Source organism: Capricornis sumatraensis, chromosome 2, assembly GCF_032405125.1.
Source record: "Capricornis sumatraensis isolate serow.1 chromosome 2, serow.2, whole genome shotgun sequence".
Taxonomy (NCBI): Eukaryota; Metazoa; Chordata; class Mammalia; order Artiodactyla; family Bovidae; genus Capricornis; species Capricornis sumatraensis.
The window spans coordinates 57,686,592-57,808,487 of record NC_091070.1 but is presented as its reverse complement, the minus strand read 5'-3'; the positions used below and the strand labels follow the sequence as shown (position 1 = coordinate 57,808,487).

Below are 121,896 nucleotides of genomic sequence, written 5' to 3'. Positions count from 1 at the left end.
AGCATTCATTAGAATATCAAACTTGTCTTTCTAGACAATAGAGACTTCTGTAGAAGTGTTATTAATTTGTTCTGTTTATTGTTTTTGGAAGAATAATTTGAACAAAGAGGTCTAGTAAATCTGCTAAGACTTTTTTAAAAATGTTGCAAATCATGAAAATAACCTTCAAAGAGTAACCTGTATCTCTGATTTGTTGTTTTACTTGATAGTGAGTTGGCCTGGTAATAATATTGAAATTGCCACCTCTGCATTTCTGAAACCATGCAAACTCTCACAGATACTCCAGGCTTCATGAGCCATGTGGTCCCTGTCACAACTCTACCCTTTAGCACCAGAGCAGTCAGTGAGCACATGGTTGTGACTATATTCCAATACCACTCTATTTAGGGACACAAAATTTGAATTTCATATAATTGCCATGTGTCATGAAATAATCTTCTCTTGATTTTTCAACTATTTAAAAATATATAAACCTTCCTTATCCCTCACGTGTACTGAGTACTCTGTCTAGAACAGTCTTAACCCTATGTATTCATGTGGCTAACTCCCTTGCCTTCTTAGGTCTCTACATTTTACCTTCTTTTTTTTTTTTTTTTTTCTCATATTTATTTATTTGGCTACACCAGGTCTTAGTTGTGGTACTTAGGATCTTTAGTTGTGGCATGTGAATTCTTGACTGGGGTGTGTGTGATCTAGTTCCCTGATCACGGATCAAACCCAGGGCCCCTACATTGGAAGCACAGAGTCCTAGCCACTGGATCACCAAGTCCCTACATTTTACCTTCTCTGTGAGGCCTAACCTGACCATCCTCTTGAAAAATGCTGCCTGCATCATTTCCCACCGCCTCTGCCATCCCCGTCTCCCCTCCTTATTCCCCTTTTCTGATTATGACTACCCCATAGAATTTATCACCTCCTAAAACATGAAATAATTTACTTACTTATAATTATATAGTTCATCTTCCCTTGCCAGATGGCAGGCTCTCAGAGGGCAGAGGTTTTTGTGTGAAAGTGCCTAAAAGACTTCCGGGCATGCAGGCAAGATTGAGTAAGTTTGTTGAATAATTAAATAGATGGATTAATGACCTACCAACCCCTTGGCCAACTATTAGATTGGGGTTCAGGTCATTTGATTTAAAAAAATAGTCAATTTCTCCTTCTTGATGTACATAAAGGACAATCTTCAGAAATGGAATTGTCCAAGATTTACTTCCTGTTGGACACTATAGGCCAAGAGACTCCTTCAAATGCAGGGGGAAGAAAAGACAAATTTTTGTAAATAAAAAAGTTGAATGCTTATAATCTTCTATACTTCTTTTCCATAATTAGTTTTAGCCCCTGCTCGAGTCTGGTGGTTCCTGCAGCATTTTGTGTGTCTGAATCCTCTTCCAACCTTCTCACACCTAGGGGTGATGACCAGGGAGTTTCAGGTGGCTAATAACTTTGGGTCTGAAATAGAGAGACATTGTCAGGAGCAAAAAACTTAGTTTTTTGCACTAAGGAGTCAATTCCAAAAAGCAAAATTTAAAAGCTGCTTATCCCCACTCTTTAAAGAAATGCACTATCTGTAGTTGCATTAAGCATTCCTTTATTATTTTCCCTTTGTTTATGGGTTCTGGTCATTTTCCTTAATTTTTGGCTGGTACCTCATTGATTATACAATTAGTATAAACCACAGTGTGTGACTAGGGCCACAGCTCTGATCAAATTTTGTTTGACGCAAAACACTTGGAGCTGATTTTCCTGATTTATTCAGTAAACATCTTATTTGGAAAATATAGATTTTTTCACAGTTCCTCCTTAAAGCTGTATTCTGACCTGATAGCACACTTTGCACTTCTCAAAATTTATCACTTTATAACTCTAGATCATAAGCACTTATTTACATGCATATTTTTGCTTTTATACTTGAACTTCCATGTGTAGAGTCTTCTCTTGTGTTGTTGGAAGAGGGTGTTTGCTATGACCAGTGCATTTTCTTGGCAAAACTCTATTAGTCTTTGCCCTGCTTCATTCCGTATTCCAAGGCCAAATTTGCCTGTTACTCCAGGTGTTTCTTGACTTCCTACTTTTGCATTCCAGTCCCCTATAATGAAAAGGACATCTTTTTTGGGTGTTAGTTCTAAAAGGTCTTGTAGGTCTTCATAAAACCGTTCAACTTCAGTTTCTTCAGTGTTACTGGTTGGGGCATAGACTTGGATTACTGTGATATTGAATGGTTTGCCTTGGAGACGAACAGAGACCATTCTGTCGTTTCTGAGATTGCATCCAAGTACTGCATTTCAGACTCTTTTGTTGACCATGATGGCTACTCCATTTCTTCGGAGGGATTCCTGCCCGCAGTAGTAGATATAATGGTCATCTGAGTTAAATTCACCCATTCCAGTCCATTTTAGTTTGCTGATTCCTAGAATGTCGATGTTCACCCTTGCCATCTCTTCCAATTTGCCTTGATTCATGGACCTGACATTCCAGGTTCCTATGCAATATTGCTCTTTACAGCATCGGATCTTGCTTCTATCACCAGTCACATCCACAACTGGCTATTGTTTTTGCTTTGGCTCCATCCCTTCATTCTTTCTGGAGTTATTTCTCCACTGATCTCCAGTAGCATATTGGGCACCTAATGACCTGGGGAGTTCCTCTTTTGGTATCCTATCATTTGCCTTTTCATACTGTTCATAGGGTTCTGAAGGCAAGAATACTGAAGTGGCTTGTCATTCCCTTCTCCAGTGGACCACATTCTGTCAACACCGAAATCAGATTGATTATATTCTTTGCAGCCAAAGATGGAGAAGCTGTATACAGTCAACAAAAACAAGACCAGGAGCTGACTATGGCTCAGATCATGAACTCCTTATTACCAAATTCAGACTTAAATTGAAGAAAGTAGGGAAAACTGCTAAACCATTCAGGTATGACCTAAATCAAATCCCTTATGATTATACAGTGGAAATGAGGAATAGATTTAACGGCCTAGATCTGATAGATAGAGTGCCTGATGAACTATGGAATGAGGTTCGTGACATTGTACAGGAGACAGGGATCAAGACCATCCCCATGGAAAAGAAATGCAAAAAAGCAAAATGGCTGTGTGGGGAGCCCTTACAAATAGCTGTGAAAAGAAGAGAGGCGATATAAGCATCTGAATGCAGAGTTCCAAAGAATAGCAAGAAGAGATAAGAAAGCCTTCTTCAGCGATCAATGCAAAGACATAGAGGAAAACAACAGAATGGGAAAGACTAGAGATCTCTTCAAGGAAATTAGAGATATCAAGGGAACATTTCATGCATAGATGGGCTCGATAAACGACAGAAATGGTATGGACCTTACAAAAGCAGAAGATATTAAGAAGAGGTGACAAGAATACACGGAAGAACTATACAAAAAAGATCTTCACGACCCAGATAATCATGATGATGTGATCACTAATCTAGAGCCAGACATCTTGGAATGTGAAGTCAAGTGGGCCTTAGAAAGCATCACTATGAACAAAGGTAGTGGAGGTGATGGAATTCCAGTTGAGCTGTTTCAAATCCTGAAAGATGATCCTGTGAAAGTGCTGCACTCAATATGCCAGCAAATTTGGAAAACTCAGCAGTGGCCAGAGGACTGGAAAAGGTCAGTTTTCATTCCAATTCCAAAGAAAGGCAATGCCAAAGAATGCTCAAACTACCGTACAATTGCACTCATCTCACATGCTAGTAAAGTAATGCTCAAAATTCTCCAAGCCAGGCTTCAGCAATACGTGAACCATGAACTTCCAGATGTTCAAGATGGTTTTGGAGAAGCCAGAGGAACCAGAGATCAAATTGCCAACATCCTCTGGATCATGGAAAAAGCAAGAGAGTTCCAGAAAAACATCTATTTCTGCTTTATTGACTATGCCAAAGCCTTTAACTGTGTGGATCACAATAAACCTTGGAAAATTTTGAAAGAGATGGGAATACCAGACCACATGACTTGCCTCTTGAAAAACCTGTATGCAGATCAGGAAGCAACCGTTAGAACTGGACATGGAACAACAGACTGGTTCCAAATAGGAAAAGGAGTACGTTTAGGCTGTATATTGTCACCCTGCTTATTTAACTTATATGCAGAGTACATCATGAGAAACGGTGGACTGGAAGAAACACAAGCTGGAATCAAGATTGCCGGGAGAAATATCAATAACCTCAGATATGCAGATGACACCACCCTTATGGCAGTAAGTGAAGAGGAATTAAAGAGCCTCTTGATGAAAGTGAAAGAGGAGAGTGAAAAAGTTGGCTTAAAGCTCAACATTCAGAAAATGAAGATCATGGCATCTGGTCCCGTCACTTCATGGGAAATAGATGGGGAAACAGTAGAAACAGTGTCAGACTTTATTTTGGGGGGCTCCAAAATCACTGCAGATGGTGACTGCAGCTATGAAATTGAAAGACGCTTACTCCTTGGAAGAAAAGTTATGACCAACCTAGATACCATATTCAAAAGCAGAGACATTACTTTGCCGACTAAGGTCTGTCTAGTCAAGGCTATGGTTTTTCCCGTGGTCATGTATGGATGTGAGAGTTGGACTCTGAAGAAGACTGAGCGCCAAAGAATTGATGCTTTTGAACTATGGTGTTGGAGAAGACTCTTGAGAGTCCCTTGGACTCAAGGAGATTCAACCAGTCCATTCTGAAGGAAATCAACCCTGGGATTTCTTTGGAAGGGATGATGATAAAGCTGAAGCTCCAACACTTTGGCTACCTCATGCGAAGAGTTGACTCATTGGAAAAGACTCTGATGCTGGGAGGGATTGAGGGCAGGAGGAGAAGGGGACGACCGAGGATGAGGTGGCTGGATGGCATCACGGACTTGATGGACGTGAGTCTGAGTGAACTCTGGGAGATGATGATGGACAGGGAGGCCTGGCGTGCTGCAATTCACGGGGTTGCAAAGAGTCGGACATGACTGAGCGATTGAACTGAACTGAACTGAACTTGAACTTCCTGAAAATATCTAACTCATTTGTAGGCCCCACAAATGCTAACACAGTGTTTAATTATAATCTGTTGAAATGAAATTTATATAATTGGCTTACCTCCCAAGAACTTCAATAGTTCCTAGTAGCATGGCATGAAAGAGCCTTCTTGATCAGGTCCTTTCCTCTGTCCAAGTCTCATCATCTGTCATTCTGTCCTACCCTCCAGCTCCCATAAGTTCTAGCCCCCCTGGGCCATGCCTTGCCTTTGTATATCCTCTTCCCTCAAGACAAGTTACCCTTTTGACTGCATGGTGAACTTACCACCTTCTAGTCATAATTTAAGCTTGTTTGTCTGTTTATTGCTTTCTTCCCTCTAGGGCTTATAAACTTCATAAAAGTAGAGGCTTGGTCTCTCTGGCTCACTGTTGTCTGTCCAGTATCTGAAAGCAGATGGGGACTGAATCAGGAAGGATCTTAAATATGATAAGGAGTTTTGATGATTGCTAGAAGGCAATGAGGATATCATTGTTGTGTGGGGGAGTGGGCTGGAGAAGGCAAAACTGGCTCTAAGAAATCAGATAATTAGAGCAAGCAAAAATTATGAAGCTCTGATTTGAGGTAGCAACAGTGAGGTTGGGAAGAGGTGAGGAATTTGAGAGGCAGAACAGCAGGAATCAAGGAACTACTGGATGTTGTCACTGCAGTCAGAGGGAGTAAAGGGTAAGTCCAGGTTTCTGGCTTCAAAATTTCGTGGTGGCTAGACATGTCAGGAACTATCACGTAGTATTACAGTTGTATGTTTACCTTTGGACCACTCCTAACAAGTCACGTGTATGCATACTCAGTCGCTTCAGTCGTGTCCGACTCTTTGCGACCCTACAGACTGTAGCCCGCCAGTGCATGGAATTTTCCAGGCAAGAATACTAGAGTGGGTTGCCATTTTCTTCTTCAGGGGATCTTCCCAACCCAGGGATCAAACCCACGTCTCTTGCATTGGCAGGCGGGTTCTTTTACCACTAGCGCCACCTGGGAAGCCGAAGGAGTCATAAAGTGGTGGTTTGAGTGAGTGAAGTCACTCAGTCGTATCCGACTCTTTGTGACCCAGTGGTCTGTAGCCTACCAGGCTCCTCCGTCCATGGGATTCTCCAGGCAAGAATACTGGAGTGGGTTGCCATTTCCTTCTCCAGGGGATCTTCCCGACCCAGGAATCGAAGCCAGGTCTCCCACATTGCAGGCAGATTCTTTCCCCACTGAGCCCGGAGGGAAGGCCAAGTCATAAACGGACCTTGCTAAAAGTCTTTGTATTAGCCTTGTTAGAAGAGCACCTATTATGTAGGAGGCATATAATTAAATGAATGAATGAATGAATACACTGAAAATACTAAACAGTTTGTATGGTCCAATAAGAGGTATGGCCCATAGCAGAAATTCTAAGGATACTGTTCTTTGCGTGCTGTTATCAAGACCGCGAAGAAAGCAAGCGGTAACTATGTTTCTCAGTTGCTCTCTGCCTATTGTACAACTAGAAAGCTGACAATAAAGTTTATTTAAGCGTCGACGTGCCCCGACGTGGCCCCGCCTCCCCGGCCAGAGCCGCGATTGGTGGGCATTGTCCGGCGGCTGCCGTTCCTAAGCCACGATTGGCTAAGGCCGCCGTCATTTCGGAGCTCCCGGTGCCCGCCCGCCTTCTCGCCGCGTCACCTGTGTCTGCGCCTTCTGCTCCTCCTTGCCTTGCCTCGCCTCGCCTCTCCCGGCCGCATCCCGGGGGACCGGAGCGAGCAGCGGGGACCATGTTCCGACGCAAGTTGACGGCCCTTGACTACCACAACCCTGCCGGCTTCAACTGCAAAGGTGAGGCGGCGGCCCCGGGCCCGCAGCGCGTCCGTGACCAGCCGGCCGCCGCTTTCTCAGCGCCGGCTTCTGGGCTCTCCACCCGGACCGTCCGCGGCCTTGTCTCCCCGGCGCCCCTCTCCTCCCGGCCCCGAATACCTCTGCTTTCTCCCATCCTTCCTTCTCCGCTACCCACTCTTGCCTCGGCATCGCCACTTTCTGCACTTGCTGAACTCCAGACACCACCCCCACAGCCCTCGCCCGCGCCCTCAGCACTCTAGAAGGAAAGTCTTCGCTTTTTAGCCCTTCAGCCCCGTGTTTCACGGGTGATTGGGCGATACCCTGAGCACCTGCTGGGGGTCGGCACAGTGCTGGAATTCGAAGAAAAAAACTGAGTAATTTGAAGACTCGTTCAGGGAACTAAGAAGGGGAGGGATTAGGAATAAGGGCAGTTAGAACCCATCCAGTAGTTTGAGCCCAAGACAAAAATGAAGTCCAAGACAGTGTTGGGGTGAGCGCGTGTATTAACGAGCTAATTACAGTGTGGGGGTTGTGGGGGGGGGAGTTAATAGACGAGCGGGGCGGTTGAATTGTAAATACAAAGGTATTTGGGATTTCACAGCTTGAAACTGTAGAAAGTATTAAGATTGCTACCCACTGCTACTCACCTGCCGCCCACCACTACTTATTTTCTTCCAGAATTCTTGGCCTGTGGTAGATTAAGTTTGAAAGGGATCAAGTAACACCTGGGATGTTAAGACCATTGTGTATTCTCAAGACTTGGGGAAGCCGGAATTTGAACTCAAGCTTGAACTTGAAAATTAAAGATGATTTCCAAGCAGGATGACAGTGTTTTGTCATCTTCTGTAGAAGCATGTCGTCTTACAGAATCTTGTTTTTCTGCTTTGCCTTTTATTTAACAAAAAAGGTTCAGTAGGAATAGAGCTTAGATCTGGTTTTGAAACTTTGAGCCTCAACTTTTTCACTGGTAAAATGGGGATATTACTTACCTCAAAAGCATATGGAAGGATTAAATGAAACCACATACACACTCTTTCATGAATGTGTTTAATGTCCTTAATAGCAAATGACAGTGATAGTTGGTATCCTTGTTGTGATCGCCATTTAATTTCTTGTACTTTATTGTTACTATTAATTTAACCTTGCACAGTCCATTCTCCCCCTTTTCCTCACAGGAACTGAAATAATAACTGACACTTAAGTAGCAAAATTGTGTGCCAGGCACTGTTTTATTGTTATTTTATTAAATCTTTCATAACAAGCCTATGAGGTAAGTCCCCATTTTGTAACTCAAGAATCTGAGGCACAGAAAATTTAGTTAATTAGTCCAGGTTCACACAACCACTAAATTTCTGGAGCCAGAATTTGAATTTGGGCCAGAATATGAACAGAAGTTAATCCAAAGTCTGTACATTCAACTCCTACTTCAAGCAGCTCAAGTAATTTATGATTTTGCAGTTAAAAAAAAAAATTCCATGAGACTATTTTGTGGAGAAGGAAGTGTTTTACCTAGTGCTTCTCATGGGCTTCCCTTGTGGTGGCTCAGCTGGTAAAGAATCTGCTTACAATGCAGGGAACCTTGGGTCGATCCTTGGGTTGGGAAGATCTCCTGGAGAAGGGAAAGGCTACCCCTTCCAGTATTCTGGCCTGGAGAATTCCATGGACTGTATAGTTCATGGGGTGGCAAAGAGTCAGACACGACTGAGCAGCTTTCACTTTCTTGTGATTTATATGGTGTTTTTATTACAGATGAAACAGAATTTAGAAACTTCATTGTTTGGCTTGAAGACCAGAAAATCAGACACTATAAAATTGAAGACAGAGGTAACTTAAGAAACATCCACAGCAGTGACTGGCCCAAGTTCTTTGAACAGGTAATGAATTAGAAAGTAAAATATACCAAGAGCTTGTCTATGAAGACAGCTTTTAAAATAATATAATTTTTCTTTTAAAATAATATAGCTGAATAAAACAGATGTTTTATTTGCAGGGCAGGAAGAGAGATGCAGACTTAAAAAACACTGAATACAGCAGGGGAAAGAGAGGGTGGGACAGATTGGAAGATTAGGATTGACGTATATACACTGCCATGTGTAAAGTAGATACTGGGAAGTCAGTGTATATAGTGCAGGGAGCTCAACTCGGTGCTCTATGATGACCTAGATGGGTGATGAGTGGAATGGGGGGTCGAGTAGGAGGGAGGTCTAAGAGGGAGGAGATATACACACACATACACAGGCATAAGTAAGTCATTGACAGCAGAAACTAACACAACATTGTAAAGCAATTATACTCCAAACAATAATATAATCAGTGTTAGAAAAGCTTGGTTTCAGGGATGTAATTTTTTTTTTAAACCATATTTTTAAAGCATATTCTCTCTTCCTACCAAGCATTCAGTATTAGATAGAAATAGTATGGTGAACCATCAGGCATGAGGGTGGGGGCAGGGGTATAGGGGATAAAGAGTTTGATCTTGATCGAACTAGGGAGCTCTCACAGTTTTAGGTGATATGACTGGACTAGTGTTGCCACTCCTCAGCTTTCCCAACCAATCCCTGGCTTCTCGAAACTGTCAGCATTAAGCTAATGTATCTGGAGAGGAGGCCCTTATCCCCAGTACTTAGATGAGTGCCTGACATTCAACAGAAGGATCTGTTCCTTTCATGAAAATATATATTTATAAGTGTGTATTTGTATACATATATGTTATGAATATAAATGAGTGATTGATAAGTCAGTATTCATTTCTGCATTTTCCCTATAGCAAAATTTATTCAAATCCTCTAGGGCCCTATACCTGACTAGCAGGCTGCCCATTGAAAACAAGCTTTATAGACTATTAACTAATAAAAGTAATGGCACAGTTAGACACTCAAAGAAAAGACATAGTGTAGTCCAAAAAACAAAGAGACTTCTTAATTAAACAGTGACACATATTATATAAATAGTAAAAATGGCCAAAATAAGATTTTTTACATTACATTAACAATGTAGCAGAAATAGTGTTATATTAAAATAAGACATTATTAACATGATTGTAAACTAAGGTTCTCTTGTGTTTGCTTGTATTTAACATATACAGTTCTCCTTTGTTGTGTACAATGGAAATAATACTTTTTAAAAAACAGTATTATCTTATTTTTGTGGGTGGAATAACTTTTTCATTGACCTAATTTAATTTTAGTAACATTTTTGCAGAAAACAGAGTTTTTTTCAAATTAGAATTAAAATTACATTTTACAGTGTCATTATATTAAACATTTTATCAGCTCTGTTACTTTGATGAGATCTTTTCCTTTAAGAATTTAAAAATGATGATGTATGGCAAAACCAATACATACTGTAAAGTAATAATCTCCAATTAAAATAAATAAATTTATATTTTAAAAAAAGAATTTGAAAATGATTTAATTTTTCATTGACTGGAGCAGTGTTTGGGTAGCTAACTTTCTCCTTTTGTGGACTAGGGAATTATGTAAGTTACATACTATCTCTGTGACAATGAGTAAGTTTATTCACCTTTCTGTGGCTCGAGATTTTTATCAATAAATGGGGATAACAGTGGTATATTATCTCAGGAGTGGCATATTGTTAATGAAATAATACCTTCAGCCTGTCACAGAGGTGCCTGGCCCATCGCAGGTGCTATATGTTTGTTGATATTCCTGCTTCTGCTGCTGGTACCACTAGATCATTTTCCTTTACCCTTCAAAACTGTATTTTGAAATTTTTGACAGACTTGTTAAGACTTTGAAATACATGATTAGAATTTTATATTTGCTTTTATCACATTTTGCTTACTGGTCTGCTTGTGTACAAGACGAAACAGAGTTCCGCATGAGGGAGGGTGTTGAAGAATAATAAACTTTCCAATGAAAAAGACCCAGAAATGACAGTAAAGTAGTATAACCTAAAGATAAATATATTGGAACTCTCTTTGGAATGATGATGGCATTGCTTAAAGCATATTTAGAACTTCTTTTGGAATTAGTTTTAGATCAAGAGACATATTTTGAATATTGGCAGTTTTTTTATACTTTCAAGGTGGGTTTGCTTTTTGTATCATGACTAAATCTTGTGAATGAGGTGCTTTTTTTTTTTTTATAAAAGCAGGTGAATAACATTTTTGGTTAGAAAATAAGTTATGGTTAAAAAGTGCTGATTCATTAGGTATCCGCCAAAGGATTTCCAGAAGGTTTGAGTTATAGCATTGTTGTGGGATTAGATTTTAAGCTCCTGAGAGATTTACTTTAAGGACATGCTCATTTGAATATATCGCTTCTGATGTTTATTCAAAACACCGGTGTGTCACATAGCTTACTCTTTTGGAAGCGTTCCAAAATATGAAAGCTAAGGTTTAGATAATAATTGGGTTTTGTTTTTTGATACATATTTTTATTTAACTACTCTGTGTATTGAGACCTAGAATCATATGGTTTAGATTCAGGTAGGTCCCTGATTTCAGTTGTGTAACTGTCAGGAAGTGTTGACCTATAAGCTTTGGTTTTCTCATCTACAAAATGAAGTTACCGTAGATCAGTGACACCCTGTCTGCAATCTGCAAAAGTAAAACTTTCATAAACCATGATGGAAGTACTTAATTTTTTTCCTAAGTAGTGTATGCTTAAATGGGTTATATAATTGCATCAAAGGTTTAGTAATATAAATGTTACAAGAAATTCTTAAGAGATACAAACTCAGGTCTCTTAATTCTACCATGTTTTATTTTGTGACTTTATAGTAACAATGAAGCAATTTTCTTTTTCCTTCACAGTATCTTAGAGATGTTAACTGTCCTTTCAAGATTCAAGATCGACAGGAAGCAATTGACTGGCTTCTTGGCTTAGCTGTTAGACTTGAGTATGGAGATAATGGTATGTTTTGTGGGGAATATATTGTTTTAGAGAGAAAGGGTGGGAAAGGGGGGTAAAAATGTAGGGAACTTGCCCGTTTGTCTTAGATTGTTTTACCTTTGATTCATTTTAAGTTTTGTACATCCTCATCTCACTTTGAAGTATCTGATTAAAATTTTACTTTTTGTTTGTAGTCATTCTGGATTTTCTTTTTTAGAATTTGAAGGTGATGTCCTCTCACAAAGTCACATCACTTCAGTGAATTTGCCGGCTTGGCACAGTCTGGACCTTAGCCTTCAAGTTCACTTTTTGCTACTGGCCCAGAATTGATAGGATTTCAAGTCTTGGTTGCAGCAGCCAGTTTCACTAGAGACTGAAATATACATCTAATGCAGATATGCACTATAAGCCAAAATATATTTATTATTCATGTTTAACATTATTTTACTACAGATATTGATATCATTGGAAGATTTTGAATATTAGTACTTACTGTGAAAATAGTTTTCCAATAAACCATTTTTTCTCATTAGGCCATTTCATTTTGAAAGGCCTGTTAACATCTAAATGTAAGATCCGATTATCTTATTTTATCTCCATCTTCTGCATTTATGTTGTTCTCTTTCTTGCGACTATCAGTTCCAGTCTTAATCATTTGCTTTTGAAGCCTTTTTAATGCTTTTTGTTGTTTAGTCTTTAAGTCATGTCTGACTCTTTGGGAATCCATGGACTGTAGCCCACCAGGCTCCTCTGTCCATGGAATTTCCTAGGCAAGAACACTGGAGTAGGTTGCGAGAAATGCTCCAGGTTTAGTTTCAGTGTCTTTGGCCCCTCTTTTCTTCCCATCCGTCTTTTCCTTTGTCTGCTGTACTTTCATTCTGCATCTCCACTGCTGTCACCCTAACCCTAGCTCTTGTCCCTTCCTCCTGAGATTATCATAACACCTCTCATAGTAGTCTCCCGTCTGGGTCACCCTCTGTTTTCATCCACATGGCCCCCACCAAGCTAATTTTTTAAACATAAATATTTGTTTTAGGATGCTACACTTTGTCTCCAAAGAATAGTTCCTTTTATATGTTCACAAACACCATTGCTTTCCCCTTTTCTACAAAAGGAATTCCAGGCTCCTTAGCATGATATTCAAAGCCTTTAAACTAGTATTCACATACTTGCCACCCCAGCCAAACTACAGTAATGCTGTTGCCTCTTTCCATCTCCTTTTTTCCCCCTTCTTTCTTTGCTTTCACTTTTCCCTTGGCTAATATGCCATTTCAGTCTATCTCTACACATATAAATCCTGTCTGTCCTTGTAAGATCCAGCTCAAATGCCAGCTAGCAGCAATGATACTTCCTTCTTAACTTTCGTAACTTTTACCTCAATACCTTTTTAGATCATTTTCACTTTCCATTTTGCTCGTCTTACTTGCCTCACTAAATTGTAAGCTGATACTCAGCCTTGTTTTCTACATGGTACCTCTATTAATTTCCTGTTGCTGCTGTAACATATTGCCATAAACTCAGTGATTTAAAAGATAGTATCTTACAGTTTCGGAGGTCAGAAGTCCAACACCTGTATCAGGACTAAAGTCAGTTTGTCGACAGGGCTGGTTTGTTTTGGAGGCTCTAGGGGAGAATTCATTTCTTTGTCTTTTCTGTCTTCTGGAGGCTGCCTGCTTTCTGTTCCCTTTGTCTTCGAATCTAGCTGCACAGCAAGTTCTAATCTCTGTAATTCTGCTTTCATTGTCACCTCTTCTCTGACTCTGACCTTCCTGCCTCCCTCTTCTAAGGATGCTGTGATTTCATTGTGCCCACCTAGATAAACCAGGGTAACCCGCCACCCCCAATTTCAAGGTCCTTAATTCAGTCACACCCACACAGTCCTTTTTGCCACATAAGATACCATATTCATAACTTCTAGGGATTGCAGTGTGGCCATCTTTAGTGGGGAGGGAGCAGTCATGATTCTCTCTGCCACAGTGCCTGATGTAGTTTCTTGTGTACAATAGATGTGCTTATCAATTTTAATAAATCCTTGGTACGTGCAGTATATTAACGTAAGTACAGGTATTTCTCAGTGATGGCATGGTTTCTTTTAATGTGTAAAAAAGCTGAGTTTGAATCTGAAACACTGCCCCTTATCAGTAGGAGGCACTGTTGCTCTCTTATGGCTTTACATTGGTGAGTTCATTCTTCTTGACTTTTAAGTTATTTAAAATTTTTATTTTTGATAAATTATGAATTTTTATTATTTATGCCATAATATTTTGTAAAGCCTTTAGCTTACTTGTCAATTAAGGTGGTTAAAAGCTAACTTAAGTTCTTTTAACTTTTTTTGATAATTTCAAATTTACAGATATGTTGCAGGAATAATAAAAAGAATTATTACATACTCAAATTCTGCAGGTGTTATTAACATTTTACTTCATTTGCCTTATCCTTTTCTGTGTATTCGCATACTCCTAATTTTTTTTTAACCATCTGACATTAAATTGTAGATGATTTCTCTTTTACTCTTAAGCACTTAAATGCACATTTCCTAAAAGAAAAAGTCATTGTCTTACATAGCTGCAGTATGCTTATCATAATCAGGAGATTAACTTTGATTCTCTGCTGTTGTCTCTAGGTATTACTCACATTTCAGTGTTTGTCTCAGTAATGTTCTCTACGGCAAAAACAAGCGAATAAAAACCTCCAAAGCAATCCTGGATTGTGTGTTTTGTTCATTCTCGTTCATCTCTTGTGTTCATTCTCCTATACTCTGGAACGATTTACTCAGTCTTTGTGCTTTAGGACAGTGACATTTATTTTGTAGAATGTCCTTCAGTTTGGGTGTGTCTGATGGTTCCTCATGGTTGGGTTGAGAGTTTGTAGTTTTACTAAGAATAACACAAGTTAAGTTGCGTTCTTGTTAAGTACCTCATATTAGGATGCATGTGTTAGTGATACACCTAAATGTTAGTCATTTTGCTGATCACTTGGGTAAGCTTTCTTCAGTGTAAAGTTACTGTTTTCCCCTTTGCAATAAATATGTATCTTATTTTTTTCTTTTTGACTGCACCTCACAGGATGCAAGACCTTGGTTCATCAAACCCCATGCCCTCTGTGGTGGAAGACCAGAGTCCTAGTCACTGAAATTCCTTAGATACATATCTTGGAAAAGAGATACTTTGAGATGATTTCTCTGTGCTTTTCCTCCTTAAATCTTAGCTTTAGTATCCATTTGATGATTCTGGCCTGTGTCAATTATTATAATTGATTATGATGGCCAGAAAGTGTTTTTCTAATTCCATCATTCTTCTACATTTTTTTTGGCTTTCCACTGAAAGGCCTTTAAGAGCAGTTTCCTTCTTACCAATGTATGTTTTTATTCAAATCAGTGTAGATATGTGAATTCTTATTTTACTCAGTGGGTTTTAATTCTTATTTGTCATCGTGTATTTAAATGTTTGTTCCAGATTTGGCTAGTGGGGACTCCTTTCAGCTAACTTCTATCTGACTTGAATTTTAATGCTCTTATTCCCCCCCCCCCTTTTTTTAAAGCAAATCATAAAAGCACTATAGCCAAAGATGGCTTTGGGGCCATTAAATTTAGTGAATTACTATTAAATACTTTTATTTGTAAAAGCTTAAAATGTTATTTTTCAAGTAAAGCTAATAAAATCTATTTATGGAATTGTGCATTTTAAGACTCAAAAGTTTAGCTTTGTGTATCATGGTGTATTTGAAGTGCTTTTTTTTCTAGAAAGCAAAGTTTTTGATTCTGTATACAGCATTCAAAAGAAATTTTGGGAAGAAACTTCTTAGTGAGTTTGTATTTATCCTCATGTGACCTATATTTACCCACTTCCCATTCTTCTACCCCTCCGAAGTTTCAGAGGAAGCTGAAAAGCAGACTTTCTCTCTCAAAATTTAGATACTTTAAGAAACATTAATGAAAAGGTATTTGTGTTGGATAATCATTTTAGCTTAATTAAAAAAATAAACTCACATTGTCTTGTAGAGTTTTTTAATAGCAAAAAGTAATTTTGAATGGATGAGTTGTCTATGCTTACAACCAATTTGGCTTAGTTAAATTCAATAAATAAGCAGTGTTTATTTTACCTTAAGTTGAAGTCCTACAAATTGTATTTTTGCCTATCTTTACAGCTGAAAAATACAACAAGGACTTGGTACCTGATAATACAAAAAATGCTGACAATGCAGCTAAAAATGCAGAGCCATTGATCAATTTGGATGGTAAGTTTATAAATGCATAAAAATTATCAACATTTTTGGTCTATTAGTTTTTTACTTCTAGAATGAAGTTTGGGTTTACTTGGTTTTAGTAGATTTAAGAATGTTTCATGCAGACAGACATTTGTGTTCATATTTTTTATTCTTTATGCTGTTTTTTATTGTTGTGACAGTGTCCTTTCTCCCTTATATAGTTGAATACCTGAAATTTAAAATGCTTTTCTTTCATCTGTCTGTAGTAACTTGGGCATTTGATTTGTATTTAATCATAGTGGTGATTGCTTTCCTAGGTGCAGAAAATATTAAATCTAATGACTATGAAACAAGTGTTAAATTTTTTCATTTTTGTGAGTCCCAGATGTCTTTAGTTCTTTCTCCTTTTAAAAGCATGACGATTCTAATTACTTAGGTTATGTTAAATATTCTTTTACTGACTGATGTTAACTTGTTATTTATGAGTTACTCTTAGGAATTAATAAGCTACTTGGACACTCTAGGGCTGCTGCTCAGAGAAAAGGTTTTGGGAAAACTGTCCTTTGAAGGGAATCTGTGTGTTAAAATTAATAGCTTTGTGAGAAAAGTTAATTAAAAGTGCTACATAAATGGGCCTTGCAGAGAAAGTTACAGGACAAACCTCATGTAAGTTAGTCATTTATTGGGTTGTTCACTTTGGTTAATTAGTAGGAAAATCATTGATCACATCAATTTACCTAATGATGATGCCCCATACTACTTTTGTCAGCATTAATTTTAGAAATTGAGATTTTTTTTGTTATATATGCTTACATTTATGTCTGTAATTACATGCTTACAGAGCTATAAGTTTCCATTTTTAATCTTTTATAGTAAATAATCCTGATTTTAAGGCTGGTGTAATGGCTTTGGCTAACCTTCTTCAGATTCAGCGTCATGATGATTACCTGGTAATGCTTAAGGTCAGATTCATATTTTTGATTCATACATGTAACAATTTTAAAAACTCATTTTCTAAGTAATTATATATTTGTATATAATTTTTAAAATCGTCATTTTCTAAAAATAATTGATATTTAAATCTATGGTTGAATGAGTAAGATGTGGAGGAATGTAGGACATAAACCAGATTTAATTAATTCATTGGTTTTATATTATCTTAACAACCAATATCAAAGTATTTACTGTGTACCTGCCTCTGTGCTAAATCTTTTGCAAAGATGATCTCATGCAGTCTTCCCAACAGTCCTAGAGCTAGTTAAGTGGTATCTTTGTAAAAATATGTATATGAAGAAACAGACTGAATGATAATAGATAAATAATGTTCAAGCTGACACAAAATGATAGTCAGGATTTAAACTAGACACTTGACCTTAAACTAGATACTTGGTCCAGTCTTCCTCCTATCACCCCACCTCTTTTTAATTAGTCCTTCTAAAGATTCATGGTCTGAAATTCATTAAGATCATGGAAAATGCCAAACTAGTAAATGGTGCATTTGGTCAAAAATATATACCCCCAACTCTCTTTGAGGAATGAATGTTTCTGTCCTCCAAGCCCCCCATGCTAGATAGGCCATTCAGTTCAATCCTCCCATCAGGGAATCTGATGGTCTGAAAGATGTCTTATTTCTGAGAGGAAAAATATACTCTTGCTTCAGACAATTCATGTTGAGTAACTATGATAGTCTTGCGGGGGAGGGACAGGGGAGTGGTCTTTAGGATACCAGATTTGGAAGTTATTTTAGAAATTATTATTGATTTTTATGAGAAATTAAAGAGCTTTAAATTACTTTAGGCTACTTTGCAGGAAATTAATCTCACTCTCCCCACAAGAGATTAAGCCATAATTTATTCTCCTTTTTAGAATTATATTAAGTGACAGTTGTGTGAAGGGGAAAGACTATATTCTATTCCTAGATTATTATAATTCTGCTGAATCTGAATGTTAACTTTGATTGTCTCAACTCCAATTGGATGCCAAGAGACAAAAGTTGTTTTTAGTGAAATTTAGCTCTTTCAAAGGCTTGTTCCTTTCTTGGGCAATTACAGAAATTATTTTGGGATGGTTCTACAGTGGTTGTGTCAGCCTTAATCATAAACAGAGAGAGAGGAAAATACTGTATTTGGGATGCTAAAGTATAAGTCAGTTATAATCAAAAACTATAAAATTCTAATCCTAACTGCATGTTTATTCTTTTGAGTTAATTGAAGCAAACAATACATGACGATATGGACATCTTCATAGGTTTGCTAGGTGTGAGAATCAGTACATTAACTGTTTGGCAACTGGACTATGTAATATATTTGCAGTGACTGTTAGATTGGTTTAGTTATTTTTCAAATGTATTTTTCCAGGTTTTTGTTATTAAAAATAATTTTTCACACTTTCATACTTATTTTGGGGTTTTCACTATCATTCACTAAAATTCCTTAAAATCTTTTTGAGTGTGTGCAAGTACATGCATGCACTTGTGTCTGCAGTGATAAAATGTGTTGATAATGAAAAAATCAATGTGTCCTATGAATAATATGAAAAAATTTTACTATAATGAAGAACCCAAGGACAGTATTATACACTACTCTTTGTGTCAGAGATTATGTGTGTAACACACGCATGTGCATATATCCCTGGTGAGCTTGTAATTTGATAGAGACTTTGTGAGTATGTAGAAGGATCTGGTAGCAATAATTGTTTTCTGAAACGATGACTGAGGCTTGGATAGAAAGGAGACCTACTTTTTCACCATGTATCCTTCTTTATTAAAATTTTTTACCACACACAAATTACTTATTTAAAAAAGTAATTGTTATGAACATCATTCCACGTTATTAAATGTTAAAAGTGAAAACTTTCATTACAGTAGCTGTTTTATTTAACTTGCTGGCAGTTTGGTACTGAATTAGGTATTTCTAATTTCATCATATTGAGCATCCTTATTCTATATATTTAGAGAAGAAAAGATAACAGCCAATAAAAAGTAAAAATAATATTTTGGGGAATTTTTAGGCAATTCGCATTTTGGTCCAGGAGCGCCTGACACAAGATGCAGTTGCTAAAGCAAATCAAACGAAAGAGGTACGTTGTGTTTTTTTTAATCTAAGTAAATTCTAAATTATTACTGAGTGGTTTTTTTGGAGTTTGAACTTTGCTTGACAATGCTTGAGATATTCTGTGTTAGAACTACCCAGAGAAAGTACTTCAGCAGGGTTGAATTTGATTCTTAAGCAAATTGTACCCAGTCATTTGAGTGAAAAGTGAACTTCACATTTATCTCACTTCATTACTTTTAAGAAGCTACCAGTAGCACATTTACATCCTACCAGTAGAAAACCACTGTGTGTGCTCAGTTAATTTAAAAGAACTTACCCTTGTGAAATTTACTGGGTTATTTTGACTACTAGAAAACAGGACACATCTCCTCTTTGTTACTCATTAGTTTTCCTTTTCTGCATCACCCTTTTGTTTCTTCAGAGAAATCTCATTTCCTACCATAAACCATGATAAAGTAACTTGTTCATAATTTTAGGGTAGTTTCCGATGGATTGTACCAAAAATCCAAATGTCCCTAAAGTCTTGAGTATGGGTCAGTGTAGACAGTGTCCTCGGGTTAGCAGCTGCAGATATCTGATAATGCCCCTTCCTGCTGCATAGATGAATGTCTTGGTTACAGTCTGTATTCTGAACCCTGGTCCTTCGGTCATGCCTCCCTCACCCTCTAATTCCCCAGTGTCTGTTGTCTTCTGACCTCATCTTTATCAAAGCCCGATAGTTTTGAAAGGTTATTAATGCCAGGGCAGGGTAGTGCCCCTCTGAAAGACTCTCAGTTTCTTTTAAAGGTTTTTATTGGCTTATTAATTATGTATGAATCAGCCCACTGGAAACTAAAGATCAGCTTATTTCACCCCTACTGCAGAACAAACAGTAAGTTGTTTTGGCGTAATAAAATCATTCACCATCATTCAGCAAAACTCTGCCTTTGGTTTGGAAGGCAGTGCAGATAAGGCCATAACCAAATAATCTTTGCTCTTATTTGCCAAGTAAAATTAAGTTTATTTTCAGTGTTCCAAATAAATCCTAACTTCAGTGTCATCTCAGAAGATACTGTGCTACAATAGTAACAGTGGAAGAGTTCTATAGTTTCTTGTTTGCACTCATTCATTACACCGGATTTGGGGCATGAAGTGAGAAGTGACAGTTTAGCATTTGTAACATTGAAAGTATTGACGTTAACTGGTAATGATTTTATACAGTATATAATAAGCAGAAAGTCTAAACTGCCTTCCTTATTTTTGATAGTTGTTGTGAACTTTATATTGTTTGGCATCATACCAAAGATGGTGATTATGATACAGGTGCTGACTGGTTAACTAAATGGTTTAGATTCTGTTCATTTTCCTAGACCATTTCAAAGTAACTTTTAAATAATATATAATCTGATGTCATAACCAGAAAAAAGTTATGTATATTTTAGATTTGTACAGTTCATAAAGACAATATGCTCAAAGTTGAGGAAGCTCATGAATAGAAGTGATCCTGTTGGTTCTGTATACTGGCTGCTCACTGTCACTAAAGTGGGATAAGAGCAGCCCTGTTCAGCCTTTGCTGCATAGCTGTAATGATAGCACTGCTGCAGAAAGGAGCTATGCTTTTATATTGCCTGGTTTTTAAGGATTGGATTGTGTTACGAAACTAGCTTCTTACTACATGGAAAAAAGCCTTTTTTGGGTGGGTTTTTTTTTTTTTTGGTAGTAAGAGAAAATTCTCAGGCACCTTGCCACTGCAGCTAAAAGGGCTAAAATAACAGGCTAGCTAGCTGCTTTTCAGTTTGAGGTAAGGAAATAGAAATGTATAACTATATGTAGTCTGATTTTTGTCCTTTTTCCTTAAGGGCTTGCCTGTTGCCTTAGACAAGCATATTCTTGGTTTTGACACGGGGGGTAAGTGATTTTTAATTCAAACTTTTTAGAGACTTGGTGATTATTTGGGGGAAGTAAGTGAATAAATGCAAAAGTTACTGATTAATCCAGTGTTTCTTATGAAACAGATGCAGTTCTTAATGAAGCTGCTCAAATTCTGAGATTGCTGCACATAGAAGAGCTCAGAGAGCTACAGACAAAAATTAATGAAGCCATAGTAGCCGTTCAGGCGATTATTGCTGACCCAAAGACAGACCACAGACTGGGGAAAGTTGGAAGATGAACACTTTAGGATTTCAGCTTCTCACCTACTTAGTACAACAACTGGGAACCATGTACGCTTTGGCATGTGTTTGGAAATGTCATGTTTTCAAGGGAAGAATCCCAGAAAATTGACTCTGTTCTAGAGATTTACCATCATTGCTTTTTCTTTAATAAAGTTGGGAAGGCCATTTTTTTTTTTTTGACTGTGTGTTGTTTTATGTATCTGTAAAAGTAATCTGCTTTCTCCCTTGTGGTTTTAAGTTCCTGCCACCCCCCGCCCCCCCCCGCAACTTCATTATAGACAACACAAATCCTTAAGTCATAGGAAAACTTAAAAATATATTTTTATTGGAGTAATCTAGAAAATTTGAGAACTGTTACATCTTTGGTATTTATATATAAATGTAATTTCTGTGGGTAATCCTATAGAGGGATTTACAGGATCAGAAAATACAAATTGAAACATTCTAGCACCTTTTAATATAAATAGAAATGCATTGATGTAGAGGTAAAAAAAAAAACCCTAGAACTTTTGTTGGGAAACTATAAATAAGTTGGTTATTTCCCATCAGTTCTGCATTAGCCTTCTCTTAACTATGTCAGGGTTTATGATCTTTTAGGAGTGTATTTTTATACTGATCATGTGTGCTTTAATTTCTTGTCCAGAAAGCAAAAATCAGATTTAGGATCTCAGCATGCTCTAATTGGTTATTAGTTGAATGAATTTGACCTTTTAAATATGATATAAATGTTTATGGAAAGTTGCTTATATAAGCAACAATTAAAATTCTGTTGCCTTTCTTAATCTTGAAATAACTTGTTTTTTAAAAAATACAGTAGTAAAGATTGAGGTATAAACTTTTCACAAAATATACTTAGTCTTTTTGCACTGAAAATGTTCATCTTGTATGTCCAGGAACGTCTAATGACCAATTCCTTTTTCACTTTCACCTTTGTTCCTGATAAATGTTCTTTAGGGTCCAGATTCCAATTGTAAATTCCAAGTCCATATTTACTTTCTTCCTGTGGAGGGAGGAAACAATATGTGAGTATTTTATATCTAATTTGCAACAGCAAGTCTTTTTAAAGGGGAAATATTCTAGTAGGCTGACATTTTTTGTATACAGTTAAGCTTGGTAGACTTAAGGTAGCAGAATGGTCACCCCTGTGTGTTAGCCATTAGCTTTTCTAGCTCAGAGTGGCTCTCACTGGTGGTGGCAGCAGGCCAAGGGTGATCAGCTACTGGATCTATCCTCCTCTACCCAGCTGATCCAAAAGGAGCTGCCTGAGCAGCTGTTTACCTGGGCAGTAGGGGTAGACTGCAGTTATCCCATAGAGGTGAGATCGCTGCTCTGGGAGATACTCATCAGTAAACTGGCCGGTGTCTCTGTTGACTGCTATAACACCATCCCTGGTAACAGAAAGGAAGAGTGAATTCATAGGATTTAAGACTGGGGTAGAAAAAGTCAGTTTATCGATAAGCGAAATCTCTGCCAAACTTCTCAAATACATTTTTAAAATTAATTTAACTGTAACTTTTGACTTGGATTCTGAAGATCCGTCTATATCAGTGATTCTCAAAGTAGTCCTCAGATCGATATTATCTGGGAACTTGATAGCAGTACAGATTCTTTGGGCTCCTACTCAGATGTCATGCTAAAGTTTGAGAACCACTGTGCAAATCAGAATTGCTGGGGGTGGAATGGAAGAACATATACTTAATGTTTCCCAGTTCCTCTTGGCGAACTAGTGTAAGGTGTAGTATTTTTCATTCTCCTAGGGAGCAACTAATATGTCCATAATGTCATTTTTTTATTCTCTGAAGATCAGATTCAGACTAATGTCCTTGCTTTTTGGATAGTTTATTACCAAGTAGTATTGCTCACATGTAACTTAAAAATGGCAGAGCTATTAAATTTCTGGGTGATATAAAAGTATGCTTTTAAAAGTCTTCAGTAACACTTGAATATTATCTACTAATGAAGAAAGAATGAAAAAAAAAAAAAAGCTCAAGCATAGGGCTTAATTTCTAAAGTCACTTACTAACATGGTACAACAAGTGCTGTGTCCTCCAGAACAGTTTGCCTTTTCAGGCTTGTCCAGAGTGTTTCAGGCTTACCTTCTCCAGTCGGTGTGGTAGAAGTGATCTGCGTAGCTCACAATGTTGAAGGGGTAGTTGAGGTTGTTTTGAATGACACGCCGTCCAGTTCCATCAGGTAATACACACTCCAGTTTTTTAGTTCCTTTTAAAACAAAGAGATCCTTTTATATGATGAAAAAAATTTTTTTCTTTTACTAGAAACAGTGGCAAGTAAAATTCATTCTCAGAGAAAACAAAGGTGGAATATTTTATCCCCATTGCAATAATACAAATTAAAAACTATAAAATTTTCCTGTTCTATTACCAGTCTTCAGGTTGTTTAAGACCATCCTAGTTTTTATTGGCATTTAAACTCTTAATCCTCTTTTGGAAAACAGGATTGCATTTACAGAAACCTGGCTAAGTTTCTCCCAGAGGAGGAAATAGAGATAAAGTTACATCAGTGTTAAAGAAGTTTACATGTGAGCTCATAAACTGTTAAAACATTTGGATAAATACCTGCCCTTTGTAAGCAATGTATGATAATAGCCAAGGCTGCCTTTTAACTAAAATCCTTTTTTTTTAAGACTATATTATTTTCTAGGCAGGAATAAAAAGTAAAATGCTAGCCTGACTTGTATTTTTCAGTGTAAATATTTTAATAGCTAAACAAGACAGGAATTTCCAAGTGTGACCTCATGGACTGTGTATCCCACCAGGCTCCTCTGTCCATGGAATTCTCCAAGCAAGAATACTGGAGTGGGTAGCCATTCCCTTCTCCAGGGGATCTTCCCAACCCAAGGATTGAACCCAGGTCTCCTGCAGTGCAGGCAGATTCTTCACCAGCTGAGCCACTGGGGAAACCATTTTCTCATGGAACCCTTAAGTAAATTTCAAATACCTATTAAAAATATCACTTGTTTTGGGCAGCTGGGTTGTAATATTGACCCACCTGCATTTTTGTCCCGTTTATTAGAATCAAATCCTTAAGAACAGCTTTATTTTTTAGTATCAAATGAAACATAAAGTATCTTTTCAGTTGTACTAATAGTAACGAAATTATACAACAGAGAGAGAGAACCTGGGAACAGGCAGCCCAAATTTATTACTAAAGGAAGCCATCCTGCCATATTGCTTTTCAAAGAATGTCCCCAGCATAACAGCATACTGACTGTTAGAATAACAGATACTTAGAGATGTTGTAATACTGAGACAAGAAAATAATAACCTCTGTTCATTTATCTAAGCCTGTCAGTTCCAACAGTGTATAATACTTATTTTTAACCTAAAAGATGTGCCAAGTGCTTGTGTTGGGGGAAGGAAAGCAGTAAAAAATAAGTTGGACATCGTACTAGCTCTCAAACTTACCGCCTCATTTATACACATAAGACCTCAGGAAGTTCACTGTAAGAATTGTTACAAAGTGTCCTTTAAAACAGGGGTCCCAAATTTCTGGGCTCCAATGCCTGATGATCTGAAGTGGGGCTAATACAGTTAATAATAGAAATAAAGTGCACAGTAAATAGAACCTACTCAAATCATCCCAAAACGCCCTGTCCTCCCCCGTCCGTGGAAAAACTCTTCGACGAAACCAGTCTCTGGTGCCGAAAAGGTTAGGGACGCTGCTGTAAAAGGCGTAGAGCATTTGCTGTAGTGTTATAAATTTAAACCAGAAGTTCCAAATGGTGGGATCTAGTTTTACTGTAAAATCAGAGTGCTCACACTGCACGCTGTAGTGTTCTGTATTTGCATTCCATCAATAGTATTACCTGCGTCTGCCCAGCAGAGCAGTTTGGAGAAGGGGTCGAAGGTTAAACCATTGGGTAGTCCAATGTCTTTATTCACTAGAATTCTTCTGTTTTCTCCATCTAAGGATGACATTTCAATCTTAGGTGCTTCTCGATTCCAATCTGTCCAGTACAGATTGCTATGGGTAAATGAAATGGAGAAAGATAAACCTTCCTCAATGCATAGAATCCAAATTTCAGAGTCAAAAACACTGCTGAAAGTTAAAGCTGAAGGTTATCTTTATATGTCCCAGTTGATGACCTTAGCAGTTATTGTAGACAGGAAACACTGTTCTGTTAACCACTGCCACTGTGAAAATGGGGCCAGAGGAATAACACATCTGGTGTCTGAGTTTTGCTTACTTGCACCATTTTACACAGGTAACCCCACTATGGCTTTAACAACTGGGATTTCCTAATATGTTGCTGGAGGGAGACCCACCTCATTCCAGTTGAAGTCGCAGGGTTGGCCTGATCCAAAGTAGCCCCCAGTCTCTCTCACATACTCTTGAATTCTCTACATACCACATCACAGGCTTAGTAATTTCCTTGTTATTCTGTTATTCATTAGTTTACTGTCTTATTTCCTAGAACGTAGTAGAACATAGGCTCCATGAAAGGATAGACCCTGTCTTTGCCAAAACAGTGCCTGACACCTAGTAGATCCTCCGTGAATACTGTTAAATTAACGTGCACTTTTATGCTCATGTTCTGACCCTCCCTACATTGTACTTAGAACCCAAGGGCTTCAAGTGAGGGTCAACAGGTAACAGAGGAGAATTAGGGAAGCCCAGCTGACCCCTGGATTGGATCCACAGCAATGGCACGAGGGTTCACTAGGTCCGTGTGGAAGAGGGCCCGACGCTCAGAGCCATCCAGCCTGGCCCTCTCTATCTTATCCAGGCCGCTGTCCGTCCAGTACATTGTTCTACGGAAGTGGTCGATGGCAAGACCTTCAGGGCTTATTAGACCTGAAATAAAGCAAAGGCAAGACTGAAGCAACTGCAGCTATGAAAGGAGAATCTGAAGCAGAAAGGTCTACTAAGTTCCAACAGTTAAGGGGAAAATCTTGAGAGTCTCTAAAAAAACAGACTTAATAGAGAAGTAGGTCCTTTGTAGTTTTCCTGCCATGTCTAGTTCACTCTAGCCTCATAAGACGCCCCCCCCCCCCCCCCCGCCCCAAGCCTGGTGGCACCAAGCGTCCCCAGGGCTGGGGCCACTCCCTGAGTTCCTACACAAGCCCTTCCTGTTCAGAGTCCTATCTAGAAGGTAGATGGGAGACTTAGAGGCACAAAACAGGCAAATAACCTGGACTGAGTAGAATGAAATAAAATGGGAAGTGCCTTCTGGGTGGAGCTGCTGACCTGAGTTAATGACCATCTCGGGCTCTGCTCCTGGTTCCAAACTGGCACGGCTAATTGTCCGTCCAGCAACATCTGTCCAGTACACCATCCTCTCCCGGCAGTCATAGTCAATTCCCACGACTATGGAGCCCTGTGTGACCAAAACACAGAATTGGAAGAATTAAGATTCCTTGCACTTCCCCCGACTTCATGCTCAGCCACCTCACTCGTTTGTTCATGGCAGCATTGACCAGCCCTGCACTGTATGTTTTATGGGCAGCTGGGTGCAGTGGGTAGAAGTATAGGCGATGGAGGCTGGCTTCCCTGAGCCAATGCCAGGCTTGGCCACTTACTTCGGCACTACCTGCATTTTGCAAATGAGGTGACAAAGGCATACAGAAGTTAACAGCACCTACTTCACATGGCTGCTATCAACATAATACCAGAAAAGCTTATAAAGTACCCTAACCAGTGATGAGTACATTGTAAGCTTTCAATAAGCATTATTACTGTTGCTGGTAAAAACAAAAGTGATTTCATGAAAAGATCAGCCCATTCAGTGGTTAGAGGACAAATGTTAGTCTCAGCAAAGTAAGTCTTTAATACTTCACTGGACAAAAACTGACTCTGTCAAATGTAATCCAGCACTTTTTGAAAAAGCCTGTCTAAAATTTGCCAACATACAATGAAATCAACCCTCCCCTGCCCTGTCAGTCAGATCTTTCTGCTATTTGAGGTGCAGACACCCTTACCCTTGTCTCTGCGTCTTACTACAAAGCAATCTTGGGCTGTACTCTAGTGTAAAAGAAAGTCTGTTAGAACTCGAAGGAACTGGGGAATGGTGGCCACCTGACTTCTGGCTTGGGAGCTCTCCCCTCCTTCCTTATTGCTAAATAAATGACAAAATCCTTTTTTAAGTGCTGAGTCGGTGATATTCCTTTCCAAAATTCTGCCCAGAGTTGCTTCATTGAATTCCAGCCCAGACTCCTGCTCTGAGAAGCCCAGCAGATGTGCAAAGCCAACACCAGCGCTGTCCCTGAGGTCTTGCAAGCTCCCTGCTTGCCTAACAAAGCCTCCTGGGACTGGCCTGACTGGGAGAGGAGTCAGGACAAGAAAAGCAGCATTAGGCTACTGTGGGAAAGTGGGCAGTTTTATATAGGATTTTAATTTTCAATTTTACTTGAAAATTGAAAGTTACCTGTCTTGGGCAAGGGGGCACATCCATACAGGTTTCCGTTAACCCAGGGGATCATGGGATTTATAAGCCCATTAATGATTTCAAGATTTCTTGGAGAAAAAAGTCCCACTTAAATCTTGTAGAGAAACTAAAAATCAGCAGCTAGTGTCTGGTATAACACACAATTCAAATCTTAAAAGTGGGGAGGGGAACCCATTATAAGTGTCAATGCCTTTCTGGTGAACTCCCTTCTCTTTCCTCCCATCTTAGTGAAGAAATCCCTGCTCCAAAATGGAGTGTGCTGACTATAGGGAAGCTGTCAGCTCGGGAAGCAGCCAGCATCCCTTGGGGAAAGCCCTGCCTACTCCTTTCCAGCATCATGTGCTCCCCATATTTTCATCTATGACAGATTCAGCTGGTCAACAGGACCAAAGAGGAGGGAAAGGGTCCACAACAACAAGGCTCTCACTAGCTGACTTCCAGAATACACAGAGATGTCTATGGCTTAAAGAGAATGCTGCGGGCTGGGGTTAAAAATCACTTTCCCTTGGATCCCCATCGCTGCCTCAGTATCCTGACAACTCTGAAATTCGCCTTCCACATAGCTGAAACCCCACACACCAACTGGAGAAAGTGGCCTTGATCAGTCAGATGCGGCTCCCAGCAACAGCACCCCTCCCTTAGGTTCCCAAAGATAACTGCCAAACAGGAGCCCTCCAGGAGCACCCCTGCACCTCAGACCTTGCCCAGATCTGATAATGCAATACAGCCCCACCCCCAGGGGAGAAGTCCACTTTACATGCAGTGACAGCAGGGTCTTGGCCGTGTCCTTCTGAAGCCTGGTACCATTGAGGGGCAAGTGGCCAATCTGCTGGCCCTGGGCATAGAGTAGGAAGGTGCCCACTGGTGGAGGGGTCACGTCGGGCCGGGGCATGGGCCGGATCGTGGGCGGGGCCACGGTGGGTATACCTGTGGTGAGGAAGAGGGAGGTGGAAGGAGCACAGCGAAGGAAATGGTCAGTGGAGAGGAGAAGAAAAGTTTACTTCCCCATTTGCCAGAGCCTCCAGAAACATCAGAAGTTCTTTACTCTGGACAGATGTACCCAGATGTGCCTTAAAAGAAATTCTAATTTCCAGGGTTTTTTCTCCCAAAGATCAATTATACAAATCACTGCCAATTACTGGGGAGGAAGACAACAAAGTATTTCCCTTTGAACAAAGCAGAACATCCCCCTTTTTTAAAAAAAAAAGAAAAACATCCAGAGCCAGTGTTGTGTCAGCTTCTCTTTGGGGCCCCATGGTGACACCTGTCCCCTTACACCCCAGGCTCAGAGTAGTGGGAGCAGGCGGTGGCACTACATATTGAACTGAGCTCCAGATGTTCTAATTACAGCAGGTGCTGATGAGAAAACCAAACGTTAAATCCGCACTGGGATTTGGGGCGGACAAGATTATAAATCAGCACAGCCCATCAGTGACTTCTTCCACTGGACCTGTCCACCCCTCATTCCCCCACCTTCACCCACAGCTGGTAGCTTCCCTACAGGGACCTCAACATGGCAGAGGGGAGGGAGGGCTGCCCTGGGGTGCTTACATGCAGGGGTGATGCCTGGTTGCGAGCGGGTGCCCTGCACCTCTCTGCCGTCCTGGTCAACACACCAGCAGAAGTCACTCTTGCCGTGGCACTGCAGTGGGGTGAAGTGGCCCAGGTCGTCGCACTGAGGCACGTACTGGTCGTCCCTGGGGGTGCCCCCGTAGTGCTCCAGCAGGCTTTCCCTCCAGCGCTCACAGACGGTCCGGGGCCTCTGGGTGGGCTCTGAGCAGATGCAGACAAAGAGCCTTTTGAGTGTGAGCCAAGAACAGACTGTAGCATGTGGTTCAAGATCCCCAGGCCTGGCCTCCTCATCTTCTTCCTCCTCATGTCCATAACAAGGCCTCAAGCAAGCCCTTGAATGCTGGCCCCGAGCAGCAAAGTGCTCCAGGAGGTTCTCCTGGGGATTGGGAGAAGGGGTTGTGACCCTCAGGCCAGGAGGAGTGTCATCAAGGCCCAGGCACATCAGGAAAGAACAAGAGGCAGTAACATCTGGGGTGCAGGGCTTGCTCAGCCTGGGAAGGGGCCTCTGCTAACAGCACTTCTGGGGACTCTCCTTGGGGACTCAGTGGCCTACGTGATGCTTAAAGCCAATATTTATTCCTTCTTGTTTCAAACTCTGGGACCTGCATCTGAGAGGGCTGTCTTGAGACTGGCCAGTGTGTCTTAGGAAGTATTACCGAATGCCCTGCTTACGTGTGGCCCTACGTATCTGTCCGCTGGAAAACTATACTGAGTAAAACTGACTATAATTAGTATGTGTGATCATAGAGTTGGTGGCAAACAACTTGATACAGACTGCGACACTCCAGCTCCTTGAAGTCCTTTGGCTACCCTGCCCTGGGTTTATCTCAAAGCTGAGGCCCCAGCTTCCTGCCGTGTTGCTCGGTCCCTCCCTTTCTCCAGCATCTTTCCCCATCCTTCCTCCTTCCTTCCTCACGACTGTGCTGAAACTCTTGTTAGCTTCTGTGGCAGAAGAGCTTCCCTACCAGCAGTTTTTTCCCAGACTGCTTCTACAGGGCTGCCAAGGCTCTGTCTCAGATACAGCAGTCCTCTGTCTGCGAAGACTCTGCTTGAGGCAGTTTAACTTGACAGTCTTCTAAGATAGGATGACCTACAGGAATTGAAGTACTGATTGAAGGTATTTGTCCTTCATTAATTCCTGCAACTCAGAGCCTGCAGAATCACACATCATACCTACTTCTATCACCACGTGGATGTGTAACAGATCTCAGAGGAGAACAAAAACTGAACTTTCTCCCCTCAAAGCTTCTCTCCCCTAGACTTTTCCATAGCATTATACAGCATCTCCACCTTTCCATTGCTCAGACTCACTAAACCCTGACTCCCTTCTCCCACTCTACATCTGATATATCAAAAACTGTCAGCTGATATCTCCACATCTCACCACATCTACCCCTGTCATCTCATGCCAGAATTACTATGTATGTTAGCCTTCTTACTGGTTTCCCTGCTTCCATCATCTTTCCTGCTCCCCACCCCCTGCCCTGCTGTAAACTCAACCAGCAGCCAGAAAGAGTCCCTTAAAAAAAAAAAAAGTCATCTCATGTCACTCCTTTGGTTAAAACCTCCAATGAGTTCAAAGAACAGCTGGAAACACTACATTTGAGCACCTGGAAAGCCAGAAGATGGTGAATAAAATCTCCAGAGCTCCAACCAAAGGAGCACAACTCCAAGACTCACAATGTTGGGGGCAAGCCGATGCCCTTCAGGTTGCCGCTGGAGCTCATAACCCATGGGAAGCAAAGCTCTTTGTAAAACATCATGGAGAAAAAAGACTGACTTCCTCACCCAAATGTGTCTCAGAGGACCCAGAGAGGGAAATACCATTTCCTCAGACACTCGCCATCATCACCGGGTGGGATTCCCTGAAGAAGTTCCCAGCATCGCCCCTGGTCCACATTCCAAACTCAGAGCATCAGTTCTTGGGGGACCACCCAACAAGGCACACAGCAGTCAGCCTCTGGGAAAGGAGTACCTCACGTCACTTACACGTGGGCATCTGTCATTGCTCACTATTTCAAGCTGTTTCTCAATCCAATCATGGATTTATTTCTCTTTCTGGCTGGCAGGGTTTTAAATACTTTTGAATTTTGGGCACAGAGTGTTCTCTCACCCGTGAAAGCGGACCCTATTATGCAGATGAGACTAGTCAGAAATGGCGACCAAGGCCAAACCAGCACCAAGAGAGGCCTGGTCATGGGAAAGAGTCTGCACAAAGGAACGCGCCCCTCTTGCTGTAAGTAACGTCTCATTCTCTTGGCTCCCTTCTGGATCACTGTCCTTAATACATGACTATCTTAATAAATTTAACAGGATTCTGAACCATTCTGTTAGGGCACCTCCCAACCATCTGATTTCTTCAAATCCCAGCTGGAATTTAATCAAGACTTTTTAAAGACTAGGCATGAGTGAAACAGAATCTCTCTGTATTTGGCGGGGCAGGGGGGCAGGGGGGGGAGTGGAACCTGAAAAATCTTTCCCCAGAAACAGGGGAAACAAAAAGGAATGTTATAGTGGAAGCAAGGGTATATAGACATCTAGAGCAAACATTACCAATGTTTACTTATATGAATCTTAGAAGCACTAATGTCCTGGCCAGAACAATTCATATTATTGAAAGGATCAAAACTGGCAATCAAAATCAAAACTGTAATCAAAATTACAAAAATGAAGTAATTTTCCATTTCTTACTCTCATACATTAAAAGCCAAGACTGGTACTTATGGAACCTTCCTCAACAGTAAAAACTGATCTTTGAATAGTGAGCTCATGGATCTGTACAGGAATTACTTTGGTTAAAATGATAATGCTGTGTTTCATTAATAAAGTTCTTCTGTATTAAAAGATAAAGTTCTTCCCATCTTTGAACAACTCAACAAAAGAGCAGCAGTCTGCCTTGGCAACCTACAGTTGGCATGAACTCTTGAGTGCTTGGAAACCACACCCCACACCCATGCAGACAGGGAGTGCTTAGACCATAACAGAAAAGTTCATCAGCAGCATCTTAGGTCTCTAAGGTAAACAGAACAGATCCCTGCACCTCTTCTATAGGTGGCAGGAGCAAGAGTGATTCCCCATCGACATGTTGGGAAGAGGGCTGGGGTTAGCTTAGAATAAACCAGTGGGATCCACCTACAAGGGTCACACTTATTTTCCCCACTGATATTAAAACAGACTTCAGACTATTTCCTGCACTCCACAAGTCAGAGACAAGTGATACAAAGTCACATGGGGAGGCCTCCCTGACCTTACCAGGTGTGCACTGAAATCCATCCCCGTAATATCCAGGTTGGCAGCGGCAGGAGAAGGAGCCAGGGGTATTAGAGCAGGTGGCCAAGGGGTGACATCTGTTTTCCAAGCATTCGTCAACATCTGCAGCAGTCAGGGACAGAGAGGGAGGGAAGGAAGGAGCATGATTTCACTGAACACGTGTCTCAGTGTGCGTGGATCGACACCCAGGCATCCACTTCAGAAGACCCTCATGTAGGGGCAGAAACATACTGGCACCTTAAAGGGTACAGAGGGTACAGAGTGCAAGGGACACGTCCAGTGTAGAAGTCAAACATGGTCTCTCACACAGAAATACATCCTGGTGTCTTTCGTCTACAGTTAATTCCAGGAGGTTATTACCTTTGAACTAACCTTTAGCCCATAAATAATTTCCTTTCAGTAACACTACAATAAATATATATAACAATAGTTTATTTTTTCCTTTCTTTATTGGCACTATCTCAATATTCAGTTCAGTTGCTCAGTCATGTCTGACTCTTTGCGACCCCATGAACCGCACCACTCCAGGCCTCCCTGTCCATCACCAACTTCAGAGTTTACCCAAACTCATGTCCATCGAGTCGGTGATGTCATCCAGCCATCTCATCCTCTGTTGTCCCCTTCTCCTGCCCCCAACCCCTCCCAGCATCAGAGTCTTTTCCAATGAGTCAACTCTTCGTATGAGGTGGCCAAAGTATTGGAGTTTCAGCTTCAACATCAGTCCTTCCAATGAACACTCAGGACTGATCTCCTTTAGGATGGACTGGTTGGATCTCCTTGCAGTCCAAGGGACTCTCAAGAGTCTTCTCCAACACCACACTTCAAAAGCATCAATTCTTTGGCACTCAGCTTTCTTCACAGTCCAACTCTCACATCCATACATGACCACTGGAAAAACCATAGCCTTGACTAGGCGGACCTTTGTTGGCAAAGTAAAGTCTCTGCTTTTGAATATGCTGTCTAGGTTGGTCATAACTTTCCTTCTAGGAGTAAGCATCTTTTAATTTCATGGCTGCAGCCACCATCTGCAGTGATTTTGGAGCCCCCCAAAATAAAGTCTGACACTGTTTCCACTGTTTCCCCATCTATTTGCCATGAAGTGATGGGACCGGATGCCATGATCTTAGTTTTCTGAATGTTGAGCTTTAAGCCAACTTTTTCACTCTCTTCTTTCACTTTCATCAAGAGGCTTTTAATTCCTCTTCACTTTCTGCCATAAGGGTGGTGTCATCTGCTAACCCTCTTCCAACAACACAAGAGGACTCTACACATGGACATCACCAGATGGTCAACACCGAAATCAGATTGATTATATTCTTTGCAGCCAAAGATGGAGAAGCTCTATACATTCAGCAAAAACAACACCGAGAGCTGACTGTGGCTCAGATTATGAACTCCTTATTGCCAAATTCAGTCTGAAATTGAAGAAAGTAAGGAAAACCACTAGACCATTCAGGTATGACCTAAATCAAATCCCTTATGATTATACAGTGGAAGTGAGGAATAGATTTAAGGGACTAGATCTGATAGAGTGCCTGATGAACTATGGACAGAGGTTCATGACATTGTACAGGAGACAGGGATCAAGACCATCCCCATGGAAAAGAAATGCAAAAAAGCAAAATGGCTGCCTGAGGAGGACTTACAAATAGCTATGAAGAGAAGAGAAACTAAAAGCAAAGGAGGAAAGGAAAGATATAAGCATCTGAATGCAGAGTTCCAAAGAATAGCAAGGAGAGACAAGAAAGCCTTCCTCATTGATCAATGCAAGGAAATAGTGGAAAACAACAGAATGGGAAAGACTAGAGATCTCTTCAAGAAAATTAGAGATACCAAGGGAACATTTCATGCAAAGATGGGCTCAATAAAGGACATAAATGGTACGGACCTAACAGAAGCAGAAGATGTTAAGAAGAGGTGGCAAGAATACACAGAACTGTACAAAAAAGATCTTCATGACCCAGATAATCACAATGGTGTGATCACTCACCGACAGCCAGACATCCTGGAATGTGAAGTCAAGTGGGCCTTTAGGAAGCATAACTATGAACAAAACTAGTGGACGTGATGGAATTCCACTTGAGCTGTTTCAAATCCTGAAAGATGATCCTGTGAAAGTGCTGCACTCAATATGCCAGCAAATTTGGAAAACTCAGCAGTGGCCACAGGACTGGAAAAGTTCAGTTTTCATTCCAATTCCAAAGAAAGGCAATGCCAAAGAATGCTCAAACTACCGTACAATTGCACTCATCTCACACGCTAGTAAAGTAATGCTCAAAATTCTCCAAGCCAGGCTTCAGCAATACGTGAACCATGAACTTCCAGATGTTCAAGATGGTTTTGGAGAAGCCAGAGGAACCAGAGATCAAATTGCCAACATCCGCTGGATCATGGAAAAAGCAAGAGAGTTCCAGAAAAACATCTATTTCTGCTTTATTGACTATGCCAAAGCCTTTGACTGTGTGGATCACAATAAACCTTGGAAAATTCTGAAAGAGATGGGAATACCAGACCACCTGACCAGCCTCTTGAGAAACCTGTATGCAGATCAGGAAGCAACCGTTAGAACTGGACATGGAACAACAGACTGGTTCCAAATAGGAAAAGGAGTACGTCAAGGCTGTATATCGTCACCCTGCTTATTTAACTTATATGCAGAGCACATCATGAGAAACGCTGGGCTGGAAGAAGCACAAGCTGGGATCAAGATTGCTGCGAGAAATATCAATAACCTCAGATAAGATTGCCAGGAGAAATATCTCCCTATAGTACCAATTTATAGATGCAAAAGAACCCAGTGAAGCTCCAACTTAGTTTCTCAACTAACAAACACATTCAGTCTTACATAATCAGAGACTCCTACTACCTAGAATGTCCAAAAACTTTCAGAAATTAAAAAAAATTTTTTTAATCAGAAATTTACTTTCCACCTTTAAAAGAAATATAGAAGTATAAGAAAAATATCATCAGAGGATTTAAGACAACACATAGAAAAGAAAATTTAAATTTGTCCAGGTTTTCAGTACAAACAGTTCAGGTCCCAACATTCCTACATAGTACCATGTGGATTAATCTTCATATTTCTCATAGCTGCAACATCCTGAAACTTCAAAGAAAGGCGGATTTACATTCCTTTTATTTACTGAAATCAGTGCAGGCAGACAATAGCAACACACCGCCCCTACCCTCCACCCTGCTGCCAGGAAAAAAATGTCTGACAATCTAACTGCTGAAACCAATGGCCAGTAGTTGAGATAAGCCATCTTCAGAGACAGGAAGTCTTCCTGAGCAAAGAGGGGATCAAGGCGGTGGATCTGATCAAGGCTCAATGGAAAATAAAGCAGTCACACCCGAGCTAACATACAAAAAATGTTTTAAAATTGTGTGAAGAGGGAAAAAAAATGGGACGGGATGATCAACATTAAACCATGAGAACAGGAGTCAGGATGAACTATGTCGAATCTGTACAGCTTGTGACAGAGACACATGGCGCCCTGGAAGCTGGAGACTTAAGAGCCCCGAATGCAACGGCAGTCAGCTGGGGACAAACATGGCTCCTCGCGCCCAGCCTCCCAGGTCCCAGATGAATTCTCTCCTGGGGTGATCAGTGCCACCCCTGCTGTGACCACGTTGCACCGAGCCACCTCTCCATCACTAAGGGCTTTTCCCATCTACCAGTAAGTAGACGTACTGGACACAGCACAGACGTTCTCTTCAGGGGAAAGGAAAATCTCTGACATCATAATTAGCAATGTAATCACTTACACTGCTTATCCTCCTGATCTGGCATTTCAGTTCAGTTCAGTTGCTCAGTCGTGTCCATCTCTGCGACCCCTGAATTGCAGCATGCCAGGCCTCCCTGTCCATCACCAACTCCCGGAGTTCACTCAGACTCACATCCATTGAGTCTGTGATGCCATCCAGCCATCTCATCCTCTGTCGTCCCCTTCTCCTCCTGCCTCCAATCCCTCCCAGCATCAGAGTCTTTTCCAATGAGTCAACTCTTCGCATGAGGTGGCCAGAGTACTGGAGTTTCAGCTTTAGCATCATTCCTTCCAAAGAACACCCGGGACTGATCTCCTTTAGGAATGACTGGTTGGATCTCCTTGCAGTCCAAGGGACTCTCAAGAGTCTTCTCCAACACCACACTTCAAAAGCATCAATTCTTTGGCACTCAGCTTTCTTCACAGTCCAACTCTCACATCCATACATGACCACTGGAAAAACCGTAGCCTTGACTAGATGGACCTTTGTTGGCAAAGTAAAGTCTCTGCTTTTGAATATGCTATCTAGGTTGGTCATAACTTTTCTTCCAAGGAGTAAGCATCTGTTAATTTCATGGCTGCAGCCACCATCTGCAGTGATTTTGGAGCCCCCCGAAAATGAAGTCTGACACTGTTTCCCCATCTATTTCCCACGAAGTGATGGGACCAGATGCCATGATCTTAGTTCTCTGAATGTTGAGCTTTAAGCCAACTTTTTCACTCTCCTCTTTCACTTTCATTAAGAGGCTTTTTAGTTCCTCTTCACTTTCTGCCATAAGGGTGGTATCCACCATTTAGCCCCCATAAATTACTTCACTCTGAAGTCTGAAACACCTTGAATGCCTGACACAACCAAAGTTAATGCCACCTAGAGAGACTCTGCCTAGATGAGCATTTGGCCTGCCTGGATGCCTTCCTTTCACTGACAAAGGCAGGAAAGTGGTTATAAATTTATCTGCATGGTTAAATTGGTTAGCTCCTCAATTAACCAAAACTAAACCAAATTAATTACAACGGGAAACTTATCTCCAATCTGATCAGTCAGGGTTGTATATTGTCATGTTTCATTATCTTTGAGGTTGGCCCAGTTTGTTCAGAAGGACAATGCCAAGGTCCAGTTGGCTGAAGTTGGTGCCCGTTCAGTTCCTTGTGCCTTCTATGATGCTATAAAACCAAACTGCAAAAATTAACATCCAACCAAATGCAGGAAATTAAAGCTATTCATAATGCATATGCTAAAAGTACTTCTCATGGTAACAGGAACCCCAGGCAATGGCAGGAAGCAGGAATTCCTGAGACACAGGGCCTATTTCTAGAACCCATAGATCAGTTGCTTGTGATTACTTTTGTGAACAAAGAGAAAGAGGATTCCCCAGAGGTTCTGAGTTATGTTCTTAAAGCCTATGGCCTAGAATTCCAACCAGACCTGAAAGAGCCTCCATCCTCCCAAAGGCAAAGTTTGGGAAGACAATAACTTACGAATGAACAGGGAAAAAGTCTCTGAAGAGACCGAGAGCATCACAGGTGAACAACTCCCGTCCCCTAAAGCTGGAGAAGCTTAAGATTCCCTGAAGCAAGCTCCCCATCTCCTCCTTGGAGGCTCTCCCACCATGTCAGAGAACTGGAGCCCCACCAGCCACTCCAGGACCTGAGTGCAGAGCAGGCTACCCACCTTCCTCAGAGGGCCAACCCTGAGGAGTATAGGGGGAACCAGAGCTTTTGTGTAAAGGAGAACTCTTCCTAGCTTCAGGGGATCAGGTGTCAGCAGAAAGTATAAAGACACTTTGAACTCCTTAGCAAGGGAGGAGTTTCTTCTTACACTCCTGGGACAGGGGTCTGCTTAACCATCACTGTCAGGGTCTTCAGGTGCTGGTAGGTCAAGGTAGCAAGGTTCAAGGCACAGGAGAGTCTCTGGGAAGTCAGACAATGCCAGATGGCTTAATCTCAGCGCAATTCTCCATTCTATCTGCTCCCAAGCAGCTAAAACACCTCTTTGGAAAATGTGTTTAAAATTCTCTATTTTGAGTGCAGGCTTTGGTGCTTCAACATTCTTCTCCCTGCCTTAATTCTGAGTCCACACCCAAAACCCAGCTGAAATCCCTTCAAAACAAGCCCAGCCCCTGGACTCTAGCTTTCCCCTCCTACCTCTCCTGGTTTGCTTTCGAAACACCCAGTGAAATTCCCTGGCGCCAACTCTCCTTGATCCCGCTCCAGACCCCAACAAAGGCTTGAAGGCCCATGAGTTGTCACTCCCCACCTACTCGGTCAGGACCTGGATTCTGGCTGTGCCCATAGGGTCCTGCATGGCAGGACCTGTGAGTAGAGGCAGCTTCTTCCCTTCAAGCCTTGGTCTCCATATCGCTTGTGGCCACACCAACTTTACTATACCTTATCCAGAGCCTGCACTCCTCCCACAAAAGCCATGTGCGAGAACAGTGTAAGAACCCCTAGTCACAGCCCTTCTGTGGGTAATGGGCCATCTGTAACCCAGTTCCTCAACTCACACGTGCTCCTCCCTGAAAAGGTCTCAGCTCACAACAATCTGCTTTTCCATCCAGCAAAGTCACTAAGAGCTGCAGGGACAAATGTGCCTGAGAAATATCCAGCTCACACCAATGCAGGATCGAAATCAATCCCGACTGAGGGGAGCTGGAAAAGATTTCATTCTACTTGCATAAAAATAATTCCTCCTTGTGACTCAGGCTAGATCGAGAACCCAAAGCCAAGGGTAGCCTCCCCAGGGAAACTGGTTTTTAACAAACTTGCTGGAGACAGAAAAACCCACACACTCTTTCAATGCCAGTTTGATGGACTGAAAACAAATGTGCTCTCTAAGTGTGCTCACTTCACAAAACAGAGCCTTCATCGCGATTTTCCTCCTTTCTTCTTTATCTCAGTTGTCACTGGGACACATGCACCCTGTGACATGCCTTTAAAACTGCGTGCACACACACACACGTTTATACACTTATCCTGAAAGCCACCTTCATGACTAGCCCAGCCTGATTTATGCGCAGCAGAGGCTTTTAGGAAAATGATTGTTATTTTCTACTGCCCCGAAGCTTGGACGGCAACCGCAGGGTAACGGACTATGGCAGGCAGCCTCTCATAGATGATCCCAAAGATCCCTTCCTCCTGGTATTCAGGGTCTTCTATAATCCCCTTCCTTTGAGCAACTGGCTTCCAACCAAGACACTAAAGCAATACTGAGGAGACATCACTTTTGTGGTCACTGCCAACCTGCTAGAGAGGCCTCCTGCTGCTGGCTTTGATAAAGGAAGTTACCTTGTGGGAGAGGTCTGAGTGGCAAGAAGCTGAAAGTCACCTCCAGGCAATAGCCAGCAGGGACTTGAAAGTCCTTGGGGAATGGAATCCTGCCGATAACCACGTGAGCCTCTTTCCTGACCTGGACCCCAGATGAGACCCCAGGTCTGGCAGACCCCCTGACTGCAGCCTTGTGAAGATCCTAAAGCAAACAAATGAGCTAGACCATACAGATAATAATACAGTGTACTGTTTTAAGCTGTTACGTGTTTGGGGTAAATGGTTATGTTGCAACAGACTACTAATACACTGGGGAAGCAACAGATTGGCCTGGCCTACGTTTAAGTTTGTGGGTTCCAGAGAGAATCCCAAAAGTAGAGAAGCAGAGATGAAAGAGGGACAATTGAAAATGTCCCTGAAATCAGAAAGAGGGCAGCCATAGCAAAGAATGACAACTCCCAGCATAGAAAACTCCCAGCATGGAAAAGTAGCTAATTTCAAGGTCCTACTACAACCCCAGAAGGTAACCCAAGTCCTCCAGGACAAGCAGAAGTTAAAAGAAGGGAGAATGATTCTCAAAGGGGTTAGGACAAGCAGCAGCTCACCTACATTAGCATTCTGATTTTAATCCTCATCACATCTAAGCAGTGATTAATTTCAACTTCTTTGTTTTAAACCAAAGACCTAAGGAATGAAAGGCTTTTGAAACACCATCTCAGCTGACCTGAGCAGCCAGATGTTTAAATATGAAATTCTACTGACAAGATTTTTTTCTCTGGTTCTCATTTCTGAGAGCCAGTAGTGTGTTAGGTCAAACTGAATGATGAGTTTCCACAAGGGAGGAAAAAGCAGTATTCCTACTGTGGGGCTCAACAGAAACGTGAGAGGTTTGTGCTCATCACCTGATGCCTCCTCCCCCCGCCCCACCACCCCCAGACCTAGAGGGTGCCTCCATCTGTACAGAGCATCTGTTGCAGATGGAGCTCTCTGGCCAGTCAAGTGGGACAAGCATCTGCGACTTACACCTCTACTCCATCCTAACCTGAAAAGCACTTGAGCTCTGCCTAAACCTGGGGCTGTTTTTAGGGAGGAAAAACCACCTCAGGGCTGAACTGAGTCACAGTTTTGGGTCATTTCAATATAAACTGTGCTTTCAAGAAACCCATACAGCTAAGCTTCTGTACATCAGAAGTGGAAACGTTCAAGAGCCAGGTTGGAAAAGCCCCACATCTGGAAAGGAGCAGAGGGCTGTGCTGCCCTGACATATCTGTTCCGTCAAGAACGTGTGGCTTTAGGCTGCTGGTCCATTCAGCCCATCCAGATGAAACCAAAGGGAAAGGGGAGGAGGAGAAGAAGCCAACGGCTGGTGAGGAGGGAGGGGCCAGGCTATGCGATCTGTTTAAGAAGATCTGATCTAGTTAAGAACAGGCTATTTGATCTGTTTGAGAAGGAGGAGAAGGGGACAACAGAGGACAAGATGGGTAGATGGTATCACCAACTCAATGGACATGAGTTTGAGCAATCTCCAGAAGATAGTGAAGGACAGGGAAGCCTGGCGTTCTGCAGTCCATGGGATCGCAAAGAGTCGTACACAAAGAGTCGCAAAGAGTCGGACACCAGAGGGACTGAACAACAACAAAGAAGCTCCCAGAGGCTGTTCTTAGCAAACTTGCTCCGTGGGCCCAGGTATTCCGCGTCCAGATGCAAAAAACAATTTGAAAAGAAGGGAAAGCCTGCATTTTCAATTTCTGTTCCTAAAACTGACTCCTTTCCCACCATCCCCTCATTTCCGAGTATCTCATTTAACCATTATTTGTGTGTATTACTGACAGATGTTTTGAAGATCTTTGGTGAATTATCTAGGCTCACTGAATGATCTCTATATTAAGGCACTACTAATCCCAGTTTCATGAACATATATAGAGCGTTATTCCTAGTTTTTCAGTAACAACCTCATACATCTTGAAGTTAAATTTACAGTCCTGCTTTCTGGTTTAGTGATTTCATAAAATATGGTATAAAGTCTTAAAGATAGTTAGATTTCCGGAAGGAAAGCTTTGAGTACTTAGGTATGCATTAATATCCTTTTATATCTGTGGATTTTTCTTCTCTCTCCCTCTCCCCTTTGAGAGAGAGAGAGAGAGAGAGACAAAGGAATAAATTACACAGAAAGAATTGTATGTATGTTTAGAGATTGCTTCAAATACCACTTCAAGCAGGGGAATAGCAACTTAAAATTGGGCAAGACTGGAAGTGCTGAATTAAGCCATTAGCTAGAGAGACTGAAGGATGGAGACTTCCTCCCAGGGGAATATACAATTTTCCCTCGCATCCCTCTGAGCTACAGTAGCTCCAGGGAACAGAAGACTGCAAGCTGGCAGGAGCTCCCCACTGCTCCAGGCCCGTCTCCTCCAAGGACAACCATCCTCGCTCAACAATCTGGTGCCAAGGCAATCACATTTGGCCTCTGACTCAAAGGACACCTCTTTTTTTTCTCCTCCAGCAGTTCCAGGAGGTGTGAGTCAAAGGAAAAGAGAGGTTTCTGAGAGGCCCTGGGGATATGTGGATGTGCATCCAAAACTTCAGGGTCACTGAGTCGCCCACAGGTACTCACCGGTGCACCGGTGCCCATCTCCGGCATAACCAGGCAGGCAGGCGCAGCTGAAGGAGCCATCTCCATGGTGAATGCACCGGGCCTGGCTGGCGGGAGCACAGTTGTGACGGCCATTCTCACAGGGGTTGGGAGGTGGGGTGATCGCTGAAGAGAGAAGAAGGCAAAGATGTCCAAGAGCCCAGGCCTGCGAACGGGTGAGCCCTGCTCTTTGCAGCGTGATCTGCACACCAACAGCATGGGGACACCTCGGGGTTTATAAGGAATGCAGTTCCCAGACCCCAACCCAGAGCCAGTGAACTGGAACAGGAATTTTAACAAGATCCCTGGATGGTTGTATGCAAATTACAATCTAAGATGTGCCGGTCTTGGTTTGTGTCTATAATACTAGACATGAAAATAAGTCGTCAGCAAATGTCCTTGACTAAAGCAGAACACTGCTACTTGGCATGCTTGTGTGTACATGCACACACGCACACACACATGCACACACACACACACACACACGTCTCTATGATTGCTGCTACCTTTTCATCTCACTGGATTCAAAAGTGGGTTTTCTCTAAAATCATCTAGCTCTAGCAATGGAGTGACTTCGGAATTCTAGTTCTTTTGGATCCACTGTTATATCAAGTATTTATCTGGAACTCTAGAAAGGGTATATTTATTACCAATGGAGCTTTTGGTCAGTCAAATAGGACAAGCCTCTTTAAATTACAGAATCTATGTCATTCTGATTTGAGAAACACTTGACCTCTATCTAGAGCTGTTGGTATTAGAAAAGTTCATAGTCTTACTACATGATGGGGCCAAACACCAAGCTACACAGCAGTCCTGACAGACGTGAACATCCTTCCATGACTTACACCAAAAATTTCTATTTAGATAGATAAACAGCGCAATACAACAACAACAACAAAAACCCAGACAAAAACAAAACCCCAACACACGGGACTGAACTGAGCCATAGCTCTGGGTTCTTCCCATGTGAGTTGTCAGTCTCCTAGAAAACCATGCAACAGGCCTTCTGTAGAGCCACAGTGCAAACAGTCGTGCATCCTGGGGCACGGGTGGGCACTCACAGATGCAGGTGTGCCGGTCGTCTGCAAACTCGTAACCACTCCGGCACTCACACCTGTAGCTCCCCAGCAAGTTGACGCACACAGAGTTGGGGCCGCAGCGGTGGAAGCCAGTTGCACATTCGTTGACATCTAAGGAGGAGTAAGAACAGAAAGGGCTGCTTAAACCAAAGGCCCCACAGGTGGACGGTCTGCAGACTTGGTATTCTCTGACCCCTGAGAGGTTTTGGTGGGACCAGCGGTCAGTAGACTAAACAGGGGGCAAAGTGCAGGCTGCCTCAGCACCAGGTGCAGATGCCCATTGCAGACCATCAGAAAAATAAACGTTTATTTCAAGTCATTCCAGTGTGAACCCCAGGGAGATGTGTTCTGACCAGATATTCTGAGAATTCTTTAAACATTTAAGCAATTCTGAACATTGAGAAGAAAAACACACAGGGTAACCATGTTTCTTTTAAAGTGTAAAGAAATCTCCATGACTGCTTTTGAGATACAGTAACTGAAAGAAATGGATGAAATGGATGTCTGAAATCTGAAGGTAACCAGAAAAATGTACTCTTTAATGAATGTAAAAAATACCTGATTCAGGCTCAAAATGACAATATTTAAGAGTAGAAAATGTCCACGAATTACAATAGCCCTAAATACCCACTCCAAACTACTCTGGTAAACCTAACCAGAATTATGCCTGGTTTTTAAATAGTTGGTATTTTTCAATGAATAGCTGCTAAACTCATTGATCCATGGAGATGACAAAGCAGACACTTGTCTTCTATGGACAGGATGCTGGAGGCCTTCATGGAGGAACACAGAGCACCAGGGTCTTACCCACGCAACTCCGTCCATCTCCCTGGTACCCAGATGCACACTCGCAGGTGTAGTCCACACCTGTCGCCGGATGGCACCGAGCTGTGGTGGCACACGTGTGGCTCCCATCATAGCAGGGATTCACTGGGGTGGGCTCAGAGTCTCCTGGGTGGGTGGAGAGAAAATACAAAAGAAAAGCACAATCTGGCTGTCATCAAGAGAACGGCCCAGAAGGAAGAAGACTGGCAAGTGGAACTGGCTGCAGACTTGTAAGCTTGAGGCCTGCCTGGAAACCTGACTAAATTATTAATATCTAAAGTGAGGGTGGATCATCTACATTGCAGTTCTCAATTCCAGAATGGCTTCCTCTTGCCTACTCTGCAGATAACTAACGTTATTTACAGCAGGTTTGTGTCCAGGGAATAAAAATATCCAATAAAAAATAAAAGCATCCTTTTATTTAAAAGTACTTTCATTTTATTATCTTCTGTGATTCTCGGGATAATTCTGTGAGGCAGGCTGTCATTCCTTTTATTGGTAATTTTCACCAATAAGGAAAATAAGCAAGAGACATTAGAAAAATTGCCCAAGCTCAGAAAGCTGGGAAATGGGACAGCAAAACTTATACCAAAAATTTCTGCCTCTAAATTGGGCAGTCTCACTAAGTGCACTATTCTATGTTTCAAAATTCAATTAATGAGAAAATCTTGCCTTTTTTTTTTAAAGATTTATAAGACCAAATAAATGGGAATAACTTGTGCCGTATTTACTCTTTAGGATTAACCTTGCCATGGCTCCATCCGACCACTAGGCAGTGATGACAGTTAACATCTGAAATCTTCCCTTAATCTACTAGATTGAGTGTAACAGTAATGCGTCTTAAGCATTTATGTGCCAGGCATTGTTCTAAACTATTACCTACTCTATTCTATTAATTACTCATGACTATACTGTGAGGCAGTGGCACCCCACTCCAGTACTCTTGCTGGCAAATCCCATGGACGGAGGAGCCTGGTAAACTGCTGTCCATGGGGTCGCGAAAGTCGGTCACGACTGAGCGACTTCACTTTCACTTTTCACTTTCCTGCATTGGAGAAGGAAATGGCAACCCACTCCAGTGTTCTTGCCTGGAGAATGCCTGGGACGGGGGAGCCTGGTGGGCTGCCGCCTGTGGGGTCGCATAGAATCGGCCACGACTGAAGCGACTTAGCAGCAGCAGCAGCAGCATCCTGTGAGGAATGTACTATGTTCTTTTTACCTCAGCACAAAGAGGTCAAGTAACCTGACCAAGGTCACACAGCCAGAAGAGATGGATGGGTCCAAAAGTCAGGCAGAGGCCATGCTCCCCAAATCATACAGGCATGCTTGGACGTCCCTCAGCCCTCCCCTCTGATTCTCTTGCCAGCGGTCTGGAAGTATAGCATTCGGGTTGTGGTGGCAGGGTTAACTTGATCTTACTGACCAAGGTCCGGAGTCAGTCCCCAGTGCGTGCTGCAGTTGACAACAGGGTCAGGTCTTCACTGAAGGCCCCACACGAAACAAAGACCTGACTGCCTCCCATTATTCTCTCTCCATTTTAGGAGAAGGTTTTGTACCAAATTCCTGACCTACCCAGCCAAAGGAAGAAGTGAGCTTTGAGATACTTTAGTTTATAAATACTGATGACTTAGCCTTCTTGTTCAGTGCTCTCCAGCATCAAAACTGCACCACGGCGCATTCCAGCAGAGATTAGTGGGTATACATCATGTCAGGAGCTTACCAGCCTGAGAGGCATTAAAAGGAGGGGGAAAAAAATGCAGCCCAGAAGTTGATTGGCCAACTTGGACAGGATACACTAGCCCTCCTGAAATTGAGGAGAAAGTGTGAATACCTGCATCATACTGACTTAAAATAGCCTTCACTGACAGCACGGCCACATCATTTGCTGAGTCCAGTGCAAAACAAAACTGTGGAACTCTTTGTCCAAAAATTATTAAGAGTTTCAAGACAGTGACAGCACAGCTTTAAACCAAGTATCAGCCAATTTCTGAGCCTGAGGCCCTATGCTCAGAATTTGGTTTCCAAAAACACTATATTAAAAATCCATTTTTAAAACTGTAAGTCTACTCATTCTCTGTGACTAGTTAGCTTTTCTCCTATTATAGTAAGTAAAGAAGAGCTGTATCCTTTTTAAGACATTTTCTATTTCTCCCTCTCCCTCTTGAACAGTTTGACTCTCTGACAGAGGATCTGGAACTAATTTAGTCATTTAATCAAGAGGAGAAGACTGGTTTTCCTTAAAGGAACAGTCTGTTCAGCTTCAACGCATGGCCATCTGCCCAAAGGCTCCTCAACTGGAGAGCTGAGCCCTGAACTGGGAGCAAGGGCAGGAAGCATTCCTGGATCCTGTCCTGCAACCCCACCAACACCAGCCAAGCCACACGGGAAGCTCAAACACTTGGGCAAGGCAGGGAGCTGGCTGGTGATTAGGGAGAAGGGGCTCCCTGGGAAGACTGCCTCCTGAACCCTGGACACCCAACTGGGAGCTCCCACGTCAGGTGGGGCTGCTGTTTTGTTTCATACACATTCCAACCAGATCACCGCTCCCTCTGGAGAAAGGGAAAGGCTCTTAAGATACTTGCAGGCACTGAGAGAGGAAAGAAAAGAGGCTGTGTTTTTCTTTTTAATTTCCTTCTTTCTTCCCCATTTTTCTCCTATTTGGATAGAATGAACAGTATTGCTGTTTTACATAGGGGTGGATGGATGAGCAGAGTGTAAACACAAAGGGTAAACATCCACATTCCTTCTTTTAAAATTTGATCTATGTTACAAGGCAGTGCTGGAGTCTGTGGTGTCCACAGGGAACAGCCATGAGTGAGGGATGAGAGTGGGCTCTGGGGCTGGCGTTGGATTTGAGCCCCGGCTCAGAGACTCTTCCAGCTGTGACCAGGCAAATTACTTCATGTCTACACCATTGTCTCTCTAAAAGGGAGTAACAGTCCCTTGACTGGTAGGGTTGTTGTGGGGATTTGATGAGTTAAATTCATGAAAGGTACTTAGAACGGTGCTTGGCATCAAGTAAAACTGTCCTTTACTAACTACCACTACTACCGCTACTAATTATTATTATAATTAGACCTGGGTAGAAAAGAAAAAATCATGTCATCCTAAAAGCAAATTAGCAACCTGGTACCCACCAGTTTGTGGGCTTTCTGACCTTTTGCTACTCCCTTAGGGTGTGTCTCGAGGAAAGATACACCCAGAGATCTGTCTTTTCCATAAATGATTCCAGAGTCTGAATGGGACTCTGGCCTAGGAAGTTCTCCCACTAAGTTACTTCTCTTACAGATCAGACTCCTATACCTAGCGAAGGGCTGAACTGGACATTCAAAGGTGACGGTCGTTTTCCCTAGGTGTTTCTGCTGAAATCTCTCCTTAAGAAATCAGCAAAAACTGATCTTTTCCTTCCTTCTGAGGTGCATGTTTCTATAAAGTCAGCTGATATTTTCATGCTATTAATTCACTACATTATAATCCCTTCTTCGGACACTCAGCAGCTGTGCCCCCAACCAAGTTTTCTAAAACTGAACCAACCAAGCACACCAACAAGCTCGGGATTCCTGTTTTGTGTCACCTCTATATTCCACAGGAGAACCCAGTCCTCTTTATCTCCTGTTATCATACTGCTGAAGTGACACCTGCCCAGAGAGCCTGAGGAGGTGGTAAAGGAGGCCTCAGCTCCAGTGGTAAAACACAGAATTGCTCGTTATGAACCCACCTGTCTGAGGTGCAGACTCTGGACTCAGCAGTATCAGTACTGCTAAGTATCAGTAGAACTGAAGGGAAACATTCATTCTCATCATGTGCCTCTAGTCTTCAAGAACAAAACTGCCTACTGGCTTTCAGAATTAATATGCCCCCTTGATCTGACAAAGTCATTTCCCATCAGTAGGGTTCCCTGACGTCCAGGCTCATCCTCTGGCTTGCCTAGAACTTTTTTAAAAGTTTAAACACACTTTATTGTTTAAAACAGTTTTAGGTTATCAAAAAATTGAGCAGAAAGTATAGAGTCTCCATAGCCACCCCTAACCAATTTACACAGTTTCCTCTATTATTACCATTATGTATTAGTATATACATTTGTTATAACTGATAAATCAATATTGACACATTATTATTAACTAAAATCTGTAGTTTACCTTGGGGTAGACTCTCTGTGCTGTACAGTTCTACAGGTTTTGACAAATGTATAATGACGCGTATCCTCCATTAAAGTGTCACAGTTTCCCCTGTGCTCCACCTATTCATCCATCCCTCCCTCCCTCCCTCCCTCCGAGCCTCTAGCAACCACTGATCTATCTACTGTCCCTACAATTTTACCTTTTCTAGAAAGTCTAGAATCACACAGTATGAAGCTTTTTCATACTGGCTCCTTTCCTTAGTAATATGCACTTGAAGTTCCTAGAACAAGTTGGCAGAGTAGAAGGATGAGCGCTCATCTTCTCCTGAGGGAACACCAAAATCGCAGCTAGCTGCTGAACAATCGTCAACAGGAAAATGTTGGAACCCACCAAAAAAAGATGACCCATGTCCAGGGGCAAAGGAGAAGCCACAACAGGACAGTAGGAAGGGCCCAACTGTGCCTAAAATCAAACATTATGCCCGCCAGAGGAACTGAGAGGGCGCACTGGGACTCAGGGAAAGGAGCAGTGACCCCCCCAAGAGACTGAGCCAGAGCTGCCCGTAAATGTCTGAGGGTCTCCTGAGGAGGCTTGGGTCAGCAGTGGCCCGCTGTGGGGAGAGGGGCTCTGGCAGCAGCAGTCCTGGGAGGCACAGCATGTGGCATTAGTCCTCCTGGAGCAGGTCGCCACTAGCCATACTACAGAGCTGCGGGGTGGGCGATCCACAAACTGGAGAACAAGGATACCAAAGAAGTTCTCGCACTGTTGTGAAAATTCTAGGCCCCACAACAGACTTCCCAACCTGGGGATCCAGCAAAGGGACTGAGAATCCCCAGGGAATGTGACTCTGAAGGTCAGCAGGATTTGATTACTGAATTTCCACAGGACTGGGGAAACAGAGACACTTGGAGGGCCCAACAAAAACTTGTACACACCAGGACCCAGGAGAAAGGAACAGGGACTCCACAAGAGACTGAGTCAGACTCGCCTATGAGTGTTTGGGAGTCGCTGGTGGAGGCGTGGGTCAACAGTGCCCACAGGGCCAGGGGCACCGACAGCAGCAGTCCTGAGAGGCATGGCATGCTGGTATAAGTCCTTTCGGAGGAGGCTGCCATTACCCTTTCCATAGATTGGCCTCAGGCCAAACTACAGTGAGAGAACACAGCCCCACCCATCAGCAGAAAATTGGATTAAAGATTTACTGAGCATGGCCTTGCCAAAGCAAGACCCAGTTTTCCCCCCAGCCAGTCCCTTCCATCAGGAAGCTTCCATAAGCTTCTTATCCTCATCCATCAGAGGGCAGACAGAATGAAAAGCACAATCACAGAAAACTAACCAATATGATCATGTGGATCACAGCTTTGTGAGCCATGCCGTGTAGGGCCACCTAAGACAGACAGGTCATGGTGGAGAGTTTTGACAAAACGGGGTCCACTGGAGAAGGAAATGGCAAATCACTTCAGCATTCTTGCCTCGAGAATCCCATGAATGGTACAAAAAGGCAAAGAGGTACGACACTGAAAGATGAACTCCCTAGGCTGGTAAGTGTCCAATATGCTACTGGAGAAGAGCAGAGAAATGGCTCCAAAAAGAATGAAGAGACGGAGCCAAAGCAGAGAAGATGCCCAGTTGTGAGTGTGCATGGTGGTGAAAGTATAGTCTGATGCTATAAAGAACAATATTGCATAGGAACTTGGAATGTTAGGCCCATGAATCAAGCTAAATTGGAAGTTGTCAAACAGGAGATCGCAAGTGTAAACATCAACACTCTAGCAATCAGTGAACTAAAATGGATGGGAATGGGTGAATTTAATTCAGATGACCATTATATCTACTTCTGTGGGCAAGAATCCCTTAGAAGAAATGGAGTAGTCCTCATAGTCAACAGAAGAGTCCAAAATTCAGTACTTGGGTTCAATCTCAAAAACGACAGAATGAACTCTTTGTTTTCAAGGCAAATCATTCAGCATCACGGTAATCCAAGTCTGTGTCCCAATCACTAATGCTGAAGAAGCTGAAGTTGAACGGTTCTCTGAAGACCTACAAGACCTTCTAGAATTTACACCAAAAAAAAAAAAAAAAGACACCCTTTTCATCATAGGGAACTGGAATACAAAGTAGGAAGTCAAGAGATACCTGGAGTAACAGGCAAATTTGGCCTTGGAGTACAAAATGAACAGGGCAAAGGCTAATAGTGTTTTGCCAAGAGAAAGTACTGATCATAGCAAACCCCCTCCTCTTCCAACAACACAAGAGATAACTCTACATATGGACATCACCAGATGGTCAATACCAAAATCAGATTATTATATTCTTTGCAGTCAAAGTTGGAAAAGGTCTATACTACTCCATTTCTTCTAAGGGATTCTTGCCCACAGAAGTAGATATAATGGTCATCTGAATTAAATTCACCCATTCCCATCCATTTTAGTTCACTGATTGCTAGAGTGTCGATGTTCACACTTGCGATCTCCTGTTTGACAATTTCCAATTTACCTTGATTCATGAGCCTAACATTCCAAGTTCCTATGCAATATTGTTCTTTATAGCATCAGACTATACTTTCACCACCATGCACACCCACAAAAGTCAGCAAAAATAAGACCAGGAGCTCACTGTGGCTCAGATCATGAACTCTTTATTGCAAAATTCAGACTTAAATTGAAGAAAGAAGGGGAAACCACTAGACCACTCAGGTATGTCCTAAATCAAATCCCTTAATAATTATACAGTGGAAGTGACAAATAGATTCAAGGGATTAGATCTGATAGAGTGCCTGAAGAACTATGGACAGAGCTTTATAACACTGTACAGGAGGCAGTGATCAAAACCATCCCCAAGAAAAAGAAATGTAAAAAGGCAAAATGTTTGTCTGGGGAGGCCTTAAAAAAAGTTAAAAGAGAAAAGATATACTCATCTGAATGCAGAGTTCCAAAGAATAGCAAGGAGAAATAAGAAAGCCTTCTTAAGTGAACAATGCAAAAAAATAGAGGAAAACAATAGGTTGGGAAGGACTAGAGATCTCTTCCAGAAAATTAGAGATACCTAGAGAACATTCAGTGCAAAGACATGGACAATAAAGGACAGAAACAGTATGGACATAACAGAAGCAGAAGATATTCAGAAAAGGTGGCAAGAAAACACAGAAAAACTGTACAAAAAAGGACTTAATGACCTGGATCAACCACAACGGTATGGTCACTCACCTAGAGCCACACATCCTAGAGTGTGAAGTCAAGTGGGCCTTAGGAAGCATTGCAAGAAGTGAAGAGAAAGTGAAAGTCACTCAGTCGTATCCAACTCTTTGCAACCCCATGGACTACACGGTCCATGGAATTCTCTAGGTCAGAATACTGAAATGGGTAGCCTTTCCCTTTTCCAGAGGATCTTCCCAACCCAGGGATCGAACCCAGGTCTCCTGCCTTTCAGGCAGATTCTTTACCAGCTGAGTCACAAGGGAAGCCCAAGAATACTGGAGTAGGTAACCTATCCCTTCTCCAGCAGATCTTCCTGACCCAGGATTCGACCCTGACCCAGGGGTCTCCTGCATTGCATGTGGATTCTTTACCAACTAAGCTATCAGGGAAGCCCTAGGAAGCATTGCTATGAACAAAGCTAGTGGAGGTGATGGGATTACAGCTGAGCTATGTCAAATCCCAAAAGATGATGCTGTGAAGGTGCTGCACTCAATAAGCCCCCAAATTTGGAAAACTCAGCAGTGGCCACAGGACTGGAAAAGGTCAGTTTTCATTCCAAAGAAGTGCAAAGCCAAAGAATGTTCAAACTACCACACAATTGCATTCATTTCACACGCTAGCAAGATAATGCTCAAAATCCTTCAAGCTAGGCTTCAACAGTATGCAAGCTGAGAATTTCCAGATTTACAAACCGTATTTAGAAAGGGCAAAGGAACCAGAGATCAAAATGCCAACATCTGTTGGATCACAGAAAAAGCAAGGGAATTCCAGAAAAAATCTACCTCTGCTTCATTGACTATGCTAAAGCCTTTGACTGTGTGGATTACAACAAACCATGGAAAATTCCTCAAGAGATGGAATACCAGACCACCTTACCTGCCTCCTAAGAAATCTATGTGCAGGTCAAGAAGCAAGAGTTAGAACCGGCCATGGAACAACAAACTGGTTCAAAATTGGGAAAGGAGTACATCAAGGCTATATATTGTCAACCTACTTATTTAACCTCTATGCATAGTACATCATGCACAATACCAGGCTGGATGAAGCTCAAGTTGGAATCAAGATTGCTGGGAGAAATACCAATAACCTCAGATATGCAAATGATACCACCCTTATGGCAGAAAGTGAAGAAGAACTAAAAAGCTTCTTGATGAAGGGGAAAGAGGAAAGTGAAAAAGCTGGCTTAAAACTCAACATTTAAAAACCGAAGATCATGGTATCTGGTCCCATCACTTCATGACAAATAGATGGGGAAATAATGGAAATAGTAACAGACTTTCTTTTCTTGATCCCTTTTCTTGCACTCATCTTCTCCTGCCAGAGCACCAAAATCGCAACTAGCTTTTGAACAATCATTGACAGGATGACACTGGAACCCACCAAAAAAGACACCCCACATCCAGGGATAAAGGAAAAGCCACAACAAAATGGCAGAAGGGGAACAATTACAATAACATCAAATCCTATGCCTGCCAGGTGGTGACTCACTAACTGGAGAATAATAATACCAAAGAAGTTCTCACACTGTTGTAAAGGTTCTAGGCCCCACGTCAGGCTTCCCAGTGTGGGGATTTGGCCAAGGGACTGGGAATCCCCAGGGAATCTGACTTTGAAGGTCAGTGGGATTTGGTTACAGAGCTTCCATAGGATTGGGGGAAACAGAGACTCTTGGAGGGCATACACAAAATCTTGTGTGCATAGGACCCAGGGGAAAGGACCAGTGACCCCACAGGAGACTGAGCTAGACCTACCTGTGAGTGTCTGAGGGTCTCCTGCAGAGGTGTGTGTTGGCAGGAGCCTGCTGAGGGGATGGGGGCACTGACAGCAACAGTCCCAGGAGCTGCGTCATGACATAAGCCCTCTTGGAGGTCACCAATAGCCCTACTACAGAAGCCTATAGACTCCAGGACTGGGTCATCTCAGGCCAAACAATTAATAGGGAAAGAGAACAGCTCCACCCACCAGCAGACAACTGGATTAAAGTTTTACTGAGTATGGTCCTGCCCACCAGAGCAAGAACCAGTTTCCCCAGCAAGTCCCTCCCATCAGGAAGCCTGCACAAGCCTCTTATCTTCAGAAGGCTGACAGAAGAAATAAGAACTACAATCTCATCAGCCTCCAGAACTAATACCACAATCAAGAAAGAAAGCTACCCAAAATGAAAAGAAATAGGATTATGTCCCAGATGAAGGAACAGATAAATTACCAGAAAAATAACTAAATTAAGTGGAGATAGGCAACCTTCCAGGAAAAGAATTCAGAATAATGATAGTGAATATGATCTTGGAAAAGAATGGAGGGCAAAGATTGAGAAGATGCAAGAAATGTTTACCAAGGACCTAGAAGAACTAAGAAACAGAGGTGAACAATACACCAGAAGGAATCAATAGCAGGGTAACAGAGGCAGAAGAATGTATAAGTGACCTGGAAGACAGAAGGTGGAAATCAATGCTGTAAAACAGAATATAGAAAAAAGAATGAAAAGAAATGAAGGCAGCCTAACAGATCTCTGGGACAACATTAAATGCATCAACATTCACATTATAGGGGTCCCAAGAGAAGAAAGAGAGAAAGGACCCTAGAAAATACATGAAGAGATAACAGCTGAAAACTTCCCCAACATGGGAAAGGAAATAATCATGTCCTGGAAGCAGAGAGTCACCAGGATAAATCCAATGAGGAATACATCGAAACATATGGCAATCAAACTGACAAAAATTAAAGACAAAGTTAAATTATTAAAGCAACAAGGGAAAAAAGACAAATAACATACAAGGAAAAACACATAAGGTTATCAGCCGATTTCTCAACAGAAACTCTACAAGCCAGAAGAGAATGGCAGAATATATTCCAAGTGATGAAAGGGAAGAACCTACAACCAAGAATGCTCTACCCAGCAAGACTCTCATTCAGATTTTATAGAGAAATCAAAAGCTTTCCATACAAGCAAAAGTTGAGATTATTCAACCCCTCTAAACCTGTTTTACAACAAATGCTAAAGGAACTTCTCTAGGCAGGAAACACAGGAGAAGGAAAACTACAAAAAATAAACCCAAAACAATTTACAAAATGGTAATAGGATCATACATATTGACAATTACTTTAAATGTAAATGGATTAAATGCACCAACCAACAGACTGACTGAGTGTATACAAAAACAAGACCCATATGTATGTTGTCTACAAAAGGCCTGCTTCATACCTAGGGACACTTACAGACTGAAAGTAAGGGGATGGGAGAAGGTATTTCACACAAATGGAAATCATAAGAGAGCTGGAGTAGCAATACTCATATCAGACAAAATCGACTGTAAAACAAAGACTGTTATAAGAGACTAAGAAAGACACTACATAATGGTCAAGGGTTCAATCCAAGAAGAAGATACAACAATTATAAATATATATGCACCCAACATAGGAGCACCTCAATATGTTGGGCAAATACTAACAAACAGAAAGGGAGAAATCAACAGTAACACAATAACATTGGGCAGCTTTAATAACCTACTTTCATCAATAGATCAGACAGAAAATCAATAAGGAAACACAGGCCTTAAATGACATTTTAGATGAACTGGACATAATTGACATTTATAGAGCATTCCATCCAAAAGAGCAAACTACACATTTTTCTCAAGTGCACACAGTCATGTGTAGCCCACACTGACCACATGCTGGGCTACAAGATGAGCCTTGGTAAATTTAAGAAAATTGAAATAATATCAAGCATCTTTTCTAATCACAATGCTATGAGATTAGAAATAAACTACAAGGAAAAAAACTCTAAGAAACACAAACATGTAGTGGCTAAATAACATGTGACTAAACAACCATTAGATAACTGAAGAAATCAAAGAATAAATTAAAAAATACCTACAGACAAATGAAAAGGAAAGCGCAAAGGTAAAAACCTTACAGGATGCAGCAAAAGCAGTCCTATGAGGGAAGTTTATAGCAATACAGTCTTACCTCAAGAAACAAGAAAAATCTCAAATAAACAACCTAACCTTACACCTAATACAATTAGAGAAAGAAGAACAAACTAAACCTAAAGTTAGTTGAAGGAAAGAAATCATAAAGATCAGAGTGGAAATAAATGAAACAGAGACAAAGAACACAACTGCAAAGATCAATGAAACTAAAAGCTGGTTCTTTGAGAAGATAAACAAGACTGATAAACCATTAGCCAGATTCATAAAGGTAAAAAAGGGAGAGGACTCAAATCAGTAAAATTAGAAATAGAAAAGATGTTACAACTGACTCCACAGAAATACAAAGAATCATAAGACTACTACGAACAACTTATACCAATAAAATGGTATTTTTATTGGAATTACTGGAAGAAATGCACAATTTCTTAGAAAGGTACAATCTCCATAAACGAACCAGGGAGAAACGGAAAATATGAACAAACCAATCACAAGCACTAAAATTGACACTGTGATTAAAAACCTCCCAAGAAACAAAAGTCCAGGACCTGATGGCTTCACAGGTGAATTTTATCAAACATTTAGAGAAGAGTTAACACCTCTCCTTCTGAAACTATTCCAAAAAGTTGCAGAGGAAGGAACACTTACCAATTCATTTCATGAGGCCACCATCTGATACCAAAACCAGACAAAGATACCACACACAAAAAAAAAGAAAGAAAATTACAGGCCAATATCACTAATGAACATAGATGCAAAAATCCTCGACAAAATACTAGCAATCCATATCCAACAATACATTAAAAAGATCATACACCATGATCAAGTAGGATTCATCCCAGGGTTGCAAGGATTTTTCAACATCCACAAATCAATCAATGTGATACACCATACTCAACAAATTGAAGAATAAAAACCATATGATCATCTCAATAGATGCAGGAAAGGCTTTTGACAAAATTCAGCACCAATTTACAAAAAATACTCTCCACAAAGTGGGCATAGAGGGTACATACTTCAACATAATAAAGGCCATGTATGACAAACCCATGACTAGCACCATATTCAATGGTGAAAAGCTAAAAGCATTCCCTCTAAAATCAGGAACAAGACAAGGATGTCCATGCTCACCATTTTTATTCAACATAGTTTTGGAAGTCCTAGCTACAGCAGAGAAGAAGTAAAGGGAATCCAAATTGGAAAAGATGTTAAATTGTCACTGTTTGCAGATGACATGATACTATACATAGAAGATCCTAAAGACATTACCATAAAACTACTAGAGTTCATCAACAAATTTGGTAAAGTTGCAGGTCACAAAATTAATACACAGAAATCTGTTGCATTTCTCTACACTAACAATGAAAGATTAGAAAGAGAAATTCAAGAAGCAATTCCATTTATCATTCCATCAAAACAAATAAAATACCTAGGAATAAACCTACTTAAGGAGATAAAAGACCTGTACTCCAAAAAGTATAAGATGCTGATGAAAGAAATCAAAGAAAACATAAACAGATGGAAAGATACACCATATTCATGGATTGGAAGAATCAATATTCCCAAAATGACTATACTATCCAAGGCAATCTACAGATGCAACACAATCAAATTACCAATGGCATTTTTCACAGAACTAGAACAAAAAAAGAAATCTCAAAATCTGTATGGAGACACAAAAGACCCCAAAGAGCCAAAGCATCTTGAAAAAGAAAAATGGAACTGGAGGAATCAGGCTCTTGGGCTTCAGACTATACTACAAAGCTACAGTCATCAAAACAGTATGGTACTGGCACAAAAATAGAAATATAGATCAATGGAACAGGATATAAAACCCAGAAATAAGTCCATGCACCTACAGTCAGTTAATCTATGACAAAGTAGGCAAGACTACACAATGTTGGAAAGACAGTCTCTTCAACAAATGGTGCTGGGAAAACTAGACAGCCACATGTAAAACAATGAAATTAGATCATTCCTTAACTGCATGCACAAAAATAAGCTCAAAATGGATTAAAGACCTAAATGTTAGACCAGACACAATAAAACTCTCAGAGGAAAACACAGGCAGAACACTCTCTGACATAAATCACAGCAAAATCTTTTTTAATCCACCTCCCAGAATAATGGAAATAAAAGCAAAAATAAACAAATGGGACCTACTTAAACTCACAAGCTTTTGCACAGCAAAGGAAACAATAAACAAAACAAAAATGAAACCCACAGATAGGGAGAAAATATTTACAAATGATGTCTCCAAAATTTACAAACAGCTTATGCCACTTAATAGCATCAAAACAAACAACCCACTCAAAAAATGGGCAGAAGATCTGAATAGATATTTCTCTAAAGAGAACATACAGATGGCCAATAGGCACATGCAAAGATGTTCAAAATCACTAGTTATTAGAGAAATGCAAATCAAAACTACAATGAGATATCACCTCACACTGGTCAGAATGGCTATCGTCAAAAAATCCACAAACAATAAATGCTGGAGTGGGTGTGGAGAGAAGGGAACCCTCCTGCACTGTTGGTGAGAATGTAAATTGGTACAGCCATGATGAAGAACAGTAAGTATGCAGGTTCCTTAAAAAACTTAAAATAGAGCTACCACAATGAGAGAATTGACAGAACCTTGTGGTTTAATGTTGGAGACACATTTAAAAGAGATACATACACCCCAGTGTTCATTGCAGCACTGTTCACAATGGTCAAAACATGGAAACAACTTAAATGTCCATTGACAAAGCAAAGGATAAAGAAGATGTGGCGTATATAATATACAATGGAATATTACTCAGACATTATAAAGAATGAAATAAGGCCGTCTGCAACAACGTGGATGGACCTGGAGAGTGTCATACTGAGTGAAGTAAGTCAGACAGAGAAGGAGAAATGTCACATGACATCCCTTATATGTGGAATCTAAAAAGAAATGATACAAATGAACTTACAAAACAGAAAGAGACTCACAGACTTAGAAAACCAACTCATGGGTGCTGGGGGGAAGGGACAGTTAAGGACTTTGGGAAAGTTATGGATAACTAACAAAAATCTATTGTACAGCACACGGAACTCTGCTCAATGTTATGTGGCAGCCTGGATGGGGGGTGGGTTTGAAGGAGAATGTATACATGTATATGTATAGCTAAGTCCCTTCACTGTTCATCTGAAACTATCACAGCGTCATTAATTGGCTATACCCCAATACAAAATGTTTTTGGTGTTAAAAAATAAAAGTAAAAAGTAAAAAAAAGAAAAGTAAAGTGACAAACACTAAACAAAAAATTATTCCTACAATTATACTAATACCACAAACATGACTATCAAAGAACATAATCTCAATTAACATCACAGTCCATAGCTTATTAATTAGTTTATAAGCTTTTTCATCTTAATTTAATGACAGTAGCCTTAACTTCTAATTTTTTTCTCTAACTCCTTAATCAGCATCATTATTAATTTTTAACAATATGACTCATGATTAACATTAATAGCTAACCAATTTCGCCTACTGAAAGAATCATTAGCTTGAAACAATATTTACCATACTAATTATATTAGAAGTGTTCCTAATTATAAAATTCACAGCCACAGAATTAATCTCATTTTATATTTTATTTGAAGCAACAGTAATTTCAACACTTATTATCATTACCCAATGGGGTAATCAAACAGAACATCTTGAAGCAGAACCTTCTCATTTTATACCCTAGTAGGAGTTCTTCTCTTAGCAGCACTAGTATATATTCAGATCATCTCAGGTTTGGGACCTCCTGGAAGTCCAGGGGTTAAGCCTCCAAGCTTCTACTGCAAGGGGCGTAAGGGAACTAAAGATCCTGCCTAGGATTCTGCATGCTGCACTGCATGGCCGAAACAAACAAAAACTGTCACAGGCTCACTAAATTTTCTAATACTTCAATACTGAACACTAGCAGCACCCAACTCCTGATTCAACATTTTCACATGACTAGCATGTATGTTAGCCTTTACTGTAAAAAATACTCCTCTCCAGCCTTCACCTTTGGTTACCTAGAGCACAGGCAGAAGCCCCCGTTGAAGGATCCATAGTCCTAGCAGCTGAACCAGTAAGATTCTGAGGCTGTGGTATATTGTGAATCACAACAATTCTAAACATACTAGCAGGTTTTATAACATACCCCTTTTTCATACTCTCCTTAGGAGGAATAACCATAACTAGTTCAATTTGTTTACACCAAACAGACCTGAAGGCACTGATTGTGTATTCTTGTCAGTCACACAGCTCTTGTTATTGTTCAGTTCAGTGGCTCAGTCATGCCCAGCTCTTTGTGATCCGATGGACTGCAGCACACCAGGCTTCCCTGTCCATCACCAATTCCCAGAGCTTACTCAAATTCATGTCATGTCAGTGATGCCATCCAACCATCTCATCCTCTGTCATCTCCTTCTCCTCCTGCCTTCAAACTTTCCCAGCATCAGCAGTTTTTCCAATAAGTCAGTTCTTCCCATCAGGTGGCCAAAGTATTGGAGTTTCAGCTTCAGCATCATCCTTCCAATGAATATTCAGGACTGATTTTGTTTAGTATTGACTGGTTGGATCTCCTTGCAGGCCAAGGGACTCTCAAAAGTCTTCTCCAACACCACAGTTCCAAAGCATCAATTCTTTGGTGCTCAGGTTTCTTTATAGTCCAACTCTCACATCCATACATGACTACTAGAAAATCCATAGCTTTGACTAGATGGACCTTTGTTGGCAAAGTAATGTCTCTGCTTTTTAATATGCTGTCCAGGGTCATAGCTTTTCTTCCAAGGAGCAAGCGTCTTAATTTCATGGCTGCAGTCACCATCTGCAGTGATTTTGGAGCCCCAAAAATAGTCTTTCACGGTTTCCACTGTTTCCCCATCTATTTGCCATGAAGTGTGGGACCGGATGCCACGATCTTCGTTTTTTGAATGTTGACTTTTAAGCCAGCTTTTTCACTCTCCTCTTTCACTTAACACCTTAAAGGTTATATAGGAGCCACAAATCTAATAACTGGCCACAACCTCACATCATCCATATTATTCTGCCTAGACAATTAAAATTATGAAAGAATTCACAGCCAAACAATAATTCTAGCATGAGGTCTTCAAACATTCCTCCCATTAATACACGATGACTACTAGCAAGTTTAACAAACCTAGCTCTAACCACCAACTATCATTCTAACTGGAGAACACTTGTGGTAGTATCATCCTTCTCATGATCAAATATCATGATTATCTTAATAGGAATTACCACAGTACAATAATTACTGCCTTATCTTCCTACACATATTAATTGTAACACAATGAGGCAAATAAACATAACATATCGGTAATATTAAACCATCATTTGCACAAGAAAATGCCTCATAACCTCTCACATTTTACCTTTCTTACTCCTATCATTAAACCCTTGAATCATTTTAGGGTTCTTATACTATAAACATAGTTTTTTAAAAAAACATTAGATTGTGAATCTAGTAACAGGAGACTAAACCTTCTTATTTACCAAAAAAGTATACAAGAACTGCTAATTCATGCTACCCCATATAATAGCAAGGCTTTTTCAAACTGAATAGTAGTTATCCCATTGGTCTTAGGAACCAAAAAATTGGTGCAACTACAAATAAACTAAACTTATTTACTTCTTTCACACTACATATTTATACTAACTGTATCAATTATAATAACAAACACCAACATCTACAAAAGTAATATATATCCATCCTACGTAAAAACAACTATGCTTCTATCACCAGCTTAATTCCAACAATATTTATTCGTATATGTCAAGAGATAATTATCTCAGTCTGAATTCTTAAATCATCACTTAGCTTCAAATTAGACTATTTCTCAATAATATTTGTTCCAGTAGAATTATTTCTTACATGATCAGTTAAGGAATTTTCAATATGATATTTAAATACTACTTTTTCTTATCACAATACTAATTCTTGTCACTGAAAACAATCTTTCACAACTTTTCATTGGGTGAAAAGAAGTCAGAATTATATCTTTCCTACTTATCAGGTGATGATATGGATAAGCAGACGCAAATATAGCTGCTCTTCAAACAATTTTATATAATCACACTGGAGACATTGGATTATATCAGTAGTATAATTTCTATTTAACTTAAACCCATGAGACATACAACAAGTCTTGATGCTTAACCTAAATCACTTACTCAAACCTACCTCTAATAGGACTTGCGTTGGCTGCAACTAGAAAATCTGCCCTATTTGGCCTCCGTTCGTGACTTCCCTCAGCAACAGAAGTCCCTACTCCCATTTTAGCCCTACTCCACTCAAGCACAGTAGTTGTAGCAGGGATTTTTCTACTCATTCACTTTTACCCTTTTTAACAGAATAATAAATTTATCCAAACAACATTATATTTGGATAAATATCACTACATTATTTACAGCAATATGCACTCTTACCCAAAATGACATTTAAAAAATTGTTGCCGTCTCTACTTCAAGCCAATTAGGCCTTATAATCATTAACAATCAATATTAACCAATCTTATGGAACATTTCTCCATATTTGCACACACCCCTTTTTAAAGGCCATACTGTTTATATGGTCTGGATCTCTTATTCATAGTCCAAATTACCATGAGTAACCTATGGTTTTTCCAATAGTCACGTATGGATGTGAGAGTTGGACCATAAGGAAAACTGAGTGCCAAAGAATTGATGCTTTTGAACTGTGATGTTGGAGAACACTCTTGAGAGTCCCTTGGACTGCAAGGAGATCCAACCAGTCCATCCTAAAGGAGATCAATCCTGAATATTCATTGGAAAGACTGATGCTAAAGCTCCAATACTTTGGCCACTTGATGCAAAGAGCCAACTCATTGGAAAAGACCTTGATGCTGGGAAAGATTGAAGGCAAGAGAAGAAGGGGACGACAGAGGATGAGATGGTTGGATGGTATCACCGACTTGATGGACATGAGTTTGAGTAAGTTCCAGGAGTTGGTGATGGACAGGGAAGCCTGGCGTGCTGTAGTCCTTGGGGTCACAAAGAATCAGACAAAACTGAGCGACTGAACTGAACCTTTATAATAACCACAATACCAATAAGCAGTGATACACCAGTAACAATTATCAATCAAGTACCAGAGCTGTACAACACCCCAATTCCTGTACCTCTTCATCAAAAAACTCAGAATTACTTGTATCATAAATAACCCAATTATCTAGCCCATTAAACTTAAACACAATCTCCCCTTCCTCACCATTTAACACACAAAATACTACTGAAAATTCTATCATCAACCTTGAAAGAAATATTCCTAAAACAGTCTTACTAGAGACTCAAACTTCAGAATACTTCTCAGTAGTCATAGCTGACATGTAATCAAATACTACTACTATTTTGCCTAAATAAATAAAAATACTATTAAACCCTGAAATGAACCACCATAATTCAACACAAGCCCACAACCAATACCACCACCTACAATCAGTCTAAATCCACATAATTAGGTGAAGGTTTTGAAGAAAACCCCGCAAAACTAATTACGAAAATAGTACTTAAACACAATGTATGTTATTGTTCTTACGTGGACTCTAACCATAGCCAATGAAATGAAAAATCATCACTGTTAATTCAGCTATAAGAACACTGGGGCTTCCGTGGTGGCTCAGTGGTGAAGAATCTGTCTGCCGGTGCAGGAGACACGGGTTCAATCCCTGGTCTGGGAAGATCCCACATGCCACAGAACAATTAAGCCTGTGCGTCCCAACTCTTGAGTCTGTGCTCTAGAGCCCCAGAGCCACAACTACTGAGCCCACATGTTGCAACTACTGAAGCCCGTGTGTTCTAGAGCCCTTGCTCCACAATGAGAAGCCTGCATACCACCAACTAGAGAGTAGCCCCTGGCTTCCCACCACTGGGGAAAAGCCCATGCAGCAACGAAGACCCAGCACAATCAAAAATTAATTTTAAAAAGAACATTAATGATCAGAATCCAAAAATCACTCCCATTAATAAAAATTATCAACAATGTAATTATTGATCTCCTAGCTCCATCAAACATTTCATCATGATGAAACCTTGGTTCCCGACTGGTTATTTGCTCAGTTCTACAAATCTTGACAGGTTTACTCCTAGCAAGACATTATACATCAGACACAATCATCACTTTTGCATCAGTAACACGTCTGCCAAGATGTAAACTATGGATGAGTTATCCAACATCTACATGCAAATGAAGCCTCCATATTTTTTATTTGCCTATTTATTCATGTAGGACAAGGCTTTATATTACTGATCCCACACTTTTTTAGAAACATGGAGCACTGAAATCAACTTATTTACAGTCATAGCTACAGCATTTATAGGCTATGTCATACTGGAGGACAAATATCTGAAGGGCAACAGTTATTACTAATCTCCTTTCAGCAATTCCAAATATTAGCACAAGCCTCATCAAATGAACCTGAGGTGACTTTTCAGTAGATAAAGTAAATCTTACACAATTCTTCACCTTCCATTTTATTTCTCCCATTTATCATCGCAGCACTAGCAGCTGTCCACTTACTATTCCTTCACAAAACAGGATCTAATAACCCCACAGGAATCTCATCTCATATAGACAAAATCCCACTTAATTCCTACCGTGCAATCAAAGGGGCTTCCCTCATGGCTCAGTTGGTAAAGAATCTGCCTGCCAATGCAGGAGACATAGAAAACCCAGGTTCAGTCCCTGAGTTAGGAAGATCCCCTGGAGAAGGGAATGGCAATCCATTCCAGTATTCTTGCCTGGAGAGCCCCATGGACAGAGAAGTCTGGCAGGCTATAGTCATGAGGTTGCAAAGAGCCGGACATGACTGAAGCAACTGAGCATGCACACATGCGTGCAATCAAAGACATCCTAGGTGCCTCATTACTAATTCTAATACTAATAACATTAGCAGTATTTTCACCACTTACTAGCAGGCCTACACAACTACACCCCAGCAAACGCTCTCAACACACCACTTCATATCAAACCAGAGTGATATTTTCTATTTGCAATTCTACAGCCAATTCCTAATAAATTAGGAGTATTGACCCTAATCTTTCAGTTTTAATTCTAGTATTTATCCCAATGTCTCACATATCCAAATAATGAAGTGTAATGTTTCGACCTCTCAGTCAATATGTATTTTGAGTACTAGTAACAGAACTGTAACACTGACATGATTTGGAGGACAACCTATAGAGCGCCCCTTCATTATTATCCAACAATTAGCATTCATATATTTCTTTTTAATTCTAGAACAATGCCAGTATGGCTTCCCAGGTGGTGCTTGTGGTGAAGAATCCACCAGCAACGTAGGAGACCTGGGTTCAATTGCTGCGTCAGGAGGATCCCCTGAGGAGGGCACAGCAACCCACTCCAGTATCCTTGCCTGGAGAATTCCACGGACAGAGGAGCCTGGCTGGTTACAGTCACACAGAGTTGGACGCGACTGAAGAGACTTAGCATGCATGCACACACATAATGCCAGTAACTAGCATCATTGAAAATAACCTCCTAAAATCAAGAGTCTTTGTAGTATATCTATAATACTGGTCTTGTAAACCAGAAAAGGAGAATAATACGTCTCCCTAAGACTCAAGGAAGAAGCTCCAGCTCCACCATCAGCACCCAAGCTGAAATTCTATTTAAACTAGTCCCTGAAGATTTGTTATGGGATATTTATAAGATTTACATTTACTAAGTATCATCTCAGTGTTAAAACAACCTCTTTTTACCATAAATTTCTATGTACTTCATGCATAACATGTATTACCACATTAATAAGTACAAATACATACTATACATAATATACTACATGTATAATTATTTGTTATTTACCCCACCTTATAAGCATGCACAGGAACCTACTGATAGTATATAATACACTATACATAAATTCATTATTTACTCCATGCTTAAAAGCATATATGTTATACTATTATTACATGGTACATATTATTGGGTGTACATAGTACATTAAGTCAAATCAATTCTAGTCAACATGTGCATCATATCCAAGAGACCACAAGTTTAATCAGCAAGTCACATGAAATCATAAACCCCTCTTGGCTGGCGTCCCTCCTCTTGTTCCAGGCCAATAACCTGGGGTGGTTTCTATTAATGTCTCAACTTCATCAGATATCTGGTTCTTTGGGACCTAAAATGACCTGCCCTTTCCTCTTAAATAAGACATCTTGATAGACTAATGACTAATCAGCCATGCTCACACATAACTTTGGTTTCATGCATTTGGTATATTTTTAATTTTTAAAGGCATGCTGTAAGTTGCTGTATAACACAGGGAGCCCAGCCTGGTGCTCTGTGGTGACCCAGAAGGGTGGAATAGGGGGGGCAGGGAGAGAGGCGATACACATACAATTATGGCTGATTTGCACTGTGGTACAGGAGAAACCAACATAACACTGTAAGACAATTTTCCCCCAATTAAAAATAAATGGAAAAAAAACCCATAAAGGGATGCTGTGACTCAGTTATGGCCATCTGAGGCCTTAACACAGTCAAATAAACTAAATGTTAATTGAATATTATTAAATATTATTTACCAACATCAACCACAAGGTGTTACTCAGTCAATGGTCACAAAACAAGGAAATTGCACACATGTACATACATGTACAGACTGAACAGGTAAATGACCTATTTAACAAACTCCCCTCATTCCACACTAAATCCCACGCTCTACAAGTCCTTAATGCCCTGTCAAACCCCCCAAACAGGGCAGAAACATATAAATACATAGAATTTAATCTATCCAACAATGTAATGTGCAAAATAAAATAGACCTAGAAAATAAGCATTAATCATACCAAAGAATTGCTTAGATATTTACTATTTATATAGACAGATATCTCCCAAGATCCATCAACCATTTTAATAAAAAGTTTAACACTAAATTTAGCATAAATCACACAAAACATTATATACATGTTACTTCACTATATAAACACAACTTGTCAATGTAGCTTAAAACCTAAAGCAATGCACTGAAAATGCTTAGATAAGTTTATCAATTCCATAAACACATAGGTTTGCTCCCAGCCTTTCTATTAGTTTTTTTTTTTAATTGAAAGATAACTGCTTTGCAATATTGTGTTGGTTTCTGCCATACATCAACATGAATCAGTCACAGGTATACATATGTCCCCTCCCTCTTGAATTTCCCTCCCACCTCCCACCCCTCTAGGTTGCCACAGAGCCCCAGTTTGAGCTCCCTGCATCATACAGCAAATTCCCACTGGCTATCTATTTTACACACGGTAATATAAATGTTTCCATGCTACGCTCTCCATTCGTCCCACCCTCTCCATCCCCGCTGTCCATAAGTCTGTTCTCTGCATCCACATCTCCATAAAACTACATATGCAATCATCCACACCCAATGAGAAGGCCCTCTAAATCACTAAGATTTAAAGGAGCCGGCATCAAGCACACTAACAGTAGTAGTTCATAATGTCTTGCTTAACCACACCCCCATGGAAGCCAGTAGGAATAAAAATAAAGCCATAAACAAAAGTTCAACTAAGTTATATTAACTAGGGTTGGTAAATTCCATGACAGCCACCAAGATCATACGATTAACTCAAATTAACAGAAATTTAGTGTAAAACATGTTAAAGAGTAATATAAAGTTAAATTTCAATTAAACCGTAAAAAGCCATAGCTAAATAAAAATAGACTATGAAAGTGACTAGTATTTCCTGACAACATGACAACTAAGACCCAAACTGGAATTAGATATCCCACTATGCTTGGCCCTAAATCCAAATAATTATAACAACAAAATTATTTACCAGAGTACTACTAGCAACAACTCAAAACTCAAAGGACTTGGCTATGCCTCACAAGCCTCTAGAAGAGCCTGTTCTATAATCGATAAACCCCACCAACTCTTGCTAATTCAGTCTATCTCCCACTGTCTCTAGCAAACCCTAAGAAAGGAATAAAAGCATAATTGTCACAAATAAAAATGTTAGGTCAAGGTATAACTGATGGGGTGGAAAAAAGTGGGCTGTATTTTCTATCTCAAGAATATATTTCTCACTACACGAAAGTTTTTATGAAAACTAAAAACCAAAGGAGGATTTAGTAGTAAATTAAGAATAGAATGCTTGAGTTTCCCTGTTGGTCCAGTGGTTAAGAATCCGTCTGCCAATGCAGGGGACGTGGGTTCGATCCCTGGTCCAGGGAAATCCCATATGCTTCAGGACAACCAAGACTGCGTGCCACACCTAGGAGCTCACGTGCTGCAACTATGAAAGCCCACGTGCCTAGAGCCTGTGCTCTGTACCAAGAGAAGACACTGCAAAGAGAAGCCCAAGAACAGGAACTAGACAGTAGTCCCCGCTTGCCACAACCAGAGAACGCCTGCACAGCAATGAAGACCCAGTGCAGCCAAAAGTAGATATTTGCTTCTTAAAGAAAACAGAATGCTTAATAGAATAAGGCCATGGAGCACGCATACACCACCCATCACCTTCCCCAAGCACTGTAATAAACACCAAGTATATGAGAAGAGACAAATCAGAACAAAGTAAGTATACTGGAAAGTGTGCTCAAGTAAGTCAAAACATGGCTTGAAGAAAAGCATCTAGTTTATACTTAGAAGATTTCATAATTTATGAATACTTTGAACTAAGTCAAGCCAAACCCCCACAAGTTTTACTAATATAAGCAAATTAAATAAAACATCCACTCAACATTTCAAGTATAGGGGACAGAAATTCAAAATATCTTCTGGCACTATAGAGAAAGCACAGTAAGAGAATAATGAAAGAAACATTAAAAGTAACAAAGAGAAAAGTTTACCCCTTGTATATTTTGCATAATCATTTAACTAGCAAACATTAACAAAGAGAAGTTAAATATCCTGAAACCAGAAGAGCTTCTTATGAACAAACTCATCTATGTAGCAAAATAAGATATTTAAGTAGAGGTGACAAGTCTAACGAGCCTAGTGATAGCTGGTTCTCCAGGAAAAGAATTTTAGTTCAACTTTTTAAATTACCAGAAAATTTAAAACTTTAATGTATTTTTAAATGTTAATATAAAAAGGTTAGATTTTAGAGGATACAACCTTATCTAGAGGTTAAAAACACCACCACAGTTGGCTTAAAGGCAGTCACCAATTAAGAAAGCATTCAAGCTCAATAACTTTATCTTAATACCAATAATAAGCAAACTGACTCCTAGCTTTATACTGGACTAATCTATTGTCCAATAAGGGCAACAGTGTTAATATAATGATGAAAGTAAAAGTCACTCAGTCATATCCAACTCTCTGTGACCCCATGGACTATAGCCTGCCAGGCTCCCCTGTCCATGGAATTCTCCAAGCCAGAATACCGGAGCGGGTGGCTGGTTCCCTCCCTTCTGCAGGAGATCTCCCTAACCCAGGGATGGAACCCAGGTCTCCTGCATTGCAGGCAAATTCTTTACCAGCTGAGCCAGGAAGCCCAAGAATACTGGTGTGGGTAGCCTATCCCTTCCCCAGCGGATGTTCCTGACCCCGGAATTGAACTGGGGTCTCCTGCATTTCAGGTAGATTCTTTTGTTTTTAAATTAATTTTAATTGGAGGTAATTTCTTTACAATATTGTGGTGGTTTTTGCCACACATCGACATGAATCTCCTGTGGGTGCACATGTGTCTCCCCATCCTGAACCCCCCTCACCTCCTGCCCCACCCCATCCCTCTGGGCTGTCCCAGAGCACCGGCTTTGAGTGCCCTGCTTCATGCATTGAACTTGCACTGGTCATCTGTTTCACATGTGGTAATATACACGCTTCAGTGTTATTCTCTCAAATCATCCTACCTTCGCCTTCTCCCACATAGTCCAAAAGTCTGTTCTTTACAATTGTGTCTCTTTGGCTGCCTTGCATATAGGATTGTCATTACCCTCTTTCTAAATTCCATATATATGCATTAATATGGGCTTCCCTGATAGCTCAGTTGATAAAGAATCCACCTGCAATGCAGGAGACCCTGGTTTGATTCCTGGGTCAGGAAGATCCACTGGAGAAGGGATAGGCTACCCACTCCAATATTCTTAGGCTTCCCTTGTGGCTAAGCAGGTAAAGAATCTGCCTGCAATGCGGGAGACCTGGGTTTGATCCCTGGGTTGGGAAGATCCCCTGGAGAAGGGAAAGGCTACCCACTCCAGTATTCTGGCCTGGAGAATTCCATGGACTATACAGTCCATGGGGTTGCAAAGAGTTGGACACAATTTTCACTTCATGCATTAATATACTATATTGGTGTTTCTCTTTCTGACTTATTTCACTCTGTATAATAGGCTCCAGTTTCACCCACCTCATTAGAACTGGCTCAAATGTGTACTTTTTTATAAGTGAGTAATATTCCATTGTGTATATGTACCACAACTTCTTTATCCATTCATCTACCGATGGACATCTAGGTTGCTTCCATGTCCTAGCTACTGTGAACAGTGTGCAGGTGGATTCTTTACCAGATGAGATATCAGGGAAGCCCTCAATAACTTTATCTTAAAACCAATAATAAGCAAATCAACGCCTAGCTTTATGCTGAACTAATCTATTGACCAATAGAGGCAACAATGTTAATATGAGTAACTAGAAATACTTCTTCTTACACAAACTTATCTCAGTAACTAACAATATACTGACATATGCATGCATGCTGTCACGTCAGTTGTGTCCAACTCTTTGCAACTCTATGGACTGTAGCCCGCCAGGCTCCTCTGTCTGTGGGACTCTCCAGGCAAGAATAGTGGAGTGGGTTGCCATGCCCTTCTCCAGGGGATCTTCCTGATGCAGAGCTCAAACCATAGTCTCCCGTGTCTCCTGCATTGGCACGTGGGTTCTTTACCACTAATGTCACCTGGGAAGCCCAATATACTGCTAATTAACAGCAAATAAACACAACTCAAGATTATTCAGTAATTATGCTATTAATCCAACGCAGGCAGGCACTCAAGGAAAGATTTTTAAAAAGTAAAAGGAACACAGCAAACAAAAAAAACATCACCTCTAGCACAACTAGTATTAGAGGCCCTGCCTGGCCAGTGACAACTGGTAAACAGCCATGGTGTCCTGACTGTACAGAGGTCCCATAATCATTCGTTCTCTAAATAAGGACTTGTATGAATGGCCACATGAGGGTTTTACTGTTTCTTACTTTCAATCAGTGAAACTGACCTCCATGTGAAGAGGCAGCAATAGCAAAATAAAACAAGACCCTTTGGAGCTTTAATTAACCAACTCCCGAGAAAACTAGCTAAACCACTAAGGGATACCAAATTTTTATATGGGTTGACATTTTTGGTTGGAGTGTCCTCAGAGAATAAAAATATCTCCAAATGACTAAAGTCTAGACTTACTAGTCAAAATATTATTCCTTATTGATCCAAAAATTGATCAACAGAACAAGCTACCCTAGGAATAACAGTGCAATCCTATTCTAGAGTTCATATTGACAAAAGGTCTATGACCTCAATGTTGGATCAGGACACTCTGAGTTCAGACCAGAGTAATCAAGGTTGTTTTCTATTATATAGTTCTTCCAGCGTGAAAAGACAAAGAGAAATAATGCCCACTTGAAAAAACTGCCATATACACACACACATATATATATATAACCAATTAATGATGTAATTTAATATATACAAAATATCACCCAAGAACAAAGTTTATTAAGGTGACAGAATCTGGTAATTGTGTAAAACTTAACCCTTTATAACCAGAGGTTCAAATCCTTTCCCTAACAAATGTTTATAATTAACATCTTAATATTCATCATCTCTATTCTTTTAGCTGTGACATTTCTCGCATTAATTTAGCCAAAAATCTTAGGTTATATGCAACTTCCAGAGACCAAATAGTGTCAGACCATACAGCCTATTACAACCTATTGCTGACACAGTCGAATTAGTTATTAAAGAACTACTATTCCTTAAGGAACCAGCTACATCTTCCATTTCTATACCAGTCCTAACTTTAACCCTAGCCCTAATCATATGAATTGCTCTACCCATACATTATCCCCTCATTAATATAAATCTAGGGGTAATATTTATACTAGCTATGCCAAGCCTAGCTCTATATTCCATCTTATGATCCAGATGGGCTTCCAACTCAAAATATACATTAATCAGAGCCTTAGTACAGTACACAATTTCATATGAAGTAACACTAGCAATTATTCTTCTATCAATCCTTTTAATAAATGGATCTTTAACCCTCTCAACCCTCATCACAAGAACATTTATGAATAATCTTCCTATCATGACCCCTAGCTATAATCAATTTATTTATTTCCACTCTAGCAGAAATTAACTGAGCCTGAGCCCCCTTTGACCTAACTGAAGGAGAATCTACACTCGCATTGGGTTTCAGTGTAGAACATGCAGCAGGCACATTGGATATATTTTTCTTAGCAGAATATGCCAACATTATTATAATAAATACTCTCACAATAATCCTTTCTAGAATATTCCACAACCCCCACATACCAGAACTACATACAACCAACTTTATTATAAAACACTATCCACAATTTCTTTGCTATGAACTAAAGCATCCTACCCTCGATTCCCATATGATCAACTAACATATCTACTCTGAAAAAACTTCCCACCACTAACACTGGCTCCCATGCCTATGACACATCTCACTACCTATTATAACATCAAGCATCACCCTCCACAAACGTAAGAAATGTATGACAGGGACTTCCCTGGTAGTCCAGTGGTTAAGAGTCTGCCTGCCAATGCAGGGGTCACAGGTTCAACATCTGGTCCAGGAACTAAGATCGCCCATAGCCCAGGGCAACCAAGCACATGCAGTGCAACCACTGAGCCCATGCACTCTGGAGCCCATGCTCCTCAACAGGAGAAGCCACCAAACGAGAAGCTCATGCCCCGCAACTAGAGAAAGCCCACCCACAGCAACCGACCCAGTGCAGCCAAATATAAATAGGAAAAATAAAGACAAAAAGATTCTTAAAAAAAAAAACTCTGATAAAAGTTACTTTGCTAGAGTAAGTAACAGAGGTTTAAACCCTCATATGTCTAGAGTCATAGAAATTGAACCTGCCCTTAAGAATTCAAAATTCGTGTTACCATATTACACTATATTCTATAGTAATGTCAGTTAAATAAGCTATCAAGCCCATTCTCTGAAAATGTTAGTTTATATCCTTTCTGTACTAATAAACGCCATCATCTTTATCATCATCCTAACAATCATTATCTCCAGGGCCATAACTGTAATGACCAGCCCCACTGACTACTTATCTGCATCCAATTCAGGCACTGGGTCTTTGTCCCACCTTGATTTGGTGAAATCCTTATCACCCTTTAACTAGCTTAAATGTCACTTCCTTGGGGACATCTTCCCTGAAATTCCCAACTAGGCTCACAGCACCCTATGCTTATCACTATCATAACAAATATTTGTCAGCATCATTCTCCCTCCTAACTTGGCCATGCCTTGATCACAGGTGTGTCCCCAACACAGATGTGCGCACACAATTGGGTGTTACAACAAACCAGCCTCATGTATGATGCTCTATTCCCGATCTTGGCAGGGACACTATCTAAAAGCCCCATTTCTACCTCTGTCTCAGCCTCAAGGACAGGATCCCGCTTTATTCATCCTTACAACCCAGCACCTAACAGAGCCTGGCACTCAGTTGCCCTTAGTAACCTGTGTAAATCGTTCCGAGGCACTAAAAAGGAATGGAGAGAGAAGGTTCAATGTAATTTTTTCCCAGTAAGAACAGAAAAGGGAAACCATACCTTCAACGGGGCCAATTTGATTGGTCACGGCGAATCTGAGCACTTTTTCTTCATCCGAGTACAAGGCAAAGACCCGGTCAACATTTAGCTGCTGGGTGACGGGGACGGCCCAGTGTCTGGGGGCATGCCTGCACACCTGGTAAGTGATGTTCTGGTGGATGCGGTAGGACCGTGTTTGGTTGATGGCACCAGACATGAGAGAGTAGGTTTTGGTACTTGTGGAGGTCACAGCTGCAACAGACATCATTCAGGCAAACAAGAACATTTGCAAATATTAAAACCAGAGGCTTTTTTTATGTGGGTTGAGTTTCTTGGCACAGTTTTTATGTAGTTGCTGGAGTATGTCCCCCTCAGAAGTTCCTGAGTTTAAACGGGAACCTGTGAGGCAACCCCAAGAACCGGAGTAAAAGTAAAACCAAAGCGCTGAGGGCAGGAGATATAAACCCTGCTGTCACTATTCACAAAGCATACACTATGTTATCTGCCAGCCATTCCCAGCACTCTATATGCACTGCCTCATTTACTCCTCACAGTAGCCAGTAAGGTGGACCCTGTCATCCTGTATGGAGAGCCTTACAGAGGTTAAGGAGTAGTTAAGAAGCAATCTAAGACACAAGGCTGGGAGCACAGAGTGGTAACTGGAATTCAAGTTGGCCTGACTCTACTTCCCAAGTTTTCAGCCAATCCATCCATCAGTGCACAGAAAAGAAGCTTTCCAACACCTTGCACTCAAGTCTGAAGGCTTCTGGGGAAAGGAAGTGTGGGAGAGCGTCTTTTATCTCCATCTGAATGCAGAGCAGGGAGGCCTGACAGTTTTCTGGCCATCAGTCACCGTGTGCCCAGGCCAGGTCTCTGCTGCCCATTCTCTTCCCTATGCCTTTTGCCTGATTTCATCATAGAAGAAGCAAAGGCACAATCAAAACCCTTGTGCTGCAGGACAGGAGCTGAGATCGGGGCAGCATCTTGAAAGCAGGTGGTGTTTTACAGAACACATCACACTTAACATGTCACCCACGTGAGACAGAAAGAAAGCGGGTTATTATTCTAGAGACGAGCAAACAGGCTCTCTGATGTAAGTGACCTTCTTCCCCAAATTCTTTAGACACATTATGACAAAAATTCCTATCTTTTGACTCCAAATTTAACAGTAGTTTTACAACACTGCAGCTCCAAACAAGGTTAGAGAACAAGTATAAATTCCAATAATCAGTACTTTTCCATGGTCCAGAGAGGACGAGAGTTAAAAACCATACATAATTATACCATCCCTTCCCACTCTGCAGACAAGGTTGTAACTGATTATATTATTATTACTTGCAAGTACTGGGTAGGGATGTTGACATACTTGTGTTACAGCCAGCACCTTTCTCACACTAACAAAATAACAAGAATAATCAAACCAATGTTGAACTCATTTCATGGGCCACGCACTGTTCTAAGGACCTTCCATGCAGTCACTCACATCAGCTTCATAACTATCTTGTGAGATGTGTACCATCCCCATTTAACAGATGTGAGAACTGGCGGCATGCACCTGAGTCTGTGTAGTGGTAGAGTTCCTTGTAGGGAGCCATGTGAGCGGAGAAGTTTGCTGGGATGTAAGGCACCTGGCCTTGAATGTTGGTCTTAATGCTCAAGTAGTTCTCTGGGTCCAGCCCCTCAGCAGTTTGAGTGATTCGAACCCTCTCCTCTCCTGGGTAGAAAGTAACTTCCACGTCATGGATAAAGGTAGCACCTGGAGCATAAAATAAAAATTCAGCCCAAGAGTGAAAAGAAGCATTGCAACTTTCAGCAATAATCACCACTGCATACTTCCACTTCCCAATTTCTGCTGCTGTTGGAGACAGTACCTAAGGAGATCTGATAACCAGGATAAAGTACTATCAGCTGTTGATTTCATGAGTTTCCCCAAACTTTCTGTTCAAGAGTGTGGTTCCATCCTATCCCATTTCACACTGCTTCTCTTTGTAGGAACTTGTTTTCTGTTAAAAATAAACCCCTATGAACATCCTTGATCTTTCTCTTTCTAAGGCTGCCAGACTTAGCAAAACCAAACAAAACTCCCCAGGACACCCATTTGTATTTGAATTTCAGATGAATAAAAAAACAGATTTTTAGTATAAGTTATGTCCCATACAATATTTGCAGCATACTTACAGAAATTATTCAAATTAATCAGTTTATCTGAAATTCAAATGTAACTAGGTATACTGTATTTTATTTATCTACTTTTGACTCAAGGTTTTATCAAACCTTGATTAAAAGCAAGACCCTACAAATAGCTATTGAGCTCTATAGCTGGAGGTGGGCAAAGAACTTCTCTCTCACACTTTATGTGTAATAAAGATAAATCCACTGGGGAACAAGGTGTACTGAGGTGAGAAGCCAGGATGTATTCCCTACACCCTTGCTATTAAAGGGTGGGCCTCAGACCAGAATTATAATCTCCTGGAAGCTCACTAGGAAAATAGGATCCCAGATACCCCCTGGCCCCCCTTCTCTGCACCTTTCTCCTCCCCCTACTTAATCAGAACCTACCCTTTCCTGAGGCCCCAGGTGATGTGCATGTGCGTTAAAGTCTAAGGAGTGCTGTCTATACCATTATAGGTACAGGTCATCAAGGGACAAGGAGGAAAGGCACCCTTCCCCATGAAGTGAAATCACCTCCAGGTGCCCTAGAATTTTCACGTGCATCCCTATTTGACAGATATGTGCATGACAACTCAGTTACGTGGGGTGTGACACACAGGCTTCAACAAATGGGGTAAGAGACCATGAATGATCCAAATGGAGTCATCCTGCTTCTCAGAACAACCTGGAAAGCATTTAGAAGGAATCATGGGGTCTTAGAAACAGTCCTGCAAGGCCAAACCATCCCCCACTACCTTGGACAGAACATGCCCGCCCGTGTGGCTCTGGAGCAAGTGAATCCTCTTCCACTGAGTGGAAACCCAAGCCTCCAAGCCACCAAAGCAGTGGTGACCACGGTCTTGCTCACCTGTGAGGCTGAAGCCGTTCTCCCAGCCTGGTTTTTCTAAAGCAAAGAGCCAGCCAAACAGACCTCCGATCGGCGTGAGTGGGAGAAGGGCCTGGGCAGCAGGCTGCGGGATGTGGCTGATGGCCGTGTAGGCTCTGCCGTCGTTGCCCACCACGTAAGCATGCAGATCCACGTCGGTGAAGTGCACGGGTGTATGGCCCACGAGGAGGTGCCCACTCACTTTCCCATTGACTCGATGAGGTGCCCCTGAGAGATAACATACCCTGTCAACCTTGACCATCATCCAAGCACACAGATAAAGCCACCCACCAACTCCCCAGTCTCCATCTTCAGCCCTTTCCCCAACTCCTTAACATCCCACTGGCCATCTAGGTACCAGACAGACCTACCTATCTGTCTCCTCCCATCCTCCCTCTCTCCCATCCACTTTGACTCTAACGCACTAGCAAAATGGGAGGAAACATTTCTGGTTAATCCTCAAATTGGAAAATCAGCTCAAACGTGTTCATTCCTCAGATACTTATGGAGCACCTGCAAGTTGCTAGCACTTTGATTCCAACAGTAGTGACACAATGTCCACAAGCAGAACTCACGGTGGCCGCTAGAAACAGCAAGTGGCAGGAACAGACCCAGAGCAGCCCCCTGCCCCAGTCAAGCCATCACCCCTCACCTTCAGGTAGACAGTGCTTCCCGTTCCCATAAAACCTGGACTGGCAGTGGCAGCAGAAACCCGTGGCGTAGTCAGTGCAGAAGGCATGCCGGGAGCAGCGCTCGTGGTTGTGTTCACAGGTCTCCTTGTTGGCAGCATTGTATGTGAAGACTGGAAAGTAAAACAAACTTGCATGAAAAGGACTGAGTGATTCTGGCGTCGTGGCTGCCAAGCTTCATCATGGACACAGCATCTGCTCCATAAAATCCATTTAGAGCGTAATAAACAAATGCAGTTTCGATGTTTAAGAGACAAGGATGACATTCAACGCAGGGGGAATGAACTTGCTTGGTCTTCTGGCAAGAAGCACTGCTGACTGCTTGCATCTGGTCTCCCTGCAGAGCTGGTGAGCACAGATGAGGCTGAGACCCTCTGTGTGGGGATAGGAAAGCCAGCCAGGAAGCAGGTCTTAGGCTGAACTGTACAAAACGGCCATTTTCTGGGTCAAAAAATGGCCAAAGGTCAGCAATTTTATATGGTTCAAACTACTAGCAATGAGTTTCTGAGAGGATGACGAAAGAGAAAAACTAACAAATGCGGTCTTATGTCTAACCATTCTTCTCTTCTTTTCGGTAACCCTGAACTTGAGAGGAGAATAACCTATAGCTTGTCTTACTACCCAGGAAAAAAAAAAAAAGTTTTTCTGAAAGAGAAGAAGGGTGTTAAAGAAAGAACACACATACACACACACCCCCTAAAGAACGTGCATGGAGAGGCAGGTCGAGATGGAGGAGGAGGAGCAGGGAACCCAGGCGTGAAAAGTTCTGGGCCTTCGCAGGGTTTCTTCGCAGGCCTTCAAGCGAGATGTCTGGGCAGTAGTGGAGAGCCTGGGCACAGGCACCCCTCTCTAGGAAGCCATGTGGCCCCAGGTAAGTTCAACGCTCCAGTAGCTGCCCCTTCCATCTCCTGCTTATTCTGCCCATTAAAAAAAGAAAGAGGACCATTTGTGCTGCCAAGAAAGAAAGGAACTGGAGCAGATTCCATTGTCACTACAGCAAATGGCCACGGAGCTAGGGTGTGGCCAGGGGGGCTGGCAGACAAGAGAAGGCTTTCTCCGGACACTGGGGACGATGCCAGTCCCGAGCACGGCCACCAGGAGGCAGAGCGGCTGTGCACGCCTCTGCCGCAGCATCCCCTGGAGCAGGACTTGGGCGGAGACTCCCCGAGCGGACTGAGAAGGGAAGACGGCGCAGAATCTAGGGCTAGACTCCGGAGCTGCTGTGAGGAACACGGATAACCTGCTCTTTGTAAAAACTGAGTGGCAGCTGCATTCCAGGACTAGGTCTGAAAAGGAGGAAATGGGAAGGGGAGGAAGAAATGGAAAACCCAATACTTACCCAGTATTCCAGAAGAGAACACAAGACAAAACTGGGGGGCGGTGGGGGGAGGGGGCACCTCCATAGAAGCTAACAGTGGGCCCAGCACAAAGACTTGTACCAGCAAGTGAGGATACAGCCAAGTGAGCATCGAAACAGTGCCTGATAAATGCCAGGTACTTTAAATGCCAGGAACTTAATTTGTTCAGTTTGCACAAGAGCAGGGACTTTTTTCAAATTCCTATATGCAGATAAACAAGTTTTGGCACAGATCAAACTGACTCTCCTAAAGTCACACAGGTGGCCAGCGTGGGATCTGAACCCAGAGACACTTGCTCCAGATTCTTAACACCTGCACCTGACCACCAGCTGGTGGGGGCCAAGGACGTCTAACCTGAGAGCCAGGCAAAGGAGCTGGTCAGGTAACCAGCGTTAATCAACATAGACTTCGACCAGTAGAGTCTGAGTCACACTTCATGTATCAGACCGAATGGGAGAAGACAGCAGAGATCCCCCAGAGGGCTCTCTCCCTGACAGGAAAGCACAGGGAAGAGAACTGAGCAGCAGCAGCCACTTCTGGACAGTGTTTCCAGGTTCCTTTGAGAAAGCAGAGAGCTGAGGGTTGGCAGGACAGACGATCTTGACTCAAGTGGAATATCTGACTGGGAACAGAAAATAAAGTTGGTGAATCAAGATTTGGTACTGGGCCTTGAGCACATGGCTGAGAAATTCCAGCTTGTTAAAAATAGAAAACTAGGCATCACTCTGAACATTTGGGAAAAAATAAGAACAGGAAAGTGACACAAAACTCAGTGCAGAAAAACAAAACAGATAATAAAAAAGATTGTAAAAGGTGGCTATGAGGAAAAAAACTATGCATCATTATTTACCATTGGTTTAATAAAAAAGAGGGGAGGAAAGCCCAGTTTGAGTAAAAATAAATGAATGTAACTTGTCAAAATCTCCGATTCCTCCAGCTCAGAAAGTCATGACTAAAGTGTTAAGAAGCGGCCCCTGGAAGGACTGGCACACGTGTGAGTGTGTTCATGGCTTCAGCTGCCATCAGGACCCTCCTCTCCTGGAGCATAAGGGAACTGGGTGGCAAAGCATCCACGTCAGACACTCAACAGCAGCCTGGCTCAGATGGCTCCACGGAAACCACAGAGATGTAGAGTCTGTTTCTTCCTCTCCAAAATCAGGATGACCCCACACACACACATACCCCTCATCACCAGAAATCACACTGTTTCTCAGCGTACTTCTGGATGCAAAGGTGAAAAGGTGATCTGATGCAGGACTAAAGGGTAGTCATCTTCAGGAAATTCAGGTTAAAAAAAAAACTTGGTATAGATGAGCCTATTTCCAGGGCAGGAATAGAGATGCAAATGAGAGAAGAGGTATGTGGACACAGGGGGAAGGGATGAATTGGGAGATTGGGATTGACACAGATACACTACCATGCGCAAAACAGATAGCTAGCGGGAACCTGCTGTAAAGCCCAGGGAGCTCAGCTCGGTGCGCTGTGATGACCTAGAGGGGTGGGATGCAGGTGGAGGGAGGCCCAAAGAGGGAGATGTGTGTGTGTGTATGTGTGTGTGTGTGTGTGTGTAGCTGTTTCACTTCATTGTACCACAGAAACTAATGTTGCAAAGTGTTCGTATTCCAATTTTCAAAAACACAGTTCTGCCATCACATTAATAAATGATGGGTTTGTATTCAGTTCAGTTGCTCAGTCGTGTCCGACTCTGTGACCCCACTCTTTGAGCCTGCCAGGCTCCTCTGTCCATGAAATTCTCCAGGCAAGAATACTGGAGTGGGTTGCCATTTCCTTCTCCAGGGGATCTTCCTTACCTAGGGATTGAACCCATGTCTCCTGGATTGCAGGCAGATTCTTCACCATCTGAGCCACTAGGGAAGTCCTACAGATGTGTAGAGTTGGGTTAATTGAACTAAACTACTAGGCGGAGGCATAGCTACGCTATGGGTAAAAAGAGAGGCTTGGCAGTGTAGCCAGCAACATACAAATGCAACTCTGCCAAAGTTTAAAAGTTTATGGGCACACTGTCTGCATGTTTCTAACAAAAAATAAGTTAGGCCCCCATGAAAGTCTGTTACATGACTGACTATAATTATAATGGGTTAGCTACTGGTAGGCTGGTTTGGGGATCTTTTAAAACTGTGTATGTAGGGGGGAGGGGAGCTGCATGCTCAGGATGGGACTTGCTGAGCCAGGAATACAAGCTGTGCTTTCCAGACCGTGCAGGCCACACCGGGGGGAACGTGGGTATGCTCGTGGTCAGAGGAACATCCAGTTCCTTTTCTGTACCTGCCTCCATGTGCAGATGAGCACATGTAATACTGGCAGTGTCAACCTAGGTGAAAGGCAAAGGCTACCATTTTCTTTCAGTAATTCAAACAAGTATTTACCAAGAACTCCCTATGCACCTGGCCCTGGAGTAGGAACTGAGGATACAGCAGGGAACAAGAGAAACAAAAATTCCTGTCCTGGACTTCTCTGGTGGTGCAGTAGATGGAAATCCGCCTGCCTTGCAGGGGCCATGGGTTCAATACCTGGTCCGGGAAGAGTCCACATGCCTCGGAACAGCTAAGCCCGTGCACCACAGCTACTGAAGCCTTCGTGCTCTAGAGAGCCGGTGCTCTGCAGCAAGAGAAGACGCTAGCAATGAGAACCCTGCACACTGCAACCAAGACTAGTTCCCCCATGCTGCAAACAGAGAATGCCCTCGTGCAGCAACAAAGACCCAGCGTGGCCAGAAATAAATTTAATTAAAAAAAAATAATTTCCTGTCCTGAAGCTTATATCCCCCTCCCTAGACAACAGTCAACAGACAGGTAAATTATTTGGCATGGGGGATAATATCCAGAGCTATGCAGAAACTTAAGTCGGGGAGGGACGGGAGGGCGAAGGTGACTCTGGGCAGAGGCCTGGAGGAGAGGAGGATGAGTGAGGGCAGGCACGCCCTGTCAGGCAGGCAGGCATGTGGGAGAAACAGGGGCAGGGAGAGAGGATAAGGCCGGAGAAGCAGCTCTGGCCACTTCCTGTCAGGCCTGGAAGGTCGAGGGAAGGATCCGGGTTTTAGTCTGAGCGAGGTGGGAAGCTGCTGGAGGGTTTGGAGCAGAAGGGTGATGCTGTGTGGTGGGGAAAGGGGCGGTGGCTTGGTCGTCGGAGGTGCTCATGGAGGGGCTGGAGAAGGGACCAGATCTGGAGTGCTGTGAGGTGCAGCTGATGGCTGATGGACTGGACAGAGGGAGAGAACAGGAGGAGGAGTCGGGGGTAAGGTAGAGAGAGGGGAGGCGGGTGGGGAGGAGAAGAGGAGCAAGAGAGGGCTCCACAGGGATGTTCATTTCCTGGCGTGGGAACTGGAAGCCTGGAGCTGCCGCTTACTGGAGGATGTCTGTGGGAGGTCAGTTCTGGCAGCACCTTTGAGACACCTGGGAAGCTCCACTCTGGCTCTGACAGGTACTTACATCTTCAGCATGGTGCCAGGATGAGGGAACGCTGCCTTCCTTCCTATGAATTCTGGGAACTGCTGCATCAGAATCACCTGGGATCCCAACTAAAAATGCAAATTCCTAGGGCACACCTTTGACCTACCAATTCAGACTCAGTGGGTGGATCCCGAGTCTGCACCGTAGCCACTCCTGGGGTCTCTTATGCCCATGGATGACAACGGTCAGCATATTTGCAAACCATCCCTTTCTGAGTTGGAGAATGCTGTTTCATGTAGTGAATGAATTTCATCTGACCAATTAATTAGCAGCTCCTGGGGTGGGTGGGTTTCAGGGAATGCTTTAGCATTCACTCCTGCCCTGGCTGAGAAGCAGGACGCTGCGTTGGATGGCCCACTTAGGCTAAGTCTCCAAGTGTGGCACATGAAGATCCTTAATGGAGGAAACCAGGTGCCCAGGACCCAGGTCTTTATCCGGGCAAGAAAAGCCAGACTTCTGGCCAATGTACTTCTCAAACTTCTATGGGAACTGCAGGTAGATTCAAGGATGCTGAACCCCATGGAGGTGGGGAATCAGTGTCTGAATCCCAGATGGATGAGATGTGCAGTGAGTACCTTTTCTTTCTCAGTGGTCATTCCTATGCCTCTTTATCTCACAGTTGTAAATGTGTTTTCACACACTTCTTCCTGTTCCACAAAGACTATGTGATCTTCTGGCTCTAAACCCCACACTCCTTCCCTCATATCAGCAATACTCAATTGAAGTGGACTTCAGAATCACTAGGGACCTGGCTTAAACAGGCAGATTCTGGGTCAGAAGGTGGAGGAGGGGTGTGGAATCAGCATTTTAAACCAGGGCCATGAAAGAAAGAGCCACAAGTGGACTAGAGCCACACTTCAAGAAATCTAGCTTTCATCCCACAGATTCCTCTCTCCCAAATTTTACCCACTGGGCAGGCTTCACTCCAGATGCTCTGGGGGCCCATGTTCTGCCTGGCGGCTCCTGTCACAAGGGAGGGACAAGTCTGCTGGCAACTAGGACCTCACAGGAGGGTGGAGGGCAGCCAGGTCTGAATAGGCTCAGTTTGCAGCAGTTTTGTTAAATGAGGTTAGACAATTGCTAAAAGAATCTCCCTATGAGGATTTGAAAAACGTCATTTCTTTTTTTTTTTTTTTCGTTAAATGTTTTTTCACTCTTTTCCTATCCTTAACGGAAAGAAAAAATGAGGGTGGAGTCACGGGGCTATATCAGGAAAAAGAAAGAGAGGCGCTGCCAGGGCACTTGAGACTTGTCCTAACTGGGAGATTTTCACACAAATGGAAAACTCATCCTCTGCACTTATTCTGATCCATCCTTCAGTCTTCATTTCTCCAAAAACCCTTAAGCACTCATCTTCAGCCTTGGCCCAGCCACGTGGAAGACTGGCAGGCTCCAGGGTACAGACCAGATTCACCGTGCAAACGGGGACCAAGGGCTTTCCTGAGCTGGCCCTGCCTCTGGCAACTGGGCTGACCTTTACTTTAACAGCTCTTCCTGCTACCTCAAGATAAAGAACCTACATTTTTCACTGCAGGACAGAGTTTTTCTAAGTTTCCCACCTCACAGCATGATAGACGAATTAAGAAAAACCACATCCAGCTTTATAATGAAAAACAGTAGCAGGCTTTTCCCTCCAGTGTTCATTTGTTTTTGGTGTATATGTATGGTACATAGTGAAGCTGGCTGGGCAAACAGGTATTAGGACCCTGTTTTTTGTTGAGAGGAGGGTTACATCTGACCCTCGAAGGCTCTCCCTTAAGGTGTCTTCAGCGGTATGGGCGACCCTCTTGTTCACATTCCCTCAGCAACCTGGAGGTGCCCCCCACCCCTGGAGAGGGGCTTTTGTGTCTGGAAGGCTGGGTTGGGCAGCAGAGCCTATTTGAGTTCATCCCAGGGTAGAAGCTACTTGAGACACATCCCTAAGGCCTTTCCCAAGGCCAGAAGCCACAGGGAAACCCTATTCACATCTTGGGCCTTCCCTGCATGACTGCCATCCAAGTACAATCAACAGGATCGCAGGCCAGAGTGAGAACTGAGGATGCTGAAAGCCAGGTGTCACCTTTCCAATTCATCATGCAGACTGAGGTCAAATTAAGCTCCTCATTGCACCACCTGGGCAGGTAGGTTTCAGAATCTTAAGAATCTCTATGGCCCCTGTGAATCAAGCTCGTCCCTGCTGCCCACAGTACTGGCTCCAGGCAGCAAAAGCCTTGCTGGCAGCTGCCTCTTACACCCACCCTCTATAACTCTCCTCTCTCTCCCCATTTCCACCTTATAACCTCCACTCTTGTCACTCCTCTGTCCAGAATATGCCCCAATTTCTCTCTCCCAAAACTGAGGCCTTGACCTCAAGACCTGGCTCAAGTCCTCCTTCTCCAGGAAGACGTCCCTGACACACCACAGGTGGATCTGCCCTGCATGGTGCTTACTCTAACCTTCCATGGCTCTGCTGCAGTCCTGGCCTGCCTCTTACCCCAACAAATCACTCAGTACTTCAGGCTTCCGACTCCTTCTCTGCACTGTGGGAAGGCTCTACTGCGCAGGGCAATTCTGAGGATTAACTGTGCTAGTGGCATCCAAGCAAAGTTCCCACTCAGAGTCCAAGTGGACACCCAATAAATATGAGTGAAGACTTCCACTAGTGCCCTGATCAGAGGAGGGTCAGGTAATTTTTGGTTTGACAACAAGTTTCCAGAGTTGCTTGGAGAAACAATACCCCTGAAACAGAGAAAGTTTGTGCAGCCAATTTACTGCTAGTCTTGTGGTTTACAAAAAGATAACAAAGAAAACAATAAGCTTGAGGCTAGAACTAGAGTGAAATTGGGACATTCTTGCCTGGTGTGGACATGATCTAAAAAGAATCTAGATTTCTCAACAAAAAGTCTATAAAAATAAAAAAAAAATTTTTTTCCTTAGGGACTAAAGAGAAGGGAAATCTATTTAATTTCTTGGTTTAGCAAGTTAACCACTATGAAACTTAAAGGTGAAAGTAAAATCTACTGGGCCTGGTGCTTCCATGCCCAATTTTAATTCTTGCAACTCTTCGATGAGGTCCCAGGCGGTGCTAGTGGTAAAGAACCTGCCTGCCAATGCAGGCGATATTAGACCTTAGGTTCGACCCCTGAGTTGGAAAGATCCCCTGGAGAAGGGCACAGCAACCCACTCCAGTATTCCTGCCTGGAGAATCCCACGCACAGAACCGGGCTACAGTCCACAGGGTCGCAAAGAGTTAGACACAACTGAAGCAACGTAGTACACACAGCACACACACATTATCTCTGCTTCACAGCTGAAGAAAATGAGACTCCAACAGAGCAAATGTCTTATCCTAAACCACATAACAGAGCTGGAAATCAAACTCAAGTCCATTGAAAACCAAAATCCACACTCCTCCACTCCATCATTAGAAAAAGCTGGCAACGTGGCTCAAGGCTGGCATTTTAGCAGGCAGTGTTCAACGTGAGTCTCGGCCACCCCATCCACTAACTTTCCCAGAGGGAGTCCACTTTTGCCTGATAGACTTGGGGGATGCTAATGTTTTGTTTGAAAAAACAAACTTCACTGCCAAGAAAAACCAAGTAATTAATAACTGCACGGTTCTATACAGTCAGCCCTCTGGTGTCCACAAGTTCAGCAACTGCATATTCAAGAAGCTGAGGATCCTGTGCTGTGTTTAAGATCCACGGTTAGGGGAACCCACAGCTGGGGGAGCTGAGGTTGTAGAACCGGGGATGCGAAGGGCTGACTGAGGGCCTTGAGCATACACAGATTTTGGTTTCTGCACGGGAAGAGGGGGTCCTGGAACAAGTTCCCCGAGGATACTGAGTCTTCCTAAAGCCTGAGATGAAATCAGAGGTTCAACTATTTTTCATTTCTGCTTTCAAGTTTTAAAGCTTTCTCTCTCTGCTAATATGGTGGCTGATTTTTCTTTTTTCAAAGTTCAAAAACGTATAGATTTTTCCCCCTAAATGTCTCATTGTATTACCCAGATGTTTCAAACGCATGTTGCCATTTCCGAGATGTCAGGGGTAGGCGTTATCTAGCAGCTGGTAAATATCATAGTTCATGCCCCACGAGAGTTATGGCTGCTGCCTCTGTTCTCTATGGCCAGTTCCCTTGGCCTCCTACAGTTACGCCGCTTCTCTCAGCCCCTCACAGCTCAAAACAGGGTGTGCAGCCCGTTCTTCTTAACCCTTTAACAAATCACTCTAGGGATCTGCTTTCTAATATTCCAAGCACAACCCACAAATGAAAAGACCACTTTGGAGCATATCTTTACCTCAAAATCTCTTTGGTCAACAGAAACCAACACAATATTGTAAGCAATTATCCTCCAGTTAAAAATAAATATTTTTTTAAAAAAAGAAAAAAACAAGTCTTTGATACTTGGCTTTATATTTTCTTTAGATATATGTCACTTATGCTGAAAATTCAGGAGACTAGACCAAAAAGGTGTGAAGGTTCTGAAGCCTCCCCATAAAATTTGCATCTCTCTCTTGAGAGAAAGGCAGTCCTTAGGCACAAATTAAGGCACAAGTACTTAACAAGCCCACTCTTCCTTCTCTACCACCCCACCCCCATTCCCACTGCTTTAAATCCTCTATAATTAGTAAAAGCAGCCACCACTTATTAAGATCTAACAGACACTAACCTAAAACCTTCATTATCTCTTTTGATCCTCTCAACAAATTTAGGAGAAACTAGAGGTTTGGGGTTACATGAAGCCAGCATGACAGCCAAGATTCAGCCCTAAGTCTGACACCAATGTTCTCCTTGTCATCATTACCCAGCGTCACCACAGTCACGAAATAGTTTCATCCCCCCACCTCGCAAAAGAAGCGCTTCTTCAAGCAAATTCTTGCAGGTCAGGGGCCACTGCAGAACCACCTGAAAGACCTTTTGCTAGGTCAACCTGTTTTACCGTAAAAAGTATGGGAAACAGGAAAGGTGAAGAAAAAATACAAAGGTTCTAAAGAATGCTTTCACCTCTGACCTCTTTCCTCCTGTCAGAGGTCAGATGAGCAGTCCCTGGAACAAATGGGATAAATCTGTGGCCAGTTTCCCATTCAGGTGTTCACATAAAGCTGACCTGACAAGTCTCGCCTTCAAGAGAAGGCGACATGGGCTCCGTGTCTATATTAATTAACCAAGGCCTCCCCTGGGCATTTCTCTGCTGGCCCCTCACTCTGGTCAGTGAGTCATGAAATGAGGACAAGGCTCCAGGGAGCTGAATAGCACAGCTGCACAGCCGTGAACTAGAAATGACAAGACACAGGTGGTTCGAAGTTTTCTCCCCAGGGGTCCCCTCTCCCACACACTCCACCACCATGTCCCTAACTGAGGGGAGCACTGAGGTCATCCCATTATGGAGGAAGAATCTGGAATGTTCATCCCAGCCAGAACGACTCATCACTTGAAACTAAAGCCCGAAGCCCTCTATCACCATAATATGTGTGAGGCCTCAAAAACACTTTACCTTTGTTGAACTTTCAGACTAAAATACTTCATTCCACTTGAGAGGGTAGCTGGCACGAGCAACCCCCAGTTTTTCCCCACGTGCTTCAAAAAGCCCCTTTTTTAAAAAAAAATATTATTAATGGTCAACAGATTCCAAACAGAATTTGCCTGCCAAGATTTCTTTGGCAAAGAAAAGATACTTGGGTTTTAAAAATAAGTCCCCAGCTTCTTTTTGCTAAACTCTTCATCTACACGCTTGAAAGAAAATTCCTGAGTCTTTGCAAGACCAGCATTTTTTTTTTCAATGAATTCTTAGCACCCAGGGTTCAAATCCACTTACCCTCAGTGTTGGAGCTGATGTCGTCCTCCACCCCGACCACTTGCCTCCGGTGACCCAGGTGCGGGGCGTGGTCGGGCCCAGGGTAGTTGGGAAGGGCCGCCTCTCCTCCGGGATGGGCTGGAAGAGCATCCTGGTCCGCTAGCCCGGCTCCTCCCTCTAGGGAGGGCGGCGGGGCTTCCCCGGGAGGAGCAGGTGAATCTCCTTCAGTCTCTGGAGGAGCAGGGACTCTGGTCCCTGGCTGTTGAGAAGACTCGACTCGCTGTTTTAAATCCGGGGCATTGGTCTCCCCCTGAGGTCTCCTCTCTTTGGCGTGAGGGTCCAAGGGGGAAGCTTCTGTTTCAGGCCCACCCCGAGATGCTGAACGTGGCACAGGGGAGGCCAGGTCAGAATCTGGAGCAGAGACCCTACCTCCTAAAGAAATATCGATTGTGCTGTGGCCATTTGATGCCTCCGCTGGCTCACTAGGCGGGTATTCGATTTCCTCCTCATTCTCATCATAATCATCCAAAGTGTCCTGAGTGTAGTCATCCTCCAGGGCCACGGCATGGCTGAAGGACTGTCCCAGAGGGGCCCAAGGACGGGCTTTGGAAAGGACTCCTCCAACGGTCGCTGGCCTGACGTTGTCCAACGGGGAAGTGCTGCCTATGTGAAAAGCCCACACTCCAGGAATGCCCAGGTTGCTGTGTCTAAATAGAAAGGAAAAAAGATATTGTAGCATACGAGTCCACCCACCACCTTCTTACAAAGGTGAGCAATTTATTTGAAAACTGAAAGACTATTCAGATCAGATTAAGTTTTCACTGGCAGGAAACCAAACAAAACCAGACTTACACGATAACTGAAAAGCATTATATTGGAATTTTGATGCAAACAATCTCTTATTAAACAATGGGTTTCAAAGGCCATATGCCTACTGCCGGACACTCAAAGCAGAATTCTGTACTACATGTTTTATCTAAATGGCTATATGAAAACACCTAGGGAACAAGGGCTTCCCTGCTAGCTCAGATGGAAAAGGATCTGCCCACAACATGGGCGACCTGGTGTTCAATTCCTGGGTTGAGAAGATCCCTTGGAGAAGGGTATGGCTACCCACTCCAGTATTCTTGCTTGGAGAATTCCATGGACAGAGGGGCTTGGCAGGCTACAATCTATGGGGTGGCAAAGAGTCAGACACAGCTGAGCAACTAATACTCCCTGATGACTCAGTGGTAAAGAAGCCTCCTGCCAGTGCAGAAGACACGGGTTCAATCCCTAGGTTGAGAAGATCCCCTGGAGAAGGAAATGGCAACCCAATCCAGTATTCTTGTCTGGAGAATTCTATGGACAGAGGAGCCTCGTGGGCTACACTCCATGGGGACACAAAGAGTTGGACATGACTTACCTACTGAACGCAAGCACACACACACTTTTAACAAACTCAAGAAAACATATGCTTAAACATTTCTGCCAAACACCTAAATAATAATAAGTCCTTTTTATTTAAGAGCTAATTACATGCCAAGTGCTTAACATTCTTCAACACAACTTGCAAGGTAGGGGCAGTGATATGCCTGATTTTTCAGAGGAGAAAACAGGTTTAGAGAGGTTAACTAATCTTCTTAAGGTTGCACAATAATAATTGGCAGAGTTTGGACTTGAATTCAGTAATAACACCAAAGCCCATGCTCTGAATATCCACGTCATGTCAGAAAACCAGTACACTATGATCAGTCCACATCCTAATTATTTTACACTACAGAACGTTAGAAACATTTCGCTGTTTAGTCACATGGATTATTCAATTAACTAATTCACAAACCCTGGTAAATCAATGTCAAAAAACTCAAAGAAATAGAAATACCTAAGTATCAAAAATGTTGAGCAAATGTAGAACAAAGGTAAGGGGGGTGGGGATAAGAAAGCAGGTTAATTAACTGCCACGGGTCACAGGTGAGAGATGTCCAGAAACATCTGGAGCCAGGGGGCTCACTTGTACACCTCCACTAGAAAAGGACACAGGCTCCATTCAGTCTTCCAAATATCCCAGCGATCCATTATTTTAGTCAATGATACATTCTAAAGAGAATAACCCCGCAAACAATTTTTTTAAAAAAGGAAAAACCCGAAGAAAGAAAGCGTCTGGCTGGCTTGAATACACCCATTTCTATCCTCTCTGGTATATGGACCAAACACCAGGCTCTCAGTCTCTCATGCTGTGGGGTTTTCTCCACAGTCAGTCCATGAAAAGTCAGTTAATGACTAATAATATAACAGGAAATTCATTGACTCATATGAGGACAAGAGAATTTTGCTCATTTGGGCTGGTATTCCTCACCTCCATGTGGATTTCTATAGCAATAATATTTATTAACACAGTTCCAAGAATCAATCAGTCAGTCCCCACCCCTTCACATGTTGTTACCACCACTGCAGTTGTAATTAGTTCAGGGAAACGAGTGTAGAAAGAAAAACTTTTGATCCTTTGCGCAATATGCTATGTAAACTTGGTAAGTTCTAAGAATTAAATGCTGGTGCTTTCTGGCAAGCAAGCAAGGAATGTTAAAGAAGATAAGAGAGGACTCAGAAGATCTGAGGATGTTGAGTTTATTATCACATCGGAGGTGTTGCAGCTGTGAAATTTCTTCTTGAGGTTAGAAACAGAACTATAAAAGCTTCAAAGAGTAGGAAAGCACAAATTATGGCAGTTAAAAGCTAAATAAAATAGCCTTCTACTTAAATATGAATCACTACCCTGGCTTTTGTCATTGTGCATGATAGGAAAGCAGCCAGTTTGAGTTTATCCTAAAATCCAAGGTCATTTAGAAAGCTTAGCGATAGAAAGAACTTAATTTATTTCCTAGAAAGAAAACAAGGCTACAAAATGAGATGGACAGTGCCTTCCTCCCTGGGGTATTAGGAGGATTAAGCTAGAAAATCACATAAAATGTTCAGCATGGGGCCCTGCATATAATAAGTGCTTAGTAACTACTGTTTTCTAGGAGACAGAAAAGAATAATCTCAAAAAATGCAAATGTGTACATTCATATTTAAATGTGCAGAAGGAGAATTATTACAAACACACTATGAATTATATAATTTATGACCTCTAAATTTATAAGACAAGTTTGAGGAAGAAAACTTTATTGACTAGGAGAATAATTTTATTTTTTTTTAATGCATACTGAAGCACTGAGGGGTGAGTGGCATGATGTGTGTCACTTACTTTAAATTAGAAACATAAAGGAAAAAATTATTAAGATGGCAAAATGTCAACAGCTTGTAAATCTAGATTACAAGCTGCATATTTTTGATATTTAAAATAATGAATGCTGGAGAGGGCGTGGAGAAAAAGTAACCCTCCTACACTGTTGGTGGGAATGTATATCAGTACAGTCACTATGGAGAACTGTATGGAGGTTCCTTTAAAAACTAAACATAGACCTGTCATATGACCCAGCAATCCCACTTCTGAGCATATATGCAGAGAAAACCATACTTTGAAAAGATACATGCACTCCAATTTTCATAACAGCACTATTTACGATAACGAAGACATGGAAGCAACCTAAATGTCCATCAACAGATGAATGGATAAAGATGTGGTGTATATATACACAATGGAATATTGCTCAGCCATAAAAAAGAATAAAGTAATGATGAAAGTGAAAGAGGAGACTGAAAAAGTTGGCTTAAAGCTCAACATTCAGAAAACTAAGATCATGGCATCTGGTCCCATCACTTCATGGCAAATAGATGGGGAAACAGTGGAAACAGGGTCAGACTTTATTTTTTGGGGCTCCAAAATCACTGCAGATGGTGATTGCAGCTATGAAATTAAAAGACGCTTGCTCCTTGGAAGGAAAGTTATGACCAACCTTGACAGCATATTAAAAAGCAGAGACATTACTTTGCCAACAAAGGTCCATCTAGTCAAGGCTATGGTTTTTTCCTGTAGTCATGTATGGATGTGAGAGTTGGACTATAAAGAAAGCTGAGTGCTAAAGAATTGATGGTTTTGAACTGTGGTGTTGGAAAAGACTCTTGAGAGTCCCTTGGACTGCAAGGAGATTCAACCAGTCCATTCTGAAGGAGGTCAACCCTGGGATTTCTTTGGAAGGAATGATGCTAAAGCTGAAACTCCAGTACTTTGGCCACCTCATGAGAAGAGTTGACTCATTGGAAAAGACTCTGATGCTGGGAGAGATTGGGGGCAGGAGGAGAAGGGGATGACAGAGGATGAGATGGTTGGATGGCATCACCGACTTGATGGACATGAGTTTGGGTAAACTCTGAAGTTGGTGATGGACAGGGAGACAGACAGGGAGGCCTGGCATGCTGCGGTTCATGGGGTTGCAAAGAATCGGACACAACTGAGTGACTGGACTGAACTGAACTGAAGACCATTTGCAGCAACATGGATGGACCTAGAGATTATCACACTAAATGAAATAAGCCAGACAAAGAAAAATATCATATGATATTACTGATACGTGGAATCTAAAAGAAGAGAAGACACAAATGAACTTACTTCCAAAACAGAAAGACACAGACACAGAACACAAACTTACAGCTACCAAAGGGGAAAGTGGGAGAGGGATAAATAAGGTGTTTGGGGGTAACACATACACACTACTATACATAATATAGATAACCAGTAAGAATCTATTGGATAGCACAGGGACCTATATTCAATATCTTGTAATAATGGGAAGGAAAGAATGAAAGGGAAAGGGAGGGAGGAAAGAAAGAAAAGGAAGGAAGGAAGAAGGGAAGGAAAGAAGAAAGAAAAAGTAAAATAGAAGATTAAGTTGGGGAATCTTTCTAACATTTGGAGGTAGAAAAGGCCTTCCTAAGAATAATACCAAGACCTGAAATCATAAACGAAAAGGCCAGTAACTTTGACAACCCTAAAGTTATACCTTTTAGATTGTAACTACCTTTAAAGATGAACAACTGGATAAAAATATGGATGGCACTTAAGAGAAAATATTTTTACTAGCTTTTTCTTATTTGTAAAAGATCTCTGTAAATACCTCAGCAGAAAAGAGCAAAGAAATGGCTATTAACCATTGAAAAGGTGCTCAGTTTTACCATAATCATAAAAATTAGAGTGAAAATATGAACATTTACACCTATCAGATTCACAAATACTAAAAAATTAGAAGCCTGTAGGAAATGAACATTGTTGATCACAGCTCTCTGTAGGATTGTAAGCTGGTGCAGGGTTTCTGAAGGGTGAGTGATTGGTTAACGTGCACTAAAATGTTAAACTGCATATACCTTTTCTCAGCAATTCTACTTTTAAGAATTTATCTTTAAGACAAATGAGCATCCAAACAACGTGTATTACTTTGTTTACTGCCACAGTAATTATAAAAGGAAAAACCAGAAATGTTTAAATGTTCATCAGTTTATCGTTTTAATAAGACAGGCCATATATGATGCCATGTTTTATAGCCTTCAAATAATACTATAAAGATATCTTACTGAAAGATGTCCATACGACAGTGGTAAATGGGTAAATGGCCTCCGCTGCCTCCTATACCCTGCGGAGGTGTTAGCACCTAGTCCCATGCTCTGGAATTGTCTAACTGTTCCTCCATCTAGCCTAGGAGAGTGCAGGCTGCTAGTATACAGGGCCTAGGCCTTAGACATCTTTGTCTTTCCAGCGCTTGGATGGTGTCTGAAAAGCAGAGAATCCATGGGCTCCAGAGAAGAGGGTGGCGGAGCTAGGGCAGAAAAAGCAAGGAGCTAAGTTTTCTCCAGAGTCAAGACTAAAAGGCAGCCTCAGTGGAGCCCATAAGATGCCCAGTGTGAGTCCTGAGAATGGGAAAGCAAGCCAGGATTCAGCATTAAAAAAAGTAGTTCAGAGCTCCAGACTCGTGCTTGAATTTTGGCTTTGCCACTTCATAACTTCGAGATTATAGGCAATTTAACTTTCCTAAGCTCATTTGTCACATTGACAAAGGAACAGAACTTACCCCCTGAGACTCTTGTTGAATTTTAATTAAGAGAACTTCTGGAAAGTGTTTAACATAATGTTGGCAAACAGTAAGCTCTCAATAAATGTCAGCTCTGAGTAACCCTGTTTGGCTATAGGGCCGCTCTCTGGTCTCTGAGTAGAGCGGATGGTATGCAAAAGTGTAAGCTCTTCCAGTACCCAGTAATCTCATTCTGTCCAGCTTGTAGATCAGTATTCAGGGAAGCATAAAAGCAGAGATTTTTTTTTTAAGCCCAGAAATGAGTAAATATCAACTGATGCCAACCCAGATACTGAGCATGATATGGACAAGCAAAGTGGGCTCACGTGATGGGACTAAGGAATGTGCCCAGTTCCAGGCATTTCATGAAAAACCCATCAGAACGATTTCAGATAATGAAGCCATTGAGAAATCCCAAGACTTCCAAAACCCTAGCAATCTGTTTGTTGGTTTTTCTTTTTTTTTTTCCAAATTACACAACCCTTAATTTAACTTTTAACACCTATCTGTTTAAAAGACTAACAACATTTCCAGCTGTGAAACGATTAACCTGGAAAAACCTCAACCTGGGCAGTTATATTACTGAATATTTTTATGTGGTTCCAAGAGCAATGTTTTCCATAGCAAGCCTCAGTGGCTGTGCTAACGCACACACACACACACACACACACACACACACACACAAATATACTCACACACATAGTTTGGTTTCTGGTATCCCTAGCCAATATGGCAGGAAAAATAATGAACCTTTTATATTTTGGTCAACTTGCTCCTCCCAGGGTCTAGCCTAGTTCCTGGCTTTGACATTGATGCCTTGCTTAATTAGAAACTACCAAGATACTTAATGGTCTTAGAGCCACTGAAGTTTGGGTAGCTCCTAAGAGTCCTTACATTCCAACAGGAAAGGGCTTAAGCCCTATGCTACTTACTGGTAGAGATTTTTCACAGACTGTTCAGTGCTAGTCAAGCTGAAATATGGTCCCTGTCTATTCAGGTCATCAACCTCTCCTCGGCAGAAGCCCACCCGGGCAGGAAGCTGGAGCTGGACGTTGTAAGACTCTTTGGGGCGTGTTCCAAAGAACTGAAGGCCATTGGCAGGATAAAGAAAGAGGGCGTAGGTGTCAGATTCATCAGATGCCAACACTGCCTGGAAAGTATTCAGCTGTGAAAAAAATAGACAATATTCTTAATAAGTCAAACAAACAACAACAACAAAAAACACTGCAAGCAAAGCATTATGAAATGCAAAGTGTTGTCCCCCTTCTCAGGATTTCTCTAAATTGTTTTAACATAAAATTCTTTTAAATTTCCTCTCCAAGTTATAAGCATAATTACATAAGCTGTATTATTATAATCATCTTTTATCAATTTAGATTAATAGTTGAAATATGCATAGGTTAAAACAAACAAAAAAAAAACACAGAGGTTAGGACTTCCTTGGTGGCCTAGTGCCTAAGAATCTGCCTGCCAACGCAGGGGACACAGGTTTGATCCCTGGTCCAGGAAGATCCCACATGCCGTGGAGCAACTGAGCCCGTGCACCACAGCTACTGAGCCTGTGCTCTAGAGCCCACGTGCCACAACTGCTAAAGCCCGTGCACCTAAGGCCTGTGCTCTGCACTGCCATGAGAGGCCCACACAGAGCGTAGCCCTCACTCGCTGCAACTAGAGAAAGCCTGCGCAAATCAACAAAGACCCAGTGCAACCAAAAATAAAGGACTTTTTAAAAAACACAGGTTAAAAAAATAAAACTATTTTTTAAGGTTTCAAACTTTTATCATCCAAACTTCTTTCAGAGCTGAGAGTAAATAGGAAAATTAATGTGTACATTCCTGTAGTCACTGCCCCAGTTTACTGCTCTGGGCACTTATCGGGATCATTCATTCACTCATTCACTTATTTACTGAATCCCCTTTATGGGGAGGGGTGGTGTGAGGCACTGGCTGATCAAAAGGCCTCATTACTGTTCTCACAGCCTCACTCTCTATTCTCTTCCATCTACCTTCTGACACCAGCACCAGAGTTATCCTATCCTCATTTCTCAGATGAGGAAACCAAGACATAAAGGCTAAGAGATCTGCCTAGGGTTAGGCTGTTAGTATGCAGTGGCAGGCCAGCCAGCTCCAGGGTCCCTGCCCTGCACCACCAGGCCATGCCAACCACTCCTTGGCCTGCCACGCCAGGTGATTTATAAGCTGCCAACTCTCTTTCCAGGCTCACATCCACTATATCTTCACCAGATTATTTAATATTGCCCATCTGTCCCAAGTACTTTGATGCTTCTAAACATTTATTTACTCACGTTTCCCTGTGCCTAGAAACACTCCTGACCTTCTCATACTGACCTCTGAGGGGTTTTTGAGATTCCCTGTAGATTTATTGCTGTTCTCTGACCCTCCACAACATCTTAGTGTTTCTAGTTAGCAGTCACCTAGTTTAGCCTGGTTAGCTGTTTACCTGTTTGTAAACTTGATTCATTAATTCATTTGTACATTAATTCAGAGAGCCAGGTGCCAGCTAAGCACTGGACAGTATGCTTGGTGGCAAGAAGCAAAGGGGCCAAGGATGGAAGCCTCCAACCAGGACATTCTCAGAGTTTACGACAGGGAGCAGCCATGGCTGGGATTCCAGGAGAGTTGCTGGAGAAGGTAGCAGAGGCCAGAGAGGAAGGCGTGGGCCCCAGACCTCAGGGCTGGAATGGGCAGGCGTCGCAGAGGCTGACTGTGAATAGTAATAAACACTGCAGGAGCCAAAGCAGACCAGAAGGACAGGCCAGGAGCCTGAACTAGCCACAAACGCAGCACCCAGGTCCTTATAGAATCACTCCTTAAAGTTCAATTTACTCTAGTATTTTCAACAGGACACTTTTTTTTTTTTTTTGCCTTTATCTACATCCAGCTATCTCCCCCACAACACACAAATGATCAGTTAATGGTACTTGAGTATCTTTTTAAAAATGTTATATGAAGGCCTCTGAGGACACCCCTCTCACTAAATCCCATTCTTTTTGCAACTTAGCAGGGAGCGGGAGAGGTATTTATAAATATCACTACTTCCTAAGTAATGTGACTCCTAGAAACATTCTTTACTGGTAAGGAGCACTGTCTCTCCATTTTGCTAGACACAAAAGTTAGGCAGAAAGAAACATATCGCATTTTACTAAATAAAACAGCAGAAAATAGGTATGGGCCTGTCCTGCGTCCTTCCCCAAATGGTGGCCAAGCTCTTTTCTAATGTTAATTATTCTTTTTTGATGTTTAATTTCAAAGTATAGTTTGGATGGTTTGCTTACAAGATAAAGTTTAGGTGTTAAAATGTTTTTCCAGAAAAAACTCAAAATATTATCCAACTTTTCTTCCAGATCGCCAACATAGAAAAGGTCACCTAGCGTGGCTTGGCTTTTTGCTTTCCTTTAAGTTCAGAAACTTAAAGACAAGGTGGGGGGGCCTCATATATTTGTTATTGTTTTCGTTGTTGATTGTTTCAGCCGGAAAGCTTGACTTTTCCAAAAACAAAAGGCAAGGGATGTTTTCTAGAATTTCTCAAAGCTCGGAAGCCATAACTTCTGCCAAATGTAAACAAAAGCCATTCTGTATCATGTCCATACAGAATGTATACATGATCGATTAATGGCAATTCAGTAACTTCAGAGTTTTACTTTACTCAGAATAAATAAAGTTCAGCTAGAGAAAGAAAGGTACTCAAGGAAAGAGACTCTGTTTTAAGAAGCAAAGCTTTCAAAGCTTCTGGCATTGATTGCCCACAATAAATGTCAGATAGGAGGAATCCTGGTTCTACATCTAGAGAAGCTCTGTGAGATAAGGAGGTCCTATAGATTGTGAAGGAATTGAATGGGATAGGAAAGGGAAGGGAAAAGTAAACAGAGCTGGGAAGGGAAGAGTCTGGCTTTTTACTGTGGGGTCTGGGTATTTAGCTAGTCAACAAATTTTATTCATTCTTTCAGCCAGTGAGCAAATTTATTTCAATGAAAAGTTATTCAACGTCTTTATATGCCATCCTTGAGACATGCACTTATTACAGGTGGCAAGCATTTATTTAATCTACTTGTCTTCAGTGAAATAGGCAAATAGAAGAAGTTTAAATAGAATTTAGGATCCCAGAGTACCAGCCAAAAGAGTCTGGCTGTTTAAAAACCACCCGCACACCAAATGATCACGTTTAAAGTTCTCCCTCAGTTCCACAACATTCTACACCTAATCGCTGAAGAGCCTGCTTCATGATGTCCTGCAGGGCTCCTCTCCCTAGAACACTCCTTGACTGGCTTCCTAACCGGAAAGGTCTACACATTCCTGGAGCAAAGACTTCCCAAGAACCCTACATGCTCTGTCCCTGAAGGGAAAGCCTCAGATGGGCTGCCAAACCTCACAAAAGGGTCACCAGTTTCCAACTTCCTCAGGATCCCAGGGAGGAGAGGAGCAGGGCCTGTGCTGCAGAGCTTCAGGATCCACCTTCCTGCTATCAGAAAGAGAAAAGCCAGAGCCCTCAGCAGAAATCAGCTTCGGGCTCTCCCTTCCAGGTGCAGGGCATCACCAATCAGTGCTGACTTGATGCTTGGCAAAGCCAGGCTGATGGATACAAAGCATGCTCCTCAATGAGTTCCCAGTTTATTCAATTTACTTAATTTCAGCCATTTGGCCAAATATCAGGACAATACCATCCATGTCCCAAAGGGTTTGCCTTAAGTGGCTTACAAAAATTATAACGAAAATTAAGAAGTAGGGTCACAAAGTTCCCCTTCCTGTCTTCTTTAGGGCCTCATGCTTTCTATACTGGAGAAGGCAATGGCAACCCAGTCCAGTACTCTCGCCTGGAAATCCCATGGACGGAGGAGCCTGGTGGGCTGCAGTCCATGGGGTTGCGAAGAGTTGGACACAACAGAACAACTTCCCTTTCACTTTTCACTTTCATGCATTGGAGAAGGAAATGGCAACCCACTCCAGTGTTCTTGCCTGGAGAATCCCAGGGGCGGCGAAGCCTGCTGGGCTGCCATCTATGGGGTCGCACAGAGTCGGACATGACTGAAGCAACTTAGCAGCAGCAGCAGCTGCTCTCTATACTCCTAGCATTATTAGCTTCTCGTCTCCATTGTTTGGTGTGAATGCTAACCTTCATTCCTTAGCATATTTCTCTATCTACCATTACCTATACATCACTGTCACTTGTATGATTTTCCCTCATTCATTTTTTCTGCCCTAATCCTACAGATCCTGCCAAAAATACCAAAATTAATGCCCAGTACTATCACATCCCTAATATTATAACCTTCCTAACACTTGGTCTTTAGCAAAACTGCAGCATTTCTTTAACCAATTTTCATATATGTCTCTGTTCTCTATGTCTGCATAGCTAGATCTCAGACACAAGCTAAACTCTCTCAGACTGTACACCTCCCTTCTTTGGGACCTCAGCTTCAAAATTCAAAAAAGCTACAACCATGTCCTGCTTTTACTTCTCATTTTCTCACTGGATCCTACCCCCACCCCCCCCACTGGATCAATGACCATCATTCTTTGAAACATGTTGGCATATATCACTCCCGAGGTGAGGCCTCCACTAGGAAGCCTTCTGCTCATCTTACTTTACTGCCCACATCCGCCTTCATCCATGTCTCCAGCCTTAGCTCTCTTGGCCTTCTCCCAGGACACATCCTTGGTCAGCACAATCTGTCCTGTTGTTCCATTCTCGATATCCGTCATTTCAGCCCAACTTAGATAAAAGTCGACAAAACATTCCCTGTACCACACAGATCTGTGAAGCCCAGTTTTCTATCCTCCTTCATCCCTCAAATAACAACACCCTCACCCGCACCACCCTCGAGAAAAAGACACAGCTAAGGTAAACATTCGTCCTCTTTATGTCTCCTGTCAGTAAGTTCTTTGAAGGTCAAACTGACTCACTGGAAAAGCCCCTGATGCTGGGGAAGACTGAAGGCAGGAGGAGGAGGAGATGACAGAGGATGAGACGGTTGGATGGCATCACTGATTCGATGGACAGGAGTTTGAGCAAGCTCTGGGAGTTGGTGATGGATAGGGTAGCCTAGCGTGCTGCAGTGGGGTCTCAGAGTCAGACACTACTGAGCAACTGAAGTAAACTGGGACTTTGCTCTGTGATGTACTTATGACAATTCAAGGCATCTCAGACTGCGCTGACAAACACTATGTGGTCATAGCTTTTTAGATACAGTAACACCTTGACATTCCTACAGCATCAGGTACCATATCCTGTCACATCCATCAAGAATGTCCAAGGTGAGAAAGGACAACATCTGAAACAGTTTTAAAAGGTAAAAATGCCTTTCCTCTGACATCTTCAAGTCTCTGGTAACTCTGCAACATGTTATATGCCAAGGTTTAAGAAGGTCATGTAGAATTCACACAGTCCTTCAAGCAAAGTAGATTACTGTTTGCCAGAATCTATTTCCAAAGAACTATTAAAACAACAACTCATGTCACAGGGCTCTTTAAAGTATTCAGAAGGAACCTTCAATGTGGGTAATTAAAAAAACATCCTCTCTCCAAACAGAATCTTTATCTCCTTTCTAAATGAAACATTCTGAAGCCAGCTCAGCATTTGGCAACATTTCTGAAGATTAATTTTAATTAGAAAAGTAAGAGATGGATTCTACAAATCTTCCCACGCTCCGCCCCCACCATAAAGAGGCCCAGACAGAAGTTGCAATGCAGAAAACCTTGTATTTAAAGAGTGCTTAAGTAAAAGACTCACATCACAGTATCCTTTCAAGACAGAGAAATCAAAGAACCAGAATCTGGTCCTACATCAACCCCATGTAGGGGAACACAGATCTGCTGAGCAAATACACCTGCTAAGTCTAAGGGACTACAATGGCTACTTTAAAATGTCACCTTAGTGAATTCTCACAATAGTCCTGTAAGGTAGGCATTGCTACCTCATTTTACAGGTTAGTAAACTAAGACTGAGGCAGGATCATTGCTTCCAAAGTCACTGGATAACCTTTCATAAACTACTTTCAAAACATTTTTTGTCATTATCTTCACATCAGAAGCATTATTTCCATGCTACAGATGAAACAGAAAAATATTTGTCTGCATTATAATTTCCAGTTTCAAATAAGTTCTGATAAAATTGGACTCCTGAAGCTCTAAGAGTGACTTCATCACCACATAGGTTCTGTGCAACTGCTCATCTCTCCAATTCATCTCACTCAGCTCAACATTACCTTTTTTTCTCTGTTGAAAAAGTAAGACAGACGCAGCTGGATTCACTTCAGACCACTGGAATACTAATTTGGAAGTAATAAGGCATCAATAGTATCCTTGGCAAAATTCATTCCAAGTTAATTCTTCCTTTGAATGAGATATGAGTCCAAGGACTCTTCTGGTACTAAGATCACATCAAAACAATAAAACAAGCCTCATTTACCGGAAGTGTTTGGAAAAGGCATAACTATTGTGTCTGCCTACAACACTTGTGCCAATAGAATGGGCCCTGCATGAAAACTCTGGGTAGAAGCAACAACAACAAAAACCTAAGAATCAACAAGTCTATATTATAGGGACTTCCCCGGTGGTCCAGGGACTGGCACTTTACGCTCCCAAAGCAGGGAACCTGAGTTCACTTCTGGTCAGGGAACTAGAGCTGAAACTGGAACTAGATACTGAAACTGAGAGTTCACATGCCACAACGGAGGATCCCACACACCACAAAAAAGAAAAAAAAGTCTGTATTCTAAACCTGCCTTTGCCTTACTACGTACAGAATTCTGCACACTCACCTTAACTTACTAGGTAATGGCAAACAGTGAGTCTTTCTGTACTTGTCTTGCAGCAGTGTTGTGAGAAGACAGCAAGATAAAGTGTTGTTATAAGAATTAACAAGATATCCTGAATAAACAACACATATAATCATTGTCTAAGTAGTCAGCTTTTCCTTGGAACCCTTATCTTCTCAATAGTCAGAAAGAGCACTCTTTGAAAAACAAAAACTTCTGTTTAAAATCCTTCAAGAGCTGCCCAGTGCCAAAGAACCAAGTCCAAACTCAGCAGAGCATGATCTGCCCCTACCCCATGGCCTTCCCAGCCTCATCCCACCACCCTTCCTGTTCAGTAATAGGACCACGTGTAATGCCCCAAAACACATTAACAATATAGTACGTAGGTGATACATCATATGCTACCCCTTCTATAGGGAATGTTCAACTCTGCTCAACTCAGATTCAAAGACAATTGCTCACTGAAGCTTTCCCAGATTAGGTTCCCTAACCAGTGAGGGGTGGAGTTAGTCTCCTTAAGATGTCACTTCACTTATATTGAATCATAATCAATATTAAACTCTGAGATTCTTGAAAGTAAAGAATGTGACCTTTCACAGTGCCTACGCATCCTGACTTACAGTAAGTGTGCAAAAAAGTTTGCTGGATAAATAGATCTCAACTATGTTTAAATATAAATTACTTATACATACATATATTAATATATCACATATATATGTTTAGAAAAGAAGATTGGAGACAATAAAATAGCAGTGGTGACCTCTGATTAGTATAATTATAAGCTGGATTTATTTTCTAAACTTTGTATTGGAGATATGTTAAACTTTAAATATGTTTTTTAAACTTATCGACAAAAATAAATGAATGAATCAACATACTTACCTTATTTATCTTTATCCAACCCTGCACCTAGCCCAATGCCCTGCATAAAGAAGGTGCTCAATATATGTGTTTGAATTAAATATACTCTGTTGAATTGAATAACTGAAATGTCAAATCTATGCATTAAAAAGTTATTCAATAAACAAAACTAGATGTTTCAAAACAATTGGCTAAAATCAATTCAAATGATTTTTTAAATCTCTAGATCCCCTTTGCTTAGTAGAGTCTTTAGAAGATACTCCTCTCACTCAGGGAACACAGTAAGAATGGCCACCATCTTAAATCATCCAGGGAGAGTGTGCAAGCTACTTAACCTCTCTGAACCTAAAGGAAGATATGTTCCGCTTCTATAGAGCTAAAAATCACATTGATGAGTTAAAATAGAGATAAGCTGAAAGAGTTTCAGCCCTTGGAGTATGACATTTTAGATTTAGGTTGAATTTCATGGAGGAAGCCCATACCTACCCCAGGAATGAGGCAAGTACCCTTCTGCCAAACCACCCTGACCCATCTGATAATCCATTTGGAGTACCTCAGTGAATGAATGCATGCAACATACTTACCTTCTTTATCTTTCTCCAACCCCGGACCTAGCCCAATACCCTGCACAAAGAAGGTGCTCAATATCTCAGGTAGAGACTATACAATGGATCAAGGGCAGTCTCCTGTAAAGTAGGGAGCATGTGACCTGGTACCTGAGTGACAGTTTGGCAAAATTATCAAAAACTTCATATAAAATGCATCTCTCTGGCCTACCAATTCCACTTCCTGGAAAGTCAAGTGGTGACATGGCATGAAGATTTAGCCTAAAAAAGAAAAAGTGCTTCACAAATTTATAATGATGAAAAATTGGAAATGACATTGCTGACCACTGGGCACAGTGAGAAATCCACTGGATGGAATATACAAACATTAACGATGATGTTGTAGAAATATATTTATTGACAGTGAAATATATTCACAACTTACTAAAAAAAAAGTTACAAAACAGTATGTGGAGTGTGAATCCATCATTAATAGACAGAGACACATACAGATATGGATAGGAAAAAGCTCTGGCAGGTGCACACAAAACTGTTTAATAGTGGTTATCTTAAGTGGCAGGAAAATGAGTGGCTGTTCTTTTCAAAACGGCCTGCCATCTTCTGATGTTTTTCCTTCAGTGAACACGTAATTAGAAACAATTCTTATATACATGAGGTGATTCTAAAAATAAACAATCAAACCATAAACTCCCTCCTGCATCTGCACTGGGCACTCACATCTCCTAAGCAGTTCTCCTTACAAGAGTGACTACCTCTCAGACCCTCAGAGAAACCCTGGAGAAAACCAAGCCACTTCAGCCCCGGTGCCAACAAACTGTACCTGAGGTTCATCAGGGTAGCAGACTCAGCAGAAACTTCAAGCCTGGGTTCCAGCCCAGAATTCAAGCCCATCTTTCAGTAAGCACAGAGGCCAAGCATCCCTGGTCGCTTACCTCTTCCGAGGGCGGGGCCCCACGCTTGGCTTCTTCGTAGGCGCCCACCTGCTCCCAGGTGGCCAGAAAGGCGTGGGTGGGAGTGAAGTGTGCGCCGGAGAGCGGGAAGCCTGTGCGCACATAGTTGGCGGCCAGGCCCAACACCGCCGGAGAGGTGTCCTGGCGGTACAGGACCCGGCCCCTGCCGCCACTGGTGTCGATGTCGGCCAGGAAGGGGGCGATGGCCGGGAAGTCTGTGGGGAAATCGTCGTCCACATACTGGGTCTCCCTGGGGAAGTCCTGGGTGGAGATGATGCCGTTGGTGCCCACCTGGGGAATGAGGGGGACAAAAAGGTGACCGTAGGAAGCCCAAGGACGCGAGAGCCTACCCTGGCATCGCAAGGAGGGAAGGAAGCCCTCGAGGCATGAAACTCCCCACTTCCCCATCCTCTGGAAGTCTGACTCCTGGTTCGGAGCGACCAGTGCAACTTCAGCCGGCGTCACCCCCCCGCCCCACCACCCTATCCCACACGTACAGTGCAATTGGTCCAGGAGCCCTAAATTCCTTCACATATCTTTTCACTTCCCGCACAACCCTGGGGAAGAAACTCTGGGTTCGAGGAAGGAGCACCCAGTTCTGCAAATTTGCACGGCCCTCTCTCTGAACTTAACTTTAGACCCCACTGGCCGCCTTAGGAATCCCACTTTCTTTTCTGCCTGGGACGCTTATGCGGCTAACAATTCTTACCGTCCCCTTGTAGCAGGGGAAAGCAGTGCGTTTGGCAAAGGCAAAAAGCCAGGTCCCACCCCAAGGGTGCTCGGGGACAGCAGACGATGCGGACCATTTCCTCCCCTCGGAAGGCAGGGGTCCGGTGAGATCCACACTACCAATGACCCCTGTTCAGAAGCTGCTAGAAATCTGGAGTCCCGCACCATGAAGAAGCTAAACTTACGTAGAGGTCGCTGAACTGGGCATCGTAGAAGCGCAAGGAAAGCGTCAGCTTCACGGCGGCTGAGCTTTCGTCGTCGCCTTCCTGCAGGAGCTGGTCCCCTCGCGACTGCCCGTAGGGGAAGAGCTCGCTTGGGTGCAGCGCCGCGGCCCGCGACAGCAGCAGCAGCAACATTAGCAGCAACGGCGGCGGCGGCAGCGCCGGCCGCCCGGCCGCCCGGTCCGCCCGCATGCTTGCTCGGCCCTGGGCTGCCCCGCGACAGACCGCGTCCAGCCCGGCCCGGCAGCCCACTAGCGGCGCTGAGCGGGCCTCGGACCTGGATCCCCGCGGGTGCCGGGGCGGGGCGGGACTCTGGGCCCTCCCAAAGCGCTGATTGGCCGCGGCCTTGGGCCCGGACCCAATCGCCGGCTCTGAGAAAGTTCGACAGCGGCCACCACATCTGGTTCTCGTTAAGTTCTCTAAGGCAGCGGTCACCGGAGCGGCGGGGGCTGGAGAGGTGAAAGCCCCCGCCAGGGGTGATCGGAATTACTTCTCCTCCGCCTCCGCTCCCCGAGAGCTCGCGGGGCGGGGAGGTCATCTCCGCCCTCCTGACGGGGCTACCCGGAGATCCAGGCGAGTTCCGCCCTGTGGACCAAATGGCCCACACGGTTCGAAGGCGGCGGCGCTGCAGGAGATGACCTCGGCGCCAAGGGGGACCTCGAGGCGGCGTGTGCAGCTGCCGGCTGGCGCAACGTGCCCCGCCAGCCTGGCAGGGCGAGGGTGGTGGGGGTTACGGTTTGAGCCCTGCCCTGGGGTCCCAGGCGCCCGTCGCCCTGGACGTCAGGCTCTCGAGCCGAGAAGCAAAAGGCATTGTCGCAGCCACAGCTTCCCGCGCGGCCGCTTCACTTCACCCAGAGACGCGTTGCGGAGAACTGCGGCTTTGTGTGAAGCCTGGGGACTGACTCCTAAATTCCATCGCCCCCACCCTCCCCGAAGGTTGCCTCCCAGGAGGACGGGACCGCCCGGAAGCACTGGGCCACCGGGCCGAAATGCCTGCCAGTCCGAGTCAAGAGCGTTGTTTACCCTCCCCGGGGAAAACCGCACCCGGGAAGGGCATGAAACGCTACAGTGTGCGATCGGCTCTGTTTGGGGCGTGGAATAAGGCATCCGGTTTGGACACCAAGCAGAAACGGGCTAGGCGCCACGGTGGAGAGACCCTGGGTCGGGCATCGAAGCTGCTCTTGACCGCTGCCACAGAGGTGGTAACCCGAGCTCCCCGCGGAACTGGAAACCTCACAACCGCCAAACCAGATGCCCTGAGAGTGTGGGGGAACCCCATCTACCATAAATGTACCTTCAGCGAAGCTCCAGTAGCTGGAAGAGATTTTACTACCAATTTTATTATCAAGAGCTTGAAATTTCCCAGATAGTCTGTTTTCTCTTTGGGGATCTCCCTGGGGTCTTTGGAAGCAAAGGTATTTTAAAAGAAGGGAAAAGTAAACCCTTGGAAATGCCTTTAGGAACGCTCAAGAAACAGATTTCCTTTTGTGGGTGTTATTCCCCTTATACAAATCCTTACCAGCCCACAGGGCCAGGCCCTGAAAACTTTAAAAAGATCAGACTGTGAGACTCACAGAGTTAACACAAAATGGAAAACTGGCCTAAAGTAGTTTGCTTCCTCAAACTGTGAAGACCTATATTTGATGTTACAAAAATGTATTTGTGTTTGCATATATTATATTCTCCTTTCTTTTGGATACAGATTATTTTCATCGTACTGAGGAGGAAATAGCTCAAAGACATTAGGTGACTTGACTTGCCCAAGTTCACCTAAAGTTACTCTGTGATATGAAATCCTTCACTGATTTTTGTAGCTCTTGCAAATCTCTCAACTGAGAATAATAATAGTTAACATTTATGAAGTGGTAATAAGCCATAAGTTAGTGAGTCAGGCAGACCCTAAGATGGCCCTCAATGACCCCCATTTCCTAGTGTTCACTCCCTTGTATAATCTCTTCCCCTTGAGTGTAGGCTGGCCTAATGACTTTTTTTAAAATATAATTTTATTTATTTATTTTGCTTATTTTGGTTGCACTGGGTCTTTATTGCTGCGTGGCCTTTTCTCTAGTTGCAGTGAACAGGGGTTACTCTTTGTTGTGGTGGGTGAGCTTCTCATTGTGGTGGCTTCTCTTGTTGTGGAACACGGGCTCTAGGGCACATGGGCTTCAGTAGTTGCAACTCCTGGACTCCAGAGCACAGGTTCAACTGTTGTGGCCCACAGGCTTAGTTGCTCTTGGTGTGTGGGATCTTCCCACATCAGGTATTGAACCCATGTCTCATTCACTGAAGGTGGATTCTTTACCACTGAGCCACAAAGGAACCCCCTGCTGCTGCTGCTGCTGCTGCTGCTGCTAAGTCACTTCAGTCGTGTCCGACTCTGTGCGGCCCCATAGATGGCAGCCCACCAGGCTCCCCCGTCCCTGGGATTCTCCAGGCAAGAACACTGGAGTGGGTTGCTACTTCCTTCTCCAATGCATGAAAGTGAAAAGTGAAAGTGAAGTCGTTCAGTCGTGCCCAACTCTTAGCGACTCCATGGACTGCATGCAGCCTACCAGGCTCCTCGGTCCATGGGGTTTTCCAGGCAAGAGTACTGGAGTGGGTCGCCATTGCCTTCTCCAGGAACCCCCTAGTGACTTCTAAACCAAAGAATGTGGCAACAGAGTTGAGTAATCATTTCCAATATTTGGCTAAATCTGTCTTGCTGGCAGACTCTTTCTCCCTGGTTTTGATGAAGCAAGCGATTATGCTGGGAAGGCCAGTATGGCAAGGAACTGGGGGCAGCCTCTGGCCAACATCCAACAAAGCACTGAATTCTGCCAACAACAATGTAAGTGTGCCTGGAAGGAGATCCTTCCCCAGTCATATCTTGAGTTGTTGTTGTTCAGTTGCTCAGTCGTGTCCGACTCTTTGCAACCCCATGGACTGCCACATGCCAGGCCTCCATGTCCCTCGCCATCTCCTGGAGTTTGCCCAAGTTCATGTCCATTGCATTGGTGATGCCATCCAGCCATTCATTCTTTGCCACTCTCTTCTCCTTCTGCCCTTAATCTTTTCCAGTATCAGGAACTTTTCCAATGAGGAAAAGTTCACTGGAACAGATGGAACAGCCACCTGTTCGCTTCAGGTGACTAGAATACTGGAGCTTCAGCTTCAGCATCAGTCCTTCCTATGAGTATTCAGGGTTGATTTCCTTTAGGATTGACTGGTTTGATCTCCTCGCTGTCCAAAGGACTCTCAGGAGTCTTCTCCAGCACCACAGTTCAAAGGCATCAATGTCTTGAGACAGCACCTGGCTGACACCTGGACTGCAGTCTTGTAAGAGACCCTGAAGCAGAGGACCCTCACTAAACAGGATTCACATTTGGGACCCACAGATACTATGAGAATAAAACCATGTTATTTTAAAGCTGTTATGGTTTGGGATAAATTTGTTATACAGCGATAGTTAAGCCACAGAGCTAGACACCATGCTAAAGAAATCAACACTTGATTTCTGGGTTAAACACACACACAGAGTTGCTGCTACATAGCTAGTAAGTACAAGAACATGATTTGAACTCTGTTTTGTCTGATTTCTAAACCTCTGCTCTTTAGTACTATATCACATTGCCACAAGGCCCTCTGCAAGGCTGCTCAGGCCTTCCTCTCTGGCCATGGTTATCCTTTCAGGTGAGACTTTAGTTCTCAAATGCAACGTATATTATGGTTAGGAACATCCTTATATGTCTTTCCCAATTCATCTCATCTAGCCAAAACCTACTCATCATTCAAGACTTGAATCAAAATCCTTCTCTTCAGGAAGCCTTCTTAGAAACAAGCCTAACACAGAAGACCCTCTTCTGTCCCACATGCCCAGTGCTTGTCATTATCATATATCCTGTCATCCCTAGTCTCTGTGTGTCCCCCTCCCCACCACCACCACGCTTGGAGAATGGGGACTTGGTCTCATTCAGGGCCTGCTACAGTGCCTGCCTGGCCTGTTGGAAGACATTTAAAGAAGTATTTGTTGAATGAGTGAAGCCAAGCAAGGCAACCTGGGGCTAGGATCCATGTCTGTGGCTCAAATGAAACATTCTTGTCCCTACACCACCTTTCCTGTTAATCTGACCTGCCTTTTGTAATTATCTTCATCAGGCTGTCTAGTGACTTACCTACCTTGGCTCTCCAGTTTTTGTCATTCTTTCATTCATTCACCTGCTCTACAACTATTTCCTGGGAGTTTACCATGACAAACACAGCTCTGCAAGAAATAATGGAGTGCAAGATGTGACCCTTCACCTTACAGATCTCATAATCAGTTGCAAAAACAAAGCAGGAATATGAAAAAAAAAAAAAAAAGGACCAATGCTGCAAGGTAACATGCATTTAATAGAAAAACATGCCAAAAAAATGCCTTAGAACTGAGAGACTGTCCCTAGGTGTGAATCTGGTGTTCTCTGAATATAAAAGAAGTAGATTCAAAGGCAAGAGGCTGAAATGAGCAGTCCTGACTCCTGTTTGCTAAGTGGCCAAATTCTTTTTGAAACATGAGGCTTTGGACAGCTGTGCTTGAGCAGATATTCCTTTGAACTTTTATTCTAATATTATTTTTAAAAGACTCTATGGCACCCAAAGAATGGTTTCTTCTTTAAAATGTCACTTTGGGCCTGGAGGAAAAGAAAAAAAATCTGTCGTGGCTATTTCAATGGTCAAAGTAAATTCTGAAAAATATTTCTCTTGTATCCTCAGCTCCAGAGTAGAATTTCCATGACCTGCCAGACTAGCTAAGGAGGCAGAGGCCCCTTTCTGGCCGGAAGTTATAGAGGACTTCTCTAGACACTTTTAGTCCTCTTGGACTGGATCTTCAAGTAATTGCTTGAGAGAGAAGATTCTCAACTGTAGTTTTTATCCCAAGCCAAGGATGGTACCAGACACCTTGTCAATAGACCTTGGCAAGTCTCCAAAGTTACACACACACAAATATATATATAGTGGTTATATTTTTGTTATAAATACCAAGACTGCAAGAATGATGATACTTTCTATTATTTTAATCAAGAGAATGAAAACACATTTGCTCCACAGTGTGGCAAACAGACTTTGGTATTCAAAGCCAAGTTCTATATATAGAATGGACTCGTGTGTGTACATGTTTATACTGGAGATGGCCTTGGCAGAAAATGTTCTGGTTCTTGTCACACATAGCGATTCTTTGCATAACTTTACTCTCTGTTAAATTCCAGACTGGGTGTTCTAGCATGTAGTGAAAATAGAGTTGTACAAATTAGCATGTCTCCACAGACTCAGGATGGACTGAAACCATCCATAGGCCTGAGAAAAACCACTGAGACATTCCTACCGCTTGGATTATATTTGAAGGTTATTACAATGTAGGTGGGATGCTTTACTTTCAAATGACCTCCAAATATATCCCAAGCCCTAAATCTTCACTTGAGTTTTGCATTTATATTCAACTCCCTGCTGAACATCCTTGGGATGGCACCGCAAATCCACATTTAAGTGTTAGGGAAATTAAAATGGAGGAAGTCCTGTTCAGGCTTCAGAAGCAGGATAGCAGGCCTCTGACCTGCTTCTGACCATTCTAGATGCTCCCCAGATTCTGTGTCTGCCTGTAAGCACAGCAAGTTAGGCAGCACTTCAGATAAGAAAAAGAGTGGGTCTTGGAATCTCTTAAGTCCCTAAGGGCCTGACCAGCCCCCTAGCACTGAAGAAGTCATATGACTCACAAAGTAAAACAAACAGCATTGTAAAATTTAAAAGAAATACCAGAAATGACACTTAACATCATTGAAACAAACAACCCAATCAACAAGTGAGCAGAAGACCTAAACAGACATTTCTCCAAAGAAGACATATAGATGGCTAAGAGGTACATGAAAAGATGTTCAACATTGCTATTACTAGAGAAATGCAAATCAAAACTACAGTGAGGTATCACCTCACACTAGCCAGAATGGTTATGACCAAAAAATCCACAAACAATAAAGGCTGGAGAGGGTGTGGAAATGTAAACTGGTACAGCCACTAGGAGAACAATATGGAGGTTTCTTAAAAAACTAAGAATAGAGCTACCATATGACCCTGCAATCCCACTCCTGGGCATATATCCAGAGAAAAATATGGTCCAAAAGCATACATGCACCATTGCAGCACTGTTTATAGGAGCCAAGACATGAAATCAACCTAAATGTCCATCAACAGAGGAAAGGATAAAGGAGATGTCATACATATATACAATGGAATATTACTCACCCATTAAAAAGAATGAAATAATGCCATTAGCAGCATATGGATGGACCTAAAGATTGTCATCCTGAGTCAAGTGAGTCAGAGGGGCGTTATTGTATGACATCTTTTATATGTAGAATCTAAAAAGAAATGATACAAATGAACTTATAAAACAGAAACAGACTCACAGACTTGGAGAATGAATTTGTGATTGCCAGGGGGAATGATAGGCAAAGCACTCATTAGGGAGTTTGGGATGGATAATGTACACACTGCTGTATTTAAAATGGATAACCAAGGACCTACTGTATGGCACATGGAACTCTACTCAATGTTATGTGGCAGCCTGGATGTGAGGGGAGTTTGTGGGAGAATGGATACATGTATATGTATGGCTCAGTTCCTTCTCTGTTCATGTGAAACTATCATAACATTGTTAATTTGCTATACCCCAATATAAAATTAAAAGTTCTAAACACATGTAAAATACTTTTTTTAAAAAAAGAAAAACCAGAGCTGTATTTTTGCATGCAAACTGATGATGGTAGGACCCCCCAAATGGCAATTTGAAATCTCTTCCATGGGGTGGATGCACCGTCCGAGACTGTTCCCAATTGGGACTCCAGATTGCTGTTACTGAGGGACTTCCTGGTACTGTTTAAGTCTGGATGTAGGTTGGCCCAGTTTGATGATGTATACACTGCTACTTCTCTCTATTGTTTCTATTTCTTCTCTTTTGTTCATTGTATATTGAAATTAAGTCATAAAAACTATAAAAATTTGAAATTATTCCTTTGTGAGTAATGAGTGGTTTCTTTTGTTAATGAATGCTTCAAATCTAAAATAAAAGTAATCCTTTCGGCCAAACATACGTTGGTGCTATGAGCTGTATTTGTAAAACAAAACACAACTTGTTAAGAAGACAGAGGTTAAGATTGATGAGGTTTTTATTCCTAGATGGGAAGATCTGTCTTACTGCTTGTTAGTTGCTATAGGGGGCACATCCACTGGACTGTGTGAGAATTGGGACCCCAAATTAAAGTGGGCTGAACCTTTTGAAATTATTGAATGTTTGCAGCTCATGCCAATTGAGAAAGGATAAAAATGTACCATGTTGGGTCTGAGAGGCTGGATCCTCCTCTCTGCATATCATCAGGTACATGAAGCCAAATTAAAATTGGTTGAAGAGAAGTCAAAACTAGAGAAATAATTATGTGATTTGCAAGGATGACTGTCCATGTTACAATGTCAAAATTATATTTTAGGTGACTAAGTCTCCACTTGCCAGTCGATAATGGAAAAAGCCGCTGTAAAGGTTGCACAAGCTAAATATGGAAAGCAGCACAGTACGGTTAACAAGAAGGTAGTTCATCCAGCGATAGCTGAATCAGGGTAGACTGGGACCCTGATGCTTGGGATATGGATATCTGGGATGATAGTTCAAATTCAGAGGCAGAGGATGATGCAAGCTCGAGAGCACAACCTAGCTCTATGCAAGCCAAGGAGGAATCAAACCCCCTAACTTTTATGCTGAGTCGGCATAGTGTGGAGAATGGAAACTGATGCCCAAGGGAATGTCATAAAGAAGGATATGCTTGAGGATAATACCCAGTATGAAATTAACAACATTCTAAGCAGATTTACTCAGAGGGCTGAAGAGCTCCTCACTTCTCAGATGGTGTGTGTATATGACACTGGGGCAGCTGGAATCCTCATAGATGGGGATGACGCAAATAAATTTGGCACTATCAGCAATGATTCTTTTGTGCAACAAGTTTTTAGAAATAAAAGTCAAAGTCCTGGAGACTCAATTCTGCTAGAAGTGGTGGTTGAAGGGTGCGTTAAGAAATATCCTTTAAAATCCACCTGGCCTGGGAGTGATCGCCCTTGGTATGCATTAAAGGACCGTGTTCTGAGACTGAAGAAAAAGGCTATGAAAAGCACTATCTTTGCAGAGCACACGAATGAGATGTCACAAATGCCTTTAACAGTACAAATGAGAATGAAGATCTTTAAAATGGCCCCTCCAAGCTACAATCATGCCATTTTCACCCTATTTTAAATAAGATGGGCACTCCCATCAATTAAGTAATTGATAAAGTCCAGCAACTGAGTGACTTAGGAGAATGGAATTTTGAAAAATAGGAGGACAAAGGAAAAAAGTAAAAGCAATAACAGGGTATCTAGAAAGGACACATTTATGGCTCACATTAAAGAGAGAGTTCCTAAAGAGAAAATTGATGGTGTAACAACTAAAGAATTATGGGAAATGTACTGTAAGAATGGATTAGATATAAGAAAGACTTCCCAGAAAACTGTTAAGGGTAAGGAAAAGAGGAAGGAAAAGGGGGACCAAGAGGAAATAATCCATTTAATGACAATAATGGTAAAGATGAGTCTAAGTAATCAGACTTATTCCCCAACCCCATTTATCCCTGGACAGATATGGGGAAAATTTAAAACAAACAATGACTTGTGGGACAAGCTCCAGTAAATTCTTCAGCTGGGAAAGATAGGCGGCCTCATTTTAAAGTAATAATTTTTTTGAAAAATGACTCACCAATTACTTTTAGGGCATTATTTGATACCAGGGTGGAAGCCTCTTTAGTCTATGGGAATCTCAAGAATTTTAAAAGACAAAAAAATAATAATGACAGGCCTTAGAGGTAAACAGACAAAAGCTGTACAAACCAAAACTGATTTCAAAATAGGGCAATTACTTCGAAAAACTTATTCAGTAATGACTGTTCCTCTTCCAGAATATATAATTGAATTTGACATCGTGGCAGGCATGACTTTAAATCTAGAAGCAGGAGGATATCAATTTGGAGTATATGCTTTACAACTGGCATCTCCTGTAATTGTGAGAAAGTTAATCATGCCCCCGTAGAACTTCTGGCTGCTACCAAATTAATTCAGCTAAAACAATATCAAATTCCTGAGGGACAGACTGAAATTACTAAAACTATACAAGACCTATTAGAGGCTGGAGTATTAATTGCTACATCTACTGAATGGAATAACCTTGTATGGCCAGTAAAAAAAAAAAAAAGATGGCTCTTGGAGAAAGACTGTAGATTATTAGGACTAAAGAAGGTGGCAGGTATGACTTTAAACAGTCTGCTGCGGTTTCTGATACTATAACTTTAATAGAATGAATACACAGCCATTCAGGACAATGGTATGCAGTAACTGATCAGGCCAGTGCTTTCTTTACTCTACTCATAGAAGAATAATCATGGAATCAATTTACTTTTACATGGCAGGGGTGACAATATACGTTTACCCACTTGCCACAGGGTTATGTGCCCAGTCCTATTATTTGTCATTGACTTGGAGCTGAACATTTAGATCACATGGAAATGTCTGATGATGTAAAAATATTTTATTATATTGATGATATTATGATACAAGGACCAACCGAGGAAACAGTGTTAAAACTCTAAACCAATGTGTTAGTATTTTAAAGAAATAAAGGATAGGAGATTAATCCCTCCAAAATTCAGGGACCTGGCCAGACTGTAAAAGTTCTGGGGAATACAATGGATTAAAGAACATAGAAAGATGTGGTCCCTCACCTAGAGCCAGACATCCTGGAATGCAAAATCAAGTGGGCCTTCGGAAGCATTACTACAAAGTTAGTGGAGGTGATGGAATTCCAGCTGAGCTATTTCAAATCCTAAAAAAATGCTGCTGTTAAAGTGCTGCACTCAATATGTCAGCAAATTTGGAAAACTCAGCAACAGCCACAGGACTGGAAAAGGTCAGTTTTCATTCCAATTCCAAAGAAAGGCAATGCCAAAGACTGTTCAAACTACCACACAATTGTGCTCATTTCACATGCTAGCAAGTTAATCCTCAAAATCCTTCAAGCTGGGCTTCAACAGTACATGAACCAAGAACTTCCAGATATACAAGCTGGATTTAGAAAAGGCAGAGGAACCAGAGATCAAATTGCCAACATCTGTTGGATCATAGAAAAAGCAAGAGAATTCCAGAAAAATATCTACTTCTGCTTCACTGACTACACTAAAGCCTTTGACTGTGTGGATCACAACAAAATGTGGAATATTCTTCAAGAGATGGGAATACCAGAGTACCTAACCTGCCTCCTGAGAAATCTGTATGCAGGTCAAGAAGCATCCGTTAGAACCAGACATGCAACAACAGACTGTGAAAGGAGTATGTCAAGGCTGTACATTGTCACCCTGATTGTTTAACTTATATGCAAGTTATCCTGCTTGTTTAACTTATATCATGTGAAATGCCAAGCTGGATGAATGACAAGCTGGAATCAAGATTGCTGGGAGAAACATCAATAACCTCAGATATGCAGATGATACCACTCTAACAGCAGAAAGTGAAGAGGAGTTAAAGAGCCTCTTGATGAGTGTGAAAGTGGAGAGTGAAAAAGCTGGCTTAAAATTCAACATTCAAAAAACTAAGATCATGGCATCTGATCCCTTCACTTCATGGCAAATCGATGGGGAAAAAGGGGAAATAGTGACAGATTTTATTTTACGGGGCCCCAAATTTACTGCAGACAGTGACTGTAGCCACGAAATTATAAAACGCTTGCTCCTTGGAAGAAAAGCGATGAAAAACCTTGACAGTGTAAAAAAAGCAGAGACATCACTTTGCCACATATTCAAAGCTATGGTCTTTTCAGTAGTCATGTATAGATATGACAGTTGGACCATAAAGAAAGCTCAGGTCCAAAGAATTGATGCTTTCGAAATGTGGTGCTGGAGAAGAATCTTGAGAGTCCCTCGGACAGCAAGGAGATCAAACAAGTCGATTCAAAAGGAAATCAACCCTAAATATTCATTGGAAAGACTGGTGTTGAAGCTGAAGCCATACTTTGGCCATGTAATGCAAAGAGCTGACTCCCTGGAAAAGACCCTGATGCTGAGAAAGACTGAAGGCAAAAGGAGAAGGGACGGCAGAGGACGAGATGGTTAGATAGCATCATTGACTAAATGGATATGAGCAAATTCCGGGAGATAGTGGAGGGCAGAGGAGCCTGGAGTGCTGCAGTCCATGGGGTCACAAGAGTCAGACATAGCACCTGAACAACAACGAACATAAAGAGATTTTACCTAAGGCAAGTGGTGCCAGTGGTAAAGAACTCTCTTGCCAGTGCAGAAGACGTAAGAGATCCGGGTTCAATCCCTAGGTCAGGAAGATCCACTGGAGCAGGGAATGACAAACCCACTCCACTATTCTTGCCTGGAGAATCCCATGGACAGAGGAGCCTGGCAGGCTATAGTTCGTGGGGTCACATGACTGAAGGGACTTAGCATGCACACTAACAAAAGATAATGAAATTTAAAAGTCCCCAGACAAAAAAGGGAGGCTCAGAAATTTAGAAGGCTATTTGGTTTCCGGTGACAGCGTATTCCACATTTGGGCCAGATATTAAGTTTACTTTACAAAGTAACTAGGAAAAAGTATAAATTTCAATGGCCTGATGAGCAACAACAGGCTTTTTATGCCACTAAAAGTGCAATTGTTATTGCTGTTTAGCTGCTAGGTCAGGTCCAACTCTTGCAACCCCAAGGAGCCCACCAGCTTCCTCTGTCCATGGGATTTCCCAGGTAGAAATACTGGAGTGGGTGGCCATGCCCTTCTCCAAGGGATCTTGCCAACCCAGGGATCGAACCCATGTCTCCTGCTTGGTAGATGGATTCTTTACCATTGAGCCACCCGAGAAGCCCCACGGAGGAAGGTAAAAGTAGCCAATTTGCAGAGTTATATGCTGGGAGTTGGTGATGGACAGGCCTGGAGTGCTGCAGTTCATGGGGTCACAAGGAGTCGGACATGACTGAGCAACTGAACTGAACTGACTGATCCTACTTATCAGGTATTAAAGCACTCATGGTGGCTCAGATGGTAAAGAATCTGCCTGCAATGCAGGAGCCCCAGGTTCAATCCCTGGGTTGGGAAGATACCCTGGAGAAGGAAATGGCAATCCACTCCAGTATTCTTGCCCAGAGAATTCCATGGACAGAAGTACCTGGTGGCCTACAGTCCATGGGTGCGCAAAGAGTTGGACACGACTGAACGACTAACACTTTCACTTATCAGGTATTAAAGCAAGAGAATTTAACTAAATGTCATGGTCAGTAGCCAATGGATGGCCACTTGTCTTCCCCTATGGGTAAAGAATAACTGGCAAATTCACTCCAAAGTGCTATGGCGAAAGGAATCATGGTCAGATATTTTGGAAATTGCTCAAACTATTAATGTTTCAGTCTTTCATGTAGATGTTAATAGTGTTCCAAGTTCTATAGAACGATGGTATAACTCTATGAACAAACCATAATTCAAGCCTTAGAAGTCAATCCAGACTCTAGCGACTTAAAAGATTTGACTCTACAGACACACCAAAAATGTGGCCATCTGGGAGAAAAAGCAACATACAGGTGGGCTCAGGATTAAGGTGTTTCTTTTAACTATGGCTCTCATTAAATTTGTTATTTTAACATAGCCAATCTGTCAACATTTTAAACACAGAAGCTTGCACAACTAGTCAAAGGACAACTGGCACATGACAAGCTGCCTGGGCAAATATGGCAATTTGATTATATTGGTCCGTTAATTTGAGATAAAGGATGCCAATATATATATTCTGCTGTGGATAGCTATTCTGTATATTTAGTGGCCACTCCCTTTGGGAAAGACAATCAGACTCATAATATTAAAACATTGTAATAATTAATTTATATTATGGTGTTCTACTCTAAATTCAGAGTAACAATGGGTCACATTTTAAAGGTAAGTTAATACAAGAATTTGCCTAGAAACATAATACACAATGGATTTTTCATATTTCTTACAGTCCTCAAGTTGCTGGTTTGACTGAAAGAATGAATGGTTTGCTTAAACAACAATTAATTAAACTTGGAGAGGCTTTTACAAAAATTGGAGGACTAACAACATTCAGAAAACTAAGATCATGGCATCTGGTCCCATCACTTCATGGGAAATAGATAGGGAAACAGTGGAAACAGTGTCAGACTTTATTTTGGGGGGCTCCAAAATCACTGCAGATGGTGATTGCAGCCATGAAATTAAAAGACGCTTACTCCTTGGAAGAAAAATTATGACCAACCTAGATAGCATATTCAAAAGCAGAGACATTATTACTTTGCGAACAAAGGTCAGTCTAGTCAAGGCTATGGGTTTTTCCAGTGGTCATGTATGGATGTGAGAGTTGGACTGTGAAGAAAGCTGAGGGCCAAAGAATTGATGCTTTTGAACTGTGGTGTTGGAGAAGACTCTTGAGAGTCCCTTGGACTGCAAGGAGATCCAACCAGTCCATTCTAAAGGAGATCAGTCCTGGGTGTTCATTAGAAGGACTGATACTGAAGCTGAAACTCCAATACTTTGGCCACCTGATGCAAAGAGCTGACTCATTGGAAAAGACTGATGCTGGGAGGGATTGGAGGCAGGAGGAGAAGGGGACGACAGAGGACGAGATGGCTGGATGGCATCACTGACTCAATGGACATGAGTTTGGGTAAACTCTGGGAGTTGGTGATGGACAGGGAGGCCTGACGTGCTGCGATTCATGGGGTCTCAAACAGTCGGACATGACTAAGTGACTGAACTGAACTGAACTGAACTTGAATACTGCCCTCGATATTTTAAGTAACAGATCTATAGGTGTATCAGAAACTCCTTTGATGAAAATGACTATACCAAACCTACAGATTCATAAAATAGACTTCCATCCTGAGACAACTGAGTATCAGGAAATTATCCCGGGAGCACCACAGCTCCTTTCCGAGCTCCTTCTGGGGCCTCGGGACTGGATTTCTATCTATATCTAAACATACACTTACTAAAAGATTGATATGTGCTATTTCAACTGGTATTGGAAATAAAATGCCTCATGGACACTGGATTAATCAAAGAACACTCCAGTTTAGTGTTAAAAGGGATTTCTGTCCATGGCGGGGGGGGGGGGGGGGGCGGGCGCTGTTATAGACTCAGACTACCAAGTAGAAATACAAGTAATTTTACAATATAAAGGAAAGGATGATCTACTTATTAATACACAGGACTGCATTGCCCAGTTGTGGATTCTTCCATGTGTAATTGGCAAAGTGCGAAGAGGAGAACCTCCCACCTTACTGAAGGTTAGAGGTGATGCAGGGTTTGGATCCACAAACGATATACATGCAATTGGAGTTAAAGTCTGGGTGAAGCAGCCTAATGGTCCTCCCAAGCCTGCTGATGCAACTGTGCAGGGGAAGGGCAACACTGCGTCAGTGATGATCCCTGGACAGGAAAAAGGGACATACGTGCCATTAATGCAAGGTTATTCTCGTGAATAGACTATTCTCGGAAGCCTGACTGTCATTCACACCACAAACTTTAAGAATACGGTACAATTAAAAGAAAATATGAAATGTACACACTGCTATATTTAAAATGGATAACAAGACCCTACTGTATAGCACATGGAACTCTGTTCAATGTTATATGGCAGCCTGGATGTGAGGGGAGTTTGGGGGAGAATGGATACATGTATATGGATGGCTGAGTCCCTTCACTGTTCAGCTGAAACTATCACAGTACTGTTTGTTAATCGGCTATAATCCAATACAAAATAAAAAGTTAGAAAAAAAAGAAAATATGAAGAAAGTCATTGGGGAATCTTCAACTGGAGAAATATAAGCTGGACCTGAACTCAGGATAACTTCACCTGCCCTGCAAACAAGGCCTGTCCTTTCTTATCTCTGAGTTTCCATGGACAAAATTTATCTGTCTGTTAGATTACACAGCACTGGTACATATATAGCTCAAGCCTTAGCTATCAATGCTAAATGGATGCTAAAGCCCCGTGAATATACCTTGATTTATGATAAAAAAATTTTACAGTTGTTTAATGATTCAGATGGAGAAGGCAATGGCAACCCACTCCAATACTCTTGCCTGGAAAATCCCATGGGCTGAGGAGCCTGGTAGGCTGCAGTCCACGGGGTCACTTAGAGTCGGACACAACTGAGCAACTTCACTTTCAATTTTCACTTTCATGCATTGGAGAAGGAAATGGCAACCTACTCCAGTGTTCTTGCCTGGAGAATCCCAGAATCCCTGGTGGGCTGCCGTCTATGGGGTTGCAGAGAGTCAGACATGACTAAAGCGACTTAGCAATGATTCAGAAGGCAAAAGGAGAAGAGGGTGGCAGAGGAAAAGATGGTGGGATAGCATCACCGACTCAGTGCACATGAACTTGGACAAACTCCAGGAGATAGTGAGGGACAGGGAGGCCTGGCATGCTGCAGTCCATGGGATCACAGAGTTGGACAGAACTTGGCAACTGAACAACAATAACAATGACTCAGTGATATTTCATCTACACCAAACTAAATCATTAACTGAAATATTTGATTGGACTATTTGTTCTATGCAGTTATTATATTACCTTGTTCAAAAGGATAAAGCCCAAGGAATTTTAATGTCTACTAATGTGTATGCATGAAAGAAATTATTTAAAGAATGGGTTCCTGACAATCATTAGGTAGTTATCCCTGAAGGCATTACTAAATGCACTGACACCTGGTACCAAGGAACTCTGCACCACTACAGTATAGTTAATATGAGTTTAATATGCCAGTTTCATGTGTTACCTATTGTTTTTAGAGATGAGTATTGGCTATTTCATTTCACTGGAAATTATTTGGACTTTGATAACCATATGCACTTATTAACGGATTTTGACAAAGCTACCAAAAGACTTGGGCTTCCCTTGTAGCTCAGTTGGTAAAGAATCCTCCTACAGTGCAGGAGACCTGGGTTCGATTCCTGGGTTAGGAAGATCCCCTGGAGAAGGAAATGGCAATCCACTCCAGTGTTCTTGCCTGGAGAATCCCATGGACTGTAGCCTGCCAGGCTCCTCTGCCCATGGGATCACAAGAGTTGGACCCGACTTAGCAACTCAACCACCACCACCACTGAAAGACTGTTATGTGGACATACTTCTTGTGTTTAGGACCCCTACTTATTAGATAACTCCATCAATTTAGACTCCCCCTGGGGTCTAAGAAGTCAAATGACTCACAAGGTGAAACAAACATCATTGTAAAAGTTAAAGCCAGAGCTTCATTTTTATGTGCAAACTGATGATGATATCAGTTTATGGCTGGGGATTATAAGCAGTAGCCCCCAAAACTGCAATTTGGAGTCTCCCCCATGGCGTGGATGCACCATCTGGGACTCTTTCCCAACTGGAACTCCGGATAGCTGTCATTCAGGACTTTCCAATGCTGCTCAAGTCTAGATGTAGGTTGGCACAGTTTGGTGATGTATACATTGTTACTTCTCTCTTTTGTTTCTATTTCTTTTGTTTTAATGGGTGTATGTTGAAAGCAAGTCAAATAATCCTCTATAAAAAACTGAAATTGTTTATTTGTGAGTAACAAACAAATGGTTCCTTTTGTTAAAAATTCTTCAAATCTAAAAGGAAAGGAAAACTTTTGGCAAAACACTGAGAATGAGATCCACTCCTCAGAATTTCTGAATTTTCAGTTTCAGTTAATTGGCAACAATCCCTCTCTCTTACCATTGCCTTGTTTTGGGTCCTCATTACCTCCTACCTACTACCTTTTGTGGCAGAAATTATACATCAGCTAGACACCACTTATTCCCAACCTCCTCCCTTGCCCAAATCTGTTACGTAAGAAGATCACTGCTTTCCTAGCTTCTGTTGCAACTGGAGGTGGCAGCTAGTATAGTCCTGACCTGCTCACCGGTAGTTCACTCCAAGTCTGGTGGTCTCCCGGAGGGCTTTTACATTGATGATTAAAGGGAAGACTTGCATCTCTCCCTGTTCCTGCCTCCTTAAACACAGATGTGGTTTTTTTTTGAGCTCAGAAGGCTATCTTCTGACCAGGACAAAATCTTGGCAAAACAAAAAGACAGCAAGGATGCGAATGTCTTAGCCAGTGAGGAACTGCCCATCTTTACACTTCTTATGTGTGAAAACAAACCTTGCTGGCTTAAGCCAGTGTTTCATGCAGCAGTACCTAATCCTAACAGGTTCCTTGCTAAATCTTTTCTCTACTTGTGTCTGAAACACAAATCTGACCATCACATGTTCCTGTCTAAGACCCTCTGGTGGATCTCCCTCAACTTTAGGATGAGTCTTAAGCCAGAAGGGCTCCCGTGGTTTGGCCTCTGCCTGTCCTCTCCTGCCCCTTCCTGCTCAGACCTTTCAGTTCAGTTCAGTTCAGTTGCTCAGTCGTGTCTCACTCTTTGTGACCCCATGAACTGCAGCACGCCAGGCCTCCCTGTCCATCACCAACTCCCAGAGTTC

General features: G+C 42.2%; 2 protein-coding genes across 3 annotated transcripts; one reads left to right on the top strand and one right to left on the bottom strand.

The window, feature by feature from the left end:
* The first annotated feature begins 6,666 nt into the window (after window positions 1-6,666).
* RTRAF (RNA transcription, translation and transport factor) lies at window positions 6,667-21,221 on the top strand. The gene is made up of 8 exons (XM_068965688.1): window positions 6,667-6,802; window positions 8,552-8,676; window positions 11,580-11,679; window positions 15,805-15,894; window positions 16,738-16,826; window positions 18,874-18,942; window positions 20,756-20,804; window positions 20,912-21,221. Exons 1-8 carry the CDS (start codon window positions 6,742-6,744, stop codon window positions 21,064-21,066), a joined length of 738 nt encoding a protein of 245 aa, XP_068821789.1. The 5' UTR covers window positions 6,667-6,741; the 3' UTR covers window positions 21,067-21,221.
* Window positions 21,222-21,417: 196 nt separating this feature from the next.
* NID2 (nidogen 2) lies at window positions 21,418-104,534 on the bottom strand. 2 transcript variants are annotated; one of them, XM_068964462.1, is made up of 20 exons: window positions 104,307-104,534; window positions 103,375-103,683; window positions 94,174-94,406; window positions 87,279-87,964; window positions 76,617-76,766; window positions 75,947-76,192; window positions 74,483-74,683; window positions 72,949-73,179; window positions 43,865-44,008; window positions 43,040-43,168; window positions 41,961-42,104; window positions 32,301-32,420; window positions 29,028-29,249; window positions 28,234-28,403; window positions 26,279-26,408; window positions 25,714-25,885; window positions 24,897-25,054; window positions 23,167-23,290; window positions 22,349-22,458; window positions 21,418-22,070 (listed from the first exon to the last, which is right to left on the bottom strand). In XM_068964462.1, the coding sequence occupies exons 1-20, from the start codon at window positions 104,532-104,534 to the stop codon at window positions 22,060-22,062; spliced, it is 3,918 nt and encodes a 1,305-aa protein (XP_068820563.1). In that variant the 3' UTR covers window positions 21,418-22,059. The 2 variants fall into 2 exon arrangements, with proteins under 2 accessions (XP_068820563.1, XP_068820564.1); XM_068964463.1 differs by lacking the exon at window positions 32,301-32,420.
* Between the last annotated feature and the right edge of the window lie 17,362 nt (window positions 104,535-121,896).

What these genes read in the sequence shown, in the direction of transcription:
- RTRAF (XM_068965688.1), top strand. Translation starts at nt 6,742, where the DNA reads ATGTTCCGACGCAAGTTGACGGCCCTTGACTACCACAACCCTGCCGGC. An exon ending in TGCCGGCTTCAACTGCAAAG is followed by an intron (nt 6,803 to 8,551) that starts GTGAGGCGGCGG and finishes TTTTTATTACAG; the next exon opens with ATGAAACAGAATTTAGAAAC. An exon ending in GCCATTGATCAATTTGGATG is followed by an intron (nt 15,895 to 16,737) that starts GTAAGTTTATAA and finishes AATCTTTTATAG; the next exon opens with TAAATAATCCTGATTTTAAG.
- NID2 (XM_068964462.1), bottom strand. Translation starts at nt 104,534, where the DNA reads ATGCGGGCGGACCGGGCGGCCGGGCGGCCGGCGCTGCCGCCGCCGCCG. An exon ending in GAAGCACTGTCTACCTGAAG is followed by an intron (nt 76,193 to 76,616) that starts GTGAGGGGTGAT and finishes GTTATCTCTCAG; the next exon opens with GGGCACCTCATCGAGTCAAT. An exon ending in CTACCACTACACAGACTCAG is followed by an intron (nt 73,180 to 74,482) that starts GTGCATGCCGCC and finishes TGTCTGTTGCAG; the next exon opens with CTGTGACCTCCACAAGTACC.